This window comes from Acinonyx jubatus, chromosome D2 (genome assembly GCF_027475565.1).
Source record: "Acinonyx jubatus isolate Ajub_Pintada_27869175 chromosome D2, VMU_Ajub_asm_v1.0, whole genome shotgun sequence".
Lineage (NCBI taxonomy): Eukaryota > Metazoa > Chordata > Mammalia > Carnivora > Felidae > Acinonyx > Acinonyx jubatus.
In genome coordinates, this window is record NC_069393.1 from 65,242,466 (window position 1) to 65,386,644 (window position 144,179).

At 39.7% G+C, this 144,179-nt stretch overlaps 1 long non-coding RNA gene across 1 annotated transcript; it reads right to left on the reverse strand.

The window, feature by feature from the left end:
- Window positions 1–16,663: 16,663 nt before the first annotated feature.
- Window positions 16,664–85,333, reverse strand: LOC128312613 (uncharacterized). The gene is made up of 4 exons (XR_008292110.1): window positions 83,325–85,333; window positions 81,333–81,416; window positions 40,236–40,341; window positions 16,664–17,021 (listed from the first exon to the last, which is right to left on the reverse strand). It is a non-coding gene; the product is annotated as an uncharacterized LOC128312613 (long non-coding RNA).
- Window positions 85,334–144,179: the final 58,846 nt, after the last annotated feature.

Below are 144,179 nucleotides of genomic sequence, written 5' to 3' on the forward strand. Positions count from 1 at the left end.
AGCCAGCCACTGGCCCTTTTGCCCTATATTGTTTTCTCCTTATAAACAAAGTTCACCCCTGTCCATTGACCCTCGTGTTTAAGACCACCATGAACAGAAGTGACCAAAAAACATTTCCTGAGGATCAAAAGCTTGATTTAAAAGTAGGTTATCTCAAAAAACAAACAAAAAAGTAAGTTATCTCAATAACTGCACGTTATACCTGGGTCTCTGAAGGGGTCCCACATATGCCTTACAGTTTACTGGATATGAAGTCATAGCTGAAGGGGCAATAGGGCCTGAAATCTAGCTCTACTCCTCTCCACAGTCCCTGAATCCATGGGGTTAAGTTAGCCTGGAGTGAGAGCCTTTTCCTAATTTGCAAAATGGCATCATGAGGCTCAGGATCTAATTTCTCACCAAATTTTAAATTTGTTAAAGTCAAAGAAAGACTTTTTTGATTGAAAGACAAAAAATAAAATACTTTGAATTCCTTAAACATAAAGGGAACTTACTGAAGAATGCAGAGATATCTCATGAAAACTAAGGGCAGGGTAATGGTTGGATTTCAGGAAATCATACCCAGCAAGATGCTCCTTATTGTCTTTCTTAGGCTTGTTTCTGCGTATCAGCATGGTTCTTTTCTCTCACTGCAGAGCACGTTGCTCCACATGACCAATAATGATTGCCAAGAGCTCCCCAGGTTTATATCTTACAGCATCAGTACCAGATGTAGACTGGCTTAGTGTTGTATTTCCAAGACCAAATTCCTGGGCAAGAGACTTTTGGTCCAGCCAGGGCCAGATAGCCATGGTGCCTATCCTTCAAGCAATCAAACATAACCAAAATGGTAGGATCTTTATTTTTTTTTCTAATTTTTATTTATTTATTTTTGAGAGAGAGAGAGAGAGAGAGAGAGAGAGAGAGAGAGCAAGTTGCGGAGGGGCACAGAAGATCTGAAGCAGGCTCCATGTGGACAGCAGACAGCCAATGTGGGGCTCAAACCCACGAACTATGACCTGAGCCCAAGGCAGCTGCCTAACCGACTGAACCACCCAGATGCCCCAAAATGGCAGGATCTTATAGGAAAAAAATAACTACTTAGAAGGCATATATATGAAATGATCAGCTGTAGGTATATAGCGAGAAAGCCTTCCAGAAAAAAAGAATATCTTTTACCCCAAAAAAAGTAAACTGACAGATACAACAATAAGTGTCTATTAAAATTATATATAAGGGAAGGTCTCACATCACTTATGTTGAATTGAATATATCTCTTGAAAAATCAAAGTCCCCCCCAAAAAGTGTCATCCTATAACCCCTCAAACAAAAAGATCAACAATTTTGTTCCTATAGGCCTATATCTCAAACCCAATTGAACAACACTCTTTCTACATTTAACTTTGCTTAATCCCTACTCACTCCATAAGACTTACTCCAAGAAGCCTTCCCCAAGAATCATATACCTCAGTGATCTATTTCTAGCCTCTACTGATATATTGATTCATGTCATATCCCTTGATCAGATCCTGCTCTTTTAAAAAAAAAAAAATGTTTGTTTATTTATTTATTTTGAGAGAGAGTGAGGGAGAGAAATATAGAGAGAGTGCAAGTCAAGGAGGGACAGAGAGAGGGAGGGACAGAGAAAATCCCAAGCAAGCCCCAGGCACTCAGCACAGAGCCCAACTCAGGACTTGATCTCACAACCGTGAGATCATGACCTGAGCCGAAATCTAGAGTGAGACACCTAACCGACTGAGGCAGCCAGGCACCCCCAGATCCTGCTCTTATATGTTAATTATTACATGCACATAGGTCATCTTCTTCTGGGTTTTAAGCCCCTTAAATACTTTAATAACATTAATGGTTCACAAAGCTAATAATCAAAGATGACCTTTATTCTATCTCATGCAACTTGCAGCACAACGTTAGGTGTAGCCTTAGTATAATCATGTTTGGATTCAGACCTTGGGAAAATAGAATTTAGCATTAGTTACACAAAGTATACCAATAGCACCACAGCAAGCATATCAGATGAGTGACAGGGTTACTGATTTTTGCCTGGGATATGGACTGAATAATATGCTAAGAAAAAAAATCACGAGCCACCAAAGAATATGCAAAGTAAAGATCTCAGGCATTTGTAAAATATGTGACAGCATCTGGTGCCCCATAAAAGAGTTGCGCTGATACTGAACCAGGAGTGGGGACACACTTACCGCCCCCCCTTTGTTTTTTGTTTCTGTTTTCAGAAATCTCAAAAAAGGAAGTTCCGAAGATTTACAGAAAGGAACATTCTTTCTACAAAGCAATGGAAGCTTATAATTCGACCCAGATTTCAAAGTCTGAGACTCGTTAACTAAGGTATAGAAAGCAATAAGCAGGGGTCATGAATTTGCATTTGCTGAATGGCCATCATTTTGACTCTCTGAAAAGTGAAAATTATGTGGCATATTTAAAAGGAAAAAAAACTAAAATCTGATTAACTAAATGGTAAAGGGAAATATTCCAAGGAGAGCACCATGATTAGTGAAATCATTATGAAAATTTTATTTTAGCTTATTTATTGTTAGGTGTAAACAGTGCTCCCAGACTGGCTGAAACAGGCTTTTCTAAAAACAAGAACAAAAAAACAAAACAAAACAAAAAAATTACTCCTTTCATATTTGCCTAAATTATTGTATCTTGAATATAATTCCCTGGAGTATCTCAAATTTGTGCAGTACTTTGAAATTTAGCTGAACATTATCGTGTAACTTTTATATGAACTTTCACCCCTTTCACAGGTTAATGAGAATTAATAAGCTTTCCTGACTTGCCAAAGGTAGATGAGGTAAGTAATCTGAACAAATTCTACGTCAAACAACACTACATAAATATAATTTCACTTTTGTTTTGTTTTTCTTAAAAGACATGTATGCCCATACAGCAAATATAACAAAGGAGACAAGGGAAAAAAAGAAAGAAAAACACTTTTCAGTCCTGAATTACCTAAACTCTTTTATTTTATTGAATTCCAGTATAGTTAACATACAGTGTAAATTAGATTAAGGTAGAATATTGTGATTCAAGAATTCTATGCATTACAGAGTACACATCATATTAAGGGTACTCTTAATCCCCTTCACCTATTTTACGTACCCCCCATCCACCTCCCCTCTGGTAACTATAGTTTGTTCTCTACAGTTAACAGTCTGTTTCCTGATTTCTTTTTTTCTTTGCTTGTCCTGTTTCTTGAACTCCACATTAAGTGAAATCATATGGTATTTGTCTCCGATTAAATTATTTCACTTAGCATTATACTCTCTAGATCCATCCATATCATTGCAAATGGCAAGATTTCATTCTTTTTAATGGCTCAATAATATTCCATTGTGTATATATATACCACATCTTCTTCATCCATTCTACTATCAACGGACACTTGGGCTGCTTCTACAATATGGCTATTGTAAATAATGCTGCTATAAACATAGGGGTACACGTATCCCTTTGAATTAGTGTTTTCATATTCTTTGGGTAAATAACCAGCAGTGTGATTACTGGATCATGGGGTAATTCTATTTCTAATTTTTTGAGCGAGCCTCCATACTATCTTCAATAGTGGCTCCACTGGTTTGTATTCCAACAGTGCACAACAGTTCATTTTTCTCCACATCTTCATCAACACTTCTTGTTTCTTGAGATTTTCATTTTAGCCATTCTGACAGTATGAGATGGTATCTTCTTGTGGTTTTGATTTGCATTTCCCTGTGTTGAGCATCTTTTCATGTGTCTGTTAGCCATCTGTATGTCTTCTTCGGAGAAATGTCTGTTCATGACTTCTGCCAATTTTTAATTAGATTATTTGTTTTTTGTTATTAAGTTGCACAAATTACTTATACATTTTGAACACTAACTCTTTATCAGATATGTCATTTGCAAACATCTCCCATTCAGTAGGATGTCTTTTAGTTTTGCTGAATATTTCCTTTGCTGTGCAGAAACTTTATTTTGATGTATTCCCACTAGTTTATTTTTGCTTTTGTTTCCTTTGCCTAAGAAAACAAATATTTTAAAATGTTGCTATGCCGATGTCAGAAAAATTACTGCCTATGCTCTCTTCTAACATTTTGATGGCTTCAGATCTCACATTTAGGCCCTTAATCCATTTTAAATATAGTTTGTGTGCATGGTTTAAGAAAGTGGTCCAGTTTAATTCTTTTGCACAAAATTGTCCAGTTCTCCCAACACCATTTGTTAAAGAGATTGTCTTTTTCCCATTACATGTTCTTGCTTCCTTTGTTGATGATTAATTTACCATATAATTGTGGGTTTATTTCTGGGACCTCTTTCCTGTTCTATTCATCTATGGGTCTACTTTTGTGTCAGTAACACACTGTTTTGATTACTACAACTTTGTAGTACATCTTAAAATCTAGAATTATGATACTTCCAGGTTTGTTCTCCTTTATCAAGATTGCTTTGGCTATTCAGGGTCTTTTGTGGTTCCATACAAATTTTAGGATTATTTGTTCTAGTTCTGTGAAAAATGCTGTTGTTATTTTGACAGAAGTTGTATTAAATCTGTAGATTGCTTTGAGTAGCATGGGTATTTTAACAATATTTATTCTTCCAATCCATGAGCATAAACTACCTTTGTATTTGTGTCATCGTTAATGTCTTTCATCAGTTTTATAGTTTTCAGAGTATAGGTCTTTCAGCTCCTTGGTTAAGTTTATTCCTAGGTATTTTATTATTCTTGGTATAATTGTAAATGGGACTGTTTTCTTAATTTCTCTTTCTGCTGCTTCATTATTAGTGTTTAGAAATGGAACACATTTCTTTACATTGATTTTGTATCCTGGGACCTTACTGAATTTATTATTTCTAGTAGGTTTTTGGTGGAATCCTTAGTGTTTTCTATATATGGTAATCATGTCATCTGCAAATAATGAAAATTTTACTTCTTCCTTACCAATTTGGATTCCTTTTATTTCTTTTTGTTTTCTGATTGCTGGGGCTATGACCTCCAGTACTACATTGAATAAAAGTGGTAAAAGCAGACATCCTTGTCTTGTTCCTGATCTTAAGGGAAAAGTTTGTCGCCACTGAATATGATGTTAGCTGTGGGTTTTTCATATATGGTCTTTGTTATGTTGAGGTATGTTCCCTCTAAACCTACTTAGATGAGGGTTTTTATCATGGATACTGTACTTTTCAAGTGTTTTTCCTACATCTATAGAGATGACCATATGGTTTTTACCCTTTCTCTTGTTGATATGATGCATCATGTTGACTGATTTGCAAATATTGAACCATCCTTGCATCCCCAGAATAAATCCCACTTGATTGTGGTGAATGATTTTTTTTAATGTATTGTTGGGTTCTGTTTACCCAACAATGTTTACCCATACATTGTTAAAAATTTTTGCATCTATGTTTATCTGAGATATCAGCCTGTAGTTCTAGCTTTTTGTAGTGTCTTTATCTGGTTTTGGTATCAGGCTGATCCTGGCCTCACAGAATGAATTTGGAAGCTTTCCTTCCTCTTCCATTCTTTGGAATAGTTTGAGAAGAATAGACATTATGTCCTTTAAATGTTCGGTAGAATTTTACCTGTGAAACCATCTGGTACTGGATTTTGGTTTGTTAGAATTTTATATTTTTAATTTTTTTTTTATTACTGATTCAGTTTCATTGTTGGTAATCAGTCTGTTCAAATTTTCTATTTCTTCCTGATTCAGATTTGGGAGGTTATATGCTTCTAGAAATTTGTCCACTTCTTCTAGGTTGTCCAACTTGTTGGCATATAATTTTTCAAAATATTTCCTTATTATAATCCTTTGTATTTCTGTGATGTTGGTTGTTTTTTTTTTTCCTCTTTCATTTCTAATTTTGAGCCCTCTCTCTCTTTTTTTTTATGAATCTGCCTAAAGATTTATCAATTTAGGTGATCTTTTGAAAGAACCACCTCCTGGTTTCATTGATCTATTCTATTGTTTTTGTATTTTCTATATCTTTATTTCTGCTCTAATCTTTATTATTTCCTTCCTTCTACTGGTTGTTTTGTTTGTTCTCCTTTCTCTAGCTCCTTTAGGTGTAAGTTTAGGTTGTTTATTTGAGATTTTTCTTACTTATTGAGATAGTCCCATCTTGTTAACAGTTTTTGCTACATCACAAACATTTTGGACTGTGGTGTTTTCATTTTCATTTGTCTCCATGTGTTTTTTCTTTATTTCCTCTTTTGTTTTCTTCAATGACCTATTCATTATTTAGTAGCATATTGTTTAACCCACGTCTTTGTGTTCTTTCCAGATTTTTCTTATAATTTCTAGCTTCATAGCATTATGGTGGGAAAAGATCCATATTATGATTTTGATATTTTTTTAATTTGTTGATACCTGTTTTGTGGCCTAATATGTGATCTATTCTGGAGAATGTTCTGTGTACACTTGAAAAGAATGTGTGTTCTGCTGTTTGGGGATGGAATGTTCTGAATATATGTTTGATCCAACTTATCCAATGTGTCATTTAAAGCCACTGTTTCTTTGTTGGTTTCCTATTTCAATGATCTATCATTGATGTAAGTGGCATGCTAAAGTCCCCTACTATTATGGTATTACATTGATTACGTCCTTTATTTATCATTAGCTGCTTTATGGTTACAGGTCCTCCCACATTTGGGTACATATTCACAATTGTTCTGTCCTCTTGTGAACTGCTCCATTTATGATTATATAATATCCGTCTTTGTCTCTTGTTACAGTCTTTGTTTTAAAGTCTACTTTATCCAATATAAGTATTGGTACCCGAGCTTTCTTTTTATTTTCCACTCTTTTCTCAAGGCCAGTAAGTATCTTTATGACAATTACTTTAAATACTCTATCAGACATATTACTTATATCCATTTAATTTAGCTCCCTTGCTCTGATCTTGTCCTGTTTTTGTTTGTTTGTTTGAGACGTATTTCTCTGTCTCATTTTATCTAACTCTTTGTGTCTGCTTCTATGTGTTAGGAAAGTCAGCTACATCTCCTGCTCTTCAAAGTTGTGGCCTTATGAAGAAGAGGTCTTGTAGTTTGGTCCCTGTGGTGTTATTGCACCAGTCTAGGGCTGCTTTGAGCTTGAGTTGTGTCAGGCCAGGTGTTTAGGAGAGATGCAGCAGCAGCGAACGACAGGGGGCTCTTCCTGCGTTGTCCCCTGAGAAGCTTTCATTGATGGACAGGGCCTGTAGTCAGACCAGGGGCTGCAGTCAGACTGGTATATGTGGTTATCTTCCCCTCTCCTCAAGACAGGAGTCACTTTGGAGTGGTCCTGGCCCACTGTGAGGGCTACTTGCACAGTGGCAGTCTTGTGACACTGCTTTAGATGGGTTCTGCCCAAGGGTGTACTGGAGGGGGCAGGTTCACAGAGAACACGGGGGCAGGGTAGGCAGTGTTAGCAAGGTTTACAGCACAGGTCTGCTGCAGGAGGGGACCTGGAGCTACTTTAGAAAACTCCTGTGGAAAGGGCAAGTCCACAGAAGAGTGTGGGTTCAGGGTGCACAATGCTGACAAGATCTTCCCTGGCCCCGTACAGGAGGGGACTTTCAGGCAGCTTCAACAGGCCTGGCCAAAGGGGGAGAGCCACAGAAGAGCGCAAGGGCGGGGTCTGCATGCAGCATTAATGTTTTCTCAGGTCTGCTGTGGGAGGGACCAAGTCTGCAGGAGATCAGGAGGGTGTGGTAGGGTATTAGCAAGTTAGGTGAAGAGCACTGACACTGTTCGTTTCACGGGTCATCTATGAAGGCAGGCTGCAGAGAGAACAGGGGAGGTGAATGGCACCTGCCAGCTCCTCTGCTCCTACAGAAGTATCCTCAAGACACTTGCCCCTCCAACACACTCCGATATTAGTAAATAAGTCTCCCTCCCATATACCCCAGGCATTTTTCCAACTGCTGCTTCTATGCTGTCTCTTCACGGTGCTGTTTGTCATGCTGTCTCCTCAAGAAAGAGGATTATTTCCTATCAACCTCTGTCTTTCCCACTGATTTTTAAAGTGCCACGTGGTAAGCCCCACAGATTGTAAGAACTGGTGAAATTAGGCCCCTCTGGTTTTCAGAGCCAAATGTTATAGGGATTCGTCTTCCTCCTGCAAGTTCCGCATGCCTGGGAGGCTTGGGGTGAAGGCCTGTTTCTCCCCCCTCTCCATACCTGCCTTGTCCCTCACCCCCACAGACAGTCCAGCAGGCCCAACCATATCTCTGCCCTTCCTACCCTCTTCAATAGGTCTTCTTCTCTATATTTAACTGTGGAGATTCTGTTCTGCCAGTCTTCAGATTGTTTTCTGGGTTATTTACACTGATGTGGGTGAGATCTATTTGTATCCATGGAACGAGGTGAGTTTAGGATATTCCTATTCTGCCATCTTCACTGGAAGACTCCTAATAATAAACTCTTTTTTCTTTATTTGAGAGAGAGAGAGAAAGAGCAAGCGCACAAGCAGGCAAGACAGGCAGAAGGAAGGAAGGAGAGAGAATCTTAAGCAGTATCCACACTCAGCGTGGAGCCTGACACAGGGCTCGATCACACGATCCTGGGATCATGACATGAGCCAAAATCAAGAGTCAGATGCTCAACTGACTGAGCCACCCAGGCTCTTAACAGCAATATTTATGAAGGATTTGGGGGAAGTAGGTCAGGAAAAAGGTTAAGTCCATCCCTGTTGGTTTGGGCTGAGCTCAATTGCAGTGTAAAATTTATTATTTCCTTGTTAGGTTTGCTCTTCCATTTTAAAGGAATTATGTGTGTGTACATAAATACAATTTTTTTCACTTAAGTCATATAACGGGTTTTTTTTTCCCCAAGTCTATCTAGTAAGAACAGATAATTGACAGCAAATTGATTTTTTGAAGTTTCACCCAAAATCTCTCCTTCCTATCTCCTTCAACTGCTCCTGCAGAGGGATATTTTTAGAGGAAATTAGATTCACTGTTTGCATAAACCGATGCATTTAGCTGGTGGCTCTGCAGGTCCAATGAACTCTTCTAACAATATGGGTGAAATGAGGTTAGGTTTATGTTTGTAGCCAATTAGAACTGTTTTGATTGAACACTCCCTGTTGTATCTTATTTAAAGTTAAGAAAACACAGCACTGAAATGTATTTCAGAGGATGGAAGAGGAGGCCTGGGGGGAAAAAGGAAGAAAAATACCTAGGTCGTGATATGAAATGTATGACCTCTCATTTAAGTAAAGCGTAAAGAGGGAGCTTATTTGCACAAATTAAAAAAATACTGTGCATAACAGAGTTCGAAGACATCTATGTTATGACTATCAATATTATTACTGCATTATGAAAAAAACAATATTGATTTCAGACCAAATGGTAAAAGTTGAAGGAACACATTGCTCACAAGCAGTAGACCCCCATCCTAATGTCGGCTCTGACACTAATGAGTCATGACCTCCCTGAACTTACTGTTCCTTATCTGGAAAGCGGAAACGATAGTTATTTAGTTTCTGCCTCTGAAAATACAAAGAAATGTAATATACAATTGCAGCTCTCAAACTATTTACAACACGTTTCATAAACAAAGTAATTCACATAAAAGATAAAGATAACCATTCACTAGGTACTTTTCTAAAAACAGTTATCATCAGCCTATTGATCTTCACAAAAACCCAAAGAGGTAGGGGTTATTTTTATTATTTCTATTTTGTACACAAGAAAACTGTTGGTTAAGGAACAGAGGCAGGATGTAAACCCAGCCAGCTTCAGAGCATGCACACTTAACTACCATATAATGACAAAAAATGCTGTGCATTTAAGGGAGGGAAAAGTAGGATAATTAGTTGGGATAATTATACGCCAAGGGTAGTTACGAACTGTGGTGACAAAAGAAGGTTCCACATAATACAAGGATGTTGAGGAGTATTTGGACAGACAGAGGAATACAGGCTGTAGGAGTGAGGAAATTCAGCATGAAGGTGGCAGTAGGAACGGAGGCAGTAGGGAAGAACCTAAATGAACTGCAACGAGAGAGAAGGCTGGACAGGTCAATCGTGGAGAACTTTTTCCAAGCTCTGATCACCTGGCCCTCTTACAGGTTAGTCTCCACAGCTGAGCTTTGCTACTTCCAGAAAGCCGCATCTGAAGAGCCAGCAAAGACTCAGATGGTAACCACTCTGAAGACCCCCATCAAAGCTCCAGCTGGCCTTTAGGAAGCCTTTGAACTAATTAGGCAAAAGTGCCCTCACAGATGAGCACATGGTTTGGTGAGTGGATCGTGCTTTCTCATGATGTAGAGAAGGTGGGTCTTGGGTCAGATGCAGCCCCATGATTGACTTGGCTGATTCAGCACAGGCTGAACTCAGTCCCAAACACATTCTCATGAGCAGGAATACGAGCAGGAACACATTCTCATGAGCAGCAAACTGCTCAAAACTGTACATATCAGACCCAGTCCAGTACACAGCCACATTCTCTGGAATCATCCTTTAAATTTGCAATGGTTTATATAATTTAACATAATTACAAAGACTATTTATACTCAAAGGTGGCAATAATCACTTTTATATGCTCTTTGGGGGGAAGAAAATTATAAATGTTGGAGAAACAGTCACATGATATGTGATATGTCAAAATCCAGTGGTTCTACCTATGGTAATCAATATACATATACAGTTTTTTTTACCTTTGGAAATTATACACCAATATGTTTAGTCCATTATAGTTTACACTGGAATAAACTAGAATAATACGGTAATTTGGGGAACATCATTAGTGGATTATAAAGCAAAGATTCAAATGTTTACATTTTTTAAATGTTTATTTAGTTTTGAGGTGGGGAGAGGCAGAGAGAGAGGGAGACAGAGAATCCCAAGCAGGTTCTGCACAGACAGCAGGGATCAAACTCACAAACCATGAGACGATGACCTGAGCCAAAAATCAAGCAAGAGTCAGAAGCTTAACTGACTGAGCCACCCAGGCATCCTTCAAATATTTACATTTTATGTTTCTCATTTCATAGGGGGAATATTTATATTAGCATTTTTTTTTCTTTTTTTAAGTACAAAATTCCACATAAAATTAATTCCACATAGAATTATAAATAGCCAGCTGTGTATCTTAAATGTATTTATTACAATATGATTTAAATGAGTATAAGGGAAGTTTGTTGAATGGTAGAGGTGTCCTGAAACTGAATTATGGTGATTGCTATGAAATCATATAAACTTAAAATTCATTGAACTCTACACATACTCTTTGTATAGTATGTAAATTATGCATTAATAAAGCTGTATTTAAAAAAACAACTGAAACTAGTGACTTTTAGTAGATGCATTACAGATTATTTTCATTTATTTCTTATACTTTCCAAGACTGCCCCCATTTTTTTTTACAACGGCATGTCTACTACCTACATAATGAGAAAATAATTTCAGTGCAATTGTTTAATGTGTACGTTTACCTAGCACACATAATGTGCTTAGCATTGTGATGGAATCTGGAGTTGTAAGAAATAAAGGTAACACTTTGCCCCTTTCTTAAGCTTACAATTGAGTTAGGAATATAAAAAATGTAAACAATTACTTATTTATGGCAGGGTGAAATTACCTTTCCATCACGTTGCAAGTAACAGGTGTGGGTAAGTTGAATAAAAGAAACAATCACTGGCCAAAGGGAAGGGGCAAAGAAAAGAATGGCTGGTAGGAGAGTTTCAGTGAGTGGCCTGGAGAGTTACCACACCTGACCACATCCTTAGTTGGCATGAATGAATTTGTTTGGAAGTAAGGTTTCTGCATACTTAACACATATATTTGTATCTGCTAGAATAAAAAACTTTGAGGAGACAGTAGGATTTTATAGACAATGGCAGAAAAGGGGAGAGTTAACAGGAAAGAGAATTTCCCATCCTTCAGGAAAACTAAAACCAGGTCAGCTTGTACTTCATTATTGAAAAAGAAAATAAAAACTAAAACAGAAGAGTCTGTTGCAAAGTGCAGTTGTTTCTTTAACCAGAGCGAATGGGGTAGGGGTAGTAACCTCCACACATTGCCGGTCAGTTCCAGACCCTCCTTTCTGAAGGCAGTTACCACTCTAGAGAAAAGATAATGGAGCTAAACCAAGCATGCCCAGATGACTCCTGACAAATTTACCAAGCAGACATATTACCCCACCTCTCTTGGGCTAGAGTCAGTGAAGAGGTAGAGAAAAGTCAGAAGCTGTAACAAATGAGCTCTTTCCAGATAACAGATTGTCAGCAAGTCTTTATCAGTACAAGTGACGCACAGACCCATCTATAAAGCATGTTAAAAATATGGATTCCCAATCCAAATACATGGATATTGTACCTCAGCAGATTTTGAGGGCGACTTATGATCTGTATTTAAAACGTGATGCCCCACCTCCCAACCCCGATCTGTAGAACCTATTACAGTAGGTCTGTCGACCACACTATTAAAATACTATATCAACATAGAGGTTTGGATGTGGAGAACTAGCGAAATAAGGAATGTAGATGCATAAAACCTTAGTATTATTTGCTGTTACCAGTATTATTACTATCAACCACTAAATTAAGATTCTGGTTGCATACTAGTTCTAAGAGTAAGATTACATTTATAGGAGAAATGTTCCTCTTTTGATTTGATCCAAAGAAAAACCAAGGAAGATATTAAATATATGAGGTACTTAAGAACTTCTACTGGTTTCTCAGTGACCTAAATACCATTGCTTTAAATGATTCCCAAAATTGTATTTGTCAAGAGAACTGGCCGATAAGAAAGCTCCCTCCCATCAGGGATGACATTACCTATACCTTATAAAGCCTTACCTATACCTTACCTATAAAGCCTTACAATCCTCGGTCTTATTCCAAGTTTCTTAAACAACATTTTGCCTCTCTCCAGGTTTGTGAGCTGCAGGTAAATAAACTTTGCCCTTCCTTATTCATATTTACCCAGACATTCGGTCTAAAGAGGGTGGAAGGATATGGTTTCCAACAAGGAGCCACAAAGCTTTGACAGCTGCCTATATTTCTTTTTGCAGAAGCATCAATGGGAATCTTTCCTTGGCAGTTTTGTACTTAAAATGTCATCATCTGACTGCTTTGATTAATCGTGGTACCATGTTTTGGATGAACCAGTTAGGGAAGGACTTTTGTCTCATTTAAGAGTGACCTTTCATACTCTGAGGAAGTTAGCTTGCCTCCAATGGAAGGCCTGGACACCATTAGCCAGTTCAGGTATCATATGTTATTTTATTACATTAAAGTGGTAAACTGTTGAGGTGTTCTTTAATTTTACACTTTATGATAAGCTATTGTTTGAAAGGCAGGGGCAGGGCACCTCTTGGCAGAGCTCAGTCAGGCTATGCTGAGTCAGGCTTTCTGAGTTTTTCTGTGGTCAGACTCACCCTTGCTCACCCAGGCTTTCCTGCAATACAATCACAATCGCCTGTGCTCAGCCTGACTCACTGAGGGGGAAGCACCCCCTAGAAATCTTGTCCAGACTCTAATGACTGCATTTAATCTTAGAGAAACTGAAGCAGAGAAGGATCGTGAGATGCTGCCGGAAAGATGGGCGTCACTTGGCCGTGCTGCACAAAGACTTTTTTGTAACAATGTTAGTTCAAAAATTTTACTAATAGGGCAGGCTTTGTAATTGGCAAATGGAAGCTGCCATTTTTTTTCTCACTATCTAGTGCTGCTTTGGTCAAGGGGACAGGAGGTGTGAATACAGGAATGCTGACATGTCAGCCAAGTCAAGTGTATTTTTTATTCTTATCAAATTTTCTCAAGCAAACTGATTGCCAGAAAAGACCAGGGGCCATATAGTTACATTTCCCTCTTCTAACAGGGCCAATTGCTTCAGAATTTATGTTAGGCATATGATTTTGCCCATTATCCTTAGTTAAAAGTTTAGGGGTCTAGAGTTCAGAAGAAAAACACTACAACTTCTTTTCCTTGGAAACCAACCTGGAACTAAATGGGAAAAGAAAAACAAACCACCACGTGATGTGATTGACAAATGGAATAAAATGAAGGTCCTGAAGAGAGAACAATATTTGGGAACTAGGCTTAAGTCTGAAAAGCTCAAGAGATCAATTTCCTGGAGCAGTTAGGTGAGGAGACCAATCTTAGACATACATCACAACTAGACAGTCACTGTGTGCAGAAAAGTGCTGGGTCTTTGCTGCTGGCAAGCATACTGCAAAGCAGAAATTTATAGGCTCATATACTCAGACATAAAGGTTTGAATTCTATCTTGGACTTTTCATAGTTGTGCTAGCTTTGGCAAGTTATTCAACTTTCTTAAAGTTTATTTCATCATCTGTAAAATAGGGATAACGCCACATGAGTGGGAGTTAACATAAAAGTTCATGCAGAAAGGGAGCTTAGCATAATGCCTGGCATGTAATACACCCTCAATAAATATTAGCTATTAACAGTTAAAATTAGGGGGGAAAATATGAAGACCGGGTACAATCAGGTGGGACTCAAGGATGCATAAAGAAATTGGCAACTTCAGAGAGCCCCCGGCCAAGAAGAGCATCTGAGATTTGACTGCAACTCAAACAGGGATCTTCAGCCACAGAAAAATAGATGAGAAACCAGCTCTGAACCAGGAAGTGGGCACTAGGTCCTGGAGTAATTTCAAAGCTGACTCATGGGTGTGGGGCTCCTTTCTGTCCAGGTCCCCTGGTCACTCTCAATGGTGGGCCTAAAATTCTTAAAGGAACAATAGTCAAGTACACACCAAAAGATGTTAAACAAATGTTCTCTTTCATTTTTTCAAAACCATAGCAGTCAAGCTATAGTGTCTTCCTCCTCACTGTAAGAAATATCTTGTCAGTTAAAGACTGCGATGGGATAATGGTTATAGCAACTCTTGCTGTGTTTTAAGTCTGTTGGGGCCCATTTGTTCCCAGTATGGGAACACCCTAACCACAATCCCTACAGAGTATGTGATTTAACATGTGATCCAATTCAATCCCTCCCCCTCTCCAACCAGTTTCAGCTGATTGGACCTTGAGCAGCACCTGAGTAGCAGTGGGACCTCAATGGACTGACCACTGCCTGGGTTCAAAAAAGGAATAAAGTTAATAAGACGCCTTGCATTTGGGGGTTTCAACCAAGAAACACAACAGGAAATTCCAGGTGGTACAGTTAAAAGTCCTGAAAGTCAAGTACTGGCTCATGACTCTTGTCATGTTGCACTGGCACAACACTCTACGGAAGGGTGGAGTCTCAAAGAAAATTGATAAGGTGACGTAGAATGAAGCAGAGGAGCAGAGGGACTCAGAGAAACTAGAAGAAGGAAGATGACAAGGTCACCACATTATAGAACCATCTTTTGGGAGATTTACTTTTTGATCTTGTTGGGGCCTGGTGTTCAGCATTTTCTGGAATTTTTGCTTTAGCTTTGCCCATCACCTCCAATGGCCAAGAAGAGCCATTTCCCCAAGAAGATCTGGTTTGTACAAGTGGAGAATAATACTTAGAAACAGATCTGGATGCTAAATATATTCATTGTTTGTGGCATGTCATTGTTTTTAGCCTACATTTATTTCTGTATCTATATTTAAATCAACTCCCAACCCCCTTCTCCAATACCATAAAACTAAAGCCAGTGATTATACCTTTCTGAGCCAACTGCTCCCTCTGTAAAGTGAGGATAATAAATTCCTTGCTCAGCTTTTGTGCAGGTTAAATGCAAGAGTGTTTATAAACATCGTCCCACAGGCCTGCACTGTAACAGGCCTACTGCCTGCCCACACAGTTCCTTGTGTGAGTGAGACAAAATATGCTTCCTCCAGGTGGAGAGCCTGGCAAATGCAGTGTAAGTTGGCTTTTTGCCCCAACCCTCTCCCCAGGCTGGGGAATTTGTGGAATTTGCAACCTGAATAATAATAACCCATGCCTGCATCACAGGCACTGAGTAAACAGGTATTGTTAGGATAGACACATGTGCTTATTTTTCATGCAAATGTTTCGTAAATAGGAGATCAGATGGGGCTACACAAACCTGTCACCAAGGTTTCGGTCTGATACAAAACTCAGTGGCAACTCAGAGCACCATCAGTACAACCAAGTACGCCTCCAAGGTCATAATGGAAAACAGCGTGCACCCACCTAATACAGGTCATTCTTTAACCTGATGCCTCGCTATATCTCATCTCCAACTCTCAATGAGAAGTAGGTTGAAGTGAAAATAAAACCCATTCCTGTCATGTCATCCAAAGGCTCAACTATCAGCCAAGAAGTGGTTGATCTCACTATATTATACAGGGTACGGAAATCAAGACAATACTAAAGGGGGAAAAGTCCACTTAATATGTTTGTGGAGCATCACATTTGCTGGCAGACCTGTGGGTTATAACTGGTGGAGTCCCCACTACTGGAGTGTTCCAGCCACTCCCTCTGAAGACAGGAAAATCTGTTCATCCCCAGTTCCCTCAAATGCTCTTTCACAGGGCTTAGTGGGTTTTAGATGTTGGGGAGAAATCTAATAAATCTAACTCAATGCTACAACTAGTAGTAGCTCTGAGTTGTAGAGCATTAAACGCAATAGACTTCTAAGGTGGCATTTTTCTGTGGAAGACAGCAAGGCTGTTCTAATAACATCTGTTAATGGGGTAGAGACAATACAGACAGTCCTCTGTCCTTTGAAAGAGGTCCACCCCATACAACGTTACGGTGACACAAAACTCCTGGCCACTGTGGCTACTGCACAACCATTCTGTTCTCTTTAACCTTTCAGCAGGTAAGGAGTAGAAGTGGAAGAATTCGGAACCCTGTTGTCTCTCACTCCCTGAGCCAGGTGACAGTGACAGCCAGGAATGCCTTGGGGGATTAAAGAATAACATCCAAGAGGCAAAGCAGAGGCAACATGGTTGCTCCCAGAGTCCCCAGCTCCTTTCATGTGCTTTCAAGAGTTTCAAAATCCTCAGACTCATGAAGTCCTCAATCTAATGGCTTACCTTGTGTGATGATGACCATGCAAAAGCCAAGCCAAATGAGCTCTCCCAGGTTTGTTTTCAGGATTCTGCTCCCCCAAAAGTGTCAAGGCACCAGAGCCCTATCAAGGAAAAGAGGAATGAGCTTTTCAAAAAGGGAAGTCTGAAAGAGCCTAGCACATCTAGTCGGTGTTTAATAAACAGGTTCCCTCCTCTTCCTTGTATAGGACCCTCTCCTCTCCTGCTGGGCATGGGAGAGGGGAACGGGTTAACTCTTTACAAAGGAGAGAGCTGGGTCTGAGGATTCCCTTGGTCACTGAAAGAAACTTGCTCCCTCATCAATAGCCAGGATCAGGATTATCTCTCACCCTCTACCCACTTCAAGCACCCAGGTAAATTCCCACCCCAAGTAGGAGAGACACCTCACCTGGTGGGAGGGGAAGAGTCCTAGCTAACTGTGTGAAGGCCAGCTCTGTGCAAGTGGTAGGCGGGGCCTCTAGCTGACCATCACCATCACTGTCACCAGGGACACTCTCCCCCCCACACCTGTCCCCTCCCCCCCAGATCCCCCTCAGAGGCTGAGGTGGACACAGCGCAACTGGAGTCCATTCCCCCACTGCCCAGCTGTGTCACGGGGGCAAGTCATTTACCATTTCTTCATTAGTGAAATGAGGGTCAGGGTATGTGTTTCATAAGGCTGAGGCGTGGCTCAAGTGGGACTACACCGGAAGTACACATATTAAATGTTAACCCTTACCGCCCGGACCTGGAGTTCGACCACTTGAGGTGCACGCCCCTAAGTTAACCTTGCCCTCCTCCCAGGCACAAACAGTTCGCTGCCCTCTGACGGAGGTAGGATGTTCGGGTACTGACCCCGCAGCACCACTTTCTTGCAGGGACACAGGAGTGGCCGCGAGGTCAGAGGAAGGGGCACAGGAACACGAGGCTGGAGTTTCCGAAGACACTCTTTGTGAAATTTTGCAGAATTTCCCGAAGCCGCTGGCCAGCCAGCTGCGGGCGCGGGCCCTCTGCGGGCAGGGTGCTGCTGTCACCGAGCAGGTGGCAGGGCTCTGAGGCACGACGCTCCGGGGGGACACCCGGATGAACTGGCTGCGCTTCGGCGCAGGGCCTGGCGGTGCTCGGCTTCCCGTGGTATCAGTTCGGGCACCAGGAGAACGCCAAGAAGGCAGAGATCCTGAAACCCTCACAGCCGGAGCACCTGGCAGCGGGATTGAGCCCGACTTCCGGCTCTTCGAAAATCACCTATTGAGCTGTGCGCAGGTGCACCGGCTCCTCACCAGCCTGCGGGAGGCTCCGCCCCGACCCGTGGGCAGGGCACTGACCTCCGGCTGACCCCACGTTCGTCCCTGGTCTCCGTAGTGTGGCAACGAGGCCGCCTGGAACTTGGGGACATTCCTGGAGGGCCCCGGCCCTGTGCCTGTGGGCAGGCACAGCCGCTACTTTCCCACCACCTACAAGCAGCCCAGGTCGTGCCCCGGGGCAGTGCCCCGGGGCACTCCTCCTACTCTTGCTTGATAGTCACAGAGCTGCCCTCTGCAAATTTCATCCTTGACAGAAGTTTCCCAGCATTTCCTTTAACCCTGCATGGAGGAACTCCTGATATTCAGGAAATTCCCCTGACATGGGTGCTGATCCTGTCCATCCCAGCCCTGCTCCCCAGACCATAACTCCTCACCAATAAAGTGCCAGGTGTCAGCACGAAGTAGGAGAAGAAGGAGGAAAGTTGGGGCCACTGCCAGCTTACCTCATTAACACAAGTGAGTGGTAAAGAAGCAATACCCCAAAGCCCACTCTAATGTGAGGGACTGACTGCAAAATAAAGAAAACTCAGATTTCTAAACTAAGCAAGGAAGTAAAAATTGAGGCTCAGACCATCATTTTGGAAGGAAAAAAAAATTAGAGGAAAAGCAAAAACTATGACAAAGCATCCAGCACTGAGAACATTCTGTGGATTTTAACCCCGTGCATACAGGCGATTTGAGTGCACAGAGGGTCCCTAAAAAACCCGTAAGTTGAACAAAACTATAAGCAGTTATTTTCGAAATCCAGCACAGAATTCTTTCTAGACTGTGAGACTCAGTAGATTTGAGGTGCTGTCTGGCTATAAGCGGACTCAGATAGCTGGGTTTGAATACTGGGTTGAGTGCTGGCTGAGCAAGTCAGGTTAAAAAAAAAAAAAAAACTCAGCTCTATTCTCCAAGAGATGGAAGTAACAACAGGAGCTGTTTCACAACACTGTCCTGAGGGGCAAATGAGACAATGAATTTAAGATACTTAGCAAAGTGTTTGGCATTTAAGTACCTGATAAATGTCTTATTGTTATTATCATGGTCTTCCAACTTGTTACCCAGTCTTGGAAGTGATATTACAATGCAAAGTGGCAGGAAACGTCAATGACGGCAAACCAGCATCTGACTGTTACTCCAAATAAACTCCAACTATAGACTTCAGTCAATTAAAGATAAGAAACCTCAAAAAAAGAAAGTCTAAGCCTATGATAGTGCACTAAAAAGACTATAGAAATAGAGCAAAAATAGGAATTCAAACTTTGCAACTAGAAATAAGGGCCACCACCACCCCAACTGCCCCACTCCCCCCTGCGCAGCAGCAGTGAAGCAGCCCCACACAGAAGGCCCCTTTGTGAGCCAGAAAAAGCATCATTTAAACTTTCCACCAGTGGAATACAACTGATTCTAGGGTTCCTAAACCCACACATCCCTGCAGAGGCCGTTAGAGGTGGGCGGAGAGTCGGTTCGGATCCTCAGAAGGAGAAGCGAATGTGCTATGAACCACACAGGACAGGTAGTCGCGGGACTCCGTGGACATTAGTTATCCTTAGTGTTACAAAATTTTTAATGTTGAAAATATATACAAGCATGACAAATGACAAATGGGGGAGCACCAAATGACCATTAGGATTATAATATGTGCGTGAATAAGCCATCAAAATAGTCTCTGCAAATAAAGGGCCATAAAAATGCTAATATTCCCACCTTTTACTAGTGATAATAATGCATCATCAGGCTGAAACAGTTCCTTAAGTACCTTATGTTCTCTGCTGGAATCAAGTCATTAATCCCATTTATATAGCTAATGGGGAAGCCCTAAGTCCAAATTAAGGTCTTGAAGAAAAGTACTGAAATTAATGACAAAGGGGAATCATTTTTCTCTACAGCTATAAGGTTGCTTTGCCAAATAAGGGCTAAACAGCGCTTTTTGCCCCTGAACTTTACTTTGAATACTGCACAATCCACTCAGGAAACAAACAGTTAATAAACCCACATCAGCAGTTTCTGAGTTAGTCAACCCAGACACTGCCTGGTCCCTTAATATGTCTCCTCCCCTAAAGTATCCATGTGCCAGTCAGCTCTTACAGTGTGCCAGAGAACAGAACAGTGATCCTCATGCCATACCACACTCCCCCAAACTCTGCAAGGTGATACAGTTTAGTCTGCCATGTCCTCCCACACAAGAAACAGTATATATAACATATAATAGTTATACGAGTTTTACTCAATTCCAGGGTCAGACAGACAGACGTGGGTTACATCCCATCTCTACCAGCATCTGAAGTTCTGCATCAGTCAACATCTTTCAGGGTAGTTTTCCTTGTCTTTGAAGTGGATGGGGAAATAAAAGTATTCTTGGGATTATTTGGACAATTGTTTATTAATATTAGTATTAAGTGACTTTAAAGGAGGGAGAGAGGGAGGAAAGCAAGGCGGGCAGAGAGGGAGGACTCACTGAAGAGCCACAGCTTTACCCGACACACCTAAGAGAGGACAGGCTCCAGGGCCCTCCCCAGAGCTCAGGGTCTCTCCTCCCAGAGTCTGGCCTCGTTCTCTGTCACTGAAAGGTTCAGGAGTGAGAATGCTGTGAGGCCGAGGGTAGCAGCAGCCGCCTAGGAGCCACATCAGGTGGCCCTCGGAGCTGTGATAGCTTTTGTTTTTTGGTGGAGGTTGTGGGGTCTGTGTTGTAACCATGTTTAAAGACTACAAAGAGAGGGAGGTGTGAGTCTGTTCTGTTGCTATGCTCCCAACGGAGAGTATCTCTGCTGAACCACTGCATCCTTGCTCTGTAATTACAGTCCTAATTAGAGGGGGCCGGCTACAGCAAAGGTTCCTAATGCACCTGAGTGACTGTCATCATCCATTCTGCCCACACATAACCTCTGAGCGAAGCACTGCGGATTCCTTCTCAGCGTCAATAGACAGCTACATTTCCAAGTACTTTCTCTCCCCATTTTGTGCCCACAATGTGGTGGCACCTTATCCCCAGAGGTATCTCAGGCCCCAGGCTCCATGTGTCCACAGAAATGAAGTAGGAGGCCCAAACCTCTGCATTGGGGCCACATGCTTTGGTACAAGTAGAGTGACCGTGCAATTTATTGTCCAAAACACTGGTGAAAAGAAAGCACTTGTAATAATGACACCAAGATAATAGGCATAAACTGGGACTTCCCTAAGCAAACAAGGACATAGAGACATCCTAAGTGTAGACATGATGCTAAAGCAAGGAGTGATTTTAGCTGGGCTTCACACTTTGGGAATTCCCATGAGAAGCAGGAAATGGGCTACATGCTAGTTAGCCTTCTCTCTCTGAAAATTATCTTAACTGTTTCTCCCCCTTTAAAAAGGGGAAAGGGGCACCTGGGTGGCATAGTCGGTTGGGCGTCTGACTCTTGATTTCAGCTCAGGTTGCAATCCCAGGGTCATGGGATCAAGTCCCACGCTGGGCTCTACACTGAGCTTGGAGCCTGCTTAAGATTCTCTTTCTCTCTCTCTCTCTCTCTCTCTCTCTCTCTCTCTCTCTCTCCTTCCCTCTCTCTCTCTCCTCTAAAAACAAAAAATAGGGGCACCTGGGTGGGTCAGTCAGTTAAGTATCCAACTTCAGCTCAGGTCATGATCTCACTGTTCGTGAGTTCAAGCCCCATATCAGGCTCTGTGCTGTCAGCACAGAGCTTGCTTGGGATTCTCCCTCTTTGTCCCTCCCCCACTTGTTCTCTCTCTCTCTCTCTCTCTCTCTCTCTCAAAATACATAAACACTTTAAAAAATAAAAGAAAAAGAAAAACTAAATAATAATAATAAATGAAAGAAAAAATGATAAGACTTTAAAATAAAGTACATTAAAATTGTTAATATGAAAGTAAACAAAACAGAAAAGCACAAAAAGAAGAACAAAACAGTACTAAAAATATCACCAGTGTGTGGTGGAGGGATGGAGGGACAGTATCATCATTTGGTGATAATCATTTTTTCTACCTCTCCATACCTGAAGAATAGATAAATGCAAGGATGGATAGAAAGACAAAATAACCAACCTACACGAGAAGGAGTCATACTATACTAGATATTTTTAATAAAAAGAGCTGAATATAATTTTACATGGTATACAGAAAAGGAAACAGAAATGAAGGAAACAGAAAAGGAACAGTAAGGGAAATGCTGAACCTCACATAAATGCTACTCCATTATAAGAAAGATGAGTTCCTATATCCCAGCTCCCCAAGTCCCTACAATACTGCACACCCTAACTGTCTTCTGACATGACTCCAATCCTTGTAAGAATAACTTGGATTAAAGGGAAGTCAGTTCCTAGCTACAAATGGCAGGCATCCCTGGCGGTAAGTCTGGGGAATACAAAAATAGTCCCTCTAACTCAAAGAACCCCTTATGATCTTACAAATGGGGTATTCCATCTCCCCTCTCACTCACTCAGGTTGGTGACAGGCATGTGTCCAGAGAAAATACATTGCCTGTAGAGGTTGGTCTGTTGCAGTAAAGAGAGTGTTTGGCTATAAGTCAGGAGACGAAGTCCCTTCTTCCAGGCCTGCATCAGAAAGTTGTCATTGGACCCAGCAATTGCACTACTAGGCATTTATCCACAGGATACAGGTGTGCTGTTTCAAAGGGACACATGCACCCCCATGTTTATAGCAGCACTATCAACAATAGCCAAAGTACGGAAAAAGCCCAAATGTCCATCGATGGATGAATGAATAAAGAAAATGTGGTGTATACACACACACACACACACACACACACACACACACACACACACACACACAATGGAATATTACTCAGCAATCAAAAAGAATGAAATCTTGCCATTTGCAACTACGTGGATGGAACTGGAGGGTATTATGCTAAGTGAAATTAGTCAGAGAAAGACAAAAATCATAGGACTTAACTCATATGAGGACTTTAAGAGCCAAAACAGATGAACATAAGGGAAGGGAATCAAAAATAATATAAAAACAGGGAGGGGGACAAAACAAAAGAGACTCATAAATATGGAGAACAAACAGGGTTGCTGGAGGGGTTGTGGGAGGGGGGAATGGGCTGAATGGGTAAGGAGCATTAAGGAATCTACTGTAATCATTGCTTCACTATATACTAACTAATTTGGATGTAAATTTAAAAAATAAAAAAGAAAGTTAAACCCCCCAAAAAAAAGAAAGTTGTCATTGGAGCTTTCTGAGCATTAGGGTCTGCCTTAAACAAACGGTTGATATGAAGAACAAATGAGAGACTCAGTGGTGACGAAGGGAAGCTTTGAAGCTGATGACTCAAAGGTCTGGGTGGAACCATATTGCCTCTGGAGCAAAGAACAAGCGGGTGGTCATAGTGGGATAGGTTCCTGTGCATGTCCTTGGCTATATTACTTTCAACTTAACCTTTCTAAGACTTGGTTTCTGCATCTTTGAAATGAAGATAATAGTAGAACCTAACCCATAGAATCATTGTTAGGATTATGAGACAGCCTATAGAAAGAGCTCAGTATGTCATCTGGCTCATCAAAAGCATTCAAAAATGCCAAGTAACAAAATTAACTAAAACAAATAAGTTTTCATCATGAGGTCTTGGGAAATTCAGGGATGAGCCACTTCCTCTGATAGACTACTGCATCTATCAGATTTGCCAGTGGGGAGCCAAGGCAGCCTCAGAATAGCTCTGTGGATACTTGAAATGGAAATGGGAAGGAAGAAAATTCCTCAGAGTGGGGTCTTTACTCAAGCCAGCCTTGCCAAGCATGGTTCCTGTCTAATATTTATAATGCATTTAACTCTCCACAGACGACTACATGTGCTAGAGAAGATTCATCAATGTGGCTTAGAAGTTATTAACCTATGCTTTGGACTTAAACATTCATACATATGAATTCACACTCTTCCATACATGGGCTGTGTGACCACAGGCAAGTTACTTAAGCTCTCTGATCCTGATTCTTAATCTGCCAAACACCAATAATGATCAATTTCATAGAGCAGTGGGGATAAGTGAATGAGACTGTGTGGGGTATGTTTCCTACAGGGCCTGTTACCAGGGAGTAAATAGTAACTCCCATCATTAATAATTTTATCTAGGGGCATCTGAGTTGCTCAGTTGCTTAAGCATCTAACTCTTGATATCAGCTCAGGCCATGATCTCATGATTGGTGAGATCGAGCCTACATCAACAAGCAAGAAACATGCAGAAACCTGTTGCATTTCTATGCACCAATAAGGAAGCAGCAGAAAAAGAAATCCCATTTACAATTGCACCAAAACCTACAATATACCTAGGAATAAACCTAGCTAATGAGGTAAATGATATGCAGTCTGAAAACTACAGAACACTTACAAAGGAAATTGAAGACAACACAAAGAAAAAAAAACATTCCATGCTCATGGATTTGAAGAACAAACATTGTTAAATGTCTATACTGCCCAAAGCAATCCACACAGTTAATGGAATCCCTATCAAAATACCACCAGTATTTTTCTCAGAACTAGAACAAACAATCCAAAAATCTGTATGGAACCACAAAAGACCCTGAATAGCCAAAGCAATCCTGAAAAAGAGAAGCAAACCTGGAGGAATCACGATTCCAGATTTCAAGCTATATTACAAAGCTGTACTGTCAAGACACTATGGTACTGGTGAAAACATAGACACATAGGTCAATGGGAACAGAACAGTAAACCCAGAAATGGACCCACAACTATATGGTCAACTAAGCTTTGACAAAGCAGGAAAGAATATCCAATGGATAAAAGACAGTCTCTTCAACAAACAGTGTTGGGAAAACTGGACAGCAACATGCAGAGGAATGAAAAAGGACCACTTTCTTACACCATACACAAAAATAAATTCAAAATGGATTAAAAACCCAAATCTGAGACAGGAAACCTCAAAATCCTAGAGGAAAACACAGGCAGCAACCTCTTTGACCTTGGCCACAGCAAGTTCTTATTAGACACTTGTTTCGCTTGCCTTACTACAAGCAAAAATGAACTAGTGGGACTTCATCCAGATAAAAAGCTTCCAGGTGTGCCTGGGTGGCTCAGTCAGTTAAGCGTCCAACTTCGGCTCAGGTCATGATCTCATCTTTCCCAAGTTCGAGCCCTGTGTAGGGCTCTGTGCTGACAGCTCAGAGTCTAGAGCCTGTTTCAGATTCTGTGTCTCCTTCTCTGTCTCTGCCCCTCTCCCACTTGTGCTCTCTCTCAAAAATAAACATTAAAAATTATTTTTAAAGAAAAGATAAAAACTTTCTGCACAACAACAGAAACAATCAACAAAACTAAAAGGCAGCCTTTAGAATGGCAGAAGATATTTTCAAATGAGATACTGAATAAAGGGTTAGTATCCAAAATCTATAAAAAACTTACCAAACTCAACACCCAAAAAACAAATAATCCAGTTAAGAAATGAACAGATGAGGGCCACCTGAGTGACTCAGTCAGTTAAGTGTCCAACTTTGGCTCAGGTCATGATCTCATGGTCTGTGAGTTTGAGCCCCACATCGGGTTCTGCTGACAGCTCAGAGCCTGGAGCCTGCTTCAGATCGTGACTCCCTCTCCTCTGCCCCTTCCCTGCTTGTGTTCTCTCTCTCTCTCTCTCTCTCTCTCTCTCTCTCTCTCAAAAAAGTAAATAAACATTAAAAAAAAAAGGAATGAGAAGACATGAATAGACATTTTTCCAAAGAAGACATCCAAATGGCTAATAGATGCATGAAAAGATGCTCAACATCACTCATCAATAGGAAAATACAAATCAAAACTACAATGAGATACCACCTCACACCTATTAGAAAGGCTAAAATTAGAAACACAAGAAACAGATATTGGTGAGGATGTGGAGAAAAGGGAACCCTCTTACACTGTTGGTGGGAATGCAAACTGGTGCATCCACTTTGCATGAATGTTCCTTCAAAAGTTAAAAATAGAGCTACCCTACAATCCAGTAATTGTACTAAATTGCAGTACTAGGTATTTACCCAAAGGATACAAAAATACAGATTTGAAGTGGTATATGCATATATGATAATGGTATAGCAGCATTATCAGCAGATAATGGACAGAGCCCAAATGTCCATCAACTGATGAATGGATAATGAAGATATGGTGTGTGTGTGCATGTGTGTGTCTGTGTGTGTGTGTGTGTGTGTATATATATATATATATATATATATATATATAGCAGAATATTAGCCATCAAAAAGAATGAAATCTTGCCTTTTGCAACCATGTGGATGGAGCTAGAGTGTATTATGCTAATAAGCATTATAAGTCAGTCAGAGAAAGACAAATACCATATGATTTCATTCATATGTGGAATTTAAGAAATAAAAGAGATGGACAAATGGGAAGGAGAGAAAGAGAAGGAAGCAAACCATAAGAGACTCCTAACGATAGAGAACAAACTGAGAGTTGATGGAGAGTGGTGGGTAGGGGATGGGCTAAATGGGTGATGGGCATTTAGGAAGGCACTTGATATGATAAGCACAGGGTGCTATATGTAAATGTATAAATTCAAATTTGTAAATTTGTATGTAAATTTTACATGTGTAAATTTAAATATGTAAATTTAGTGATGAATCACTAAACTCTACTCCTGAAGCCAATATTACACTATATGTTAACTAACTACAATTTAAACAAAAATTTGAAAAATGAAAAAATAAATATAAAAAAATAAAATTAAATAGTGTTAAAATTATTATTTATTATTATTATTATTATTATTATTATTATTATTATTATTATTTTATCTGTCCCTGTCTTGAAAAGTTTACAGTCTAATTGCAGGGACAAATCTAATACACTAAAAGATGAACCCACAGTAAATGACAGAAAACCATTACATGCTGAAATTAGGGAAACAGCTACTCATTTTATATTTACTGAGTTCATCATATGTGCCAGACACTGTGGTGGTAGCTGGTGATACCGTAATGAATAAAATAGCCATACTTCATCTATTAACATCCAAGTGTTCCGGTGACTCACTTAGAGTCTAGGCCATCAGGCACCCAGCCTCCTTCCACTGCTGAAGCCCTGTACTACCGAGACCAAAAGGACCCAATGTGGAGTCTTCTTTCTAAGAATCATTCATCTCTCAAAGAGGCATGGAGAAAGGGATATGTAGCTCACTATTTGCCATCTTCCTCTTAGCTAATATAATCTGTCAAAACTTGCAGGAAGCTCAGATAATTCCCAGATCTAAAATCTCAGAGTCTAGAGCTGAAGTCCGGAGGCCTGATTTGTATTCATGAATATGCAGCAGCACGGACCTCTTGCCTGGGATTTCTGCCCTTTGATGCGTGTCAGGGCTATGTTTGTGGCTGTACATTGTCCCTTCCTAAATGGAGTGCACAGTCAGGAAATGCAGGTCTCAGAGCTGCAGGGGCGGGAGGAGCCATACCACATCTTCAGCCTCTGTCATTTCTTCTCTGCAACTGAATCTCACAACTAGCCTTTATTGTCTTTGAATTTTCAGTTCTGTTTTGAAACACAGAAAATAATGTAGTATTTTATTTTCCTCTAGACCTATTTTTGAGTAATAGGAAGCAAATGATTTAACTGTAAAGTGCTTCTACTAATAACCTTCTCAGACTCAAAAAGTCCCAGAAATGGCCAACACCCACAGAAATACTGTAATCTATGTTGATCTTAAAAGCAGGACCAAATAGCTTTTATTTCAGAGATTCAAGAAAGATGTAGTTTAATCTTAGACATTAGCAACCAATTCTATTTTCATTGTAAGGACATTTGTGCTCATAGGAAGCTTTCTGCAAAAAATTGAAAGAATGCTTGCCTCTCTTCTTTAATCTTCACGGAAAGACACCCCCTCAAGAAAAGGCTCAGCAGCCCAAGCCAGCCTTGTAGATTTGGCATCAATAGGATCATCTCCCTAGCCAACTGAGAAATTCCCTTTGCTGCAGTGCCAGAATCCTCTTGGATTTCATTGATGGGGACTGGATTTCATTGCCAGAGGAAACTTCTTAAAGGGGGAAGCCGGTGTCTGAGGTCGAGGCTGGACTTGGCACTGGGTGAGTGCAAGATCCATATGATGCAGAATCTCGTTCCAGATGCTGGGCTTCTGAGAGCTGAGTCTAGGTCCAGCAGTGACAGCAAGAAAGAGCACCAAAGGCCATGTCTAGACATGATATCACTATCACTATTCTTTGGTTGCCCTGAAAGGAAGTCCAGAAAGCCTCCTACTGACATTACAGATGTCCTTAAAATTAAAATAGAATTGCCAGCTAATGTCCAAGATTCAGCGGCAGGTTGCTACTTTATAGCCGTTACCATCTCTAAAGAGACATTTTATCATAGTGTTTATAGAAAAGGGTCTTTTTTGGGCGCCTGGGTGGCTCAGTTGATTAAGCGTCCGACTAGATTTCAGCTCAGGTCATCATCTCAGTTTGCGAGATGGGAGCCCCGCATCAGGCTCTACACTGACAGCGTGGAGCCTGCTTGGGATTCTCTCTCCCCCTCTCCCTTTGCTTCTTCCCTGCTCATGCATGTGTGTGCTCTCTCAAAATAAATTAATCAACATTTAAAAAAAAGAGAGAGAGTAGGGTCTTTCTTGTCAGACTAGACCTGAGGAGGGAAGAGCCATGCCCCAAACTAGAACAGAGAAAGTAAAGGAACCAACGTTCCCTGAACACCCACCCTGATCAGCCAGGCTAGGTGCTGCTTCACAACAGATACGTTTAGTATGAATAACTTCCCCATGAGTTATGCATTATTATCCTCATTATGTATTTTTCCTCATTTGAGGAAACAAAGCTCAGAGAGGTTAAGCCACCTGAGGTAATAAAGCCAGATGCAGAATGCAAAGTGAGGTGTCCTGACTGCATAGGATACCTCAAGAGCTCTATATATCCCGGCTCCAGCCCTATCTCTCATTGGCCACAAGTATGGCCTTGCACCCAGCTGAGAGACGGAAATCAAGGCCAGCCTGCATAGGGGACAGAGTGATTGTTTACATCCATAGTGAGAAATCCAGCTGTTCTGGAAGAACCTCAGAAAAGCCTGTTCCAAACCTGAGCTGCCTCAGATTTGGCTGGAGTTGTCAGAGAATAGCTGATGGTCATTTGCAAAAGAATGTCTCCAGAGACCACCTGACTATAAGGTCCTTTCCCAAGAAGCCTAAGAGATGACACCCTCCTTCGGCTGGCCTGTTTTAGATGCCCTAGGAGGAGAAAGTTCCAGGTGGCTTCCGAAGGTCTCTGTCCACCACAGACAAACATGACCAAGCATTAAGGTAGACAGTGTCTCAAATCAGGTGCCAGAAGTATCTCTGGAATCAGAACTGACGTCAATAGCTTTGACCATAAATCACTTAAACAAGTCACCTAATGTCTTTGTGCCTCAGTGTCCTCAACTAAAAACCTGGCCACATAAGATAAAAACTAGAAGGTAAAATATAATTTTTAAACAGGGGCACCTGGGTGGCTCAGTCTGTTAAGCATCTGACTTCAGTTCAGTTCATGATTTCATAGTTCATGAGTTGGAGCCAGCATCAGGCTCCCTGCTGTCAGCACAGAGCCTGCTTTGGATCTCTGTCCCCTTCTGTCCCCATCTCTTTCTGCTCCTCCCCCACTTGAGCGCTCTCTCTCTCTCTCTCTCTCTCTCAAAAATAAATAAAACATTTTTAAATAAATAAAAGGATAAAACAGAATAGAATAAAGGTTAAAAGTTTGATAATTTATATAATGCAATAACATTCTCTGTGTGTATTTTTTTTAACACAGACATTTATGAAAAAGTCAGAGGTCATCTTTTATGGTGAGTCTATCTATAAACACCATGTTTCTCAAAAATTCAGTATCAAAATACCTGAGTCAGAATCCTGAGGGCACAAATTTTAAAGAGATTCCTGGACCTCACCCCAGGCTTGCTGAATCAAAATCCCTTCTGGTAAAGCCTAGGACTCTGCACTTAAATAAATTCCCCTAATGGCACATATGTAGTCAACAGACCCCACTCTGAGAACCCTGCAGGAGCATCTTCCAATCCCATTGTTATCTCTGGAAGAGGCAGGGCCAGCACAGTTTATGAATAAATGGGGGGGAAAGGAGTCAGACTGATGTGAAGCAGGCAGTGCTGGTGTTTCAGGTGAACTGAAGCCCCAGGAAAACATGTCACTGTGGAGCATGCTGATGCTTGTAGTGGGCTACAAGTTTATCACACCCAATTTATAGAACTCTGGGGAGAAGCCTGGGGGGTAGGAAATGAATCCAGACTTTACACAAGTTCACACATTTGGCTCTTATTAAGCCCCAAACTATTTTACCTGAGGCCCACTATAAACTTAAAATAACAACTGGATTTGAATGCATGTGTTTATATGTATATATTTATAGCTACACGTTTATGCATTTTACAAGCCTCCTCTTTTCTCCACCCCCCTCCTCTATCCCTATATCAGCCTCTAGTGAACGAAAAGGTAAAATGTTCCCTTTATCTCCTGCTGCTACCAGGATTCCTAATATGGAAAGTAACCTGAATGCCTTCTATACAAAGGTTGGAAATGGATACCTAATATATTTTTTCTGATCTTAACTAACCAATTGTGGACGACTGGACTGGTGCCCTGATGTGAGGCTTTCAAGCATTTCAACTGAGAGGAGCCAAGCTTAATAAATTAATCAGAGAGCCCAACACTTGGCCTGGCCAAAGCATCCAGTTACTGAGTCTGAGGACCCAGCCCAGGGGGTAAGACGTGGCCCCCTGGTACAGAATCTGTGGTCAGAGAGTCTGAAGACTCTCACACTCATCATGAAGGCAACACAAAGGCCTGAATCCTAGGTCTCAGCTCTCTCAATCATCAGCTGTGTGAACACAGACAAATAGCTAAACTCTCTGATTCTCATTTTCCACATTTGTAGAACAGTGGCACTAATAGTGCACACCTCCCAGCATTTCTATGCATAAACAAGAGGAATGATCAGTAAACTTGCCTAATATGCTACCTGGCACAGAGTGCGTTCTCTATTCATGTGTGTTTAATGTAAGAAAATGCAACTTAGTCATGTATTTGGTCCTACATGCAAAACTTGTCCAGTGAGTAACTGTACTTTATTGAAAAAATACTTAAATTTTCAAAAAATTTACTGAAAAAATATATAGAACACTCATTCAAATTTGGAATGTGTCTGGAAATGCAAAAGAGCCATCATTTTTAAATAATTATCGGGTCCCTCTGGAGCTGTGTGGTTTTAATGAGATCCCAAGAGTATTCAATATTATGTCACAATGGCCTTTCAATGCTCAGGTTCTAAGCCCCTGACTTCTGTTCCTCATCTCCTTTCTCCTGTGCCCCAAAAAGAACAGACAATTTTGTCTCTACTTCGGTTTGGTTGAGTTCTTAGGCCAAAAAAAAAAAGAAAGTACTATTCTTATACTGTTGAGATTGCAGAGAATTCCCCACATATTGTTCCCAAACTCCAATGACAGTAAGAGTCCTCAATTGCTCATCATGAGTCCCTACATGAAGGCAAGTAGTGGCACCTCGGCAAGTCAGCTAACAGGAGCCGAAGAAGACTCTGTGGAGCCTAGAATTTTCTTAGGCCAATTAAGTGCTAACTGTAACTCTGTGGTTATGGAGGAAGAGGAGGATCCAAATCAGATGGTTTCATTTCAGTGTCCTCAAAAATGCAGTTCCAAGACCACCCCATCAGAAAACCTGGAGGATTTGGGGACTCAGTGATCTAATTAGAGGTGATTGATGATCAGAATCTTAGAAAAGGAAAAGAGAATAGAAGCTGTGATTCATAGAGCCTTCCGCCACCATCCCAAGATTTACACATGATCATCTTTAAAGAAGATATCTCTGGCAACTCAATTAAGTGTGCGCTGTATAAACGTGGCTCCAAAACTGCCCACTCTGGAGCGGGGCTTCCCTTTAGAACTATCTCCTCCTTCAGACCCTTCTTTTTTCCAAGAAGGGTTCACGGGGCTGCATTTACTTTCCTACAAGATTCCTCATCCTCAACTATAAATCAATGGTCTCACTTCCAAATTGACTTAGATGATGCAGCATGCATGGAAAAAGGAGGAAAAAAATTTCCAGAGCTTAAATTTGATCTCACTTGAAAAACAATTGTTTTTACATCTACAGATATTTTAGCTCTCTCTACTGAGAGCTAAAATGGGTAAATGCTTACCCATTTATTTAAGACCATTAAGGGGCGCCTGGGTGGTTCATTCAGTTAAGCGTCCGACTTCAGCTCAGGTCATGACCTCACGGTCCGTGAGTTCGAGCCCTGCATCGGGCTCTGTGCTGACAGCTCAGAGCCTGGAGCCTGCTTCAGATTCTGTGTCTCCCTCTCTCTCTGACCCTCCCCCATTCATGCTCTGTTTCTCTCTGTCTCAAAAATAAATAAACATTAAAAAAAATTTTTAAAAAAAGACCATTAAAAGAAAAATGATCAAGTATTAAATCCCTGGACACAAACATGACAAAAGAAGGAAATCGATGAGTGCTGGCAGTCATCTGTAATGTTCTAGTATTCTGGCATGCTAGAAGTTTTTCAACCTTAGGCAAGAGACATTTTGATGACTTTAATAGAACTCTCTTTATGAACCTTTTTCTCCCTTTCTCTTTCAGACCGCTGCTGATTTCTTTTTCATCCCTGGGTCTCTCGTTGTTGCATATATCTTTACATTTCAAAGCCAGGGTCTGCTTGAGGATGCTCTGTTCATAGACTGGGCACTCGCAAGCAGAAGCTTTCAAAGACAGAAACGCTCCCCTGCAGAAAGTCTGCATTCTAGAAATACAAGAGGCACATATTTACCTTCAACTCTCTGAGAATTTAGCTCAATAATAATAATAATCTCTTAAACATACAACATAAGAATTAAGATATTTCTAGTCACACATTTCTAGGCACCAAATCCTACCCCTGTCATTCTGGAGATGTGAAATTTGGAGACACTTACATGTCTCGAAGCTTCCGTTTCTTCCTCTGTAGGAGGATGTAAGTGACAACAGCACCACCTCAGAAGGGTGTGGTGAATATTAAACATCGTTAGTCTTATAAGGGTGTGGCAGGGCCTGGCACATACCATGTACTCTGTAAACAGTGGTTACAGAAACGTGGATGTCTGCATTCTTGCTCTCCTCACTCTGGCTTTTTGTCACTGCCAAACAAAGAAATGCCTTTGGTTCTAGAGGTAAACCAAAGGAATCTTGCTTTAAGACAGAGGTGATGCCTCCTTGGAGCCTCCCTCTGGTCCATAGCCAGCCTCCCGAAATGTCTGGGGCCTCTGCACAGCACACCCTCACCCCATGGACACCTGCATTTCCTTTCTTTATTTCTATTAGATGGTAATCCCCATGAGAAAGCCCCATTCAGAAAAATCTCAGTGTTTAAAACGTCCTTACAACACCAAAGTATAAGATTGCACCATGCCAAAAAACTTTAAGAGCACTGATCTGTTTGATAACACTGAAGAAAAATTAAACCATGTTTTCACATGGCCAAAGGAGCAAAAATCCTAACATCGAGGGGAAAATGTGAGAAATTTGTTTGAGGGATGAAGAAATGAGAAGGGATTATGAATAAAAAAAATGATGGCAGCATATCAACCAATGCTTCTATAAAAATATAAACATTTACTGCCTATATGATGGCCTTCCTTACAGGTTCTATAAAAGTGTCTCTGCATAAAACCACCTCTGATTTCATTTAGAGAGATCTATATTTATTAATTATAATATTGAGTGAATGTACTTTTAAAATATAGTGTCACAGTAATACCTAATTGTAAAAATCATTGGAAAGGGCTTTCAGTTAAGAGCCTTGTGAGTTAAGCCAGCTCTCTCCCTCCACACAGCCCACAAACTATTCCAAAAATCATGTCCCTTATGAATATGTCCATGTGGCCTGGGGTAAGTTGTGTCGTGAAATGCAAAGTAAAACAACTTTCCAGACTTCAATCACCAGCATCAGGATAGGATGTTCCATGGTTATTAGTTTGTATGCTTCTGTGACTTGATTCTGACATCAAGTTTTCTCCATCTGCTAATTGACATTCCACAGGAAAATTCTTCCTCTTGTGCATAAAAATGTCCTCTTTTTTCTTTGTTTCTTCCCTAAAGACATTCTCTACCACTTTTTTTGTCCACTCTGACAAGAAGCCTTGGAATTTTCATGACACCGGAAGGAGGTTGGAAATTTAGTATACGCGCATCTCAAAGAGTTCAAAGCATAAAACTACTCACATATTCATTGTTCCCTTCTCTTAAATCCGTAAATTTCCAGCCTTAGTGTGATTTTGTGCTTTTTTTCAATGTCAGTTCCCTTTTAAATCACTTGTTTTCCCTCTAGGGTTTCCTTATTCCAAAAGATGTAGCCCTCTATTTCCATTTTACATCTTGCTATCTCTCAGATCATGAGCTAGCAGATAACATGGCAAAAATCCAAGTGTGGCTCCCTCTTTCACTGAATGGAGAAGAGGTTAGAGCTTCAGCTGCATTAGTCTAAAGGTAGCCCAATGCCATCTGTCACTGTAAGGGCCCTGTTACTGCATGTGTTACTGTAGTTTCCTTGGGAATGCTATTTTGGCTAAAGTAAATAAGAGGAAATAAATATGAGTGTTTATGCTGATCTTTAGAAGTCAAAGCATCCAAAGGTATTGTCATGAGTGCTGTCTGCGGTTCTCAGGTCCTCATGGGGAAAGAAGGCATATTTACAAATCAGTGCTTGATGACAGGAAGGACAAAGGCATGCGGGTGCTGAGGATATTGATAACGTCACACAATCCCTCAACCTCTCTTCTGGCCACAGTCACCTAAGTAAGCCACTTCACCTCAAACAACTACTCCTCCCAACCTGCCTGATAGAGCAGCAGAATCCCATGCCTTTAATGATGGTGTTGCCTTGTTATAGAAGTATTACTCAAAAGAGCCAAGGTCACCATTTGATGATTCTTTGAATGTTATAACATTATTTGAGTCCAGTTCTTTCCAGGCTCTGGCATGAGGACTCCAGTATCATTTTCATTAAATAGACTGTTCACCCTAAACACATAGATAGCGAATGCATACACCTGGGTTCTAGAGGTTCAAGGTGTCAGGGAACTCTCCAACCATGAGTACTATGGCCTCCCAGTTCACCATCCAACATCCAGAGTAAACTTTGAATCATAGATCACGTCACTCCAGCTTCCCTGACTTAGAACAGGGTCAAAACTTCATGCTGTGTCCTATACAGGTCTCATGATCTGTCTGGTAGCTCTCTAAACAACAAAGTAAATTTGGTATCTGCCTACATAGCCTCATCGGTTTGTCCTGGAAAGTGATCAGCAAGCCTTGAAGCATTAAATCCCCCATTAAGCTCTCTGCTCTTGATGCCCATTTGTGCTGCTTATCCATATCTAGAATAAATTTAGTTCTTTCTTTTTCCTGACTTGAATTGTCCCTGACATCTAGAAAATGAGCAAAAGCTCTGGTAATGTTCACACCCAAAAGGAGCATATATATGTATTTTTGTATGGAAGATACATAATTTTTACTCTGATAATCCTAGCCTTTGATTCTTTTGCATCTTTTATCCCAGGATCCAAACTGTTGAAGCAGCCTGACCCAGAAAGACACATGACATGAAAGCAAAGTAAGCTTGATATGGATCTAAGCAATTGGCATGCTGTGGGTAGGGCAGTGGTAGCCCTGAGCCCCTCAGTGCTAATTTGGCTGTGCTCCTCATGCCCTAGTTTATTTGTGCCCAGTCCCACAAGCTCTCTGCTATTTAGTTTGTCCTTTTGTAAGTGTCTTGGTCTGTTAATGAGAACCACAGCTTTTTTTGTAGGTCTTAGAAAAGATGGCTTAGATGAAAAGATGGCTTAGAAAGAGAACTCCCAATAAAGAGCTCACAGATGGCGCATCACAGGCCATCCACAAAGCTCTGGGGATCCAGGCTAACAGGGCTAATGCTAAATGGGAGATTTTGAGCAGTAGGGCAAGACTGGATCCCTTCAAGGAGGCCGTAGAAGTAAATGCTGGAGCAGCAGGCCTCGGTGAACATTACATGACATCTGCCAGACCTGTTCATGAGCATGTATGAGACTCCACTTAGGGACACCAAAAATATTTTAGGGGACTTTCGGCAAAATTAGTTCTTATGGGAAAAGCAGGGATGAGAGACAGTGATAAATGTGTAATTATAACCCAACTCAACGTGTAGGATGGTATAGGTTGTAGGGAGCTGGGGCTGTGTGCAAGGTACAGCCATCGGACTAGTACCAAGATTCTAACTCAGTCTGAGCTACAGAATCTCCTGAGCAGTGTTTGTAAAACTACAAATATCCAATACTCAACACAATATTCTGACTTCATAGGTCCAGAATAAATCCAGAAATTTGTATTTTTATCAAGTTCCACAGGTGATTCAAGCCAGGACTTGGATTCATTAAACTAGATGGTCTCAAAAGACCAAGTCTGATACAGATATTTTAAAAATCTTAAAATATATTCTACAAAATAATTTACTTTTTATTTGCTGTTTGTATGTTTACTTGTCTATTTTATACCCTTTTCCATGACCTATTATTTACATTCAGGACTATTGTTCTTCCACTCTTTAACTTCACACACATTTTTGGAAAATACCTTAGAAGACTAAAATCCCACTGTGAAAGTCACTGACCTATAATACCCTTAAGTAGAGAAAACCTTTTGAAGAAAAATACAAATTCTTTCCTTCTTTTCTGTCTATTGTGATTTCCTCCCCATCTCATCAGTTTGTGACTGCCCAGGATTTAACCACTAATGTAAACTCTCTCATATCTGTTCAGAGAATGACCTGTTTTTGAAGCTGATGGAAGCAAGAGGTAAGAGGGCAACCCTGATGCCTTCCATTTCTGGGGTTCCACCCTGTCCCTTCACAACACAAGTCCTGTTCATCACAACAGAGCTCTCAGCTCCCATGTGGCAATGCCCAACGGAGCCTAGATTCTAATTTTGCTCTGAAACTTAGAAATTTCCAGTCCAGGGGCACATGGGTGGCTCAGTCAGTTAAGTGTCAGACCTCGGCTCAGGTCATGATCTCATGGTCCATGAGATCAAGTCCCATGTCGAACTCTGTGCTAACAGCTCAGAGCCTGGAGCCTGCTTTGGATTCCGTGTCTGCCTCTCTCTGCCCCTCCTCCCCTTCAAAAATAAAAATAAAACATTAAAAAAAAAAAGAAATTTCGAGTCAAACCTAAATCCAAGAGCTTTCCACTGGCACTTATTTATATCATTTTCTGCCCTTAGAGGAACTGTTTGGAAATGAAGGAAAGAAGAGGAACAAAATAGAGCCATTACCCCTTACCAGCGTCTTATGGTGCCTAGCAATGTAAAAGTGTAAATTCTCTTCAAAAACATCTAAAGTTAGCTGGATATATAAAGTCTTCTGATTCAATAATTGGTCCAGGTAGGTACATTATCCAAGCAGGGCCAATAAATGGCCCTTAGTTGTAGTGACACAGATTCTAATGGCAAAGGGACTACATTCTTCCACTGAAATAATGAATTTGTAAACCTATATATTCTGGATATATTCCAGGGATCATCTCACTACCTATTGTGGAGACTTCTCAAGAAGGCAACCATCTCAGAATGAAGAATATTCAAGAGATGAAAAAAGATAAGAACCTAAAGGCATTATCTGAACTAGCTGTGCCTAAAGACATAACGACCCATTGGACTTCAAATTTATGGCTAACATTTGCAGCTTTCCACTCCAGGCCTTAAATCTAGTCAATTTTTCATAAAATCATATCTGTACTGCCTTCATAATATCTCTGGACTCTGTCACATTATTCTCCATTCTAACTTCCACAGCCTTAATTTAAGTTTGTGTCACTCCTTGCCTGGATTCTTTCAACAACCCATTCCCACCACTCCCCCAGTTCTTTATTCCTTCTCCAGGCCCTCCTCCATTCTGTAACCACCGTTACCCAAATTAAGTCATTTGTCCCCCTCAGAAATACTTATGGTTCTTCATTGCCGAAGATTATGGTTTTTCTCTTTCTTTCTCCACCAGGAGTCTTTTGATTTTTTTCAAAACAAATAACATGAGGATTCTCAATGTATAATACTGAAATATTATGCAAGCCTTGAGGCTTGCATAATATTTCAGTATAGGATACTGATAATATGAGTATAGGAAAGGAGAGGGAACAAGAAGCAATAGAGAAGAGGGCAGTAAGACTACACCCCAACCAACTGTCCCATTCCCCACAATACCTCTAAAGATCCCTGGTCTCTAAAGATTATGATTTGAAAACGTAAAAACAAACGCTTTAATTTTTACTGAAAAATCCATTGTAGTGCTTCCCCCAATTCCTCCCAAACACACACACCTCCCTTCTGAGCCTCATTGACCATCTTTTAAGTTGCTTCCCATTGAGCTGCCCTTAAAGTTGGAAGGTACACTGGGCTCTGAGCTTAGGCCCCAAATAATTATTATGCGCCTAAGAAATTTCCACAACAGACGGAGAGAAGATGAAAGCCAAACAGGAAATCAACACCAAAATTAAACCTGGGAAGGAAGGGGAAGAAATAGGCCTCCTAGCTGAAAGAGGAAATCAGATAAGAAGCTGAATAAATTTAATGAAAGGCATATCTACATCACCAGCAATGAGATCTCTGTACCAGGAAATTGAACTCCAGTTTGAGAACTCACTTCTTGATCACAACCATCTACATGATTCTCCTGCTTCTGATGCCTTCTTAAGATAGCCAAGTTATAACAAACCATAACTTGTTTCCATAAAGTACTCCAAGTTCTCAAATGATGAAAGTTCATTGTGCACCCGTGGAGATGTCATTGCCTCTGCCTGAAATGTCATATCTCTTTCTCAGTAAATTCCTAGTCACTCCTCAAGATCTATTCATACTGTAAAAGCTTCCTGAATTCTCCAGGTGGCTACAGCTTTTTTACTTTCTGCATATTGCACTTAACTTCTTTAACATCTATCTATTGTTATTGTGATTATTATGATGGGTCCCTTCTCTTCCCTACTGGATCTAAAGGCCCTTGAGGTCAGAAAGCATTCAACCTTAGTTTTCTTCTACCTCCTTTAGCACTCAACTCAGTGTCTGACACTTTATCAAACTCTCAATAAGCATACATTGAATGAAAAGACCATAAAATCATGTATTACACGAGTCTCAATTCGTACCACAACAATATCTCTATAAATGAATATCTTTTCATTCTTCACTATTCTCAAACATTTTTTGAGTTTACCAAACCCATCTAGCTATTAATCTTAGATAATGTTATTTTTTTGAAGATAAACAAGAATATATTGAATAATAAAACACCACTGTGGCAAAGTTAACTTGTCAACGCTAGGATCTGAGGCACAGCTCTTTTGTACAATCTTTTTTTGTTTGTTTTAAGTAGGCTTCACTCCCAGCACAGAGCCCAATGCAGGGCTTTGAATTCATGACCCTGAGATCAACACCCTGAGATCAAGACCTGAGCTGAGAACAAGAGTTGGACGCTTAACTGACTGAGCCACCCAGGCACCCCTCTTTTGTTCAATCTTGATTCCACAGAACCTAAATAAATAGCAGTCAAAAGAATTCACATTGGGGGAATAACAGATCTGAATCAGACCCTTCTCCAGCGTAAATGAAACCCAAAGAAGGCGGAAGGAAGGAAATAATGGAAGCTAGAGGAGAAGCAGAGAATAGAAAAACAATAGAGAAAACCAACAAAACAAAAAATGGTTCATTAAAGAAATCAACAAAATTGACAAACATTTAAGCTAGACATACCAAGAAAAAGAAAGAGAGAGAGAGAGAAAGAGAGAGAAGAATCAAAGTATAAAATTCAGGAATCAAGAGGAGACATCATAACTGACAATATGGAAATAAAATTATCATTGGAGAATACTATGAACAACAGTATGCCAACAAATTAGATAACTTAAATAAAACTGATAAATTCTTAGACACAAATTACTGATTCTGCCTCAAGAAGAATTTGACAACTTGAATTGACCTATAATAAATTAAGAGATCAAATTAGTAATTTAAGAACTTACCACAGGGGTGCCTGGGTGGCTCAGTTGGTTAAGCATCTGACTCCAGATTTCAGCTCAGGTCATGATCTCATGGTTCATGAGTTTGAGCCTTGCACTGAGCTCCGCACTGGCAGAGAGAAATATACAATATTAAATAGTAATAGATATAATATTTATTATTTCTGTTAAATATATATTACTATTATATATATTCACACACACGTATATAGATATCTCTTTCTCTCATTATATATATAATATGTATACACTCTCTCTCATTATATATACAATATATATTCTTAACATATAGATATCACTTTCTCTCATTATATATATTATATATACATATGCACTCTCTCATTATATATACATATATATATATATATATATATATATATATATATATATATACACACACACATACATACATACATACCGGGGGTTGCCAGAGGGGAAGTGGTGAGGAGATGGGAAAAATAGATAAAGAGAATTAAGAGTATCTTGATGAGCACTGAGAAATGTATTGAATTACTGAATAATTATATTGTATACCTGAAACTAAGATAATATTGTATATTAATTGTATGTGAATAAAAATAATAAAATAAATGAAAAAATCTATTATATTTCTACACACTAGCAATAAATTTTTCAAAAATGAAATAAAAAAATAATTCCATCTAAAAGTATCAAAATAAATTAAATACTTAGGTTTACATTTAAATGAACAGCAAGACTGTACACTGAACATTACAAAACATTGTTTAAAGTAATTAAAGAAAACCTAAAAAAATGGAAAGATATACCATGTTCATAGATTGGAAGACAATATTTTCAAGATGACAGTACTGCCCAAAGTGATCTACAGAATCATCACAATCCCTATCAAAATTCCAACTGTCATTTTTTTTCAGAAATTGACAAGTTGATTATAACATTCATACAGAAGTACAAACAAGTCAGACTGATAGCCAACACAATCTTGAAAAAGAACAAAGTTGGATTACTCACACTTCTCAATTTCAAAATCTACTACAAAACTACTGGCATAAAACAGGTAGATGAATTGAATAGAATTTAGAGTCAAGAAATAAACCCATGCATTTAGGATTAACTGATTTTTTACAAGGGTGACAAGAAAATTCACTGGGGAATGAATAGTCTTTTTAACAAACGGTGCTTGTACAAATTAATAGCCCCATTAAAAAGAATGCAGTTGGACCTCTCTCTCACAACATACTCAAAAAGTAGCTCAAATTAGTTCAGAGGCCTAAATATAAGAGTCAAGACTTAAAAACACTTAGAAGGGGCACATGGATGGCCCAGTCAGTTAAGTGTCTGACTTTTTTTTTTAATGTTTGTTTATTTATTTTTGAGAGAGTAAGAACACAAGTGGGGGTGGGGGCAGAGAGAGGGAAACACAGAATCTGAAGCAGACTTCAGGCTCCAAGCTGTCAGTCCAGAGCCTGACACTAGGCTCGAACTCATGAATCATGATACCATGACCTGAGCTGAAGTTGGATGCTTAACTGAGTCACCAGGTACCCACGTGACTCTTGAATTCAGCTCAAGTTATGATCTCACAGTTCATAGGTTCAAATCCCGTGTCAGGCTCTGCAACACAGTATGAAGCTTGCTTGGGATTCTCTGTCTCCTTCTCTCTCTGCCCTTCCCCTGATAGCACTCTATCTGTCTAAATAAATAAATAAAACTTTTTTTTTAATTAAAAAAAAAAACACTTAGAAGAAGAAATAATTCTTGATGACCTTGGTTGGGCAATGTTTTCTTAGATACAACACCTGAAACACAAGCAACACAAGCAACAAAGGAAAATAATATATATATATATATATATATATATATATATATATATATATATATATATATTGGATTATATCAAAAGTTAAATATTTTGGGGGTGCCTGGGTGGCTCAGTGGCTCAGTCGGTTAAGCGTCCAACTTCGGCTCAGGTCATGATCTCACGGTCTGTGAGTTCAAGCCCCGCGTCGGGCTCTATGCCGACAGCTCAGAGCCTGGAGCCTGCTTCAGATTCTGTGTCTCCCTTTCTCTCTGACCCTCCCCCCATTCATGCTCTATCCCTCTCTGTCTCAAAAATAAATAAACATTAAAATTTTTTTTTTTAAAGTTAAATATTTTTTGCTACAAATAATACCACCAAAAATGTGAAGATGTAACCCACAGAATGGAAGAGAATATTTCCAAATTATATGTCTGATAAGAGACTTGTTTCCAGGATAAATGAAGAACACTCACAACTCAAATAACAAAGAGGCAAATAACCCAATCAAAAACTGAGCAAGGATAGGGCGCCTGGGTGGCTCAGTCAGTTGAGCGTCCAATGTCAGTTCAGAGTGTCCATGAGTCCAACTCATGATCTCAACAGTTCGTGAGTTCAAGCCCCGCGTCAGACTCTGTGCTAACAGCATGGAGCCTGGAGCCCACTTCTGTGTTTTCTCCCTCTGTCTCTGCCCCTCCCTCACCCTTGCCCACACTCTGTCTCTCTATCTCTCTCAAAAATAAATACTCATTAAAAAAATTTTTTTTAAATGAGCAAGGAGTTTGAACAGGTATTTCTCCAAAGACAATGTATAAAGGGGCAATAAGCATAAGAAGATAAACAAATGGCTAATTAACATCATTAATCATTAGGGAAATACAAACCAAAACCATAATGATACTAGTTCATAAACACTAGGACTATAATAAAAAATAAACACAATAGCTAGTTCTGGTGAGAATATGGAGAAATTAGCACCTTCATGCATTACTCTTGGAAATACAAAATGGTATAGCTATTGAGGAGAACAGTTTGATGGTTCCTTAAAATGTTAAACATAAGAGTTACAAATGGCCCCAACACTCCACTCCTATATATATGCCCAAAATAAATGAAAACATGTCCACACAAAAAGCTGTACATGAATGTTCACAGCTGCACTGTTCATAATTTCTAAAAACTGGGAAAACCTATCAACTGATGAATAAAATATGGAATCCCTATAATTGAATACTATTTGGCAATTAAAAGAAATGAAGGACTAATATATGCTACATCATTAGTGAACTTTGAAACAGTTAAGCTAAATGAAAGAAGGAAAAGAACTCAGTGATTCTGTGATTCCATTTATTTGAAACACAAAAAGACATATTTCAGAGACACAAATTATATTAGTGGTTCCTTAGGGCTTGGGAAGCTGTTGTAGAGGAGAAAGGGGCTCGATTGCTAATGGGTACAGGGTCTTTTTTTTAGAGTGGACAAAATGTTTTAAACTTAGTGGTGATGATTACACAATCCTGTGAATATACCAAAAAGCAGTGAATTGTATACTTTAAGTAGATGAATTGCATAGTATTTAAATTATATCCAATTCAATGTGTGGTATATACCTTGGAGTGGTTTCTCTTCATGAGAAGGTATTCATAGCCTTCATTATTATAGTTATGCCATTGACATTGTGATTTTCTATATAATCACAGAATAGAACCATGACAACTGCCATTTCATAATATACGTAGCTCGATTCAATACACTTGACAATTCAAACCTAGTTGCAGAAGTTACTGTTTTTTCAGTCACTGAAATCAAAAGGAAGAAAAGAAAAATCAAATATTCTTCTAATGCAGCTTTTCTAAAATAGAACAAATCCATTTGACTCTTTTAGTGCAGAAGATTTGAATTTGTGAGTCTTCTCAGCTGGACATCCTCCTACTCTAATCTGTATTCTTCCCTGAGTGCCAGGATTCATCCCAAATATTTTGTGTAGTATTTCTAAATGGTATTCATTCAGATTTATTTGTATAGAAGGTTGCTGTCTTACACAAACACTCACAAGACTTGAGTTCTCTTTTTCATATTGGTTTCTTTAAAAAAAAAAATACGAAAGCCATGGGTGATAGTATATTTGGGTTAACATGGTAATGTCATTGTTAGGAATTTCATTTAATATTCCTGCTCAAACATTGCGTATGTTCATATTCTGGATTAGAAAATGGAGAATGTCATTAGGAAAAGAATAGCATATTACATCTGTAACCCTGGAAAACAGACCAGGCTATTGAATGAGAGAGACTGCATTATAGATGACAGAATATGTAGATAGTACAAATTTTTGTATAAAGAGAAAATGGCAGACGTGAAATAACACAGTGGAAGTTTTAGGCTTATCATGTACTTCCCTCCATAAATTCTATTCTCTCTCATGTGCAGAGGCATCCCAACCTAGATGAAATCTTATTTCCACATTTAATCTTCTTAGCATCAGCATTTGCATTGGTAGGATATTGTGTTTCTATGACCTTGCCTCTCTCCTATGATCACCTTCCAAGAATTATAGAGGCTACTGGGTGGTTCAAAAACTATTAGATGTAACACATTTAACCAACCTTTAGTGAGTGTTGGTTTCTACACTGAATCCTGCTACCATCACTCCCAGCCCCAGACTCTCTGACTTATATACCAGTCCAACAATGAAAAAGAACTCTAACCTCCATACCCAGATCCTGGGAAAAATTAGACTGGGCATAGTAAAAAGTTTCCACAGGGCCTTAAAGCACATGCAGACAAGGTTGCTCTTTTCCCCTCTACAGTAAGTACATTTGTGAGCATCTAGAAACATGTCAGGCACTTGGTACATATATATGTCTGACCAATGAAGGAATGAATGAATTATGAATTAATGAATCAAGGGTAACCTGAGAGTCAATACAAAGTATTGAGATAATTTTTCAGGTTTCTTTATTAGACATTGACCATTAGTATTACATAATCCCCCTTATTAGAACTGTTTCTTTTTCGAAGGTCAAATTTGAAGTGAGACCAAACCTTATTTGTTTTAATTCAGATTCCCCAGAAACAGATACTAAGACAAGTATTGATACACCAGGGATTTGTTAATAAACACTACCAAGAAAGACTGGTGAAAGGGTGGAGTTGCAGGATAAAGAGGGGGAAGAAACCAAGCAAATCACAATTTTAGGTGACATCTCAGTCTTGGCCTGAGCCTATAAGGAGCTCTGGAAATCATCTTCCCTATAGTTTATCAGTTTAAGAACTGTCCCAACTCAAGGTGAAGGTGTTGGGCTTTTATACTGCTACACCAGTCAGTCATTGTTTTGGTGCTATGCAGGGGGCTGTAAATTACTAAGCACTTCCCGCTGTGGTCCAGAGATTCCAGTAGCTCAAGGGTATTTGTCTAAAGAAAGTTGTAGGAGAAGCACACAGAAGTTAGTAGCTCTGCACCCGGAACTGGGAAAGGTGATCAGAGGGGATCTGAGCAGAGTACCTACAGTGTCCACTATAATATTTAAAACAACTGAGAAAAACTAAGACACATGCCACAGATTATCAGAATTAAGTCTGAATCTCAGATCTGTGCTCATCACCTGTATGGCCCTAAGCAAGCTACTTCCCAGTTCTTGAGTTTCATATGTTATAGTTTGACAGCATGTATTTCATAAGTATGTTAAAAAGGAAATGAGAAATACATGCAAAACCATTTAAAACTGTGCCTTGGCCATAACAACCACTCAATAAGTGTGAATTATTGTCGTCATCATCATCATCAACATCATCATTATCAACATTATATTCTCCTGGGCCAGACTAGTTCTTTGGATTCAACAGCATGATAAATCTGGATTTCTTTTCACATCTTTACACCTAAATCCCATAGTCTTCTGGTCTTAACATACTCAACTCTTTGCTCTGCTTTTCAACTTTCGACAATGTCCTTCTCTTCTTCATCTTCCTCTTTTCCTGTCTCATTTTCTGACGGTCATGCCTGAGTTTCTTCTGACCTTGACTTTGGAGGCAGACAATTCAGACAGAACCAGTCCAAGCCAGGAGAATGTGTGATTCTAAAACTAATGGATTGTGTCAGATATCTGCATCTGAAATTAATGAAAGTGCCACTAGCTCCCAGGAAGACCTGCCAAGAAGCAGTAGTGACAAGGACTCCTGGCAGCAATAGTGCTGCAGCAATAGGGCCTTGGTGAAGGACAGCAATGGACTGACTACAGAACAGGGCTGCTGGGCTCAGACAAAAGAGAAAGGACTGGGGATGTCCCAGGAACTTTAACATGTGCTTCCACATGTCTTAGCTCAGTGAATTCATTTTCTATTTGAGTGAGAACAAGAGATAAAATCTAGGGTGGCTCTAAAGAGAAAAGCTGCTCAGCACCCTTTCGGCAGACAGGTTTTTCCTTTTACCAAGAGATGGTGACTCTTTAAAGAACCCCTCTTTCTTATTAGCTCCACCTCCTTGGCTGTTCATCGTGCATTTTTCTTTGGGAAGGCAAGGCTACCCTATCTGACCAATTTGCTGAAGCTACTCTGGAACATCATTTGTGCCAGGCAAATGGGACCCCAGATCTACAAGGTAGCCTCTCAAACCACATTTTTCTTTGCCCAGAGCTCAAGACAAAGGCCTCCCATGGGATACCTCAATGACTCGGTAGGAGAAATATTGCCTTTGCACTTTTTTTCTTGCTGTCAAGATGTCTAATGATAAAATTCCTTGAAGACGAGGGCAATACCAATAAAACTAATACTGAATCTAAGAACATATTTCAGGTTAAAGAGTAAAAATTATTTTGAGTTAATTCTCTTATTTATATTGATCCATAAGCCTTCATTTTCATTTACTTTAAGATACAAATTTAATATAGATTAGAAAGATGGTTCTAGAAGGCATGCCAAGTAGACCAAAATTGGTATTTATATGATAGATTATTGCTATTTATTTGCTTACTGAAGCTCCTCAGTTAGCATATTTGGTTCCAGGAAGCAGTTTGCTACCTCCCAAAAGACTTAGAGCTCAGATAATGGCACTAGAATAATAAACCACACTTAGACACCCAGCACTCAAACCTACAAAGTTGGCAAAGCAGTGAGTAGAAATGTAGCAAAGTATAAAATATTCAACACAACTTGTGTTACCAGTGGTAACGCGAACCAGCAGGATGGGAAGCATCCATCGTTACCAATGTTCAACTCTGAACATTGCCTAGGGAGAGATAGACTGTGGGGTCAGAGAAGGTCCATGACTTGAAACAGGACAACTTAGCCCCTTGCTCTTTTACTGGCTAGTAACAAAGATGAAAAGAATAGGAAGATTTATAGACACAATTCAAGAGTTTTGTTGTTCCTTTTGTATAAAACGTCTGAGTACATAAAGTGAAAAGAGCTGCAATGTCAAATACCTCTGAGAACCAATGAATCAAAAAACTGAGAAATCTTGTTCGAGAAACTATTATGTCCCCTAAACTGTACTTATGACTATGGGGATACAGGACTCTATTTTCAAATAATGTAGAATCTAGTTGATATGACAAGACTAATCTATATGAAAATATCAGGACACAGTTTGCTACAATAAGGGAGAACAGTCTGAACTTGTCAAAAAAAAAAAATGCTGCAGCTGGCAGGGGTGTTGGTAGCTGACAAAATCCTACAAAACAGTTCAATAAATCATCTTGTTTGAAGGGTGTTCATAAAATACAAAAAGCCTGCATCCTGTCAGAAGCCATGTTTCAGAGGGAGGGTCTATAACACAGAACAGGGCTGCACAATCTGAACTGGACTTAATGCGAGCAAGGAATTAAGTTGTCAAGGATTACTTTTTCCTGCAGCAAAATCTAGCCTATTATGATGACTGAAAATACTGCTTTCCTATTTTTTTAGCACAAATCTCAGGCCCAATTCTAAATGTACTGGTTTGAGGACCAACATAGGAAAAACCAGTTGATTGTATTATATGTTCCATGACCTTAGTGGCATTTTGGTAGATAAATTACTATATGATACTGCCAAATCCCTAGAATATTTGGTATAACAAGGATAACCACTCTAAGAACAAGAGTGTAGTCTCTCACTAACACCAGTTCCTTGCATATTTTATAGTTCAGCAGCCACATATTTCTTCAGGCAAAATAATTTTCTGTCATTCACATCACCTTTCAAGTCTCAGAGTTAGCACTATTCAATTCAGTGGTCCTATTCAAATAGAAAAGGGCTCTATGCAAATTCCTTATTTTTCACTGACAGTCATCTGGGCTTTGTTTTATTAACTAGTAACACATTTGTCTTTGGGTAAAATTAATTTTCTTTGAAAATCCTGGAGAATTGGAAAGTTAAACCTCAGAGATGGTGATTGATTCTGTTTTAGGGTAGTAACTCATCAGCATTAGTCCCATTTGGGGGCCAATTTTCATTATAGAAAACCTTTTTCCTCTTAGTAAATAGAGCAGAAAATGTTCCTATCCTGATACCACAGGGAAAACCTAAACTAGGCATTTTGCAATGAAATGCAGAGAGATCTTTAAAAGCATATGGTTTCTCTCCTCTTGAATTTCATATTTCTTCAGAAATTTCTGTTTCTGTAATTGGATATAATCTTAAAGAACAAGTTGGTCATAGCATAGATTCTTCCTGCGATCTGTAGCCATATTTTCTATATGATTTATATGTTATGGGGACTATAGTGGTGTTGTAAAGAATACAAATACATATATATTATATATATATTGTATTTAAAATACAAATATATATATATATTATATATATATGTTATGGGGACTATAGTGGTATTCTAAAGAATACTATATATATATATATATATATATATATATATATATATTTTTTTTTTTTTTTTACAATACAAATATATGTGTATGTGTATGTGATGTGTGTGTGTGTGTGTGTGTGTGTGTGTCATGGAAGAGAAGTCATACATAACTATATACCCTGATTAGTGACAAAGACAGTAAGTTAGTATTGAAATTGCTCATGCTCCCAACAATCTTGCAAAATTATACAATGAGAGCCTATGCATCTCTCATCTCAGCTTACCACTCTAATATCATCACCTTCTAATTAAGTTGGTTCAAATTATTTCAAAGTCAACCAGTATAGGTCCCATCAAGCCAACTCTTATGGGTATTCTATGGGAATAGCTTGATATCATCTTGACTCTCAAGAGTGGTAGCATGCAAGTCTGGTTCCTCACACACAACTAACCCAGCCATTTCTCCAAAGTATATTGCAGGAATCTGAACATAACCTCACATTTCAAATGCATTACGTGCACCAAATTCAAATTACTTCATCATAACAAAGTGTCATGAGAGTATTTAGATCTTCGGGCCTACAATTTCCAAATAATTTAGAGGTCAGTGTAGTGACCATATAAAGAAAATCCCAGGGTGCCAGAGTGGTTCAGTTGGTTGAGCATCTGACTCTTGATTTCAGCTCATGTCATGATCCCAACGTTACAGAATCGAGCCCCAGGTCAGGCTCCATGCTGAGCATGGAGGCTAAGATTCTTTCTCCCTCTGCCTTACTCCCTTGCTGTCTCTCTAAAATAAAATTTTTAAAAAATCCCTTGAAAAGTGGTATATATTTGATGCAGGACTCACAAAAGTGTGTTATCCTGGGACCCCAAACAATATATTGAGAAAATGCATGGAATATTACTATTTAGCACGACTTACAAGTGCTTAATATGCTGACAGCATAATAATTATGACTGTGATTTTTTTCCATATAACATTGTGTTTCTTACTTTAGCTACAGCTAACCAATATCCAGATTTATTCAAATATAATGATCACAGTCTTTTAAATAGTAAGACTCACTAGAAAACTTTAAGATATGATTCAACTTGGGGTGGGTGACTGGGTGGCTCAGTCCGTTAAGCTTCCAACTCTTGGTTTCAGCTCAGGTTATGACCTCATGGTTTGTGAGTTCAAGCCCCACACTGGGCTCTGCACTGACAGCTCGGAGCCTGCTTGGAATTCTCTCTCCCTCTCTCTCTGCCCCTCCCTGACTTGCTATTTCTCTCTCTTGCTCTAAAAATAAATAAATAAATAAATGAATGAATAAATAATAAATAATAAATATATAAATAAAATACGATTCAACTTGCACATGGTTGTCAGGGAACACAGTGAACGTGCTGTGCCAGGTGCACTTGCCAATGGATTGTGGGAGAATTTTAAACTATGGTGTCAAATGAGGCAAAAGCATACCTAGATTTCCTGAACCAGTTTGGAAGCAGCACAGCGAAGCACGCATGGTTGTCAGGCATGACTTTTATGAGAAACAGCAGTCAAACTCTGCCACCACAGAGCAACTCTTTCTGGGACCAGCCCTGTTCCAACACCCAAGCACCTCCCAGGGAGGTGTTTAAAGAAGGGAAGCAGAAGTTTTCTTGGAATATTCAGCTCAAAAAAATCCTCAACCCTCCTCTATCAGTGTGGTAGAGCCCTTCCCTAAGCAATGTGGTGAAAATCTCAAGACCAGGGAAGGCAACCTGGCTATGCGGGCATGCGCGACATTCCTCAGGACCATTCAGACTGTATGTTACCATTCTGGGGGGGCAAAGGAGCAAACATTGTACAAAAGACAGCCCCCTGCTGTGCTCAGGGCTTAGTCTTTTGGGCCTTAGCTCTCAGCCCACACTGGCACAAATAAAGCTGCTTCCTGAAAAGAAAAGTGAAAGGGCGGGCCTACGCCGGCCGACTCCATCTTGTTCTGTGTCCTTCACCTTGACCACACCTCCTCCCCTTGAGTAAACCCTCCCTCACCTGCCTAACAGGACTCGGACCCTTCCCCAGGACCCTTCCCCAGCCAATCGGCTGAGGCCATAGCCATTACCTCACCAACTGCCCCAGGCCCCAATAAAACCTTTGTCCTTTTGAAACTCGCTCTCTTTCCCTGGTATCTCACCGCTGCGTCATTGCAGGTAGGGGATTGAGCTTGAGCTAGCTCGAATAAAGGCTCTTTGCTTTTGCATCGGACTCGGCTCCCTAGTGGTCTTTGGGGATCACGAATTCTGGGCATAACAAAAAGCCTCGGTGTCCTGACTCTCTGTGACTCCCCACTACATCAGCAATAAATTTTGGCCATGACAACCAACAGTAGAGTTCTCCACTCCCTTTTAACTCAACCTTTCAATTCCAGCAACAGAGATGATAGCAACCTGTACCAGAGTATCAAATCCTGCCACACACGTGCTCTCTTATATAAAGCTTTGACAAAGATTCTTTGTTTGACCAAACTTTAGTCAGATCCTAAACCTTCCTCTAGTCCTATCTGGAAACTGTTCATAAAATCCAGTCTTAGCCAGAACTTTTCTACATTAGTTTAGGAAGAACCCCTCCCTCATCTTCCATATCTGGTCAGGTTAATCATCCGCCAACACACCCCACCAGGTGATGTCTGATCACCCTGATCTGGCTTCAGCAGAATTCTGTCAGAGGTCAATTCAGCCAGAATTCTCCTTACTCCTGATGTTTCCTTTCAGTAATTTCTCATCACTGACCTTCACCCTGATCCTTGGCTGTAAATTCCCACTTGCTCATGCTATATTTGGACTTGACCCCAGTTCTATACTGAGGTCTCATTTCCCCTATTGCTGTCATACCAAATAAAATCTGTTTTTACCACTTTATTGTCTAGCTCTGGTTTTTCTTTGACAGCTTTCTCTGAGGGTCACTAGAAACCATTGATGAGTACCTAAGTTGATGTGGGAAACAAAGGCAGAAGGAAACAGTCAAAATTAAATTTCCTTATAACCTGCAGCCCATTGGCTTGAGGCAGGCAAGGCAAAATGTTGCTCTAGGAACTCCCTACTGTTTTTAATGCTAATGCCTTCCTAAAGGAAAGACAACCTTAGCTTGGCAAAAGCTAGGCCTCCAGTATCCTGAGTCTTCTTTAGCATATGAAAATCTCATTGGAAACCTCCCCTGAAGTTTACCTCCCCCAACTCCATTGTATATAACCAGTCTCTCCTCATGGTCCCAGGGCAGATCTTTCTGCCCAGGGGTCCTGTCCCTGTCCTTTAATAAAATCACCTTTTTGCACCAAAGACGTCTCAAGAATTTTTTCTTGCCCATGGGCCCCAGACCCCACGAACTCCACCAACAACCCCCCATCACCTCAAGAAAAAAACTTCATCATAAGTAATCTCATTGTAAGTAATCTCTGTGACTGCCTTTCACTGAGCTCCTTCCACCTGCCCACATAACTTACACTGCTCAGAATTCAGCCCAAACTGCATATCCATTTCGTTACTACTGATGATTTTCTGTTGTTTATTATTTAAATCCAGCAAATGCCCCATTTCATGATTATTCCCATATTGCCAAGGGTCAAGTCTGGCTTTCTTTTAAAAGAGAGAAGAAAACACCATACTTTGAGAAAGCACAATTCTCCTTACTCTTTAACTGATGTGCAAGGTCTTCATTTTCATTCCTGAATTCTTTTCCCACTTGACTTTTTAAACTTTCAGCTTCAAAATGGATAAATCCCTATTCAGAAACAAGGCTTAACTCTCATTTGAATATTTCAATTATCAGCATTCTCCTTTCATTTTCATTTTTCTTGCCGTTTACAACAACAAAAAGAAACCCAGGCACCCTCCTAAAAGGGAACAATGTACTTTGCTTCTTAAGAGCCCAAATCCATGAATGCAATATTTATGCAACACAATTCACCTATGATATAACATTCCAACTTCTCAGAGCTGGCTAAGCCCCACTAGAGTAAACTGAGGGTGGCCTGAGGAAAATTCAGTCCTCCATTTTGACTATAAAGCTTATATTCCTGAGAGAAGGGACAGCATCGCCTGTTATTTCATACATATCTTTAAAGACAAGACGTTAGGGTGAACACGTGACTAAGAAATTGAGCAGAACAAAAAGCGTATTCATTGTCCATATTCTACCTACATTTCCCTTGCTAATTCTCTGCCGTTGTTTCTCTAAACCTTACGTCTTTTGTTTTCATGACAATTTGAGAGAGGAGTGAATGATAATGTGCTTAGATTTTACAGGTATCTCGAGTGGTCCAATAAAAACAAAAAAGCGGGGGCGCCTGGGTGGCGCAGTCGGTTAAGCGTCCGACTTCAGCCAGGTCACGATCTCGCGGTCTGTGAGTTCGAGCCCCGCGTCGGGCTCTGGGCTGATGGCTCAGAGCCTGGAGCCTGTTTCCGATTCTGTGTCTCCCTCTCTCTCTGCCCCTCCCCCGTTCATGCTCTGTCTCTCTCTGTCCCAAAAATAAATAAAAAAACGTTGAAAAAAAAATTAAAAAAAAAAAAAAAGCGGGAGTAGGGGCGGGAGCGGAGGAGGATCTTGCCTAAGCTAGCAATTACAGATATATTTGACGGGATAACTGAACAGAAATTCTGAAGAAGTCATTCAATTTTCTCCAGGCCCTACAGATGTTTTGTTTCCAGCTGAGTGTTCACTAGGAACTACCAAATCTTCTGTTTCCTGCTGCTGCAGAGGCACCAGAGCCTGCAAGTGCCAAGTAGCAAACTATTACCGTGATAAATGGAAGAATCTCCCCTGGGGATATGCTCTGTTACTGGGAGGGACACCCAAAGAATGTTTTTAGGCCCAAAGCCCTTGTAGGGTTTCTGTTTTTCACCCTAGTGCTACACTGACCTTATAAATAACTCCTTCAGGGGTTGGCTCAAAAGACAAAGCCAAGTAATGGGCTCCACTTTGCATACAGAATTGTCACTCACCTCCAACAATGGAAGCTTTCTTATCACCAGACCATTTTTCCCTTAGACAGGACTCTCTCTGAGAAGCTACTTCAGGGCCCCAAGCAAATAAATCCTGGGTAGGTCCTGCCACCAATAAAAAGGCAAGCATGAATCCCCACTCACAAATAAACTTGCTCCATCCCCCTGCTCTCAACATTCTTTCAGCATCCCTCAGTCCCAACTATAAAATGAAACATTTGCATTTTCCCTGCTGTTGTTTCTCTCCATTAAGTCTATCTTTGCTATCTTAAATCTGGGGCTAGTTAGTTCACTTAATTAGCATGGAATGCTAATGCGGTGAAAGTCTTGAATTCAGTTATCAAGCAGTTCAGCCCAGTCTGGCCACTGGCCCTAGGCCCAGGGACTAATACTAATCCAGCCACTGTATTCAGGTGAGCCCCCGTGGTGAAAACGGAGGCCAGAAAAGAGACAGTTCCAAGGACAACTAATCTTTTCATGGAAACCTTGGTAGAGCCATCTGGCAGCATCACTGTCTCTACCTTTGAATAGTTTGAAAAGTTTGTGAAGACAAATTTTCACTCATGAGAGGATAATTAGACACCATGGGATAGCACAGAATCAAGTGTTCATGCAAGTATTGCTTTGGGAGTTGCCTAGGATTGCTGATGAGAGCACATGGGGCAGGCTGAGGACAAAGTCCAAGCTAGCATAACCCCCAACCCCCACCCTGGGGATACGTGTGATATTATTCCTCAGGCACTCCTGGCTGCCCGAGGACAAAGGAAAGGAAAGAAAACAAATGACTGATAAAGATCACAGTCACACAGGACAGGAGTCTCCATTGGTTTGCAAATATCTTAGTAAATTACAAGAAAAAGGCAATCTTATCAGTAGCCTAATCTCCAGAAACCTATAGACTCAGTTTCCTGGAGCCCCAACACCACCCCGCCAAAGTGACATGGGGAACAAAGGCAAGAAGGAAATGACAGGTAAAATTAAATTTCTCTGTAACCTGCAGCCCATTGACTTGAGGCAGGCAGAGTAAAACATTTCTCCAGGAAGCCCCTGCTGTCATAACGTTAATGCCTTACTAGCTGCGGGAGCGGGGAACAACCTTAGCTTCACAATAGTAAGGCCTCAGTTATCTTAGGAGTTCTCTTTAGCATATCAAAATTCCTCTGGAGGCCTCCCTTTTGACTTTATCTTCCCCAACTTCATAGTTTATAAGAAGCCACTCTTCTTAACCACAGGGCAGCTCTTTCTGCCCACCAGTTCTGTCCCCGTGCTTTAATAAAATCACCTTTGTGCACCAAAGACGTATTCAGGAATTCTTTCTTGGTCATCGGCTCCAGACCCCCACCATCACCGCAAAACCTCATCATTGGCATAGCCATTGAAGTTGGCAGAGAGGCCAAGGGAACTGAGCAGGGTCTTCAGCGATGCATAGACTTTGGGTAGAAAGGGGGAGTGGTGAGTCTTCAGAAGTGAAAGAGAAAACACTTTCACATCTCCAAAAACACATATTGATTCAGATCCTGATGTTTGCTTCTTGTTAATAATGATGACTTTCAGAAAGTATTTAAGTCATTGTAAACCCGTGAAAACAAGGAGAAAAAGCTTCCCCATGACAGATGTTGCTAAAGACAATTATCCTTTAAGGGCCAGGATCTATGAAATAAGAATATATCCCATTCCATGCCATTCAGACACAAAACTATTTCTTCACACTTCCTATCTTCTCACCCCAAACTCAAGGTTTAAATTTCCTTTCAAACCCAGGACTCCTTTCACGCAGAATGAGAGTTAATTTGCTAAGAGTTCCAAGTGTGAAGCAACTGCTTTGCTACTTTTAAACCAAATTAGCTTTTCTTAATAAGCATCACGCCTACAACTCGTTTAACCTTTAATGACCTTAAGCACCTTATTCTATAACCCAAGCGCTTTGGTAAAGCTAAAGAAAATCACAGTTTGTTTTAATATTCTCTTGATTTACCAATCCAATAAACTTAATAATAAGTTGCAAGAATAAGTTATTTTTTGGACTAAAACCAGCAACATAATTAGCCTGGGGTAAGTTGGGCTCTTAATCACACAGCAGCAACCTTCAAAAGTGGTGACAATGTTTAACACTTCAACAACTGATGTAGTTTCTCTTGAGAAAGAGAAATTTCTCAGTGGACTTAAGTTGCATGGGGAAGGGAGCAGGGAGTAAGAACAGAAAACAGACTTGTTCCTGGAGAGGCTTATATAATCATGAAAGATATTAACCTTTCTTATTAATTATATGATCTTGCTGTTTGCATTTACTACCTAGATAATGGTAACATAAGGTATGGAGAATTTAATGGCCTCCCATTATTCAGTCTTCCAGAATTTTTTAAAATTTATAATTATTTACTTTAAGAGGGAAGTAGGGATTACAACAATCACATAAGAAAATGTATTAAAAAGCAAGTAGACTTTATTCATTATATTAGCTTTGATTTCAAAGCACCACATGGAAGAAATGTAGCAGGAGTCACACACAGGGTCTGGATACCTAGGCTTTTCTTTCCAGAAAGCAGCTTTATTTGCCAGCACGGGCTCAGTGGGGCTAAGACCCAAAAGGCTGAGGCCCCAAAGCAGGCTGTGGGGGCAGGGGTACAATTTTTACTCCTTTGTCTCCCATATACGGTAACACACAGTGTGAATGGGCCATCTATGTTAGAGTCCTGAGGAATATCACGCAAGCTCACGTAGCCAGGTTGTCTTCCCTTGTCTTGAGATTTTCACCACATTCCTTAGGGAGGAGCTCTACTACAGATAAGGGAAACTATGGGGAAAATGACCATATGATTATCAATAGAGACTGTTTCTCTCTAGTATGAAAAATTGGGAATCATCAGATAAGCTTGAAAACTGTGATTCATCCCATAAATATTTGAAGGCTTTTTGTGTTTACTATCTAACTTCTTCCCTCACAATCTTGGAAGAAATCCTTTTAAATGCCCCTGCCATATTTACTATAGGTTGCCAGTTGACTTCCTCTACAGATAATCACTATCATTCACCGAAAACCTATCAGACCAAACACTATGATAAGCCCCTGACATACTTAATTTCATCACCTCACAATCACCCTCTATGGGTATACTACTACTATTCTCATTTTACAGATGAGAAACCCAAAGTTTAAAGAGGTTAAATTGCCTACTATCTCATAGCTGGTGAATTGCAGAACCAGGATACAAAACTGCATCATCCCGAATGGGTTTACAAAATGCCCCCATTTGAATCATGGGTCTAAAGAGTAACATTTAGAACTTTACCCTCCTATGCTATTGTCCTGTAAAATTCTGGTTCGTGTGAGAATGCCTGTCTGAATAGCTGATAGCATCCCTATCCGTACTTTCAGTTCCTTGAAATCAGCTGCCACATCATAGTCATTTTGTGACTCCTGCACGAAGCCCTGGGCACCATCATCCAACAGATCTCTGACTCTGCTTTTAGTCTGACCCAGCAGAGCTACTGAGGAAATGGTGTAATCTTATGTTCATTTGTAAAGTCAATGCTCCCTATAGAGACACACGTTGAAGGCTCTTTCGTGTCAAGCAAATCCCTCACCTCTGAGAAGACTGGAGACCTAGAAATTGTACATCAGGAGAAGGACCATCTCCTTAAGACTGAGTTGTATAGGATGAAGGGCCTTATTTGGAAGAGGAGCATCACTAGTCCTGGATTTTGTAACTTTGCCATGGCCCCAGACAAACTCATTTCTTACCTGCATGCCTCTGGCTTCGCATAATACCCACTCAGATCTAAACAGAACTCACTGTCTCCCTGAATCAGACAAACATGCCCAGATCTACCAAATCCCCTGCAGTTTACCAATTAAGCCATCAAAACCTGTTTATATATTTTCCTGTGTTCTCACAGGACTATGTAGATATTTCTATTGTGGCCCTTGTCATAAGGAAATATTTCATTTTTCATGTCATTTTCTCTCATTAAACAATGAAGTACTTAATGTCAAATGCCAGTATTTATTTAACTCTATAACCTTGCCTTACCAATGAGGATAGTATATGGTTGACATTTGTTAATATAATAATAACAACAATAATAGTTAATAATCCTCAAACATTGAAGACTTTCCTAAGGGCTAAAAGGATATCTTTTATTTACTTCTCACTACATCATTTTTAGATATTATTCTCTTTTATAGATAAAGAAAACTAAGTTAGAGAAACATTAAGTAATTTGCCCCAGGTCACACTGCTATTATGATTATTCAGAAGTGTGCCTAACTTCAGAACTTTTAAAGATAAAACCAAATTTTGCACCTATAATCCCAAAACCTTCCATGGCTCCCAGTCCTAACACATACTTGGCACATAGTGTTTATAGGCTGATCAGTCAAGCACAGATAAGGACTCAGAAAGAGCAATTATAGCTAGTTATGGCATCAGAAACTAAGTGACTCCTGGGCACCGGGGTAGCTCGGTGGGTTAAGCATCTGACTCTTGTTTTGGCTCATGTCACAATCTTGCACTTTGTGGAATCGAGCCCTGAACCAGGCTCTGTGCTGACAGTGTGGAGCCTGCTTGGAATTCTCTCTCCCCTTCTCTCTCTGCCCCTCTTATGCACATGCTCTCTCTCAAAATAAATAAACATTTAAAAAGAAGAAGAAGAAGAAAAAGAAGAAGAAGAAGAAGAAGAAGAAGAAGAAGAAGAAGAAGAAGAAGAAGAAATAGAAGAAGAAGGGATTAATACTACAGGGAGATTTAGCTCAGTTTTCAAAGCTATTTGAGTGGTGGTCATGGAAAGAGATGGATAACTTTTTGTTTCCTGCTCCCCAATTTTTACAGCTCTTCCTACTGGCTCATCTTACCATTCTCTGTAGTAACTGGTGATGCCAAGATCTGAAACCCAGGTGATGAATGTCTAAGCTTCTCAGCATTGAACCCTGGGGCAAAGGTGAGAACAATTACCAAGAGTGAAGTCCACCTTGTGTCTCCGGAAATGCATCTCTATACTTTATTATCAACTAAGTGGGCATTTTATATTCTCCAATTTCCCTGTACTAAATGTCTGACTCAGAGTCAATGCAGACAATTAGAAATAACTACAACTGCAGTATCTTTCACCTCATAGGGAAATGTAGTTCCATCATTTGGAAGAGATTTCAGAAAATGCCAGTCTTAGAGGATCTGGGAGTCTAGGTTCTGTTTTGCTTTCATCCTACAGGCTGGCAAAAACATATGCATTCCTAGGTCACTAGGTCCAAGAAGTCAAGGCAAGGTAGCATTTATGAACAGCAGGTGTCATGAAACATTTGTGAAAATGATGAAGAAGCTACAGTACTATCTTTTGAATACTATCCTCAGTTAATCACTTGAACTTGGCCTAATAAAGTTTTTAATTTTAATAATATCAGACAAATTTCATATCACACTGAAAGACATGTTGTTTTGTGCTACTAATAAAGAAAGGAAAAAGAGAGATCAGGGGAGGGAGGGATGAAAGCAGGTGGGGGAAGGAGGGAGGAAGGATTTGGAAGGATGAATGTATACAATCAATACATCTGTATAGAGACAATGGAGAAGACCTTCTCTGGTAGCAAGAAACAGCTCTGAATTTATCCACTGACCATTATTTATTTTGTTTAATGGCATTGCCATGAAACTCAGCACAAAGGACATCAAATAATAATAATAATAATAATAATAATAATAATAATGGAAATACATAGGTATGGTCTTTAAAATGCATTATTTCCTTAGTCCTAAGATATGGAAGCCCGTGCTTTCCTATATTTATGCAGAAAGCCAAAATCACAGACACTTACCAAAATCAGTTTTTTGGGAGGGGATGTCCCAATAAATCATCATCTGTCTTCACATCTTATTTGTTTCTGACCTTTCTCACTTGTTCAAACTAATTTCATCTCACCTCTTAAATGTTAGAGGAGAGCTAATTTTTAACTTGTATTAGGTTCTGGTCACCCACGAAGAAATTCACATCATCGTGTGGTGTGTGTGTGTGTGTGTATGTGGACACTGCCTTACAGAAATACTCAACCTGGTTATAGAACTAGATGTGTACATATTAAACAACAAAAGAACAATCCCAAGGCAATCATCAAGTGCAAAATAAGATGCTTCCTATTACTTAATTACATTTATGCTATCTTTGTAGTTTTGTTCTACCATCCCGTTATTCCATTCAGAGTTTACAGAAATTCTTAATGAACACTGCTAAAAATAGCATCCCTCAGAGACACATATGACTTACCTTGATAATGATGATTTCATTGCTTTTCTTATTTTATTTGTGCAGCAGGTGATCATTAAAATTAAGCTCTTGATTAAAATTACCCAGGGTAATTTATCTCAAGCTGCCTTTTCATTTAACAAGTAAAGAGATTCATAAATACTGATAGGGCTAAAGTTTTCACCATGCTTAGTAACTCCTCGGGATCGAAGGTGTTATGTTAGCATAAAATCACAATAATTAACTAGAATAATCCAACCCCTGGGTATCAACAGACATTCATAGAGTCATTGGCAAATGTAATGAAGAAATTGTCACCATTATGCATATTTGATATAAGTTTTAATTAACAAAGTATGAGCCTGGGCCTTAAATAATTTCCTAATGGAGGGTAAGACCTCTTCTTATTTAACATTATTCATTGAAAAATGTTCATCAGCAGCAATATTGCATAGTGTAACAAAACTCTCTCATCTAATAAAAGCAGTTAAGATAATCAAACTACAGTTTCAAGAATAATCACAATCAGGATTTGCTAAATATTCCCTGGACTCTTGTATTGCTTTTATCAAGTAGATGGAATGCAGTGCTCTTTTGTCCTGCTCTCATTATTCCATACAGTGTTAACTCCTACTCCTTCAAAAGAAAGGACTGTGAGCTGCTCTATGTGGCACTAGGGTGACTTTGCTTGCTGCCAACACTAGAAATCATGCCCCGTTGAGAAAGATTCAGAGCTACGTCTACTGCCTCAAAGACTCCAGAAACTCATTACCTGATTTAGCACATCTGTAGGCCATTGAAACTTTGACATGGTGGCCCAGATGGTCAAAGAGATATGACTCTAAGCAAAATCAAAAGTCCCATAGACCCTTCAATGGGGGTAGGCATTGGGTGATATTTTCAAGCCACTCGTTATTTTACAAAAATAACATATATTAATTTTAGAGAAGGAGCAGGATTTTGGTTCCCTGTCAATTCTAAAATTTTAAATATATATATATATTTCAAAGAGCTGATGACCTAATCCCTCACGTCTTACTGAGCCTAGGCCACCTTTTTTATTTTAATTTTTTTAACGTTTATTCATTTTTGAGAGACACAGAGAGACAGAGCGTGAATGGGGGAAGGGCAGAGAAAGAGGGAGACACAGTATCCAAAACAGGATCCAGGCTCTGAGCTGTCAGCACAGAGCCCAATGTGGGGCTCGAACTCACGAACCAGGAGATCATGACCTGAGCCAAAGTTGGCCAGTTCACCGACTGAGCCACGCAGGCACCCCTTGAGCCCAAGCCTTCTAAACACATGCCGTCTTGTCCCTCTTTCCTATGAAATGTACAAGTAACACTAAACTTAGAATTACATTAGCATGGAGTTTTATTCTTTATGGTGGAAACATTAAGCACATCTGCCATTAAAGTTTTCCATCGTATGTACTGATAAGGAAATAAATTGTCACCATAGTAGAGATGTTTTAATGTTCTCCAAGTATATTATTTGCACATTTGATTGTAAGCCATCAATAAGTGCTTTCCAAGAGATTTTTCCTTAGCAGAAAGAAAAGAGTTCGTAGAAGTGTATTTGCAATTATGGAAACATGCACAATGTATTTGAAACATTAAAGATAGATATGATTTTCATAATGCCAAGTGATAAGAAATATATTGAAATAATTATCTTTCTTATTAATAATGACTATTTCTATAAGGGAGATAGATGGGGAAATTTATCTGGAGGTTATACCTTTAAATAGCTATATTAAAAGCAGTTACAAAATGACTTCTGAAGTCTGGATGCAATTGAAGAGAATTTGGCCAGGCCATTTCCATCACAATAGGATTTTTGAAGTGGAGTGCAAAGGGAAAAAAGGGCCCATTACAGACAGATCACCTGATGCAACCCTAGCGATAATGTGAAATTGTTCCAAAAGGTAATGTCTGCAGGGCTTTATCCAGATTCCTCTGAAGTGGATAGTCTCAAAAATGCACCATTCTAATGACCCTCCTTCTTTCTTTTTAGTTTGTAAGCCCATTTCCTAATAGCAGTAATGACTAGTCTGCCTACTGATTCATCTTCCATTAAAGATAAAAGAAAGCAGTATTTTGGGACAACCACCCATGGGAGAGAGTTGCCTGCAGGTCCTAGGTGATAAAAAGGTGAGAGTTGAGGTTATATCATGAGCTTTTTAAAGCCCCAACTCACCTGAAACTTTGGTAGATGCATCATATGCTTTATCCCACAAGGAGCCTGGTAACATAAAGAGCAGCCTGAACAACATGGAAGTGAATTGCATGAGCTGTGTCAAGGGGGGTGGGGTGAAGACACCTTGCATGACACATATGTACCTCTTCTTGAGTCTCATCTGTAGAAAAGACTACTGCTCCTTGAGCAGGAAAGAGACATCTATGTGTTACATAGAAGGAGGCAGCACAGCATCCAGATGTCAAATTAATCAGCCAGAGATTCAGTGCCATAAATCCTATCCTAACTCTTCCACTACTACATGGGCAACTAAGTCACAGGGAAAGTAAAACTCAGACGACACTATGTGAAAACACTGAGGCCTTATGTCTCCAACAGGACTGTATCGGTGCTAACAATGGTCAGGGCATTTTCCTTGACATTGTTATGTTATTTAACACTTGCTGCCATCACCTTGAGGAAGATCATCTGGGTTCTCTTGATTCCATGGACTTCTTTTCTTTCATCTCATGGACATATACTGATTTCACACTCTTGCTTTCTCAAAACTCCAGGGACCACCACCCTCTGTATAAGATAAACAGACCCTACCATTCTCAGCCCTTTAGCAGTCACTTAAGGAAAAGAGAAGCAAATTGGGAAGGAAAGAGATCTGGGCAGATGCTTTAGGTTAGATAGCACCCATCACTGGTATCACTATTCGCAAACAATGTGTACTACATTCTAAGTGCAAATTGTTTGGATGAAACAAAAAAGCATTGTCTGAATTAGTGTTCTGGTTCAGTGGAGAGAATAGTTAGAAATGCAAAAATATGTAGATGCACATGTGATGGACCCCATTGGGACTTCTAAAATTAATGGAGGAGATTTTTAGAACCAGGAAATAAGGGTAGAAGGCTAGCAAGAAAGTGGGTGCTAGGTATCATTGTGATTTCAACATTAAATATCAATGTGACCTTATTTGTCCACAAAGCCTCTCGTGGCTGGTAACATACCAGCCACTATCTCAAATTATAAACCCTTTGAATTTGGAAAGTGTCATTCACTTTCATATCCTCAAACCTAAAATAGTATTTAGCACACAGAAGGAATCCATTAGGTGTTAGTTAAGTAAATAAATATCTAAATATTGAATGAATATAAATAATGTACATCTACCTACCATAGAAACTAAAGGGACGGTCTCCAACTACTAACTGTCTCTTTATTATTTTCTGCTAAATTATTAGGGTATAACAATCACCTATTCCCAGTGCTCACTGAACTTAGACAAGAAAACATTTAAGTTTGTGACGGGAAGAACAAATTCTTCGTCTAGCCTTCAAGGTCTTCCAGCTGGATTAAGAATTAAATTTACATGAGACAGATTAACAGGGAAAAAAAGTTCAAGTTTTATTATGTATGCACAGAGGCCCAATAATGAAATCAAGACCTAAAGAAATGACCAAGGCAAGTAGTTTTTATACATTTTGACAGAGACAATACATTTGTGAGGAACTGCCAAGATAAAGAAAAGAAATGTTTGGAAGCTTCAGTTAGTAGGGGATTCTAGCAGAATTTAGCCTAAAGTAATAGATTAGAAAAAAGTAACAAGGTTTATTTCTATAGTGTTATCAGCTTTAAGGTCGCCATCTCTGGTGATAAGGAGGTCTTTTCACTTCTTAGTAGAAGGAAACTATTGTTCATACGAGAGATTTGTTTCTTGCTTTTAGGGACACAAAGGAGTATCTGAGTGTCCTTGCACTTGTTTCTTAAGTAACTTTTATTTAAAATAATTAACATGCCAAAGCGTCACATTTGGGGGCAGCCTGCCCTTGGCCCCTATATTCAGAACAAGAAAAAGATAAAAACAATTTCAAAAAAGGATACATTTAAAAAAGTAAAATGTCTTTGGATGGTAATGATGTGTCAATGTAAGTTCATGGATTGTAACAAAATGTACCACTGTGGTACCGGATATCAATAGGGGGAGATTATGCATGTGTGGAGACAAGGCATATGAGAACTCTTTGTAACTTCTATTCAATTTTGCTGTGAAACTAAGATTGCTCTAAAAACAGTTTATTCATTTTGTTAACTTTTTAAAATTCTTTCTTTCTTTTTTTTGACAGACAGAGAGAGAGAGAGAGAGCTTGCAACGAGTCACGGAGGGGCAGAGGGAGAGAGAGAATCTTAAGCAGGCTTCACGCCCAATGTGGAGCCTGGATATGGGGCTCAATCTCACAACTGTGAGATCATGACCTGAGCTGAAATCAAGAATCAGACACTTAACCAGCTAAATTACCCAGTCTCCCCTCAAGTTTATTAACTTTTTTAAAAAAGTAAGTATTGGGGTAGAAAGAATAAAAACATGTATTCCTAGAAGCAAAGCCAGGCATTTTCCTAAGGTGTTCATACAGGCATTGTTTTCAGCATTTTACATATCTTACCTCATTTAATTATCTAAAAACTCCATGAAGGAAGTGCTATTATCCATATTATTGTCTCTGTGCTCTATTCTGGTGCCTTCTCCAAGGTGTAGAGGTGGGATTTGAACCCAGGCCACCTGGCTGCAGGGTTTATACACTCAAATTCTACTCTTTGCTGTCTCACAAATGTGTGCTGCATCTGCACAGGAAATAAAGCGGACTACCTGTCTCTATTGCATTTAGTAAAAGGCTTTTTCAATACCTTATTATATAAATCAGAAAAAAAATCACATGGCTCCAATTTTACTAAAGCTTAGAAAATTAAACACACACAAACACACACACGCGCACACACACACATATACACGCACACACACCCCACATGTAATTTAGAGTTTGATGTCTAGTATCTTCTTCAAAACATGGGGACTACAGGACTTAAATGCTATCACAATTTTCCTTTTATTATTATTCAAAGATTAGAACTTCTTGGACACCAGAGAGATAACTAGCATATGTTATTTCCAGTTCCTCATCACAATACTGAATGAAATCCTACATAATAGGAACTTTAGTCAAGTGGAGCAGGTGTTAGCAGTGTATGATACAATCAGATTCTTCCCTTATCTCTGTGCCTGCAGCCCAAGCCTTTCTAGCTAGAAAGGATTTACCATTCCCCCTGAGGGACAAAGAAAAGTAAACCTCAGAAAAGAGAGTGCTCACAATGGCAGGAATACCAATGCTCCAGGGTGACTGTAGCAACAAACAGGGGTAAATGCATCCAAGGCACACACTACCCAACATGAGAAAGTAATATCAAATGAAAGATGTTTATTGAATTGGCCTCTGAAACAGTAATGCCCAATTGCATAGCTGATGAAAAAAATTAGCTCGCTACTAAACCTTAAATGGATCGATAATCTATTAACTCTAACCTTGTTAGCAAGAGCTAGCAGTACAATACATGACCTGCCTTTTTAAACAAGCTATCTTCAATGTCTATCTTTGACTAAAATAATTTTCTTTTTCCATACTTGGCAATGATATACTTAATATTCCATATTGCAGGTCTCCCCCACTATCCAAAAGTAGACCTTCCCTATGAAAACTTTAAGCCTTTCAAAATGGCATAAAGAGAACCATTACCATTAGCATTACTGTATATGGAAATTTTTTGCGTGCTCCCCAACCCAAAAAATAACTTCTCTTAGGCTTTTCTGATATCCTAGAACACATCTTGCTAATGGAGGTGCAAAATAAATTGAGATAAAGCAAAGAAGCCACAGTCTAGAGCTCTAGCAGCTTGATGCTGGGATGCTGAGTGTAGTTCCTGGGGAAGGTGGTACTCTCAATGCTCAGGGCACACTGCTTCTGTAAAGGTTCACAGCAAAACAATCCCTGAATGCTAGTTTGGCTTTTTTTCTTTCTTTTCTCTTTTTTTTTTTTTTTTGTAAAAGCAAACCCTCTTCAGATTTCTTTCAGTTAGAGAAAACAGGTAAGCAAGGTGGCAGAACGTAAACTTTCAAAAAGCAACACAAACCTGTAAATCGAAGTGAATTTTTACCTTTCTTCAAAGGCAGTTCACCTTCAAGGCCTTTCAAGATCATTACATATGTATCATTTTATTCAGATGATAATAGCATGATTTTTATTTTATGAGCAGAAACCACAGCAGAGACCCAGACAATAGTCAGTGAATCTCCACAGTCGTAACGAAATGCTATGAAGCCTTTGGTGACAAATCATATTCATAAAGCCATTGTCTTATCAGCATAAATATTCTCATCCACATTCACCTATAGGCAAGAGTGAGAAGTCAGTAAACGACCATGCAGAAAATGCTCTGATGGGGAAATGCAGGGAGAATGAGAGTAGGCTGATGGAGTGAGGGTAGTTGTAGGGTGAAATCTCCATATTCATACAAGCTAAAAGAGAGTGTATCTTGTCAAATAAAAGTGTGTTGGGGGGACTGCTAGATAACTTTGATTATTTCTTTCTGTTCTCTGTTATTATTTCCCTCCTGTGGCAAACTTCAGGATGGACAGCAAGGCAAGCCCCATGTATAAATGAGAGAACAGATCATCCAGGGACCTGGCAGCAGTTGGGGACACTGCCTCATGTTGTTATGTTTCAGCCAGCCCCCTACAGGCAAATGTATGTTTCTCTTCTAAGTAAACCTTAGTTCTTGCTATGACCCAAACCTACTCATCAGAAGGGTTGGGAGGAAAAGCCTCCCATGCTGCAATCTTAAGAAGGGAGGAGAGGGAAGACAGAAGTTCTGAAATAAAGTACCAACATGATGTAAAGAGAAGCAAATGCTAGAAGAAAAGCCAAGAAAAGGTGAGGAACTTCAGGCCAGACATAAGGAAGTTCTCCATAGCATTTAGAATGAACAAAGACTGAAATGGCTGCCCAAGGAGGTTTCATAAACACTTTGAGCTAGTTAGCAAATATTACAAGAAAGTGCAGGCTATCCTTAACATCAGCCAAATGTTTGTGGGGTCCTTTGGAAAATAAAGGAGAAAAGGAGAAGATTATCGTTGAAAATTTAAAGACTCCTGAGTCTGCAGAAATCCTCAGGCAACTGGCTTTCAGCCAGTATGTATTTGACACCTATCTTCTTGAGTGCTATGCCAAGTACTAAAGATATAAAAATGAAAAGTCAGCATCCCTACTCTCAAGAGTTTAAAAAGTTTGGAGAGGAATAGTTCAGCTTCTGAATGGATAGAGCCACCTATGGCAAAAACGTGGGAAAACAATCTCAAATGGTTTAGACAGTCAGTGACAAGGCAGTAACAGAATCTAAGAATCATCAGCAACTCCACAGCATCATAAAAGAAAGGAAAATTGGAAGAGAAGAAAATATATTCTGTCATTACAAAACCTATTGGAAAGTTTAGTCTTTCTGAATTTGTGTTTGTGTATTATTTGTGGTGTGTGTGTGTGTGTGTTTGTATGTGTCACATTTGGAGACTCTGAGTTACATCTATTACAACTGCCAAATTCTTGCCTTGTTCTTCCTGCTTATTCAAATTTCTACAATATACCAATTTCTGTTTCTAAAGCAGACAAAACTTGAGTTATTATAAATATGATACTGACTTTTTAAATTTCATTTTAGATGCAGTATCAAATATGATGAAAAAAACAAAAAATGAACAAAATACATTTTGGAATGAGACAGGCCATGTAATTAATTTCTGTTATTTACTCAGTATATATCCTTGAATAAGTACAACTTCTGCAAATATTCAGTTTCCTCATCTATAAAACAGAAGTGATTAGCCTTACTGTGATGTAGGAAGACTAAACAAGGTAGTACAGACAAGTGTGGGTATAGTTTCTGGGGCAGAAAATGCACTCAAATATTGATGATATTGACCAAATTTTATTAATAAATTACTATATTAATGCATTTTCTTCTTTATTCCTCAAAAACCATTGCAAAGCAGGAATAATTATTATCCCCTGTTTTCAAATAAGGAAACCAAGGTTTTCAAAGTTTCAATGACTTTCCCTCATTAGCCAACTCTGTTTCTGGAAGGACTGAATATCATGTTTGCTTCGGGCTTTTTGGAGATGTGGAGGATAATGTACAAATGGTTTGTGGGTCATATGCAGCATGGCCTTATATTTTATCATACACATGGGATTACTTTTGAGAGAGGAAAAGGATGCTAAATGGATGGAATGCTAAGAAAACACAAACATGAAAGTGTCCTGGGTGAAATAAGACTTAGTAGTTATTTGTAACTTCAAACCCCAAAAAAAGTATGAAGGAAGAATAAAACTAAACTATAAATAACAAAAATAAAATAACACTTCTAAACAACCATGGCTCAAAGAAGAAATCACAAAGAAATTAGAAAATATTTTGAATGAAATAATAATGAAATCCCAAGTATCAAAAGTTGGGGGGTGTAACTAATGCCATTGTTAGGAAAAAATTTACAGTTATAACAATTACATTAGAAAACAAGAAATTTCCAAAGCCAATGTTCAAATATCTCACCTTAAGAAGCTAAGAAGAGGAGCAAATTAAGTCAAGAGTAAAAAAAAAAGGGGGGGGGGCAATAAAGATAAGAGTGAAAATCCATAAAATGAAAAATAAAATCACTGAAACCAAAAGCTGGTTCTTTGAAAAGATCAATAAAATTAATAAACTTCTAAGTAGACTGATCAAAAAAATGAAAGGGAAGAAACAGTATCAGGAATGAAAGGGAGACATCACTACAGATACTACAGATAACATGAATAACTTTTTCTTGCTACCTTGACAACTTAGATGAAATGGAAAATTCCTTGACTACAAAAGTTACAAAAACAAACACAAAACAAAGTAGCAAATGTTAATAGCCCTAGAACTACTAAAGAATTTAATTTATAGATAAAAAGAAAATTTCCACCAAGAAAATCTGAACCCATATGGCTTCACTGATAAATTTATTTACGTAAGAAATAAAACCAAAACAATACAAATTGATTAATGAAGACTTACACATGTTAGGCAAAATTATTTAACCTCTCCAGGCTTTAGTTTCTTCACGTGCAAATCAGAATACCAAAACTCATAGGCTTGCAAAATGTTTAAATATAGTTGATTTGCAGCTTTTATAGTACAGGGGCTGTCACACAAGTATATAATAAGTGCTAATTATTAATTTTTATTATTTTATCTCATATCATAAAATGATAGTCATCTAAATATATTAAATCCATCAAATTTTTTCTCTTCCCTCAAAACCCTTCCTCCCAAATCTTGTAACCAAAAATGGAAAAACTATGAATTTGGGAAATTATAAAGACAATTTTAGATGCAGAACAAAATAAAGTCAAACAAACAAAATCATAGCCAAGAATCAGGGGACAATCCCTTGTTATAAGACTGATTGGATTCTGCCAGTTACTGCCCATCTAAAACTGCCACCTATAGATTCAGTTCTGCTCTAATTCTAAGATAAATCCAGACTTAGAGCAGAAAAGACTTCTGTATTTTCATCCTTTCCTCTTACTCTCCTGCCCCAAGCCAATGAACTCTTATCTAAGACCAGATGACTATTAGACCCCACTCTCCAGTCACATTCTTTATTATTCTAATACTGTTGAATGACTTCTGGTTTCCGAGCTGTACCCCAGTCCTGTTCTCTCCTGAGCAATACTTTCTACCACATCCCTACCCCAGTACCTACAGTTTACAAAACATGTCACCTGCATTCATCCTTTCAAAAATCATACCCAGACCTTAAAACTGATGCAGTTTATTTGTTGCAGTCCTGTAGAGCATGGTATGACTCAGAACAAATGTAGCAGTCCTCTAAGTGGAATTTCTAAACTAATAGACTCCACAGACTGATTATTTTAAAAATGTCTCAGTCGCCTAGACATAGATGAGCAAATGCTCTCAAGATCTTATTGAAATCATTGATGAGTCTGCCAGAATGCAATTTTGGTGTTTTTTAAATGCATTTGACATAGCTGAGTTGATTTTTAATTTTATTTCTGTCAAAAAAAATCAACTAAAAAATGGTTTTTATGAACGTATTTGTTATGCTCCACACTGTACTGGAAGCTATAGGCATTAAAAAGATGAGTAAACCACAGTTTATGACCTCAAAGATTTTACAATCCACTTGTAGATACACACACACACACACACACACACACACACACACCAATACACAATAAAAAATGAAAACTTAATGATGATAGTCAGCCCTACAGGACTGAGCACTTTACAAAGGAGATTTTGCAGCCTTACAACTCTCTAAGTTCTCTCTTACTTTCTCCCCACTTTCACATTTAGCAAAATAGGCAGAACCAAGTCTACCAGATACCAAAGCTGATGCTCCTCCCGCTGTAAACAAAACAAAGTAAAGCAAAATAATTGCAAAATCCTGGATTCCTCTTCAGGTTCTTATTCAGAGGTCTGGCCTTTAACACCTTGTTTTTAGGACATCAGGTGATCTATTGTACAGCCAAGGAGGAGAACTGAACTAAAAGAGCAGTCATTATATGGTCCATATATACAATATATAATATGCAAAGAATATAGGTATAAAGAAAATTCTAGCAGGTAAGCTGGAAAGAAACAATTTGCTCTACAACAGATATTTCCCAGCCACAAATACTTTAATGTTAATGAACTTGTTCCAAAGTCATAACTAATTAACTATTAACTAATGAATCAAAATTAATTAATTAATATATTAATATGGATACTAATCCTAAGAACCTGCATTGTATCTCCACAAATACCATTCCTTGCATTTTAAGCATCAAAAAAAAAATTGGGAGTAAGTAGGGGTAGTTATTTTATTTATTTATTTCCTACTGAGAAAACCAAAGCTAAACTTACTACAGGTCACACAGCTAACCAGTAACTAAGTTCTATGCTCATTTAATTATTTAACTTTGGCCCACTCCAATATCCCTACAGCTTAGTGACATTGAGGACTGTCTACATTATCTGTGCAACCCAATGCAAAATGAAAATTCAGAGCACCTTGTTCAAAACGTGTCCAGAATTTCAAAATAGCAACTTCAGAGTATTAAACCTAGTGCAGAGTCCCTCTCAGTAACTGCACAGGTGTATGCCTGTAAAGCTGCCCAATGACACCACTGCAAATTAGACTGTAAAATCAATAATTCAAGGAGCTACTAATTGAACAACGCAAAGGGTATGGATGCATTAAAAATAATCACTTCTCCAGGAAGCACTGCAAAAGTACCTGTGACAGATGCAATCCAAGCTGTATGATCATAATCACCCTCCTCTAAGTAAATTATTCAGATTAGGAAATGCATGCCCATCAGCTTTTGGTGAAATAAGATAAACGCATTTCTTCCCAGGTTACTTACTGAACACATTAATATGTATTTTTCCCAAATGTAATGAATTGATATGCTGCAGACCATGACAAGGTGAAGGCATCAGAAAGTTCATTCAAGAGCAGAAAAACTGCCAAATTAACTTGTAGCTTTCAGCAAACCTACCCTATTTGGTCTATGCTTCCAGCACGTCATTTCAGAATAAAGAGCTTCAGGAAGACAGCTACACAGGTGCCTTCGCACCAGAGTAAAGGGCTGAAAAAAGCACCTGATGGTGCCAGCAGTGAACTGCAGATGTTTTCAGGGGAACTGGGATCGGTGGTTTAAATCCCAAGAGTAACATGATCTTCTAGAATGTGGAAAACCCCACCGTTGTCCGTGATTTCTGTAGAATCCCTCAACACTGTAAAACTAATCAGGTGTGAGCGCCAGCTCCATTCCTTGTGAAAGAACAAGGAGCAACCAGCACATTCACCTTCTTGTCTGTTATCTGTACTTTGATCTTGTTAGAAAATCTCTGAAAACTGGAAATCTTGTCAAGAAAACTCCAGAATGATTTTTGAGCCAGGAAATGTGGGAAGTGGAGAAAGAGGGAAGAAAAGTTCCTTAAATGAATAAAATGTGTCTTTTGTCATTAAAAATAAGCTAAATGGGATCTAGGGAAAAAAAAAAAAAAAGAGAAAGCATTTAAATCTATCAGACATTGGGGCGCCAGGGCGGCTTAGTCAGTTAAGCGTCTGACTTCGGCTCAGGTCATGATCTCGCGGTTCATGGGTTTGAGCCCCACATGGGGCTCTGTGCCAACAGCCCAGAGCCTGGAGCCTGCTTCAGATCCTGTGTCTCCCTCTCTCTCTGCTCCTCCCCGCTCACACTCTGTCTCTCTCTCTCAAAAATAAACATTAAAAAAAATTTTTTTTTAATCTATCAAACACGAACAAGGGAAAAGTTACAGAAGTGTTTCCCTTATTGTTCAAAATAAATGTCTATAGATTACAATTTCTTATTGGACAGCGATTATCATCTACACCATTTGGACGTCAATATAAACAGTTGCTCGTCCTGGAGTTCAACCAATCTGTATTCAAATCCCCAAAAGCTACTCAATGTGAGTAAGCTTGATTGTGGATATTAGTTCCTTTTGATCTGGAGTAACAAAACCAACTTAAGCAAATAGGAAATGATATCAAGGTATCTTACTAAATCCAAGAAATAGTTGAATAACCAGGTCATAGGAAGAGTCAGAACCAGGACAGCTCCAAAGACCTCAAATGGACTTGGTGGAACCTTTCCTCTTAATCTGTACCATCACAGCAACTTGGTCTCTGCTGAAAGATCCAGTGGAGTTCATATAGAGAATATATCCACACGCTGAACTCTTAACACAGGTGTGTTAAGTTGAATGCATTGTATTGATAAGTACCACTTGCAGCTTACACATCCAGAAGTACTAAAATGTTCACAAATACCGAAGATACGTGGAACATGAACCTCAGCGTCTAGGACAGGACAGTGTTACTCCCAGACTCCTTTCACTTGCCCTGTTCTGCTCGTTGTGGGTGGATAAGAACTATGTTTGAGTAACTGAAGATAGAAAGAACTTGTGTACTATGGGTGTGCTTTCCCCAGAGATTATTACAGAGAAATTACCTTATCCACAGCATAGTGATAAGGATATAGATTTTTCTATGACATAGCTGGGTTCAAATTCTAAATGACCCACTCCCTGGCCAGCTGTTTGAGGACTGGAAAAGACACAAACTATTTATGAATTTTAGTTTTTAAATAATACCATCTTTCAGTGAATATTAAGATAATGCAAAATCTTTGTGGAGACATTAAACCATAGCAAGTTTCAAGGAATATGCTGTAATTGCCCTGTAATCTCATCCCCTGGGCCTGAGAATTAAAATTATAATTCTTGTAAATTTTCAATCTATGCATATATGAACATATATATATTCCCCACAATCACTGCTTTAGCTGCATCCCACAGATTTTGAAGTTTTGTTTCATTTTCATTCAGCTAAAATGATTTTCACTGGCAATTTTTTCCTAAACCCATTAATAATTTAGAAGTGTGCTATTTAACTCAAAGTTTCAGGGATTTGCAAGATATCTTCCTATTATTGGTTTCTAATTTACTTCTGTTGTGATCACAGAACATACTCTGTATGGTTTCAATCTTCATAATTTACTAAAGATTGTTTTATGGCTCAGCATGCGATCATATTAAGTGTTCCATGTGCACTTGAAAAGATTGTTTTCTGCTCTTATAGGATGCTATGTTCTATAAACATCAATTAGTTCCGGTTGTTCATCATGCTGTTCAGTCTTCTACTTATTACTGTTTTTCTGTGGCAATTATTAAATCAAATTTTAGATTAGTATTTTGAAATCTCCAATCATAATTACAGGTTTATCTAACACCCTTTAGGTAATGCCAAACTTCACCTTACGCATTTTCTGTTTTTTAGGCACACGCATTTAAGATTATGTTTTGTTTATCAATGAACCCTTTTGTCATTATGAAATTTTCCTCTTTGTCTCTGGGAATCTTCCTTGGTGTGAAGATGATTTTTTCTGATATTATTCACTCCAGCTCTCTCAAGTTTACTCACTGTATTCAATATTTTTAAATATATTTTCAGGCCTTTTCAAATTAAACCTATCTCTATCTTTTTATCTAAATGTTTCTTGTAAATTCAATATAACTAGATCTTCATTTCAGATCCAGTTTTATGATCTCCACTTTTACTTTTTTAATGTTTGTTTTGTTTTAATTTTTGAGAGAGAGCACGAGCTGGGGAGGAACAGAGTGGCAGGGACAGAGGATCCAAAGCGGGCTCTGCACTGTCAGCAGCAAGCCCAACACAGGGCTCGAATTCACGAACCATGAGATCATGACCTGAGCTGAAGTTGGACACTCAACCAGTTGAGCCACCCAGGTGCCCCACTATCTCCACTTTCAGGTATTTAGATCATTCAGTTATCGACATTGTTATGTGCAAAGCTACTATCTTTGCACTTTATTTTCTATACATTCAATCTTTGTCCCTTTTTTCCCACCTTCTTTGGGATTAATAGAATATTATTGTATTTCATTCTAGTTCTACTTTGGCTTCTTTTTTTTTTTCTTAACAATTTTTTTTTTTACATTTATTTTTGAGAGACAGAGAAAAACAGAGTGTGAGCAGGCGAGGGGCAGAGAGAGAGGAAGACACAGAATCTGAAGCAGGCTCCAGGCTGGAACTCATGAACCGTGAGATCATGACCTGAGCTGAAGTCGGACGCTTAACTGACTAAGCCATCCAGGTGCCCGGACTTTGGCTTCTTAACCATACGTCCTTGTTTTGTTTTGTTTGTGGTTGCTCTATAGTCAAAATACCCACCTTTAACATGTCATAGTCTATCTTCAAATATTATAGCCCTTCATGTATGACATAAGAACCTTAGAACAATATCCTTCCATTCCTTCTCTAGTCCTTCATGCTGTTGTTAGACATTTCAACAAGAATTTAATACAAGGTATATTCTCCTCAGATTTGTACCAAGTCCCTTTCCCTTAAGAAGTATGTGAAGGGGCGCCTGGGTGGCGCAGTCGGTTAAGCGTCCGACTTCAGCCAGGTCACGATCTCGCTGTCCGTGAGTTCGAGCCCCGCGTCAGGCTCTGGGATGATGGCTCAGAGCCTGGAGCCTGTTTCCGATTCTGTGTCTCCCTCTCTCTCTCTGCCCCTCCCCCGTTCATGCTCTGTCTCTCTCTGTCCCAAAAATAAATAAACGTTGAAAAAAAAATTAAAAAAAAAAAGAAGTATGTGAAAAGTGCCAATTTTCAATATCCTTACCAACGCCTTGGAATTGCAACATTTTAAAATGTGTGCCAAAATGGGGGCACCTGCTTGGCTCAGTTGGTTAAGTGTCTGACTCTTCATTTTGGCTCTGGTCATGATTTCACAGTGGTGAGATCAAGCCCCACAATGGGCTCCACACTGAGTGCTTGGAATTCTCTCTCCTGCTTTCTGCCCCTTCCTCCTCAAAATAAATAAACTTTAAAAAATTTAAAATTTGTGCCAATATGATATGAAATAATATATCATGATTGTTTTACTTTGCATTTCTGAAATAAAATTCTTGAGTATCTTCTCATTATTTATTGGCCACTGTTTCCTTTCTGTCAATGAAATGTTCATATATATTTTACACATTTCCATGGGGCTGTTTGTCTTTTTCTTACTGATTTGTAAGTTTTTATTTAATAAATTATAGATACTTATCCTCTATTCTATGCATTAAAAATACTCTCCTTGTCTTCAGCTTGCCTTTTGACTTTTTTTCTATATTTTTAGATAGACACTTTTTTTTTAATTTACTGAAGTCAAACTTCTTAATATTTTCCTTTATGGTCTTGGCTTTTTGGATGATTAAAATAAATTCTTCCCAGCTCTTTTTTTTGAAAGAGGGAGACAGTGATAGAGACAGAGTGTGAGCTGGGGAGGGGCAGAGAGAGAGGGAGACACAGAATCTGAAGCAGGCTCAAGGCTCTGAGCTGTCAACACAGAGCCCAACATGGGGCCCAAACTCATGAACTGGGAGATCAAGACCTGAGCCGAAGTCAGACACTTAACCGAATAAGCCACCCAGGCACCCCTTCCCAGTTCTAATAAAATAGTCTCTGTATTTTCTTCTAAATGTTCAAAAATTTTGCTTTTCACATTTAGGCCCTTAATCGTTCAGAATTTAATTCTACTTAACTTTTGTACTGTTTTTCATGCACCTTACTCACAAGTACATTCTAACACTGCATCCCCTTACCTTGATACTGATTTTTTTATAGTTCAGCTTAGTTACCACTTCCTTAATGAAGCTTACCTTGACTACTCGAGCCCTCAATGACTTTCCCTCCTCAACTTCCTAAGACATTTATCACTGAGCTTTGCTGTTAATGAATGCCTATGCACCGTTGTGAATTAGACAGCTGCAAACATTCAAGCAGATAATCTTAATGAACCAAGAGGGCTGGAATTAAAGACTATAAAGAGAATGGTATAGCATAGTCTTGTTTCAAGGGGAGTTGCTACTCAGCTCTAGTCAATTATTTCTATGTGGTACATAAGCTCAGCACAGCTAGATCTATTTTTTTTTCAACAGAACACAGGAGTTCAAAAAAAATTTTAATGTTTATTTATTTTGAGAGAGAGTGTGTGTGTCAGCAGGGAAGGGACAGAGAGAGGGAGAGAGAGAGAATCCCAAGTAGGCTCCATGCTCAGCACAGAGCCTGACACAGGGCTCAATCCCACAACGGCAGGATCATGACCTGAGCTGATATCAAAGTTGGACACTCGACCGACTGAGCCACCCAGGTGCCCCAGGAATTCAAAATTTTTTATGTGAGATATTCTGACATTTAAAAATTGCCAACTCACGTCAAGATATTTTTAAAGCATTATGTGTGTGTATTTCAGGGGTGGGTGGTTATCTCCTAGTCAGAATCAGCCATTCCACTACCAATCTCTAACCTCTGGTTTGACTATTTCTTACTAGTTGATCAGTTTAATCATCTCTTCAATTAAATCATAAACCCCTTGAGTATAGGAACACCCATTTAGTAACCAACACAGAAGCTGTCACAGGAAGAAGCTTATGATAAATGCTCCATATACCCGTGACTGACTGTTGACTGACAGCAGACATCATACGCACACCTGCACTACAGTCCTGTCCACAGTCAGGTGCTAAGAAGAGGAATGGAGCAGATCCCACAAAGCACTACAACCAAGATGGCTGCCCATCCAGTAACTGTTTGTCATTCCAGTGAGGCATGCTTAGAAAACAGATCCTCCCAAAGTCAGGTTGTTTCTTTCCAGGGCTGTGATGCCAGGACACATTCTGGATAGTCTGCCAGGACAAACTGAAATTCAAGAGTTTTTGGGTACCAGAGGTCTAGGTACTACAAACAGCAGATGCCCAGTTCCTAGAGACACAAACACAGGAGTAGAGAGAAGTAGAAAATGGCTCCAACCCTTTCATCTTTTAGAAGAAAATCCTGCCTCTGAGGAAAGCTGTGGCATGGTCAGTGTTGTTTATTTGTAGTTCTGGGTCCTTACCCTAAGAATCCCCAAACTCCCAGTATCAAGTTCACTTATAGACTGAGGAATGAACCAAAGGACTGCCTCCGCAGTGAAGCTAGGCTTTGAGCAGGAGCCAGACACTCAGATTCAAAACTTGAATTTATCCCTAAAGATTCCTACCTGAGGTGCTTGGCCTCCTCTCTGACTCTGTCTTCTCACCTTTAAAGTAAGAACATTCAAATTACAACTCCCTCTTAGTTGGAAAAGCAGTGTCAGGGTGGTAAGGAGCAGAGACTCAAGTAAGACAAGAATTTTGGCCTACTAGCTGAGTGACCCAGAGAACATTACTTAACTAACCTCTCTGTGCCTGAGTTTCCACACCTACAAAATAAGGATATATAGAATTCAGCCCACTGGGTTCCTTTGGAGACCTAATGATGTTATACATGTAAAGCTCATTACAAATGATAGGTTTGAGTTCATGGATAGACTATAAGGCATCGTGGATCTTTTGTTCCATTCTCCAGACAAAATAGCCCAAAGTGGCCATTCCATTGTTATTGTATTGTTATTATTGTTATTCCTTCCCCAAAACTGTAGAGTCATAAGAAGGAAAACTTCTCAGCAGGATCTATTTCTGTTGAAAGCTAATGTGTTCCCTCCTCTAAGGCTACACAGCTTTCACCCCCCGTGCCTCATGCCTACCTGAAAACAGGCCCAGGCAAAAGCACTTCTGTGAAAAGGAAGCAAATCTTCAATGGTGCTTCAAAATATTACACCAAAAAAGTCCCGAAAGTTACTAACGTGCACCTCTGAGCACGTGTGTCTCTTTGCTGCATGGTCTCTGGATGTGCCTCCATGCACCTCTCCATATCTCCGTAAACACAGGTCTCTGTCAACTTCTGTGCATCTCTGTGGGTATCTTGGTCTACATGTACACATGTGAGTTCTTGTCTTGTGTCTCTTTTTGGGTGTAGCTATGTGTCTCTCCATGAAACCATATCTACGCATATCTGTGAGCATGTATCTCTGTGTCTATGTTGTGAAAGCGTGTATGTCTATGACTATACTCCTTTTTTCTACTAAATTCTAGGATTGTGTCTTTCTGCCAGCATATATGTCTATATGTATGTCAGGAGCTGTAATCTCTAACTGTGTTTGGGGGGCGGGCACACGCCTCTGTCTGTGATGTGTCTCTCATCAAGGTTGTGTGTGTCTGCAATCTCCATGTGTGTCTGTCACCGAAACTCCCTTTTTGTGTCCCATACCAAATGAGTGATGTTCACGTGTGTCTGTGTGATAAAAGGACAGAACTGAACCACTTCAATTTGGCCCATCCTTGCTCATAAGTTAGTCTGTGTTGTAACCCTGGGAAAACACAGGCCATTGGTCCTCAATCTAACTGCACAGTTTCTGCGGAGCTTTTAAAGAAATACTGATGTCCTAACTCCACTTGCAGAGATTACAATTGCCCTGTATTACTCTGCAGTGGAGACCATATATGAGACTTTGTAAAGCACCCGGGTGATTCTAATGTGCAGCCATGGTTGAAAACAACGACAGTGGGCAAACGGACAGGCCTCTGCTATTCTCCTTAGGAAGCTAAAAACTGCTTTCCTTGCCTGTGACATCAAACATATCAGTGGCAGAGGCAGAGGATTTTGAATAAATTACCCACCCAGTGCAGAAAAGGCCAGATCCCTCCCCTGCCTTTCTAAGGAGGGGAGTGCTTAGCACAAAGGACGCTGTGAGCAAACGGGCTCCAAGTAAACCTATGAAAACAATGGAGGAAAATGCTCCTCCAGACCCAAACCTTCTTCCATTCTAGTAGACATTTGTTTCCTTTTACATATATGTCTAATTAAAAAAATGTAGTGCGTTTTCACTCATATGTGGATCCTGAGAAACTTAACAGAGAACCATGGGGGAGGGGAAGGGGAGGGAAAAAACGTTACAGAGAGGGAGGGAGGCAAACCATAAGAGACTCTTAAATACTGAGAACAAACTGAGGGCTGATGGGGGGTGGGGGAGAGGGGAAAGTGGGTGATGGGCATTGAGGAGGGCACCTGTTGGGATGAGTACTGGGTGTTGTATGGAAACCAATCTGACAAATTATATTTAATAAAATAAATAAAATAAAATAAAACAGAATAGAATAGAATAGAATAGAATAAATAAAATAAAATAAAATAAACTGACATAAGTGTCTAGTCAAGACACATGCCCACTATAAGACTAACACTTTTGGGAACAGAGAAATAAAATAAAACAAAACAAAAAAAAAGATGTAGTGGTACCTTAATTTCCATATGAACTCATCACATTTACTGCAAATGTTTTGCAAACCAAAAGAGGATTTATGAGTATAATAAACCAAGTGCTTCATAAAAATTTAAACTTGAATGCATTTTTGAGCATTTTTTACCAAGGAAAAGGAGTTACAAGAGGAAGGGTCCAGAATGGGAAAAAAATTCTCTTTTGTAGGAGGGAAGATAAAAATGAGTGGTACCTGGGTGACCTGGTTGAGCATCCACCTCTTGATTTCAGCTCAGGTCATGATCTCACTCATGGGATCAAGCCCCACGTCGGGCTCTGTGCCTGGTGTAGAGCATGCTTGGGATTCTCCCTCTCCCTCTGTCCCTCCCCAACGTGCACGTGCTCTCTCTCTCTCTCTCTCAAAAAATAAAAAAATTAAAGATGAAAATGAGAAAGAATGCAAGAAGATGAAGGGAAGGAAATAAAATCTTAGATGCTTAGACCCTGGGAATCAGAGCCACCACATCCCATAAGATGTTTTTGTGCAGATTAAAAAAAGGTTCTCTTTGCATAGGATTCAACCCCACTCGTCTTCAGAGCATGGTGCTTTCTGGGCATTGGAGTCTGTGGGAAAGGCTCTTGTAACTACTGCCTCTGGAGAAGTTCTAAAAATCTGAAGGTCTTCCACCCATGTAGACAGACTCATATTTAGGCAAGAGAAAGGTAAATTCTCAAATGGTCCTTGGGAAGCACTATTGCACATGGCAAGGGACCTGGAGCTCAGTACGTACTCACTGAAAACTTGTTGAATAAATGAATTGCTTTTTAGCAACCTGAGCAGGCAACTCAGAAGGCTCTCTCAGCCGGTTAAAAGAAGCACACAAAGTCAATGAGGATACTTTCTGAGGTCACTGACTTTCTCACCAGAGGAACCCTCCAGTGCAACAAAATACTCATGGAAAAATCAAGGTAAGGGATATGCTGATGTTCCCAGTGAGAGAAATGTGAAGAAAATACACAACACATTATGTATCCTGAGCCTATTTTAAGGAAAGATTAATATTTGAAGACAATGGGGTTGGATTGCAGGAAGAAGCTAAAGACGGAAAAGATAGAAGCCTCCTGCAATTTTAGAGCAGGAATTGGCCCAGACGACCATCCAGTCTAAACTTCTTATTTTGCCGTTGAAAACCTGGTGCCCAGAGAGAATTCAGGGATGCATCCAATCCCTCAACTGACCAGAGATAAATTGGGATTGAGAACCCCAGCTTATACCTTCACCATCTGCACCCTTTCTATGTTCTAAGGTTCCTTACTTCCTCCTAGAACAGCTCAAGCAAAGACAAACTTGATTTCATTAGCCAGTGTATGGACCTTTATAGCCCTGGGGTTTCTACTTCCTCAATTCACCCACACTTTTTAATAGAATGATCAAAACTTCCTTTCCTTCGGGAATTGAGAAGAACTCTTCCCTTTCCACACAGGCCCACTATTTAGAACATGGGTGAAATGGTCACAAGCTTTATGCAAACCTTAGTCTTAGCAAGAAGAGACTGAGATTACTTCATTATTTCTTACCTTCTGACTCAAGGTGACGAAGTCCTAGCGGCATGGCAGGGGAATGTCAGGTGCCCGTATTTTCTGGTGAAATCAAATATCTTTCTGAGAGTTTGGAAGTAGAAAAAATATATTTATAACAAACCTTTTCTTCAGTAGGATACCTCCCCCCCAAAACTTCCCAGAAGGAATCCTAAAGCTTTTGCAGTATATATTTTTATAAATCAATCATCATTTAAAGTTGTTCAAACAAACTGCCAAATTGATCTTGTTATCACGGTGATGCAAGTCTTATTTATCTGCCCCAGAATTCCAGTTATCTCTTACCCACTATGCTCCCTCCACTCCCACCCTGTCCTCTAAACACATTTACAACCGTCTCTCTTGAAAGCAACAGGCTGCCACCCACTGGCAAAAAATCAGCTTTGAGAAGCCACAAGGTTGGATTCCAAGACCTTTGAGATGAAGGAAGGAAAAGGTTGGGCTAAAACTTGTCGGTTCTTAAAAGGCACTCATAAGAAAGTGACCATTAGAGAAATATTATGGAGATTAGTTTGCTAAGATGGGAACAAAAGATGTAAGAAAAGAAACAAGGGGAGCCTGGGTGGCTCAGTCAGTTAAGCATCCGACTTTGGCTCAGGTCATGATCTCCCGGTCCTTGGGTTCAAGCCCTATATCAGACTCTGTGCTGAAGCTCAGAGCCTGGAGCCTGCTTCGGATTCTGTGTCTCCCTCTCTCTTTGCCCCTCCTCTGCTTGTGCTCTGTCTCGCTCTCTGAAAAATGAACAAACGTTAAAAAAATTTTTAAGAAAAGAAACAAGAACATCAAAGCAAAACCTATAAAAGAAAGAATTTTTCCTTGCTGTTTCTGCCACTTTAAAATTCTTTTTAAGTTTGTTTATTTATTTAATTTTGAGAGAGACGGAGACTGTGAGTTGGGGAGGGGCAGAGAAAGAGAGAGAGAGAGTGAGAGAGAGGAGAGAGAGAATCACAAGCAGGCTCCGTGCCACCAGCACAGAGCTGGACCCCATGAAACCATGAGATCATGACCTGAGCCAAAACCAAGAGTTGGACACTTAACCAACTGAGCCCCCCCAGGAGTCCCTGATTCTGCCACTTCAAACTTCGCATTTGCAGGCACAGCATGTTTCCTTCTGCCTTTCTTTTCTCCCAGGAAGAATTAAAAAAAAAACAAACCCTCAGGATTGAGGACTGTATTGCATCTATACCTCTTGAACCCCTGGCCCCGACATGATTTCATCAAGCTGCCCAGTCTGTTCAAACAGGTGTAGTGATTTTGGACTTGTAATCTTCCTAAGGAGCTCATCCCATGTTTATATACATTTATTTTACATTCCTGCCTGGTGAACAGAAAAATCAACGGAAATCCCAACAAAAAAGGGGGAAAATATTATTCTCACTAGTAATCACAGAATTGAAAATTAAAACATTAAGGTACTGTTTTTCACCCAGGAAGATCATAGCAATATTTGTCATTGGTAATACCCCCCAATATAAATAAAGATGCAATAAAATTAGCACCTACATATGTATCTACTGCTGGCAAGTGTACAAATTGTTACCATTTTTTAGGAAAGCACAGTGATATACAGATATAGTGTCTAAATTACCCTCTAATCCAGTAAGACTTCATCTTAACTTGGTTACATCCACAAAGGCTCTATTTCTAAATGATGTAACATTCACAAGTTCCAGGTGAACATGAATTTTAGGAGTTACACTATTCAACCCAGTATAATATTCCAGGGATGTCTTTCTTTGGTTGAAACAAAAATCAAGTTTCTCTCATCAGGGATTGGGCCTTCATTTCTTTGAAACCCAAATGTGCCTTCTATTATATCACCTAGCGTTGGGCTGAGCACACACTGACATGTAGTAAACACCTGATAGGTAATAGAAGGAAATAGCAGGCATGGAGGGAAAATGCATACATTCAAAAGAAATAAATAAGTAAATCATTCCGCATGAAGTTAAATTGAAAATCTTCCACAACTTCAGAGACAATTTCTTCAACCTCTTCATAATCAACTCCAACACCATCATTATCATCGTCATCATCGTCTGTCAAAGGATCCGACACAAGTCACATCTGCACATCCTCCTGAGGAGAATCATAGTAAGGACTGCTTCCTAAATAAAACCATAACAACAACAAAACAAATAACCCATTAACTTGAGCTAAAGCCCTTCAAGTCAAGTTTAAGGTAACATCAAGCAAAGTCCTCAAGTGGAGAATTTCATCGATTTCATTGATAGGTGATCTTTACGTTTTGAAAAGATAAATGGGTCAGTATGGTGAGAACGGAGGTTAGGTTAGGTAAGCAGTGTAGGAGTGTTGAGTGGGTTGAGAAAACACATTAAGTATGTAGGTGAATAGATATGCAGGGCAGATTAACAGAATAGTTACATAGATAAGATTTATCAGTAGCCTATTTGAGTTTCTCATTTTCCATTTTCCAAGTTTCTTAAACCCCCAGATGACAATAACCTGGGGGGGGCGGGGAGATCACAAAATAGGTAAGGGCTGCACCGTGACAGGGTGGGGTTTGGGAATCTGAGCGCAGGTTAAGTTTATTAGAAGGTAGTAAGGAGAACACTAGCCACTCTGCATTAGTGGTCCATAAATTCAAAGCACTTCAAGCATCATGCCCTTACCGCACAGCACATTTCAATTCTTCATTCTCAGAATGCTTAATTACCCATCACTGTGTGGGCCCTCTGATTTCTCGTAGTGATTCCCTCATCCCCACTTCAGGAAACTGAAATCTAGTTCCTGGGAGCCCTCTTGCCAGTCGAATTGCCTAACTGTTTGGGACAGAGCTCAACAGCAAAGAGAAAAAAAGGGCAGACCTCTATGAATTCAAATGACAAGTTCCTAAAAGGCTCTGAGTGACCTCATTTTTGCTAGTATAATCCTATTTGAAATGCTCCCAGGAAGCTCACGGCAGCTCACTGTTGAACCCAAGAGTAATTACTTTTGTACAGTGAATAGCAGTCCTAAATTTATTAACTGTGCATAACAGTATGTGCCTTTTTTGTTGAATAAACATAAGCTCACCTCAGATGCCACTGAGGGACATGGAGATATTTACATAGAAGCTCCTGTCCTGCTTGACTGAATCAGGAGAAGGAAAAAGTAATTCAAAATAGGTCAACATATAAGTTTTACAATCACTAAAAGTTATCAGCATGCTCAGATGCTGTTCAAAACACTCCAAATGGATCTTTGCTTCTCTTCAGTTCCTTATAATCTCAAGAGCCAACACTGGAGAGAGAAAATAAGATGAAGACATATATCATCAGGAACCTGTGTCAATTAGGATGTATTCAACAGGAAGTTAATTTTACAAAGCTTATTAACAGGGGATTAAATAATAAAGACATTTGTGTTTACTTCAACAGGGAGTTTGAAGATCAGAGATTCAGTGCAGCAACTCATCATTTTCAAAAATCTAAGTTCTTTGTGTCCTTCTGTTCTGCCATCCTCAGGGTATGGGCTTTTCATTCTTAGGTTTGAGCCTTCACCATGGAAGATGGTGGCCAAAGCTCAAAACTTATTCAAGGCAAATAGATAATAAAACCACCTATGGACCTAAGCAAATGTCTCTAGTCTTAAGGTAAAGTAGAGGATAATTCCATTACAGATGTAAACTACTAGGAAGTTTTCCAAATATTTCCCAGGAAAGTCATGGCTGCTTTCTTCCCATCCCCCACTTCAATTAATAAGAATGAAGAATTTAACCATGCAGAAGCAAAACTTAAAGCCAGTTTGCATTACAAAACAACAAAAATAATATTATGTAGTGACTATTTCTGGATATCTATCCAAAGAAAACAAAAACACTAACTCAAAGAGATAGATGTACCTCCATGTTCATTGCAGCATTATTTACAATAGCCAAGACATGGAAGAAACCCAAGGGTCCACTAATGCTGAATGGATAGAGAAAAATGTGGTATATATGTACAAGGGAATATTATCCAGCCATAAAAAAGAATGAAATCTTGCAATTTGCAGCAACATGGATAGACCTTGAGGGCATTATGTTAAGGAAAACAAGATGGAGAAAGGCCAGTATCATATGACCTCATTTATATGTGGAATCTAAAAGAAAATAAAAATCTCATAGGTACACAGGACATACTGGTAGTTGACAGGTGGGGAGCGGCTAAAATGGGCAAGGAGTTCAAAAGGTACAAATTTCCAGTTATAAAATAAATGCCATGAAGATGTAATGTACAACACAGTGACTATAGTTAATAACACTGTATTGCATATTTGAAAGTTGCTAAGAGAACGGATCTTAAAATTTCTCATCCCAAGAAAAAAAATTTGTTAACTATGTATGATGGCAGATTGTTAAGTAGACATGTGATGATCATTTTACAATGCATACAAATACTGAATCATTATGTTGTACCCCTGAAACTAATATAACACATGAATTATGCCTCAATTTTTTAAAAATATGTTTTATGTCTTATTTTACATTTGAGAGATAAAGAGAGAGACAGATAGAGCGTGAGCAGGAGAGAGGCAGACGGGCACAGAATCTGAAGCAGGCCTCAAGATCCAAGCTGTCAGCACAGAGCCCGGATGAGGGGCTTGAACTCACAAGCAGCGAAATCATGACCTGAGCTGAAGTCAAAAGCTAGACAGACTGAGCCACCTATGTATCCCATGCCCCAATTTTTAAAAAAAAAAACCTAATCAGGGACTCCTGGGTGGCTCAGTCAGTTAAGCATCTGACTTCAGCTCAGGTCACGATCTCATGGTTCTTGAGTTTGAGCCCTGCATCAGGGAAACTGGAGACCCGCTTCAGGTGAGCCTAAGCCCTACTTTGGGTGAGCCCTGCTTCTCTCTCTATCCCTCTCTCTCTCTGCTTCTCTCTCTCTCCCCATCTCTCTGTCCCTGACTCATTTGTGCTCTATAAATAAATAAATAAACAAACAAACCTAATCAAATTTATGAGACACAATTCCACCCTCAGAAAATGGACACCTTAAAAAAAAAAAAAATGAACACCTTTCCTTCACTAGGACCTCTGTTGGACAAACTCATCAGGGAAGCAGCTCATTTTGCATTTTTTCCCAGCACAAAGCCAGTTACTTCCTGGAAGTCACCAGATGATAGAAGATGCCCTCCCATGAGACGGCCCAATTACCTTCTTGATGAGAGTGCCGAAGGCGATACTCTGGGGTAAGCCAGGTCAAGTCCACATTTTCAATCACAAGTTACAGAGAACATTCTCAGTTGTGTGTAGTTTCGAGGGCTACAACATTCTGCATCTAAGTAATAAAATAGCTACAGAGAATTTAAATGTCATCCTCAAAAATGTCATCAGAGATGTGACACTACCACTGCTACACTTAGCAGCATACAAATATCATGATACATGGAACACTGACCCAGCATGAAATTCCTTGGCATGCGTTTTCTTTCTCCTCATCAGCCCAGAATCACCCCCAACTCATTTGCTCAACATTCTTCTTTGCTCAACGTATTAACCCATATAATAACTAAGGAGCCCCAAGTTCACTGTTAACTTATTTTCTGTCTCTACAAAAGAAACTCCACGGAAACAGTAGCCTGACAGGGAAGGAAACAATCAGCAAAACTAAAAGGCAACCGACGGAATGGGAGAAGATATTTGCAAATGGGAGAAGATATCAGATTAAGCATCAGTATCCAAAATCTATAAAGAACTTCTCAAACCCACACCCAAAAAACAAATCATCCAGTAAAGAAATGGCCAAAAGACATAATAGACACTTCGCCAAAGAAGACATCCAGATGACCAAATGACACATGAAAAAAAACGCTCAACATCACTCTTCATCAGGGAAATACAAGTCAAAACCACAATGAGATACCACCTTACACCTGTCAGAATGGCTAAAATAGCAACTCAGGCAACAACAGATGTTGGCGAGGATGCAGAGAAAAGAGGATCTCTTTTGCACTGCTAACGGGAACGCAAACTGGTGCAGCCACTCTGGAAAACTATGGAGGTTCCTCAAAAAATTAAAAATAGAACTACCTACAACCCAGCAATTGCACTACTAGGTATTTATCCAAGGGGTACAGGTGTGCTACTTCAAAGGGGCACACGCACCCCAATGTTTATATTAGTGCTATCGACAATAGCCAAAGTATGGAAAATGCCCAAATGTCCATTGACAGATGAATGGATAAACAAGATGTTGTATACACACACAATGGAGTATTACTCAGCAATCAAAAAGAATGAAATCTTGCCATTTGCAACAACATGGAGGGAAGTGGAGTGTATTATGCTAAGCAAAATAAGTCAGAGAAAGACAAATATATGACTTCACTCCTATGAGGAATTTAAGATACAAAACAGATGAACATAATGGAAGGGAAGCAAAAATAATATAAAAACAGGATGGGGGACAAAACGTAAGAGACTGTTAAATAGAGAACAAACTAGAGGTTGCTGGAGGGGCTGTGGGTGGGGAGATGGGCTAAACAGGTAAGGGGCATTAAGGAAGACACTTGTCGGGATGAGCACTGGGTGTTACATATAGGGGATGAATCACTGGAATCTACTCCTGAAAACATTATTGCACTATATACTAACTAACTTGGATGTAAATTAAAAATACATACATACATACATACAGTAGCCTGGTCCTTGGTTACCACAGTACTTCAGCACGTAGCACACAGTGTATGTTCAGTATCTATTTGTTAAATAACCCAGTAGAAAACCATGTCAAGGAATTTTCAAACATTGTTTAACAATTACAAATCTCCATTTCAGGATGTGAATTCTGAAGCTCAGAGGGATTAAATTACTTGCCCCCAAATATTAATTTATTCACTGGCTGCAGAACTTGAAGTCTGGATTCAGCCCCCTCACTATTTCGCAACAAAGGCCATACCACTTCCTCCAAACCACACTGCCTTTGCTATTTGAGTACTTATCTGTATTTGCTTCATTCATCTCCATTACTCATCTGCAAATTAACATCATCAGAGATATCTGAGTTCTACATTTGCATCCCTTCCTCACTGGTTTCCTCACTCTTGTATCTACCCTTCGCACAAACTACCAGACTCTCGGGTAGAGCATCTTGTATAGAGCATAAGGCATAAATATACCCATAGTGGGAGAGCCACATCTTCCACTCTCGGTGCCCTCGTTAGAGCAGTTCCTGGCACATGGGTTGTGTTAAATATGTGTTGACAAGTCCAATAATAGTTAATGATGATGACTATCTCTACACAGCATTCCCAGCCCAAGAAGTGTGTCATAACATCTCTTTAGATCTCACCCAGAGCCCCATGAGGGTGGGTAGTGCAGAACATCTCACTGTGATGGAGAAAAAAATCTGAATTGAGACAGAGACCACATCTCAGGGCTGGTTGGCAAAACCAATCTAAACATAGGTTTTTCTTGTACCAACCTCCAAGTTTCCATCTCGGCTTTCTATTTGGTGAGCTGTCACTCATCCTTTAAAAACTAGGAGATACTTAACCTTCTCTGTGACAATGCCCTGGAGAATGCGAGCCTCCACCTGCTCTGTGTTCCTATCACTCTTGCACATACCTTCTGCAGTATTTATCACAATGTAATGGTCTTTGGTTAACAAGACTCTCATATTAAACTGAGAAATACCGGGAAACAGCTTTCCTAACATTGTCATCTATGTCCCTCCAGTGCCCAGCACAGAGTCTGAGTGCCCAGCGGGAGCTTGAGAAAACATATTTGACATTTTAGTTCTGTTATACCACACCAACAAATTCAAACCAAACTAAGATATTCATAAGACCATGTTACTCTCTAGCAAACAAGTATTTGCTTGCTAAAAGGATAGCTTCAGGTGGATCTCACAAACATAATGCTGGGCAAAAGAGGCCGGATCCAAAAGAGTACATATGTACTGGAAGTTCAAAACAAGTAAAATAAACTGATGGTTTAGGAACTGCTATTGTCATGGTTCGCCTTAATGCAATCTATGCCTGGGCACCAAAGGGATTCAGAAAACGTAAACTGTTATTTTTAAATGCTCACAAATTTCAGAATCAACTGACAATGAGCCAACAACTCAAAGTGACACCTCTCTGGGGATGTTCCTGGCAATTACATGGCAACTGAAAACACCACGAAAGATACTTTTATTTGGTGTTAATGTTCTCAGTGCCTGGAGAACATTTTAAAATGGTCTTTAGCTACTGCATCCAATTGAACTTTCTGTAAGTTAAAGTCTCCCTAATCAGCTTAAATTGTAACAGTTCTTGCAGATTTTGAAGATGCATAATTTCCTCAGAAATTCAAAACTCCACTTGCAGAGGCCAAAAGGGCTGGCTTCCACCTGCTCTGTGTCTAGCACAAACCCATTTATACCCACTCTCCCCAGTTTGGGCCTCCTGTAATCCAACCATCTCATTCTTCCCTTCACAAAGCAGGAGGAAGACTGTGTCTATTTGTGCTATTCACTAGAGGAGGTCAGACAAAGGGGATAACGGGGTTGTTGTCACTAGGATATCCTATCTCCCTTGGACTCATCACACCAAAAAACAGTGGCTCGTCTACAGGCTGGAAAGCTCTGGGTCTGACCACACCCTCCATGCTGGAAGGAGAGCTGCAGAATTCTCTCCCTGTAATGCAAGTGGTGAGTGTCCAGAAACTGGGAATTCTCTAAGGATGGACTGTCCATTGACTTCTCTCCTCCGAGGTGAGACATCGCCTCTAAACTACCCTACGATCACAAACCTTTCTGGTCTAACTCGAGCCCATCTCGAGCCCATCACAAGGTCTGGGGAGTAAAGGCAAAGCCCCTGGAAGGCAAGTCCGCCCCGCTGACATTTAACTCTTCCATCTCCGCTGCCCTGACCCTTTGTTGTTCTCAATTCTTTGCCTGCCTTTCAGGGACACCCAGCCCTGTGAGCAGGAGGACAAGTGTCACTGTCAGCTCACTCCGACGTGTTTTCAGGGTTAGGGTTTAGAAAAGTAGATGGGGACTGGACGGGCTGGAGGTAGGTGTTTAGAAGGGAAGATCACTTCTCGTGGAAGATGGGCACTGGTTCCAGTGTGCAGCACTTCCTGACTCCAGAAGCCCCATCTACTCGTTCTCCGTAGGAACACCGAGCCGGCGCTAAGTCTTTCGACCCTTCGCGTCTGCCTCCAACCCCATCACCTCTTCTCTCCTCCTGCTCCTGTTTTAGCCTGAACGCTGCAAAGCTTAGAAGTGTGCGGAGTCGCCGGTCAAGAGCACATGCGATGCTGACTGGCCTTAAGTCCTCCAGCTCCAGGCGGGTGGCTTTGCCTGAGTTCCGATCTTGAGCCCAGCAGTCTCAGGGGTCCGCAGTTCGCGTCCTCGCCTTACCCAGCTCAGTATAGGGAGCGCTCGGAGAGGGGCAAAGGAAAGGCAGGAGCCCGGCCTCCCAGCTTCGGGCGAGGGCGTCTCCCGGGCGGGGCCCTGGGACCGCGGGACACCTCCGGTGCCGCCGCCGCAGGAGCCCTGGGCGCCGAGGACCCACAGCCCCGCGCCGGCGAGGAGCGCGCTCCCCGGGCGTGGGAGCCGCCGCCGGCGCCCACTTTTCCCGTCCCGGGAGCGGAGAGCAGCGGAGATGGTGCCGGAGCGTTGGCGGCGGCGCTGGGCTCTCCGCCGGCCGGCCGTGGGGGGCGGGCGCTGAGGACCCCAACTGCGTCCGAGTTGGGCCGTGGAGGGGGCGGGCGGAGGCGGGGCCGGGCGGGGCCAGGTGCCCACGTGGCCTGGGGCCCGAGTCTCAGGACCCCTGGTCGCCTCCGGTGAAGCCCACGCGCCGGCCGTGAGTGGGGCGCCCCGGTCGGCGCCCCGGTCTCCGCAAGGCTGGGCTGCGGCCTGAGAGCCGATGAGGCCGATACGTGGCCACCGCAGCCGCCAGGACCCCACCAGACCGCAAATGCCTCCCCCTGCCGGCTCCCGGAACCCTTCCGACGCGGGCATCTCCAAACCCGCGCTACATCGTGGGTCGAGGCCCCCTGCTCTCTCTGCCCGTGGGGGCCTTGATCCTACCTGGAGCACAGGTTGTGTCTCTAGGTCTGGGCAGAAAATAATGTTGATCACTGACCCCGGGTAGCACCCTTTCCTGACTTCCTAAAGCTCTCCTCATTCAGCATCTCAGAGCGTTTAGAAGAGCACTGTTCCATCTGCCATTTTCCACAGGTTTTGTGGGCGTCACTTCGGCTTCCTTGCAAAGGTGCAAACTGCTTGCAGACAGGAAGACAAAACTGTGAGTTCCATGAGACAAAGCACCATTTGGATTTTGCTCATCCTTATAGACCTGGTGCTGGACCTGACATTTACTTCTCACCTGCTTGTACTCACCAACCTTTGTCTCACATTTTTCCTTGAGCTCTTCTTTCCCGCTTACCTCTTAACTCAGGCCAAAGAAGCCGGAAACCACCTGACAAGACCTCTTGCTGGGCCCAGACCTCCTAGACCTTTTGAGCTACACCCCCACTAGCGTCTATGCAAATGGACTAGGGAGTAACCTCAGGAATGACCTACCATTACCTTTATCTCCTGTCAATACTAAAATCCTAGCCCAAGGAAGAGCACAAGCCTCATTGACACAGCATACAATGTGTTTATCAGCATGTTTCCTTAAGGTGCATGCGTGACCTTGTGCCCACCTGTACATATGATGACAAGGCTTGCCTATCTAAGTATTTATCCTAACCCTAAACAAAAGGAACCCATGGGGAGTCATGGCTTTGGAAACCATTCCCTGTGATCTCATTTGCTGCAAATAAAAGTTTTCTTTGTGAGATGCTCAACCTGGTTCAGTTGCTGACTCACCACAGTGAACTCCCATTGGTTCCGTTACAGTACTTAGAATCTGCCTGACACGAGTATGAGGCACAGAGATCCCCCCTCCCCCAGAGGTACTCACCCATCAGTCAGTATTGGTCTTGTCTTCACCTTCAGGCTCAGCCCAGAGCTGCTGTTATGTGCCCTGTAACGTGTAGGAGTGAACCTATATGAAGTTGGCCAACTTCAAGTCCACAACTGGATATTCTACCACTAGTTTATAGAGGACCTTTGTTCAAACCGCCTCTCAGCTAACTGGGCTGTAAAATGAAGGGGTTGGTTAGGTGGCGAGGTCTCCTCCAGGACCTAAAATTCTGATATGTATGAGCAAAATATCAGCCCAATACCTCAGCTACTATGTCAACAGTTCAGATGAAAATTTGTGGTGGGTGAATCTTAAATATGTTTTAAATTACTACATTTTTCTTTTTTTTTAAATTTTTTTAATGTTCATACTTTTGAGACAGAGAGAGAGAGAGACAGAGTGTGAGTGGAGGAGGGGCAGAGAGAGAGGGAGACACAGAATCCAAAGCAGGCTCCAGGCTCTGAGCTATCAACACAGAGACCAATGAGGGGCTCGAATTCACGAACCATGAGATCATGACCTGAGCCAAAGTCAGATGCTTAACCGATTGAGCCACCAAGACGCCCCAAATTACTAAGCTTTTCTTAAAAAGTCAGTCTTTTTTAAAAGTAGGGTATGGGGCACCCGGGTTTTGCTTCAGGTCATAATGTCACAGTTCATGGGTTCGATCCCCATGGTGGTCTCTGTGCTGACAGTGTGGAGCATGCTTGAGATTCTCTCTCCCTCCCTCTCTCTCTCTCTCTCTCTCAAAAATAAATAAATAAACTTTAAAAATAAATAAATAAAAGTAGGGCTTAAATGTCTTCAAATTTATAAGTCCTCACAGACTTTGTAACACTGCTTGTTTGTACATGGTAATTACACAATAGATATCCATGATTAAATAAGTGAATACCCAGGACCATTAATGCTTATGCAAAAAAAAAGTACTAATTCCAGGATACATGTGAATGTATGTGTGTGTGTGTGTCTGTGTGTGTATCTTCCATTGCTATTCCTATTTCCATGGTAACATCACTGAAAATTTGACTCGTGTGTCTATGATGAGTCCACCTTAAAGACAACATAGAACTAGTTCCTCACTGATGTTTCCAATGAGGTTCAAGAAAACCTCTCTTATACAAACTCTTCCCTAGGCAGAATTATAACAAACTTCTCTGAGTCATAGTTTTAAAACCATTCCATGATAAGTAGGACAGAAGGAGTGAAATTTTCTCAGCCATCAAAAGTCGACTGTGTTGATAGTTAACAGAGTGATGTCTGACATTAAAGGAGCCTGGAATGGCTTCTAGAAACATCCTTTTGTGGCCCTGACTAGTGGTTTGTCCTTGGAACCCAGCTCTGTAACCCTCCATAAAGGTAATATAATGTCTGGCAGGCTGGGGCTTCTAGATAGGGAGACCAGAGTGGAGATCCTCCCTCACCCAGATTACAAATTGCTCTTTGTGAAATCCAGGCCAGCCATTCCCCTCTCCTCAGAAAGTTTTCAGAGCTTTGCTGGATCATTTGCTTAATGCCTTCTCTTTATTCCCTGCTAACCTCCTTGCGAACCTGGATAAGGATACCAGAGTTCCTCCAGGAAAGGAAAAACAGATTAAAAAGTCAGAACCCAAATAGGTCCCTATCCAAATATAGGAGTGGGACAACAAAAAAGGGTAGGAGAGAAGACATTAGGATATTTGAAGGTTATGAGCCAATACTGATTTTGCCTTAATATACTCGCATTTGGGCTTAGGACTATTACTGCCTTAAATCCAACATGAAGAACTTCCTGCAGAAACTTGGTAAAAATATGGCTGATTTTTCTCCCCATGAAGGTTACATTGCCTTTCTTCCTGCACGTGCCCCAATTATCCTCTCAGAGAAGAGATTTTTGAGAGTAATTCACTGACACCGGATCATTTTTCTTCAATCTCCAATTTTAGTTTTCCATTTGAGGAAGGGTTTAATCAGGAAGATCTAGATGCAATTGGTTCCAAGGTTGGTTGGATACTGGTTTTGTTTGTTTCTTTGTTTTATGGTAATTACCTTTTAATTCAGAGAACTCTGCTCCCCTTTGGCCTCTGTCACCAGGCAGAAGTTTAAAAGCACCACTTTAACAAAATTGCCAAAGAAATAGCCTAATCAGGTAGAGAAATGGACTAATCTAATTAAGTGCTTCCCAGTGCAGAGTGCCTTGAAGATTTTTGAACAGATTTCATTGATATGGTGCTAAAAGGATGCACCATCCAGTGGAAAGAGAAGGGGGCAGTTAATGTCAGGAACCAGGCAGTGGATACAGATGGGTGGTACAGATACAAGAAGTCTGAAGACTCTAAAAATGAAAAAGATGTCTCAACCCTTTCCAGATCTCATTATGTCTACCCCAGCAGCTTCCACATGACTGCCCTACTTCTCCAGTACTCCCTCTCCATGTCTTCTCCACAAAATTCATACTTATGTTGGTGTTTATATACCCAACAGCACCAGACAATGACACAGTAAAGAGAGAGAAGCAATCACTGGTTGTTACATCCTTAATTTTTTATATTCAAAAGCTAGCAATCTGCCCTTACCAATGTTTCAGTACTGAAGGGTAGCAACACAGTTCATAAACAAATATGAATATTTAGGGAGCACATGCTCAAAATTCTTCCTATTCATTGAGATATATGATCAAAACAGGAGAGAGACCCTGTAAAGCAGCAGGAGATCATATTTTAAACACAAAAATGTCATGCAGTTCCTTTTGCTTAAAACCCTTTGACGGTTCCCTATTTTACTCAGAGTAAAACACACACAAAAAAAATGAACCATGAGACCTGAGTGACCTTGTCCCTGCTTATGTCACGTTCAGCATGGCTTTCCCATCTCACTCATGTTCCATCCGTGCTGGTATCTCAAACCCTTCACCGCATGATGGTTGGTCCCAACTCGTGTGGCCTTTGTGAGTATTGTTCCATCTGCTTAGAATGTTCATATCTGCTCTTCACATGACTGGCTCCTTCTCATCTCTTAGGTCTCAGCTTATTCAACTTTTCCGAGTGGCTTTGGATGAAGGACTTAAGAATTCTCTTTTGTAAGATGGGGGAAAGTTTATCTACCTGATTAGAAATGACCAAAGAAGTTTATTCAACTTTGTAAACCTCTAACCATCACCAATGACACTGCTTGGTAGTTATGATACACCTATCTCATTGATTGCTAAGTAGTTTCCAGATATTTATTTTTAAATTGATAAATCCTGTAATAGTTACTCCCCACCAAAATACATAAAAGGCAAGTGGTTTTTATCACTATGAAATGCAATGAAATTTACCCATCCATAATCATAAATTTAAAGATAGAATCTTCATTTTTTTTAACATTTATTTATTTTTGAGACAGAGAGAGACAGAGCATGAACGGGGGAGGGTCAGAGAGAGGGAGACACAGAATCTGAAATAGGCTCCAGGCTCTGAGCTGTCAGCACAGAGCCCATCGTGGGGCTTGAACTCACGGACCGCGAAATCATGACCTGAGCTGAAGTCGGCCGCTTAACGACTGAGTCACCCAGGCGCCCCAAGACAGAATCTTTAAACTTGACTATTTTTAACCACAATTTGCCTAATTATTTCCCCACTCAGTGTTTGTGTGTCTATGTGTTAAAATCACATATTATTTCTCACTTATTGCCCACTATTTGCACAATCATTTCAGATTTGAAAGAATAACTTGTATAATCAAACAGAAATGGTGACCTATGAAATAATATCATCATCAATTTTTTTTTTTAATTTACGTACTGATTAGTTAGCATATAGTGCAGCAATGACTTCAGGAGTAGATTCCTTACTGTCCTTTACCCATTTAACCCATACCCCCTCCCGCAAACCCTCCAGTAACCCTCTGTTTGTTCTCCGTATTTAAGAGTCTCTTCTGTTTTGTCCCCCTCCCTGTTTTTATATTATTCCCTTCCCTTATGTTCATCTATTCTGTGTCTTAAAGTCCTCATATGAGTGAAGTCATATGATATTTGTCTTTCTCTGACTGACGTATTTCGTTTAGTATATACCCTCTAGTTCCATCCTTGTAGTTGCAAATGACAAGATTTCATTATTTTTGATTGCCGAGTAATACTCCATGGTGTGTGTGTGTGTGTGTGTGTGTGTGTGTGTGTACCACATCTTCTTTATCCATTCATCCATCGATGGACATTTGGGCTCTTTCCATACTTTGGCTATTGTTGATAGTGCTGCTATAAACATGGGGGGAGCTTGTGTCCCTTCGAGACAGCATACCTGTATCCCTTGGATAAATACCTAGTAGTGCAATTGCTGGGTTGTAGGTAGTTCTATTTTTAATTTTTTGAGTAACCTCCAGACTGTTTTCCAGAATGGCTGCACCAGCTTGTATTCCCACCAGCAATGCAAAAGAGATCCTCTTTCTCCGCATCCTTGCCAATACGTGTTGTTGCCTGAGTTATTAATGTTCGCCATTCTGACAGGTGTAAGGTGGTATCTCATTGTGGTTTTAATTTGTATTTCTCTGATGACAAGTGATGTTGAGCATTTTTTTATGTGTCGGTTGGCCATCTGGATGTCTTCTTTGGAGAAGTGTCTATTCATGTCTTTTGCCCATTTCTTCACTGGATGATTTGTTTTTTGGGCATTGAGTTTGATAAGTTCTTTATAGATTTTGGATACTAACCCTTTATCTGATATGTCAATTACAGATATCTTCTCCCATTCTGTCGGTTGCCTTTTAGTTTTGCCGATTGTTTCTTTCGCTGTGCAGAAGCTTTTTATCTTGATGAGGTCCCAATAGTTCATTTTTGCTTTTGTCTCCCTTGCCTCCAGAGACATGTTGAGTAAGAAGTTGTTGCAGCCAAGATCAAAGGGGTTCCGCCTGCTTGCTCCTCAAGGATTTTGATGGCTTCCAATATCATCACCAATTTTATCTTCCAGAAAGGAAGAAGTACTGGTAGACTATTGTTTCCATTTCCTTAACTAGAAAAAAAAAGGCTAAATTATACAAAAGTCGTATTTAGAAAGACCTTATAGAGCTGTGAAAGCAAATGGGACTAGATGAATTAAAATAGAGAGGAGCGAGGAGTCCTTGCTAACATGAACTGAGATAATCCATGGGTGGAAGTGAGAAGCATTGACCTTGTTTTGTTTCTTAAAACTGTAATACCAAAGATGTGCTAGTACTAGCAAGGATGTGTAGCAGTTAAAATTCTCATACACAGAGGTGGGGATTGCAAAACAGTAGCTACTCTGGAAGACAGTTTTGTAGTTGCTTATAAAGTTAAACATATGAAGTTATACAAGTGAAATATAAAAATGTAAAAGAACCATCCAACCCAGAAATCCTACTCCTAGGTATTTCCCCTGGAGAAATGAAACCTTAAGCTCACACAAAAACCTATATGTGAATTCTCTATTCAGAACTTCCCCAAACTGGAAACAACCCAAAAGTTCATCAATGGGTCATTAGACTAACCAAGTGTGGTACATGTATTCAACAGAATGCTTGTCGACAATAAAAAGGAGCATACTATTTTTATGTGCAACAGTTTGGATGAATCTCAAAGACGTTATGCTGAGTGAAGTATCCCAAGTGATAACATACTGCATGATTTCATTTATGTCTCAAAAAGACAAAACTATAGTAATAGAGAACCAATTCATGGTTCCCAAAGATTAGAAAAGAGAGGACTATATGATTCCAAGGAGCTAGCACAAGGGAGCTGTTTGCAATGATGGGATTATCGTGTATCCTTATTATGATGGTGATTACCTCACTGTTTACATGTGTTAAAATTTATAGAACTATACACCAAAATAAAAAATGAATTTTATTGTATGCTAATTTAAAAGTTAAAAAGTGTGGAGACTCTTGAATGAGACTTCTTGGGTTTCAATCCAGGCACAAACTTTTCCCTTAGATATTTTATTTGATGTCACAACAATCCTGTGAGTTAGATATTATGTCCACTTTGCAGATGTGTAAACTGAGGCTTACGAAAGTTAAGTAAACTCCCAAATTCATACAGCTAGCAAGAGGGGAAGTGCAAATGAGATATGGCAATACCTTGACACACCTTTGTTGTTGCTGTTGTCATTTATAGAGATTTTTGTTGTTGCTGTTGTCATTTATAGAGATTTTATATAGAATGCCCTAAAAGAGTCATAAAATATTGGCGTTTCCCCTAAGGACTACTTCAGAGAAGTGAAGAGGTGAGGTAATGATGAAACTACAATCTTCATGGTTGGTAAAGTAAGACTGGAGGACACAACTTTAATCAGATCCAAAATAAAACTTCCTATATGCTCCCCCTTGGGAGATAGAAGGGGGCAAATCACGTCTACTGAGCAGACACTTAATTCCCAGCTTCACGCCTTTCCCACACAGGAAGCAAGATCAGTGCCTGAGGCAGCAATGGGGGTAAGCAGCTAACTTTCCAGTAATTAAAACAAGGTCTTCAAATAGCCATATATCAGCTTGGCTTCGCAGTGAAAGTATAACTGATGAATATATTGGCATTCTGGTCTTCCAAGGTGGAGGTGTCAACACATAGCCAGCTTTGTAAGATATAACGGTTGAACCCAGTCCTAATCTATAGGGTACTTTTATCAACACTGCTGTATTGCTTTTAATTGCTGCGGAGTTTGTCCTTTTGTCATTTACAAATACTTCTACAATTGCTTGACTCAGGTACTGACAGCTGATGGTGTCATTCACTTGGACCTTCAGCATATATGCAGTCTTGTGGAGCCAGCCTGTGAAATGGCTCACATTCACTTACTTTTTTTATGTCTCATCTGAGCATGACAACCCTGTCCCTAAACTCTAGAGTGTTTACCAGCTGGAACTTTCAATCTTGAGCACAACTGAGAATTATAGAAGCATCTGGAAAGCAGTCAGATATATTGCTCAGTGTTGAGTTCAAATAGTTATACAATTTCTTGAATGTAGTTTTTCAAATATGGCCATGATGCACCCAAAATTTCTAATTTCCAATGTCAAGCATTCATGTATTTTTATTTTTCTAAAGATTTTCCCATCTCACTGGAAATTTCTAATAATTTTAACTTAGTATAAATAAATTTGTTGTTAGGTTATGATTTTATTTGTTTTCTACAGCATCTTTCTGTGTGTCCACATTTCACATGTATATACCTTATTTTTTTATTATTTTCTCAGTGTTTATTTATTTTTGGAGAGAGAGAGAGAGAGAGAGCACGAGCAGGGGAGGGGCAGGCAGAGAGAGGAGACACAATATGAAGCAGGCTCCAGGCCAGCACAGAGCCTGCGATGGGGCTCTAACTCATGAGCTGTGAGATTGTTACCTGAGACAAAGTCGGATGCTCAATTGACTGAGCCACCCGGGTGCCCCTCCCATGTATGTACTTTAAATGCCCCCTTTCTGGCCACAAGTTGAGTCTATCTCATTCCCTATGTTCCTTGTATAATTATACCTTTGTTATTTCAATAGTTCAGTTTTCTTGATAGCATTTTTTCATAGATTTTATTTTTTACAGACATTTTACAGTAGCTGCAAAATTGAATGGAAGGTACAGAGATTTCCCATGTACCCTCTGTGGCCACGTAAGCATGGCCCATTATCAACACCCCCCACTGGAGTGGCACATTTGTTACAGTTGACGAACCTGCACTGACACATCATAATCACCTGAAGCCCACAGTTTATGTTACAGTTCACTCTTGGTGTCATACATTCTATAGGTTTGGACAAATGTATGATGACATGTACAGATCATTTTAGTATCATGAGAGTAGTTTCACTGCCCTAAAAATCTGTGTCTGCCTATTCAACCCTTCCCAATCCCTCCTTGATAGAACTGATAATAAAGTCATTTTAGTCTCAATGGGAATGTTCCTGTGTTAACCACCTTATATATTACCATAAAGTTTCAACTCGTTTTCAAATTATTAAGCATTGTAATCTCTAATTACAAATTAGATGCTAATTTATTGTCTTTATTTGCTCATTTACTTGAAATCCTTTTTCATGTCATTACCTCTGAAAGTATATATACATTTCATTAATTATTTTTTTCCATTTAAATGGGTTACAGAACAAAGCAGTAATTTTGAAAATTATAGCTGTCTAATACCTACATTTAACAAAGACTCCACACTCTCAGGATATTATTAACTTGACATCAATTAAAAGCTGCAGCACAAATGCTACACTGCCAGATGCATTATGATTTTAAAAAATTCTAAAATGAAATAAACAAACCTTTAAAGATCTTTTCCTACTTCGAAGTTTTATAAATCACAATTAGAGAACATGTGCAAGTGAATTTATCTTTATATGAAGATTACTAAAAAAAAATTAAATTCTAGGATATATTTAGAGAAACAGATTATTGAACATCTATTTTGTGCCAGGAACATTATGTATTTATTTTACTTCATATTTTTAACCACTCTGATATATGGATTTTTTTTTTTTTTTTGAGAGCGAGAATACGTGTGGGAGTGAGGGAGGGGCAGAGGACAAGAGAGAGAATTTCAAGCAGGCTCCATACTCAGCACAATGAAGGGCTCCATCCCACAGCCCTGGGATCATTACCTGAGCCAAAATCAAGAGTCAGATGCTCAGCCAACTGAGCCACCCAGGAGCCCTTGATCTATGGCATTTGAATTCCCTTTTGACAGTTGGGCCTACTGAGGTTTGGAGATTAAGTAGCTTTCTAAACCAGCTGTAGGAGAACATTCCAGGCAGAGGGACCACCATGAGGTGTGGAGTATGAAGCCAAAGGAACATGGGTGATGGAGGAACCAAGTGCAAGCATTGTGGTTGGAGCATGGGGAGAGGGAGGGAGTGGTCTGAGCTGAGGCCCTGAAGGCAGGCAGTGTGGCTCAGGAAGGATTTAACAGCAAATGCCAAGAAATTGAGCCTTCATTGTGTTTTCCTCACATGCGCTCACAGCTGTGTGAGGAGTGATTGGAGGGATAAATACCAAGGTTCTAGGAGATGAGAGTAACATAGAGTAGGGGCTGAGGGTGGCTAGGGAAGGAGAAACCACATGGCTTCATGAGAAATTAGGTAGGCAAGAGTCACAAACATTATTTACTGATTATAGGGTGATGGCGAGTGAGGAGAGAAAGGGAGATTTGGGATGATTCCTAGAGTTTCAGACTTGCCTAATTGTACAGAAAGTAGTACACTTCTTTCAGACAAGGAGAACCAAAAGGAGAGTTTTGTGAATTTGTTCTAAGATGTGAAGAGGTGTTTTTGAAATATGCACAATAGGTTGTATGATATAGGGATCCAGAGTTCAATGGAAATATCTGAGCCAGAGATCTAAGTTCAGAGGTAAAAGTGAGGCTCCTTAAATATTTACTGCAGTGTTTTCCAAGTTGCACCTTGGACCTTTGTCATCAGAAGTCTCCACGAATCGCTCCTGTAACTCAGTGCTTCCAGATCTTCCTCTGTCTTGGAATCACCTTGGTGTAGCAGAGTGGACAAGCGCAATGCATGGCCACAGAGGTGTCCGGGCTTGGATCCTAGCTCTGGTGCTAGTGGTATAAGCTTGAGCAACTTACTTAACTCTGTTATTCAGTCTCCTCTGTTAAATGGGGTTAATAGTACCTACTTCAGACGGTTTCTTGAAGTCTAAATAAGTTAATGTATATAAAGCTCTAAAAATGATGCCTGGTACATAATAACAACTGAATACCTATTAACTATCACTATTTTCTGGAGAACTTTTAAAATGTAGATTAACTGACTCCAAACCATTGTTCTTGGATTTAGCTCACTTTATATCTCAACTTATGTCCTTTTAGTCTATGCCATATTTATATTATTCCTCATTACTTATTTGTATCAAAGTAATACATGCTCATGGTTAAATAAAAATTCAAGATGGGCTTATCAGAAAAAGCAAGTTTTCCATCCCATGACTCCTCACCTGAATTCCCATTTCCTGGAAATAATCAATTTTAGTTATTTTCTTACTTTTAGCCTCGTGTCCAAAGAAGGAACCCACTGAGAGAAAATGGCTGATGTCTCTGCCTCCCAATCTCATGACACCAGGCTCCACAGAATCGGCGTCTTCCCAGAGAAACAGAGCATGTATCTGAGGCCAAAGTCAGTCTCTCAGCCCTCAACAGCAGGGCACCAAACTGGGATCCTATATGTGACTGTTCATAGAGGGGTGTTCACTTGTTTCATTGTGGAATGAGATCTGGAAAACACTCACAGTCCTCTGAGTGGCAAAAAATATTTGTAAGAACACACAAAGTAGCTTGGTGCCCATCCCAGGCAACATGTAATGGTTTTGAGCTGCACTAAGGAACATGTCTTTCCTCTTTGCCAACATTCTGCCTACAACTTTACTTATCAGCATGAACGTGCATAACTGAACCTGTTAAAATAAATGAGATGCAGCATGAATTTCATTGCTTTCACCTGCCACGTTTGGGGTTTGTTCTTTGACTCAATTATTTTAAAAATGCAACACCACCTTGTTTCCTCACAGCAGTGAATGACCAGTTCAGATTGATGCTTCGTTCTCATTTGCAGTTACTAAGAAGAGGCCTTTAAGGGTAAGTGGAAGTGTTTTCAGGGAGGAATTTCTGCTCAGCTTGCAGACGAAAGGATTTAGGAGAGATGCATGAAGCTATGAATTATTACCAAGAAGGAGACATCCAATAAGACACTTCTGCTTACTGAACACATGAAAACATGGGACAGTACTTTTTATTTGATTGCAAGAAAAACTTTTTGTTGGACACAGAATTTATTTTTTTTATTCACTTATTTACTTATTCACTTCCTTACTTACTCTACAGTAGTCCTGCTACAGAGTGAAGAAAGCTTTGTCAAATTTTAAAAGCATTATTTGGGGACAGAACAGAAATTTTGCCTCTTCAGCAACCTGTTCATAAAACTGCTATTATGATATGGTCTCACTTTCCCTCTAATTTCAGAAGGCCTGTCTGAAGAAGAAATTCCCATTTTATGCCCAGGGAAGTAAGAAATACTGATGCAATTTTCTGTTCCTAGTGTTTCTAGCTCATCAGAACACATTGGTATTTTCTCATCTATTCTAGTACCATGATATACTCATCTATTTGGGTATCGTGAGATACTGTGAAACAGTGGAGCAGGTGTTAATGCCCATATTTTGTCGATGAGGAAACTGAGACCAGAATATGAATGATGTGTCCAGAGTCACACGTGAGTCAGCACCTGACCCTGGGCTAGATATTTTGGCTGGAAAAAAAAAAAACTTCTAACTAGGAATGGAAAAAATATTTCACTCTTAAACATAATGAAGCAAAGCACTATTTCCCTTCCTTTCTATTAGCCAATCATACACTCTTCTTCAAATCTACTTAACTAAAATTTTTCTTCCTCCATAAACACTTGTATAATCCATTTTATCCTCTAATGCTTCCTACTTTATACACTTACAGAATTTAGGTGAAGATTCTGGTTCTTCTATATTTACTTCTATACTATCCTGTATCAATGATCTAGATTTGTATGTAATGAAAATAGTCATCACAAACTGTCATAAATATCTCCAGCATAAGAGCTAGGAAAGCCATATGGCACAGTAGTTAAGAACATGAGCTTTCAATATGTCAAATCTAGAAAAAATCCTGTACTGCTACTTAAAAATGGACAATCTGTCTATGCTTCAGTATCTTCACTGTAAAATGATTAAATAATAAGATTTAAATGAGGTGGGGATCCAATATTTGTGTGTGTTCCCCTTCCAACACACAATGCTGTTCTGGTGGGGCTACTAATCATGGGACCTGGTACCTGAGACCTCAATTTTGTGACTAGGACTGGCCAACAAGAGCACTCCATATCCCTGGCTCTGCAATTGGCTGAAGAACAGATGTGTGACCTAAGCCAGGTCAGTCAGTGTTCTTCCCTGGGACCCCACAGCAGAAACAAGAGGTTTTATCACTGCTTATGGCTTCCAGCATCCATAGTTCTGCCATAAGGAGAAAGCACATTCATGAAGGGGAGACTGAGGCCCAAACGAAAAGAGACAAGGAAGGGAGGGTAAACTTGGGCCAGAACTATTCATTGGTGATCCAGGTAGACCCACCCTCCCTCCCAGCACTTTGAAAGGCTGTTGCTGTTGTTGCTACTGCTGCTGTTATGCTTAGGTTACCTTGAATTGGTCTCCTTGTGGTTGTAATTGGAGGAGTTCTAAGTCATACTACCTTGTAGAGTTATGGTGAAGATTAAACGAGGAAATAGATGTAAGGTGCTTAACACTGTGCCTGACACATACTAAACCCTCAATTAATGTTAGCTGTTCTGATGATGTTAATGGCAATGATACAAATGAAGCAGATAACACCTATTATTTTTCATCCTGTGAAGCATCCAGTACAGCACTGGACTAGAGCAGACACTGAGTAAATGGTGCCTGAATTTTTAATTTTTTGAGCAACCTCTGTACTGTTTTCCCTGAGAGGCTCACAAATTTACATTCCTACTCACAGTTCCCTTTTCTCCACATGCTCCCCAGCACTGGTTTTGTATCCTGCAAATTTATTTATCCTGAATTAATTTATTGCTCATAATGGTTTTTTGGTAGATTCTTTAGAATTTTCTATATGTAAGATCATATCACCTGCAAACAAACACAATTTTACTTCTTCCTTTCTGATTTGGATGCCTTTTATTTTCTTTTCTTGCCTGATGGCTCTGGCCAGGACTTCTAGAACCATGACTAGGCATAGTAAAAGTGGGCACCCTTGTCTTGTTCCTGGTCTTAGAGGAACAACTTTCAGCTTTTCTCCTTTCATCATAAATATGATAGTTGTGGGCAGGTCATATATGGCCTTATTATGTTCAGGTACATTTCTTCTATACCTAATTTATTGAAGTATTTATCTTGAATGAATATTGAATTTTGTCAAATGCTTTTTCTGTATTTATTCAGATGATGATTTTTACCTTTCGTTCAGTTAAAGTAATATAGCACATTCATTGATTGTTATGTTTTACCATCCTTGTATCCTAGAGATAAATCCCACCTGATAATGGTGCATGATCCTTTTAATGTGCTATTAAATGTGCTATTGCTAGCATTTGTTGAGAATTTTGCATGTATATTCATCAGAGATTATTGGTCTGCAATTTTGTTTTCTTGTAAAGTCATTATCTGGCTTTGATATCAGGGTAATGCTGACCACATAAAGTAAGTTTGGGAATGTTCCCTCCCCTTCAATTTTTTGGAAGAATTTGAGAAGGATTGATGTTAATTATTCTTTAAATGTTTGATAGAATTCACCAGTAAAAAATTTTGGTCCTGGGCTTGTTTTTCTTTCTTGGGTGATTTTGTATTGCTGACTCAATCTCTTTACTCATTATTGGTCTTACTTGTTATTTTCCCACTTCTTCGTGATTCAGTCTTAGTAGATTATATGTTTCTACAAACTTGTCCATTTCTTTTAGGTTGTCCAGTTTGTTGGTGTTCATAGAAGTCTATTATGATTCTTTGTATTTCTGTGGTATCAGCTGTAATGTTTATTCTTTCATTTGTAAGTTTATTTATAAGTTTATTTCTCTCTTTTTTTCTTGGTTTAGTCTAGCTAAAGGTTTTTTCAATTTTATTTATCTTCTTAGAGAACCAACTCTTGGTTTTGTTAATATTTTCTGTTGTTTTCTTATTCTCTATTTTATTTATTTCTGCCGTAATCTTTATTATTTCCTTTCTCTGCTAATTTCAGGCTTTGTTCTTTTTCTTGTTACTTGAAGTGAGAAGTTAGGTTTTTTTATTTGGGGTCTTTCTTTTTTTTCCTTTTGGAAACATTTATTTATCAAATCTAGTTTCATTATTTTATGTCATTGTTAACTCATAAGAACTTCAATTTGGCTCAGAATAGTGAGGAACAGTTTAGTTCCTACTTAGTCATTTCATCTTCAGAAGAATAAGTTGATTTTTGTTTGTTTTTTTGTTTGTTTATCAAAAACTTTCTCTTCCTAGATAATGCTGATGACAACTAACAATCATATGGAGTGAAAGTCTCCTCAAGGGCTTCTATATGGACTTACTTCAGGATCCTAAAACAGTTTACAGATGTGTATGTATACAAATATACAATTTTGAAATAAATCCAAATGCTTGGCATATCTAATTCCTGTATTTTTAGTTAGGAGTGATGAAAAATAATAAGAACAGTGTTAGAAGAGGGTTTTTTAGATTTTTTAAATGTTTTTTATTTATTTTTGAGAGAGAGAGAGAGAGAAAGAGAGAGAGAGAGAGAGAGAGAGAGAGAGAGAGAGAGAGAATGAGTGGGGGAGGGGCAGAGAGAGAGGGAGACACAGAATCTGAAACAGGCTGCAGACTCTGAGCCGTCAGCACAGAGCCCAATGTGGGGCTCAAACCCATGAGCCGTGAGATCATGACCTGAGCCAAAGTCAGATGCTTAACTGACAGAGCTGCCCAGGCACCCCAGAAGAGTTTTTTTTTTTTAATCTGAAAAAAAGTTGTGATTAAATCATAAGTAATTAATTCTTGATCACAATTATATAATTATCATCTGCACCCATGTTATCAATTATAATACTGTGCTAACTTCTGATCCTGCTAGTATAGGAGTGTGTTTGCAGCAGGCATGTGGATTTGCATTGCATTTTCAGGAGTTGGGCTTAATCAACAGAAGTTTAGGTGAGGGCTATAAGGAGGAAAGAAACCCTGTCCAAACCTGTTTCCATAAAACTGTCAAAATCATTCATTTACAATCAAGTCTGAATGTCCATCATTGTCACAGCATGCTATTACTTTGTTTGCTTTCCCCATGTCTTTCCTTCTAGAAATTGTCCCTCTCAGATTCTCACTGAGGGGAGTTGAAGAAAGTGTTAACCAAGGACATTGGTCCACCGGAAGAGTGGGAAGGTGACACTACAAGAGCCAAACAGAGGCCATTTTTAGAGACTAGATTTAGATGCTAAGGAAGCACTTACAGGAGTGAGGAAGATTCCTTACAGGATCACAAGAGGTAATGTAAGCCAAGATCTTACTCTTTGACAAGAAGAGAGCCTGTCAGACAATGGAGCCATCAGGCCAGCAGGAGGCAGGGAAGGGGATTTAATTCTGTATTTTTGACAAATACAAATTGCATGCCTAGATCCATCTGTCCTGAAATTTTGAGTTGATCTAATAAATACATTTTTCCTATTAAAAAAATTGAGTTGGGTTTTTGTCACTTGTGAGCAAAAGTCCTGTGGCTAATATACTATATTAGTTTCTCTTATATTGTATTTCAATTCTTGACTCTGATAAAGTATGAACCAAATTGACTAAGTGTTAGTTTACCTAAGATGGCTCACACTCAAGTGAAAAGATAGCCAGCTGAGTGTGTGTGTGTGTTTGTCTTCTGAACAGCATTTAAACTTTAGCAGAGAGCCCATATGTGACCTAATGGAAATAGCTTAACTGCTCTGAATCACTAATTTTCTACATTGCCAAAATAAAGTTTTAATACGTCTATATACACATCTGTAAAGATGAATAACTCAGATGTCTTCACAAAATAAATAACTTCTCAGAAACGTCATGAAAGATAAACTTAATTTCATAAACATTGACCATCCCAAAATTTCTAATAACTTGAGTCATTTCCTTTATCTATGTGATTTTTGGTTTATGATTGTGATCTAAAGCGCTACAAAAATATGAAGTGATTTCAGAGCCATCTAAGGTAAATGTATATGCACATATGTTTATTCTTGTCTCACTCTGGGGAGGCTGTGGCAGAATGGAAATCAGGAAGATTCTGCCCATCTCTCTAGCCCCTCCCCATTTAAAAAAAGATTAAAATCCAAGTCTGTTAAAGATGAAGGGCTCTATAGGAAAGTAGAGAGTGGCTTCAAGAAGAGAAGCACGTAAGGATGGGCTTTTCTGAAGGCAAGGAAGCAATGTCCCCATGCTGCTAGAGGAGAGAGAGCACTACATCCCTGGGCAGGTGAAGGCAAGGCCACTGAGCCAGCTCCTAGGCAGGTTGTAGAGAACAGATGTGAGGATAAGACCACCCGCACCAGGGACAGCCTCACTCCAAAGTCTCACATCCCACAGAAGGAATCAATAAGGTGAGCAATGGACAATGAGGACGTCAGCAGCTGGAGTGCCGGGAAAGGAGGGGTTATGCCTCCCTTTTCTGGACATTGCCTACATCCAGAGATGCTAGAATAGTTCTACAGGTAGAATGGGCCCCATAATGACTGAAACTGAATTTCCAACTAATCCAGCTGGATGATACTTGGGGCTAAAATATGTTTCATTAAATGAATGTAAGTAATATTTCTTGCATTTCTGAGCTAATGGAATACCATACATAACCATTAGGAGTTATGTGTGTAATTTCTGTAGTCCCAATCTTTGATAGTTAGAAATCTACGTGTGATAATCATTGTAACACTGGCATCTTCATAGGCATTTACTAAGGACTATTGGGTATCCAACATATCCATGTGTCATCCGATCCCAAGCTAGAAGAAATTATGGCAATCCAAAATCAGAAATTAAATGTACATATTTTCTTGTACCTATCCAAGAAAGATCAAAAAATATGAACGAAAGAGAAACTGATGGTCAAATTTAGATTAAGTTTGGGCATGCGTGATGGAACTCATTTTGCATTCTCCTTGCCAACACTTGTTATTTTCAGACTATTTAATATTTACCAACAAGATGTCTGTCAGTTGGTTAAGGACTACCACCTCTAGAAATGCACTGATTTCCTGGCCCTTACAGTCTGAATCTAGGTAAACAGGTAAAGGCTGGGGGAGAGAGGAAGAGAGAAACACCTGGATAGAGGGGTTGGGAGAATTATCTTCTCCCGAAGACTCTGATCCCCAGAGGGAGACAAGGACAAATGTCCATTAAATCCTAACTAAATACAGGACCAGGACCTAGTAGTGATTTACTTCTGGTTGGTGAATATGACGGCTTTGACCTGTCCCAGGATGGGAGACACCAGCTTCTCATGCTTATCAGTCTTTACTGAAGACTGACTAGGATTGCCTGTCATGTGCATCACACTCTGGCTTAATATTTTTTCAGTAGGAAAATGGTTTCCTTTCTCTACTACATTTATGGAGAGGATTTCTGGGTTGGTAGAGGTTTGGGGTTTTAATTGTATTTCTTCCAGCATTTTTGCACATGAAATCAGTGACCGCCACTTTGAAAACATGTAGTCAAAGTGAGCAACGTTGTGTCCTCAACTGCATTTTTCTCTGCTGATATAAATTAAGTAGTTTTATTAGTGTGCTCACCAGCATCTGTTTCTTAATTTTTCCCTGTCCACATTTTGAAGAGAGGCTTTCTGTTAGACATCCCTCAAATTCCATGGAAGCACTCTTCAAAGTGGAGGATAAGTAGAGAGAACAGAGGTCACAGACCAGGAAGGCTTAAGAAGCACATAAATCCACGTGCTTCTCTGCTCACTCTTGAGAAATGAAGGGCCATGAGAAGCTCTCTGGCCACACAACAGAAGGTAGAGAGTAGCTTGACGAAGAAAAGGGTACAAAGGTGGGTTTTTCTGAAGGCGAGGAAGCAATGCCCTCATGCTGTTGGGGGAGAGAGAGCACTACATTTCTGGGCCAGGGAGGAGAGGGAGTACTGAGACAGCTCCAAAGTAGACTCTAGAGAAGAACAGATGTCACATTAGCAAGACCAGGATGAGACCACCTGCACTTGGGACACAGCCTCAACCCCAAATCCACTTCCCATTAAATGAATCTATAAGTTCATGAAATCTGCTGGCCTCTTCAGAGCTGAAATTCACATGGCTTTTGTCTTAGTAGGGTTTTCCAAGCTACACCCTAGTCACTGTCAATTCCTTCAGAGTAGAGGGGTTATCTTGTCTGCTTCCCAAGACCCAGTTACCCAGCTTTCTTGGATTCAATTTCCCATTTAATTAATTATCTGTTACTTGAAAGCCAAATAGAACCCTTGAGTTGCCTGCTAGAACTTAAGTCCAGGGGTTCCTGGGTGGCGTAGTCGGTTAATTGTCTGACTTTGGCTCAGGTCATGATCTCATGGTTCATGAGTCCAAAACCTGCGTCGGGCTCTGTGCTGACAGCTCAGAACCTGGAGTCTGCTTCAGATTCTGTGTTTCCCTCTTTTTCTGCCCCTCCCTCTCTCTCGCTCTGTCACTCTCTCAAAAATAAAAAAATTAAAACATTAAAATTTTTTTAAATAAATAAATCCAGATTTGGTGACCTCAAGATGGGAATTCCGCATTTTCGCATGTAAATGATATTATTAATAATTCTTCAGACAATATTTGCAGTAGGCACATTTTTAAAGCATTAAATGTATGTGTGGGTAACTTTTACTGCTTTACACTGGTTGATTTATATCTTTTATAGTTGTCCTTAACATCATTATTTTATTTAATAGATGATACATCTTAAGCATTTAGGAAATGTCTCTTCTTTTCTTCCTTATTCTCCAATTACCAATCGACAGACATCTTGAGTGTCCAGGACCAGAAGTCCTCATTTTCCTTAAATCTTCTAGTAAAGTAAAATGACCCACAATCAGCCAAAACCATGAATACACTGGCTGCTCTCTGCCACCTTGCACAGAATGAACTAGGTCTCCCATTCCAGAGAGATCCACAGTGTGCAGAGATTCCACAAAGGGGACCTGTAACACTGGACTCTTCTCTGTTTTAGAAAGTCATTTTATCCTGGAAATTAAAACTGTGATCCCAGCTCACCGGCAAACGTCTGCTGTGCATTGATAGCACCATCTGGTATTTCAGCTCCTCGCTCTGTTGTAGAAGCTTCATGGAGCTGCCTCCCCAACTTAATTATTCTATAACAACTTGTTTTTGGGAAGCACAGGCCAAATAGGGTAGTTTTGCTGAAAGCTACTAATTCAATGGTTTGCCTGTGCTTGAGTGGGCATCCCTGAGCCTTCCCCTGGTCACGGTCCCAAGTATTTCAAGTCATTACATTCAGGGGAATAGGGGAGCAGAGAGAGAGACGCATACTAATGCCTTGAGCTAGTGGCTTGGGAAACAAAATATGTTTATCTGCATTTCACAAGCTCATGAGCATGCATGGCCTAATCCAAATAATTTATTTAGAAGGATGATTATGATAATACAGGCTGAGCTATGTCTGTCATAGGAACTTAAATAGTGCTTCCTAAAGTGGTCATGGCTGTTAACATAGTTATACCCTTCACACCATTCAATTAGCAGCTTCCTCAATTATTGATCTCGCCATTGAATTTGCAGCATTCCCGTGACATTCCAGTGCTGTGAGAGCTGCTGAGTCTGGGTGATGCAACAAAATGAACACTGGATGGAGTACTAACTAGCCAAGTGATGTTCAGTAAGTCACTTAGTCACTTTGGGTCTCAGTTTTTTCATTGGTAAATACACTACCTGACCTCCCATTCCAGGTTGTTGTGATACCCAAATGAGACGAAAATAGCAAGACAGCGCAATCGGTAATGCGCAATACGCCCACCTTACAAATTTTGTCCATTTATGCACAGCGGGGTGCGCAACCTGTAAGTATGTGTGGTTCAGGGGCAAATTTTCTTATCCCAGCTCACTGCTCTAAATGTTTACAAACTGAGCTCTTTCTTCAAAATATACTCTTTTTTTCAGCATTGGGCTGCACAGTGACAGTAGGATTTGGCACAGTGGCTCTTTACCTTGGTAACACATTAGAATCACCTGGGATTCTTTAAATATGCCAATGCTCAGACCTCAAGTGAACAGAATCTCTGGTGGCATGGTCCAGGCATCTGTCATTTTGTTAAGTGTCAGTTGATTTAAATACACAGTGGAGAACAAGAACCACTTATTCACAGGAAAGAACACCAGCCCCGGAATCAGACACTCTTAGGTCTAGCATGCTGCTGATTGCATGACCTTGGGCCGAGGTCTCTGCACCTCAGTTTACGGTGTGTAGAATGGGAAAGGGGAACTGACAACTTTCAGAGTTATGGTGAGGATACAACATCACTTGTGTAAACTGCACAGCCCAATAGAAGCACAGCAGATGTTAACGGTCATTTATGTACTGACTTTCATTGTGTACTCTTTTTCTGGGTATGAATTTGTGTGTGTGTGTGTGTGTGTGTGTGTGTGCCCACATCTAGAGTATAAACTCTTTGAGTACAGAGACTGTGATTTATTCTTTCTCTAAATCCCTATTTATACTCTAAACAACCCAGCACAGACTGAGCATAAAGTAGGGATTACGTACATCACAACTCTGACCGCTATTTTTTAATCAGCTTATTAACAGAAAGGAAATTCAAAATCATCTTCAACTCTGTCAAGTATGTTTAAAACAAAATTATGTTCTAGTAGACGTACCACAGCTTTTGATGAAATCCAAAGACCATTTGATCATCTGAGTCTAAGCAGCAGAGAACCTTTTCTGTAATCAAACCGTGAGCCTATCCTATCAGCTTAGGTATTGCAGTTTGAGGAGAGTCATGTGTGCCCCAGGGCATTTCATTTGATACTGGGCTGCAATTGTGAAGGCAGGAGTTGGCTTTCATTTCTCAAAGAACTAACATTGGTGTCATGTTCTAGAAACTGAGAGTATTGGAGCACAGTCGGTATAGCCCAGGTGGTTGGGTGCATGACCCTGGAAATTGAATGGACTTGTGAAGGAAGAATGGCCAGGGACACTGGGAACAAGGTGGGGAACCAGAGATCATTACTGTGCCAGAGTAGCAAGGAACTATTTACATCCTTTCTGGCTCAGGTCCAGATTGATCTTAGAAGTGGAGCAGGGGAATCTGTGGGGCCAGCTTGTTGCTAGCAAGGGAGGTCAGCCAGAGGGGCTGTGTCCTCTCTCAACTGGACATTCTGCATCACTACATGAGCATCCTTTCTACTCTTTACTCTTGTTCTGGGAAGCAGGCAGAGTTAGAGCAGACTAGCAGCCAGCAGACATGCTGTGTGTGGTTAGCATATTTAGTTCACACCATATTTTAAAGCACAGTGCTGCTGAAGAGGTGTTACTCTAGATAGTAACAGAATTCAGCAACTTCACCACCTTCTGTGCCATCTGCCTGCCCTTGTATTTTGAGTTTGCAAACTTGAGTTAAAGCCTATTGATAACCACAGAGGACAGCTGTTATCACTGTCACAGGTTGCCAGTAAAATGCTCTTCATTTCCTTGCACATTCCAAGCTTCAGTCCAGCTTGGACTGGATTGGACTTCAGTTCCTCCTAAAGGTAATGGTAATTCAGACCAATGAGAAAATAGATATTTGGTTCTTATCCTGAGTCATTTTTAGGTGCAAAGCGCCCAGATAGACTTGAAGTTATGTGCCATAACATCTGCATGGGATTTGGAGATGCAGGGTATTGTACAGAAGCATATGGTTGTAAGAAGTTGGGCCAGAAAGTGGAGGTCAAGGAAAAATAAGACTCCAAAGTCATGGCTTAAAATAAACCAATTGAAAACTCAAGTCATCTGAGTATGGGTCCATAAACCAGGATCAGAGGCAAGATCTACATTTACCTAAGGTAAATTACCTGTGAAGTCTCATATGTATCATTCTTTCCATCCAGTGTGGGGTTGACCCTGGCATGAGACGGCATATATGGTGATTTTGACATGTGTTTTGCCTGAAAGAGAAAGGCTTTCACCAGCTCAAATTTCAAATGTATTTCTAGTTTTAAAAAGTTGCTCCTCTTTCCATTTTCTCTCAAGTCTCAGAAAATTCACCTTTGTTGGAATAACTAGTCAAAAACTAGGTCTGATATAGGAAAAAATATGAAGGGTCATTTTGAAAGAGATGACTTTCTGGGCTGATGTCTTTCTACTTATTGGATTTCCATTAATACCTTATTACCCTGTAACTATTTTTATAATAGGTTTTTAAATTTTGATTTTTATTCCTGCCTTTTACAGCATAAAATCCATGATTATAACACCACAATTTTTTCCTTTCTGCATTCCTTTCCCATTTTTTCCCCAAATATACCATTATTATGTTTGTCTTATAATACAGTTCTGTGACTTTTTACCATATAATCTGTCATAAAATTTTTCCCTTAGAAAAATGCTGTTTTTATATTCATGAAGACAATATTTTTCTACAGCAAAGTTATCTTTTATTAACATTAAAATGACATTAGCATAATACTCATACACATTAGCATAATATTCATTGACACTAACATAACATTCAATTGCATTTACCTAAGATAAATTACCTAAAACAGATTAAGTACATTAATGCACATTTCAGTTGTTTCCAATTTTTAAAAGACTCCTTACTTCTTTATAATTATTTCCTTAGGATAAATCCCATGAGTTGGATTGCTGAATCAATGATTCTCAGTATAAAACCAGACTTGGGGCTCATGGGTGTCTCTGTTGGTTAAGAATTTGACTCTTGATTTCAGCTCAGGTCATGATCTCATGGGGCTCTGTGCGACAGTGCAGAAACTGCTTGGGGTTCTCTCTCTCCCTTTTTGCCCCTCACCCTCACCCGTGTGCACATCCTCTCTCTCTCTCTCTCTCTCTCTCTCTCTCCAAATAAATAAATAAACTTACAAAAAAAACCCCAGATTTGTTAAGTTTATAAGGAATGTCTTTATAACTTGTAGATTTTAATACTCAAACTTCCCAGTAAAGCAGGCAAAGCACAAATTATTTCACCCATTTTACAAGGAGAAAAACTCAGTGTAAGAGAAGTTTAAGTGGCTTGCCCAAACCAGATGAACCACAGTGGCAGAATAAGAAATGGGCATTAAGGGGGGTGCCTGGGTGGCTCAGTCGGTTAAGCATCTGACTTCAGCTCGGGTCATGATCTCACAGTTTGTGCCTTCTAGCCCCGCGTTGGGCTATGTGCTGACAACTCAGAGCCTGGAGCCTGCTTCGGATTCTGTGTCTCCCTCTCTCTCTGCCCCTCCTCTACTTGTGCTCTGTCTCTCTCTGTCTCAAAAATAAATAAAACATTAAAAAATAGTAATAAAAAAGAAATGGGCATTAAGTAAGGCACTTGTTGGGATGAGCACTGGGTGTAATATGTAAGTGATGAATCATTGGGTTCTATTCCCGAAACCATTGTTACACTGTATGTTAACTAACTTGAATTTAAATAAGTAAATTTTTAAAAAAGAGTTAAAGGTCATCTAGCTCCTGGCTTTTCCTTCAAAACAAGAGACATTAAGGACTCTTTTTGTTTGGCTTCCTTTTATTTTTAACTGTCATCATAATTTCCCAAAGTTATAATTTCTCTTCTTTGGTTATATTTTGGAGAAAGAGCACCAAGGAAGGAGAGAGAACAGATTTTGTTCAGTGAATGTCAATAATAATGAAATCCAAAATAAAATCCTAATAAATTTTATGATAGTAACTAACCATAATAATTGAGCCCTTCAATATCCCAGGCACAGTGCAAAGTGATTTCCAACAGTGGCGTGTGCTGGGCCGGCCAGCTACCGTGTGCACATCCTCCCAACTTGAAATGGTCCAGATGGGAGCATTCACACCACAGACATTTTCAAATGCTGACCTTGTCCCCACTCCATCCCAAGAGCTCGTTGTTACACATTTACCGGCACACCCCATGAAGTGAATTATTTCATTTAATGGGTCCAGAGAAGCCAATTTTACCATAATAATCTTTATTCACAGGTGAAAAGACTGACAGGGAAAATGATTTCCTAGTAGTAAACATCTGTAAAGTAGCAGATGCAGACTGTAATCCAGGCAGTCTGACTTCAAAAATTAACATTTATTCGTCAATTACTGTTTCCTAGCCATTCAAAACCAATGTGAATGGCTAGAGAATATTCTTAGATGGCTGCGAACAGATTCTAGATTGTGGATTTTGATTTTGCCTTATTTTCCCAACCTCAAGTGGATGATAAAACTCAACTGAAAATATCTTGCTGTCTTACACCAGTCCCACTGTGGCCCTTTGAGGCAGACCGATGATAAAAACAAAAGAAAACAACAAAAAAAGAGTCTCCACTTCTGATGAATGAGTTGTATGTTCCAAGGGCATAAGTATGCTGACCAAGGTGACTCAATGAGTCCACAGGCCAAACAGTCCATTAGGCCCTACTGCTTCCCATGATGAATGAGCTGAGAGCCTCTGGCTTGTGACTCAGATAAACGTTGGATGTGGATGCTCATCCTGCTCCAGCAGCGAAATGTCATATAACTGCACTATTGCATCTGGTATTAAACAACCATAATTTCCCTTATGTAAATCATTCCCCACTCCCTTAAGATAGTGGACTTATTATTATTGTTCTTCATGCATGCCATCTATGACAGTGCCAGTTATTCAAAGGAGTTTCTTTGCATAATTATTCTACTCTGCTGTTATTTAAAATGACTTACATGAAATTGGTTTATTACTTTTGCAGATTTAGAGAAACACTAGAATGTAGGCCAACAATGGATAGTAATAACTAACAAAAGGAGGGTATTTCAGTTGGTTATTTGTAGTGTGAAAACAAATATTTTCAGTGTGTCAACTGCACACAAAAAGGAAAAACAGCCTAGCATTTCTGGGGCCCTAGAAACTACCTGTCGATCATATGACATGGGGAGTTGGTCTTGTTTCTTCGAAGACTGGGACTTTGGAAATGAGTTTAATAATGACAAATGGGCATTCCATTTGAAATAACTTCCATAAAATGTGTGTAAGTAAAATCATTTCATATTTGTAAATCATTTTATAGCTTTCAAAGGTTATGGTTTTAATCTTTGGAATACAATTCTCAGAAAGATGATCAAAGTCACATAGCTCTCTAGTAGCAGAAGAATTCAAGCTTTCCTACGTGAACTCTAGTTAATTTTCTATTCTACCAGTACCACATTGTGTCTCTGGAGATAGAAGACACATTAAAGTTCCATGAAATAGACATTCAAAGGCCAAATCAGTGATCTTTAAGAGAGTGGGCATGCTTATCATTATTTTTTTTTCTTGTTTACCTCCATCCATTGGTTTCAGGAAAGTAGGCAAGGCACAACTTTTCACTGAAATATTCCCAGATGTATGATTTGGGAGAAAACTTGGAGATCATTAATCTAGCCCCTATCTAATATCTGATAAAATTTTCTGACAAGTTCTCACCGTTTCTTAAGATTTCTTGGGGTGAACTGTTTTATTACATATTTGGGAAACTGTAAGACATTCTTTTCTTAATGTGAGTCAAAATTGGTCTTCTCCCCGATTTAGGACTTCCATCTGTAGTCACACAAACATGTACTTGAATATAGCAAAGTATTTTCAACACTCACCCCAATTCAAAACTTCTACCTGAAAACTCTTCTGGTATTGGAATTCCTTCATCTAACCCTGCTATATATTCCCCCCCTTCCCCAATACATCTAAATGCTTTTCCTGCCGACTCCAAAGAATGATTGTATGATATGGGATCCAAGTTCCTCAGTAAGCTGGACATGTTTAGTGGACTGTCACTTAATTATCCAAAGGTGGAGAGCCTTAAAATTCTGTATGATGTGCCAAACCACAACTCCATCCAGGATGTCTGCTATTAGTAGGGGAAGTAGTAGTGTGAGTTCTGATGGTGGGAGAACAGACGTATTGTAAGTAGCCCTTTGGGAGCCGGCTGCTAAGACCATCATGTTTCACCTTGTTTCATGGCTAAGGTGACTGAATTAGTGGAAAGACAATGGAAAATTGGTCAAACATGGAGTAAGTGTGATGTCAGCAACTGAGAACTCTTTGGTGAACAAAAATTGAACAGTAACAGTAAATAAAGGAATCACTGTACTTTATTATTTTTTTTTTAATTTGACATTTATTTACTTTTTGAGAGACAGAGAAACACAGAATATAAGCGGGGTGGGGGCAGAGAGAGAGGGACACAGACATGAAGCAGGCTCTAGGCTCTGAGCTGTCAGCACAGAGTCGGACGCAGGGCTCAAACCCATGAACCACAAGATCATGACCTCAGCCAAGGTCGGATGCTTAACCGATTGAGCCACCCAGGTGACCCAGGAATCAATGTACTTTAAAAAGTAAACGTTTTCACAGTTAGTAGAAACAAAGTAAATGAATTTAATAAGTATCAAAAGAAAGTGTGAGGCTCAGGTAGTGAAAGAATTTACCCAAGGCACAACAAAGGACATAGAAGTTTATTGACTATATCGCAAAGGAGCAGAGGGCAGGACAGCAAAAGATAGACGGTGAGGAGGTGCTGTGGGGCTGTAGTTAAGGGGGAAGGTGAAGAAGTAAAAGAATGTATGGAATTTTCCTTTTTTTAGTACCTCTGTCCAGGTGTAAATAACCCATTGGTCAGCTAGGGCTTCTAGATATTTTGAGGTGGGTCACGTAATGGGCCCATTTGTATTCAACTAGGGGGCTGGGGGTCACTGTGGACCCTTCTACCTTACTCAGGTTTCCATTGTTCAAGTTGTTGCCTAAAAGCAGCCTCTACATACAGGTTGTCAAAATACCATGGAAAAACATATAATATATGTATAAAATATACATATAATATAGTGTAAAAGGAGGTTTCAAAGCAGCGAAAGCAAGCCTCACTAAAAGAGTCTCTTTTAAAATAGGGTCAGGAGGAGTGCCTGGGTGGCTCGGTCGGTTGAGCGTCCGACTTCAGCTCAGGTCATAATCTCACAGTCTGTGAGTTCGGGCCGAGTCGGGCCCTGTGCTGACAGCTCAGAGCCTGGAGCCTGTTTCAGATTCTGTGTCTCCCTCTCTCTCTGCCCCTCCCCTGTTCACACTCTGTCTCTCTCTGTCTCAAAAATAAATAAACGTTAAAAAAATAAAATAAAATAAAATAAAATAGGGTCAGGAGGCCAGGCAGGAGGAAGAATGTATGCATGTCCTCCTAGGAGGAACTAAGATCTTTTTGCCAGCTACAAGCCCATGTCCTCCTGAACTTAACTCCCTCCTCACCAGGACACAGGAATCTTTCACATTCTTCACTTGGAAAGGAGCCAATGAGGTTTGACAAGTTTCAACCATCTATTTGCATATTAATCCAACCAATCTCAGTTACCCTATTTTCAATCCCTGTTTTGCATGGAGGGCCTAAATGAAACACTGTGCTCGAGGACCTTTTGTCTGTATTACTCTGCACCCTTTGTCTTTCTCAGAACAGGAGACAGGTTTCTATCTGAATCTGTGTCTCCGGAAGTGCAATTCTAATCATCCAAATAAATGCCTGTTTGCTTAAAGTTTCGGTGAATTCGTTCTTGGTCAGTAATAGGAAGAAACTGCTGCACAATTCCTGCATTTAGAGCACAAAAAGGTTGGTCCAAACCAACTAGTCTTAGACTCTGATTTATAGTCAGCTGACCTGCTTCTTTCTCAGGGACTCTCAGAGACCCCCCCCCCCACCTCTGAAAATGATAGCACCCTGCTAAATGTCATGTGGGTAGAAAGCAACAGTAAATATGATCCGAGAGCATCCAAATCCCACTTAGGTCTCTTGAAGAGATGTGTGGGGAGAGTTTGGGAAGGATTCCTGCAGTTGAAAAAGGAAGAAATAGCAAGGGGGTAGATTTTGTTTGTGACAGTCTCACTGAGCATTGTTAGGGGAACTTCTTGACTATTGCTGACCTAGTGGGGCTCTGGCAGATTTTCCTGATGGTCAGTATAGATAAAAGCCAAATGTCTCCGGCTCCACATTGCCTCTCATGTTGTTGATATCACCGCTGCACGAAGAAACACCCAGATGGAGCAGCCTTTTAAGCCTGAAGGTTCATAAAGGGGATAAATAAGGACAATTTCTTTTATCCCTACAATGTTAGGAACGCTTGGGCTTGAATTTGCTTACTGAGGAGAAGCACCGGAACACTCACTGCTCGGTGACTGTGTTGGATAATCCAGGGGAGATATTTTTAAAATATAGAAGAGGAAAAATAGAAAAAAATAACTTAGTCCTTCCTCAGCTCAAAGACAAAAGCTGATAAACCCTTCCAGTTTTTTTCATATCTGCATGTTTTATTAAGCTACATTTTGCAAAATCGGTAGTATACTGCATCTACTATTTTATAATCTACTTTCTCACCTAAAACATGATGAACATTTTTCATGCCATTAAGTATTCTTTTAAAATTTGATTTTGCATGGCTATATTATTTCTGTAATTTGCTTTGTCAATGTCCTGTTATTGGAGTTTATGTTGCTTCCTGTTGTTCTCGTTATATTTGCTCAGAAATATTTGTGTGCTTATGACTTTTTTTTTTTCAGGATAAATCCCTATATGAAGAAATATTGGATACAAGAGGATGAACATTTTTAGCTTCCAATATGTACTTCCAAATGGCTATTTCCATGGTCTCTTGCCAAGACTGGGTATAGGCATTTTTAAAAATGGAAATTTGATGGGTCAAACACAATATTTCATATAGTTTTTCTCTGATTAATAGGGAGGAGGAGTATATAATTTGCCCATGTGGACATTTTCTAAGCTGCTCATTCATGTGCAATAGAACAATAATAATGTGTCACTGGATTAGAGCACCCAGAGATCCTGACTCCAGTATTCCTCTTTAGTCAGTGGGGATGCTGGTGGCTACAGCTTGAGCCAGGGACAGGAAGGCAGTCACAGCTCTGAGAGTGGCTCACGATGGTCATTTGTCTAAGTTAATTCTTCTCTGGGCCCTGTCTTCCCCATCTGAATAACTTCTAAAACCTATAGTCTACATAATACTCTATTATGGGATAGGATAACACTATTCTAATCTAAATCCTGTGTTCTCCATCTGCAAGAAGAACTTAGAATAAACTAGTGTACGATCCCGATCCTCTTAAACCTGAGTTGCTTTCACATCCTCATATTATCTAATGGTGACATCTGGACATTTTTATTTGTCCTCTCATGGTCCTAAAAGCTTCCAAAACAGGAAGAAGTTTACAATTCTAGAATGCATAAATAAATGCTGAAAAGTTACTATTTTCTACATGCCAAGCATTGCCCTAAGGACTTCAAATGACGCACATGAGGTCCCACAGCCTCTGAAGGATATTTTTCAGATAAAGAATGTGAGGCTAAAAGAGGTTTTCATAACCTGCCCAAACTAATGTGGTTAGTAACTATAAAATCAGGCCTCAAACCTTGGCTTTCTGATACCAACTGATACTTGCTATGACCATCTTAGGATCAAAGCCTGATTTAAAAGCAATGCACCATAACTTCTCAAACACAATAAATATCTAACACCAAGTTAAATTCCTTTTGGCACCTAGGATCTCCCGAGGCCACCTTGTCTCACTATCAAGTTGATAGGAACTCAAGAAATGCAAATAACATTTGGTATTAAACTAAACTAATGTAGTTAGCAGAGTTTATTAATGACTAAAAAACAAAACTGGAAGTTTTTGGCAAATGCATCATTATATCAGATATGATAGGCTTTTGACCAATCACTATTTCTGTTCAATGTTTAAAACTATGGGGTACCTTAAAGATAATTTTCAAACTTCCAACATATGAATATACAAACGGAGACAGCAATGGAGAAGCTAGTAGAAACCAAACCTAGGATTAGAATTGTTAAAAAAAAAGAAAGAAAGAAAGAAACAACAAGCCCAAAATGGAGTCACTTGCCCGCCAGGACAGCAAACCAAGATTTAATTACAGTTTCAACCTATCCCAGGAATGGGATAAGTCAATCTGAAACCTCCTTATCAGCACTCCTGAAGTAATCTGGATGACAAAATCCTGATGTTCCCTTCCCTGCAAAGAGAAGATATCCAGGCCTGAAACAACTTTCTTTTCTTTTGCTGATAATTTCCTCACCCCACCCTCTCGCCGTTTTGTACAACTCCTAAGTGCACCTCTCTACTTGCTGTACAGGATGCTGCCTGATTCATGAATGGCTTAATAAAGCCAATTCCTTGTCAAATTTACTCAGGTGGATTTTTCTTTTCCTTTTTCAATGTTTACTTATATTTGAGAGAGAGAGAGAGGCAGACAGAATCTGGAGCAGACTCCAGGCTCTGAGCTGTCAAGAACACAGCCTGATGCGGGGCTCAAACCAACGAACCATAAGATCATGACCTGAGCCAAAGTCAGATGCTTAACCGACTGAGCCACTGAAGCACGTGATCTGGATTTTGGCTTTTAGCAGATTCTAGGTCTCTTGACTCCTAACCCATTGCTTTTTCTGCTAAAACATGTTGCAATTTGTGACAAATAATGAATATTCTTAGATTCAGGACATAAATACAGTGCAAGGATACACTGGAAAGATGTTCCACTTAGAGATTACAATAGCTTAAAATTTAAAATAACCCAAATATCAATCAATTGGGCATTTGATAAACAAGGGTACATAAAAACCAAGATTCCTACCCAGCCCTTCAAAATGATGATACAGAGTTTTGTTTACTATTCTACATGGATGAGCAAGATACATTATTGTTTGGGAAAAAAACCATATTATACAGTAGCGTGTATAGAATGGCCTGTTACCTATGAAATTGTACATTTACATCGATAGATGATGTGTTTTTTGCTAAGTGATAGCATTGTGATATTTGTTACTTTTATCTATCTTTGATTTAATATTATTTCAATTGCTTCTAGGTAGTTGTTATATGAAACAAAATGCTTTATTTTTTTTTAACGTTTATTTATTTTTGAGACAGAGAGAGACAGAGCATGAACAGGGGAGGGTCAGAGAGAGAGGGAGACACAGAATCGGAAGCAGGCTCCAGGCTCCGGGCCATCAGCCCAGAGCCCGACGCGGGGCTCGAACTCATGGACCGTGAGATCGTGACCTGAGCTGAAGTCGGACGCTTAACCGACTGAGTAACCCAGGCGCCCCTGAAAGAAAATGCTTTAAAACAAGAAAGCAGTTCTTATTCTGTGCGCCTATTTATTTTACTTTTTTTAGAGGGGATGGGCAGAGGGAGAGGGAGAGAGTCTTAAGCAGGCTCCACACTCAGAGCAGAGCACAACTCAGGGTTCAATTCCATGACTCTGGGATCATGGCCTGAGCTGAAATCAAGAGTCTGATGGTGAACCAACTGAGCCACCCAGGCACCCCTTTTTAAATGACCTAAGCCAGTGCTTCTCAAGCCTGAATCACCTGGAGAATCTTGTTAGAATGTAGGTTCTTACTCTACTAAAGGTCTATGGGGCGGGGCCAGAGAAACTACATTGAAAACAAGCTCCCAGCTGAGGCCAGTGCTGCTAGTGGAGGACATTTTGCACCGTAAGGAGCTAACTGTTCTTGTTAATTTCTCCAGCAAGCCCTCTCATCACTCATTCTGTCTGCAGTTTCTGGAAATCCTGGCCTGGAATTGTTTTCCCTTGTTTATGAGTGCTCTGGTGATTTCTAGCTAAATAGAACCCTGGAGTTTTCTTGTTTTTCTTGCAGTTTAATAAACATAAACACAGGAGGACACTATTTTAAATTGCTGCCCACCCGTTACACTACTGGAAATAGTTCTCTACATTGTTTCCCCCATCAGGTAATTTTTATCTTGATATCCTTGACTGAGGATGTTCTCGACTTAGTGCATTGATGGTTTAAATATATGAACAGTTGGGGAGTAATTATGGTCAAAAAAATAAAACAGTAATTGACTGGCTGCACAGTGAGTGAAATGAGGTCATTATATGAAAGCTAATTTTCAACACATTTCTTAATGTATTTTCATGAAGAAAAAATAAAGCATTTTAAGAATGACTGGGTATGTGAGTGGCCTAAGATTTCTTTTATGAAAGGGAAATGTTAAAATCCTGAACTTGGGAAGAAAGTTGGATGAAACTAAATCCCTTAGAAATTATAATATAATCAGCAGTTCAGTAAAATCTGGCAATAATTGTACTAAATGTTCAGCATCCTTTGAGTGTTTATTATGTTCCAGGCTCATCAAGTTGATTTATGTGTATTATTTTGTTTAATATCTTACTTAAGGTTTATAAAAGTTCATTAACTTGCCCAAAGTAACACATCTCATAGGGGGTTGTCAGTATGTCAATTCACATCTGTTTGACTGCAAACTCAAGATCTTAACCACTATGCGTACTCTGAGACTCATTCAAAGAATTGAGTGCCTGCCTAATGTGTACCAGCATTGTTCTAGGTAATGAGGAAAATTTAGGAAAAGAATGAAAAGAACCACATCTTCATGGAGCTTACCTACCAGAGAAGATAAAGCAGAAATGTTCTTACAGATTTGTACGAGATATTACACTTAACTTCATTATCCTGAGTGAGAAATAGAAAAAGTTACTTTCATTTTGGGGCCTCCATTTCAAGCATAGAATGAGAATTTTGCACCATGTGTTTTGCTTTAAGCTCCCAAACCTCTGTGTCCATGAAATTTCAAACCATTTTATGTAACATTACATTTCCTGCTTCCAATTCAAACTACCAATATCACCTCATCCAGGCCTCCTGATGTCATGCCTTTAACTGGGTTTCCTTTTCCAATAATTATTGTTTTTGGATATTATTATTCCCATCATTATGGCCATGAATCCCTGGTCATGCTGTTGTAAAGTGACTTGGAGGCTTTTCACTGCAGTGTTTGTATCAGCTGCACTCCCCCAAGCCACCTCCTCCTACTGAGAAGACAGCTGATGGCCTGCCATCTTGCTTGCAGGCTCTCTGCCTTGGTCACAAATAGGATCAATACATGGGACAATCCAGGGCACTCATTGGAAGCTATTGTGGAGAGCTCTTCAACAGTTGCCATGAAATGAAGCAGTGTATCCATCTGGGTTCCAAAAGACTTTGATTGAGTCTTTACTCAATGCTCTCTCCTTTAGGAGTTTCACACCTGAATATTTCCTGTCCCTTTTAGAAAACAACAACAACAACAACAACAACAACAACAACAACAACAACTGAGCATTACCAGAAATGGCATAAAAGGAATCTGGGTCTGGATTTGCTAACACTTCTGCAGAAAACAGGTTTCAGTAGGCAGTTAAAGCCTCTCTTGATTTGCTAATGCTTCTCTGAATCATTAATTCACTTACTCTAATAATAACATACATAATGGCCCACGATGGGTTAGGCACCACACTGAATGCTGGCAGTATAGAAATTATGATTAAAATAAGGCTTTCCCTCCAGAGAGCTCATATGATTTTTCAGACACAAAGAACTACAGGACTAGAGTAGTACTAAATAGTTTAGACAATTTTTGGTATGAAAAAGTAATACCAAAAAACCTAGATGTTTCAGGCACTTTTGTGTAGAAAAGAATGGAGATGCAGTCATGAAAGATATGTATTTGATGGCCAACAAATTTTGAAGCATACAAACGTGATTGGCTTTCAGGGAAAGGACATAATCACTTTACCTTCCATAGGTAAAGTGATGATGGGGAGGGAGACAGTATTACTGCCTTTAGGTTTGGAAAATTTATTAGACCCTGAAATTTCAGAACAAGCAATAATTGAAGAGAATGTTACAATGTTGTCACCTGTGTAGAGTAAGAATAACTTGAGTCATCTGCTATGGAATTATATTCCTATTTAAATAAAGACACAGTCTACCTATGTCAAGTTTGCTCCAATTTTGGATGTATTATCATCCCTCTTGAGCAAACAGTCTCCCTCAGTTTCAAGAATGTAACTAGCAGAGACAAGATAAGCTCTTGTCTTACCAATGAGGTCCCCAAGAATGTACAGATTGGTCCCAAACCCTTCACACTTTCTTGGGAGTGAAATAAAAAGTCCTACTGAAGACCCAGTTCACTCAGAAGATGCCCTGTTGACACCTGTTATCTGGCATCCCTACCAATTTGCAACCCCTTTTTCTTGCAAAAGAGAAGCCTCTTTTGAATACTGAATTATGCAATCACCCTATGTTTAACCAAGAAAGCTTCTCTGCAGGCATCCACACAGTTCCAAGGATCCCAAAGCAAAGTGCTCCAACCATCTGTTGTATAACACAGAATTTGTCTGGTCTTTTTCCAGGTTCCATGCATGGAGCTTCCAAAACCCCTGTACTTCCCCAAGTGATGGGAGTGCCTTTGTTATTCTTCAACCCCTTAAATCACATCTGATTTTATACTAATGAGATTAGATGACGAAATTGGGGCTGTTCACCAAAAAAGCCAACCTTGTGACTAGAAGGTTGGAGCTTTAAGCCAAACCAGCTTTTCAGAAAGGGAGTTGGTGGTGGTGTTGGGGGGGTGGGGCGGGGGGAAGTGGAGATTGAGTTCAATTATGTAGCCAATGTTCAATCCACCATTCTATGTAATGAAACCTCAATAAAACCTCCAGACATGAAACTCCATGGATCTTCTTGGTTGGTGAACATATGGATGTTCCTGCCTACAGGAAGACAGGTCTTGATTCAATGGGGACAAGGCATTGTAGCTCTGCATTTGGGACTCTCTTAAACCTTGCTCCATGTGTCTCTATCCTTTGACTGATCCTGATCTCTAACCTTAATAGTAAAACTACAATCATAAGTAAAGCACTTTCCTGAGTTCTGTCATTCTAGCAAATTATCAAGTATGAGGGTATAATGGGAACTCCTAAATTTATAGCCAGTCAGTCAGAAGTGTGGGTGACCTGTGGACCCCTGAAGTGCAGCTGTCTTTTGAAATGAGAACAGTCTTGTGGAGGACTAAGCCCTTAACTTAGAAGGCCTTATTAAGTCCAGGTGATTAGCACCAGAACCGAACGGCAGTATATCAGTTGGTGTTGGAATATCATCCTAGGAAGAGATTTGACCAACAAGAGACAGTGCCTTCACACCTGCTCACTGCCAATATGGACTTTTTCATACATTCTGAAGCTTACTAATATACTTTTTGCTTTAAAACACTTTTGCTTTAAAATGAGTGATGGAGATGTTGGCACACAAAATTTTTAACAGTTCAATTGCGTGTTTAAATGGATTTCTGTTTCTGCCACAGAAAGACGCAACGTGTATTTAATAGGCCACAGATAACAGGGAGGTGGCCACAAACAGGAAAATGGCAGAAAACAGCAGACTGGACCAAGTGTGGCCGCCCCTCCCTGAGGTGGGGTCTCTCCCCTTCTCCCACCAGAGCTAGACACCAAATCCACAGGGAGCAGTGACGACAGAGCATGCCTTCTTAAGCGGGGAGAAGAGTAGCTAAGAGTAGGGACTCTAGGATTCTGCAGAATCAGGTGCAGTCCCTCACTATAGAAACAATTCAGTGTGTGGCCGTGGCCTGTTATTTAGTAGTGTGAACCTCACTTCCATCACCTGTTAAATGCGGGTAATAATCATTCTCTTCTTAGGTGTTGGTAAGGATTAAGTGAGAAGATGAATAAAAGGCGAAACACTGCCTAAAACTTAGACCTTAATTAATGGTATATTTAGACTCACTCTGCAATTGGAGAACATAGTTTTCTTTGTTATCTCTCTGTGTCTTCTTTTCATCCTTTGTGTCCTTGCCCCAAACCGCCTCTCCATGACAGATTTTAATATTTCGCTGCTGTTGGTAACTTCAAAGCATTTATAGAACATGGGGGGCGGGGGGGGGAAGCACACATTTATATCGGACTCCAACACAGCCTTGCTACTGTCTTATTCCTCTGATGCCTTTTTTTTGACAGCTAGTTGAGTCACGTTCACTTTACACAGGCAGTATTTTCAACGTGTGTGTGTGTGTATGTGTATTTATGTGTGTGTGTGTGTGTGTGTGTTTTCTCCCAAGCAATTGGTATTAAAACACTCTTTTTGCAGACAGGATAGTCTTTCTCCATTCTGTGATTTCTCTGACTTGTATGTTCTTTTGTTCCTTATCCTAAAAAAAAAAATGCTTTGGGCCCTCTCTTTAATCCTTTTTGTTTGGATTTCATGCAAGCACACATCTGTGATCCTCCCTGTAACCACAATTGCCCCAAACTGGTTTCTCAGAAGGCTTTGTTTCCTGACTTCAGGGTGCCTATATGCTAAATTCAGCAACCAGATCTCCCTCTGGAAATGGAGGTGGTCACGGGTTCTGGTTAAAACACAGCCTACCTTGCAGGCACCGCTGGAGTTGGAACCTGAGAACTGAGAGAAATAAAGATGAGGAACTAGGACAGAGGTTCACTTCCTGGGTAAAGAGGCTAAATGTTGATAGTGTGGGGGAGAGGACTAAGGAGAGAAAAGAGGGAAGAAAAAGAAAGAACTCCCCATGTTGGAAATAAAGTCTAAACACAAAAGGAACTGCTCAGTGAGAATAAACCACACAAGTGTGGAAAGTTATGGATGGTAGACAGATAAATAATACCCCAGTATCCATCAAGCACCCAGCCTGCTTTGGAGCAGGTGCAGGCCAATGAGGTCCTTCTAAAACCTGCCAAAGAAGCTAATGGGGAAAGGGAAACACAGTCTCGCAAGTTACTTCACCCTGTGAGTCTGGGTCTCCTTAGCTATAAAACTCAGGGTAATTACAGTTGCTGGGCTCACAGAGTTATTCTGAATGTGAAGAAATTTTATTTGGAATGTCATAATTCCTTAATGACATTTACCTAATGTCATCAATATTTTTGAGGGGCGACTCTGTCCCAAATAGTACACCACCATTTTCCGTGCAATACCTTCTTTAATCCTAATACCTCCTAATAATGGTAATATTATCCCCATTATATAGATGAGGAAATTGAATATTCAGAAAAGTTTAATAACTTGCACAAATAGCAACAAAACAGGAGACAATAGCAGAATTTGGATTAAAATCCATGTTCATCCCTTTCCAAAATACAGACCCTTCTGCTATACATCAACCTGAACCCAAATTAAAATAAGTTACTCTTCTTTACATTTAAAATGGCATTTTCTTTCTGCCTATTTTCTTTAAAAACATCAAAATAAGTTGGAAATTTGAATTAAGTAAAAAAGAACAAGGCATAAATGTTATGTATATATAATATATAATTCACATATACTATATAATTATATAATACATATGTAATATTATACATAATACATACATGCATAGTGTATTATATCTTACACCTTAAGTATACAAAGACAAAAGGTTTATTTGTGAAGAATCCAATATTCAGGGTTTTGTTCCAATTTCCTTTCCTCTTAAGCCATCAATCGCAGAAATGAGAAGAAACCTAAGACTTCCCTGGTTCAGAGTTTCCACTTAGATATAAGCTCACCTACCATTTGGAAAAGTTTTCCTGCCTTTTTTCCATCAGTGGCTACATCAGTTTAGAACTTGGGCCACTCCCCTCCAGAGTGTAACAGGAACCATAAGCTCTTCAGAAAAGGGATTGTGTTTTCACATCTTTAAATCTTTAGATCTGAGAGACTAAGAGAAAAATTACCAGGTGTACTCACAACTGCAAAGAAAAGAACCCCCTCCCCCCCCACGCTGTTCCCGGAACCAGCCAGGGCGAGCCCGGTTGTGATCTGACCTAAAGGCGGGAACCAATCAAGTTCTGCTGAGTGTTCAAATTTAAATGTCAACCAATAACAGCTCTGTAACCTCAAAAAATCCCTAACTTGTTTGTGCCTGTCTATAAAAGAAGCTGTAAGATCCTCGCTCCGGACCTCTTAGCGGCACCGGTAACGAGTGCACGGAGGTTCGGGTTCGAACCTGCAATAAACGACCCTTGCAGCTTGGCTTTGACTCTGGACTCTGGTGGTTTGTTTTCGGGGGTCTCTCGAATCAGGGCATATCAGATCCTGACCCAGTTACCTGGTATATAGAAGATACTCACTGAATATTAGCTGAATATGTGCTGAATAAATGCCTGAGCATTTATGCCCCCCAAGATCATTTTCTCTCTCCTTTTCACTTTTATTTCTGCCTCCCTCCCACCCCTCCCTTTTAATTCCAAAAGGCCTCACAGACACTTGGCTGATATAAAAAGTGGCCTCCCTCTCTCTGGCTTCATCCTCCTCTTTTGTTCTTTTAACTGGTATCTGTGATATGGGAACATTATTTCGGAATTTCTGCTCTCTCGTCCTTGGTTTCTTGAAACTAAAACCTACTTCCCACGCTCTCCTCCCAGTGCTTCTGTTGAGTAGGTCTGAGTCATGGCAGAAACAGCTTAAAAGGTAAGGGAGAAAATCCCCCAAACTTTGCCTTGGGAGGATTGGTTGAAAATGAAGTCAGATCAGGTAGTATTCCTAGTGTCTGTCAAACCACTGGACTATTTTGCCCGCACACACAGTCTATGCTCTACTAGGTAAATAAATTAGGTGTTTGCTTCACATCCGGGAGAAGTTTGACATGTGTGAGAAAGACTTTCCAAGAATATGAAGAATCAAAGTTGCTTTGGAACTTTACCCCCTCCCTTGATTGTATGTTATAAGCTTTCTGTGAACTGTGTTATAATTACATGTTCATTACACACCACTCTCCCTCCATCAACACGACCCCATTGTGCCCTTTGATCAAAACTGTCTCTATGTGGACGTTTGCTGACTCTGCTTTGTAATTGCCTAAGGGTGGATGAGAATGAGATTGGGCACAAGGTACACCAATATGGAAATAACTTCGAGAAGATGTTTTGTCACATGAGGCTCCAGAACATTTCACCTTAACTCTCTAGATTTACTAGAGATTGTGCGAGCATCTGCTGTGATTTTTTTACCAGTAAAATACATTACCAGTATTATAAACAATAAAAGGATACATACATAATGACCCTAAAAGTTCATGAAGGTGAAAAGACTTTGAATAAAAGGACGAAGTCATGTTATGTTAATATACTGGGACCAAAGACAAAGGTAGGCAAACTGTCCATGTATAAAGCTAACAGAAAGAGTGTTTCATGAGTCAACTATTTAAAAACTCAGGTCATGAAAACGGAGACTTGCAGTGCTGACAGAGAGACTGGGAGCAAGCCCTCTAGAGCCTGTCTCCAGTTAATTACAACTGAAAGTTCTGGGACAATAGCAAGGGCAGCCACCTGAGAGGTTAATAATAGCCAGTAGATGGGGGAGGGGAAGCAAAGCTTGAAGAACAACTGATAAGGAGGCTGTTTCTCAAGTCTTTTATCTCCCAGGGGCTTCCTCTGTACTTAATTTAAGGGTGAGTAGGCAAAGTAAAATCTCAGAGAAATCCTGTCTTTCTGGCCAGAGGATCTCTTGTGAGCCTGAGAATATGGGGGAAAGTGTCACCTTTTTTTTTCATTTATCTGTTTGTTTTTTCTCCCATCCCCAGTCCTAGCCACAGTGTCAGTGGAGAGCAGAATCCTGGAACAGAGGGTTCTTTAATTTTGTTACAAATCAACACAAGCCCCAGGTTCAACCTCTAAACAGCCATTGTAATCAGCTCCAGGTATAAAGATAAACATGCCTGAAATTAATGGAAAGATAAATGAGTTCTGTGCAGAGAAAGAGAAACGATAAAAACAAAAAACAAAACAAAACAAAAAAACCAAAAAAACAAACTGGAATTTCAGAACTAAACACTACATATCTGACTTTAAAAAGTCACTGGATGGGCTCAGTTGAATCATGAAGATGACAGAGGAATGAGTTACTGAACTTTAAGATAGAACAATAGAAATGATCCAATCTGGGGGCACCTGGGTGGCTCAGTCGGTTAAGCGGCCGACTTCCGCTCAGGTCATGATCTCGCGGTCCGTGAGTTCGAGCCGCGCGTCGGGCTCTGTGCTGACAGCTCAGCGCCTGGAGCCTGTTTCAGATTCTGTGTCTCCCTCTCTCTGACCCTCCCTTGTTCATGCTCTGTCTCTCCCTGTCTCAAAAATAAATAAAACGTCAAAAAAAAAAAAAAAAAAAAAGAAATGATCCAACCTGGAAAATGGAAAAAGATTGAAAGAAGTAAACAGAGCCTTAGGAAGTTGTGAAACGGTATCAAAAAGATCTGATATTCTTGTCATTTGAGAATATGAGGAGGGAAAGAAGAAAACACTGGTATAGAAAAAAATGAAGCCATAAGGGGCAAAAACTAAAACTGATAAGAGGGGGAAAGGCCATTCTTAAAACCCTGTGTAGCCAAGACACAGAGAATGTGCTTTTCATTGGCTTCCCTCAATTGATAGTTTTCTTGATAAATTCACAACTGTGGAGTGTACTTCTTCGGGATTCACTTAACCTTAGACTGAGAATGGTTCATCTCTTAAATGCATTTTCCTGGACTTGAGACCATCTTTTTAAGAACAGAAAAGAGCTTAGTGGAATATCTTTCTTGTTCTCACATGAGAAGATCTCCTGTTTATCATTCCCATTCCTCATTTTCCCCCTTCCTACTGTCTTTAATGAATAAAAATCTTTGCTAAGTGCCAGAAGTTTAGAGCAATCAGGTTTTTGGATGGTCTCTCTTACTATAGAATAAAGCTTTCTCTACTCACATCTATTTGTAGGGAACTTAATCTAAGATCCAAAACATCAGGATGTATGAATTAATTCCTGGTTTATAAAAAGGACCTAAAAACACATAACAGCTTTTCTCCTGGTTTTCACTATATTCAAAGACTTCAGAGACTTTTCCATATGAAACTGCCTCTTACAAATTAGGACCTCACCACCTCTTACTTAAACTGCTACTTTTCCACTGTTTCAAACCCTATCTCCTTAAAATTCACCTATCACGGCTACCAAAGTGATACATTGAAATGAAAATATGACCATGTCACTCCACAGTTATATTTTTTGTATACAACATTTTTTGTATATTTTGTATATTCTGTATATTTTTTGATACAGATTCTTCCTCAGATATGTTTTGCAGATATTCTCATTCAGAATGCAGCTTGTTTTTTCCTCTTTTGATGACCAGAAATTTTTAATTTTGATGTTTTCATTTTAAAATCTGAATGAAAATTTTGATTTCTAATTTATTATTTTTTCCTCTGTTGTTAAGTTTTTTGTAGTCTAAGAAATCCTTTTCCATTTTCAAGTCATGAAAATGTTCTACTAGGATTCTAGAAGTCTTATGGTTCTTGCACCAATTTTTAAGTGATCCAACACAAATCAAATTTTCAAGTGAGACAGGAGATAAGGTTTGTTTTTCCCATACAGATATCTATATATTCCAGAACCATTTGTCAAAAAGACTTTTATTGCCCCCATTAAATTTATTTGTGATTATTTCTGGGCCCTTCTGTTCCATTAATCTATTTGTCTATCATTACGGCATTGTGATATTATTTATGGAAGTAAATCTCAGCACTAATTTGCTTGACATATGGAAGTTGTAATGGATAATATAAAATACAATTTCATTTCCTGCTCAAAAATCAGGGGTCTTCTCTACCAGTAAGATTCAAGGAAAGAGACACACGACTCCAACTCCAGAATAACTTCATCACCCACAAAACTATCCATAAAACTCACTGTCTAGGTTCCTCAGGGTCCAATTTACTTTCCCAGTCTGCCTTTTAGAATAATGCTCATTGCACCACACATCATTGGACACAGGTTCCAAAGTACTTATGGAACCTCAGTTACCATCTTGCCATCACTTGGGACTAGTGAGCCAACTCTCTTCCGTGCGTGGTAGTCCCAAAATATTGCTTTATTTTTCCATTTTAATAGAATATTAATGAGCTGGAAGACTAGTCATTGCTACCAGTATAAAATAGGATTTCAAGCAAAAACTAAGATGGGCAGAGATCTGTACATTTTCCTGAGTACTCATTTCAGATTGAACTGAAAAAAGCGTTATAGACATTATTCTAAGGAACAAGTCTACATTGTCTCTAGGACTGTATCAGGTGAATTGTCTATAAATGGGGCCTATTATTCCTCTGCATTCACTTCTGAAATCTTATGATGACTGAAAAAGCCTTGCCAAATCCGCTTCAATTGCATCCAGACATCAAAAGGAAGATCATAACTGCTTTTAATCTAGCTATTTAAAAGTATAGCCTCCAGATAACTTTCTCCATCTATCTTCCTTATAAAAAATAGCTGTTATTAATAAGAAACTGCTTATTATGCCCGCATGTGCCTTACCACATGATATGAAAGCATACATCTCTTAAGTGTAAAAAGTTTAGGGTATATGTTCCATAATTATTAACCTACTCCTTATTTCTTTCTGCTGAGAAAAATCTTTCTGGAAAGCTCTTAGTGATGGCTTACCATCAATGTGCGAAAGATATACTTAGAACATTACAATAGCTCTAATAGAGTGGCAATATATTTCTTTTTTGATATAAATGATGAAAAACTACAAAAGCAGCTTCCCTTAATGCTTTCACCATCAAGCATCCACTAATGTTATTCTAAAATTTATTGTTTTCTGTAAATTCCACAGGCAAGTTGGAAAGGACTGAGCTTGCAAATACACTGGACAGTACTCTCAGTATGGCATCAGTGGAAAGATCACCAGCTCATGTTAAATATTTTCTTCTCTCTCATCTTGGCAGTAATCCTGGCTCTCTTTTCTCTGTTCTATGTGCCGTTCATTCATTAAATTTACCAAAAGGATTAAGAATTTTAGAGCCTTAAAGTTCATGGGAGGTCCCTAGTGGTCTTCATCCTTCACTCTCCGTTTCAACTCATTCTGAGCTATTCCTTTTCCCAACTACTAGAGCAGCTGCGGAGTGTTCTGGGCTTTACTATACCTGGCCTCTCATTGTTCTTCTAACAATTCATCCTCACCCCTTCACAGAGGGTTTAACTTTCAGTGGGAACCATGACTTTGGTTTCTTTGACAATCGCCAATGCACTTAGACTGGTGTTAGACGTGAAGTAGATGGCTAATAACCATACATTGATTATAAAAATAATAATTTTAGCTAACATGTATGGAGCACTGATATGTTTCAGGCTTCCTTACTCCTCAAGACAATTGAATTGCATTTTCCTATTTCTACAGTTGAGGAAACTAATTTTTTTTGAAGATAGAAGTAACTTTTATTTATTTTTTCAATTTTTTAAACTTTTTATTTTAACTGGAATTCATTAACATACTGTGTTATATTTGTTTCAGATGTACAATATAGTGATTCAACAATATAGCCATATATATATCCATATATCACCTGGTGCTCATCACAAGTGCACACCTTAGGGGCGCCTGGGTGGCTCAGTCGGTTAAGTGTCCGACTTCAGCTCAGGTTATGATCTTGTGGTCTGTGAGTTGGAGCCCCGCATCAAGCTCTGTGCTGACCGCTCAGACCCTGGAGCCTGTTTCAGATTCTGTGTCTCCCTCTCTCTCAGACCCTCCCCCATTCATGCTCTGTCTCTCTCTGTCTCAAAAATAAATAAACGTTAAAAAAAATTAAAAAACAAAAAAAACCAAGTGCACACCTTAATCCCCATGACCTCTTTCATCTGACACACTTCCCTCTTGTAACCATCAGTTTGTTCTCTCTAGTTAAGAGTCTATTCTGGATTTCTCTCCCTCTCTCTCTGTCTGTCTGTCTCTCTCTCTCTCTCTCTCTCTTCCTCTGGTCATTCATTCTGTTTCTTAAATTCCACATATGAGTGACATCATATGGTATTTGTCTTTCTTGGACTGACTTATTTCACTCAACATTATACTCTCCAGCTGCATCTGTGTTGTTATTCATTTTTATGGCTGAATTATATTCCATGGTATGTGTATACCACACCTTCTTTATCCATTCATCTATCAATGAACACTTGAGCTGCTTGCATATCTTGGCTATTGTAAATGATGCTGCTATAAACATAGACGTGCATGAGTCCCTTTGAATTAGTGTTTTTATATTCTTTGGGTATATACCCAGTAGTGCCATTCCTGGGTACTATCATTAGGTAGTTCTATTTTTAACTTTATGAAGAATCTCCATACTATTTTCACCAGTGGCTGTACCAATTTTCATTCCCACTAACGGCGCATGAGTCTTCCTTTTTCTCCACATCCTCACCAACATCTGTTGTTTTTTGTAGAGGAGACTGATGTTTCATGAGGGTAAATGGCTTGCCAAAAGTCACATAGCTTGTAATCATAGTGAAAGAACTATACTATATTTTAAGGCAATAGACACAGAGGTTACTATCAATACCCAGTAAACACTGATAACACATTTTTGAGTCAGAATTTCTCCTTTTCCTAGCATAGGCTAGTAATTTGTTGAATTTTACCAAGACGATCCAGACAAATCATCATCAAGTGTTCTTTCAAATTATCATAAAGTAAAAAGACTTCAAATTAAACAAGCAAATAATGCGGGTTAGCAGTGAAAGTATAATATAACCTAGATATAGAACACTCCCAGCGCCACCTCCCATTAGCTTTACCCTAACTTCTAGCCCTTAAGGGTATTTATAAATGAGTCCAGTACCTCTCTCAGGAATTTAATAATACTGTCAAAATGGAGGATTAAATTTCCCTGGTGTCATCCTTCCTTCACACTAGTGGGGCTTAGCCAGGTGTCCCAGAAGAAGCGGAGATCTTAAAATATCACAAACGGGTACATTTAGATGAACCACGTTGTGTAAATATGCCATTGGTGGCAGAGGACTCTTAAGCAAAATAAATTGCTCCTTTAGAGTAATGCCTCTGGTGGAAGCAGAGGTTTCTTTTGTGGTAAAAGTAAAAGAAATAAGAATGAAACGGGAGCTGATCATTAAAATGTTTGAATTAAAGCTAAACATTGGTTCTACATACAAATATAATTACAATGTTTGAACTAAAGCTAAACATTATTTCTAAACACAAATGGAAATTCTTACCCATTAGGAGCCTGAAAAAAATGTTCAAGTCAAACAAGAAACGAATTCAGAAATAAAAACGAAGATCTTGAATGTTAGTTAAAGAACAAGAAGAACTCTACTTTCTCAGAGTATGGTATTTTCTCCGCCTCTATCAACAGAAAAGCCAGACTTGAGACTTACTGAGACAGAGATAGCTGTGTAATGGTTATCTCTGGGGACGTTTGCTGGAATGTCTAAGTGAAGAAAGGAAAGTCACCAGGTGGTAGAAAAAAGGGACATGCCTGATATTTGGGGGCTGATTCTGAGCAGTGTGCACAGTGTGGGGGAGTGGAGGAAAGTGGCAACAGGTGGGAGAAGCTCCTTCCTTCCACAAGAAATACAGTTACAGAGAAAAAACGGAGATGTCTTAGGCACTCATTATCATATATGCACATAACAACAGAACAAGGTTGGCTTAACATCTGAAAATCAATCTACTACATCACATTAATAGAATAAAATGTCCATACACTGTTCAATGGAAATGTGGTCTATTCATACAATGGGTGTTTTTTGGCAGTGTAAGTGAAGTACGGATACATAATACAACGTGGATGACTCTTGAAAACATTATGCTAAGTGAAAGACACCACCACAAAAGGACCACATATTGCCTCATTCCATTTACACGAAACGTCCAAAATATGCTAAGTCTGTTTAGACAGGAAGCGATGATCGCCTAGAGCTGAGCAGGGTTTGTGGGGAGTGGATAGGGGCTGAGGTGGATTGGAAGTATTGCTCGTGGCTACAGGGTTCTTTGGGGGAGGAAAAAATATTCTAAAATTAGATGGTAGTGGTCGTGGTGGTTGCACAGTCCTGTGAATATACCAAAATAATTGAATTGCATACTTTAAATGGGTGAATTGTGTGATATGGAAGTTATATCTCAATTAAGCTTTGGGGATCTTTTGTTTTGTTTTGTTCTGTTTTAATCTTTTTTGGAAATATGACTGAGTTCATGGCTGGAGAGGGAAAGGTAATAGAAGTATGGAATATTTTATTGGAGCAGAAAGCAAGTAAGTATTCAAATGTTAATGTGTTTATGTTAAATGAATGCATAATTGGCTTCAAGGGGTATCCACTGGCCAAATTGGAAATAATTTGAGCAAAAAAAAAAAAATCACATCATATAGAAAAAAAACTATAAATAATTGGAGTCCATAGTGATATTAAAAATGAATACTACATAAATATATATGTATATAATGCTTTGAAAGAAAAGATAAATCAAAGAAAAACACTGCTTTGTAAAATGTCAGACAGTAAAAGTAGAAGGATCGACGGAATTAGAAAATCAACATTCTGTAACCCCTATTATAATAATAACTCAAGCAATAATGACCAATATATATAAAAACCATTGGATTAAAGGCATTAAAAAAACATATTTGCGGGGCGCCTGGGTGGCTCAGTCGGTTAAGCGGCCGACTTCAGCTCAGGTCGTGATCTCGCGGTCCGTGAGTTCGAGCCCCGCGTCAGGCTCTGTGCTGATGGCTCAGAGCCTGGAGCCTATTTCAGATTCTGTGTCTCCCTCTCTCTCTGGCCCTCCCCCGTTCATGCTCTGTCTCTCTCTGTCTCAAAAATAAAATAAACGTTAAAAAAAAAAAACAAACATATTTGCATTATCTCAAAGTATCACCCAACAGATTACTGGCTGGTAAAGGTAAAAGTGTGAAATGGAGCAACCTGACAGTCACCACGTTAACTAAGAGGTCAGGTTCGCCATTACCAATAACAGAATGCCCTGCTATTCTGTGTCTCCTGATGTGAGTGATGAATACACATCACCTTTGTGGAATTATTGCCATAAACGTGCGATCGGAATTTAACAAGATCTAACAGACAAATCAATAGGGTGGAAGGTTCTGCAGGACATGTGGCTGGGAATTGTCAAAGGATGCAACATCATCAAGAAAGAGAGGTAAGAGGAAAGTCCCAGGTTATGAGAGACTAAAAAGACTCAATAGCAAATGCTATGTATATATCTTAGATCTTTATTTTAAAAATAAATTGAGCAATAAAAGGACATTTGGAGATATTGAAATTTGTAGATGGACTGCATGTTGGATGGCGATATTGAGTTAATGTTGATTTTCATAGGTGTGGCAATGGATATTGTGTCCATATAGAAAACAAAAAGTATTCTTGCACTCGGGTTATGCATTCTAAAATATTTAGTGGAGAAATGTCAAGACATTTTCATGGTACTTTCAAAGGTTTGGGAAAAGGCATGTATGATCCAACATATGCACACAGGCACATGTATGTACATATACCTACACACAGAGAGACAGAGAGAAATTGACCTATTATGGCAAGGTTTTAAGAGTAGTAAACCTGTGTAAGGGGTGTACAGTCATCCATTGTATTCTTTTCCAAAATCCTTTGGGTTTGATATTTCCAATACTAACTTACTGCCCATATTACTACTCTGGACATCTAATTCTGCACATTTGTTTTTTAATGTCCTTTATGTGTAATTTTATTATTTGAAGCACTAATCAAGTACACATACCATAACATTTTGAAGTGTAAAAATATGTAATTACCAAGAAAGGCAATATGGGGGCTTGATAGGGGACACCTTTATATTCTGTTCCATGGTGGAAATAGAATATTCCAGAGAGATCTGAAATTCATAAGTGGAGAAAACCTACATCAGGCATGTACCATAAAAACTCTAGTATGGGGAGTGAGTGGGTTTTCCTATAATCTCAATATGCTGACATTCCCTGCCCTACTTCCTCAGTGCAAGAAAGATTTTCTGTAATGAAAATTGGCCCTCGGATGGGATTAAGATAAATGAGATTGCCCAAACACAATACTAATCGTAATCTCTGGAGTTTAACTTTCCAATTCTGAAGGATTTACAAAGAAAAAAATTAAACTTTTCTCCCAAGATAAATGTATTAATATTTAATAAAAACAAAGCCAGATTACAGGGTGAGTGAAAAATAAGGAATTTACATAGAACTCTTTTATATTTGAACAAATACACTAAGTTGAGTAGCATAGATTCCTAGACATGAAAAGGGTGTGAATAAGAGGAAAATTTGCTGGCTGGTACAATATTTGATTACCTGACTAAAAATTTCCCTGCTAAATTGTGGCAAAAGTGACCAAGTTCCCATTCTAAAAATGATTATTCTTACAGGCCTTGGAGATGTGTCAGCACGTGTTATATCAATGATTCAGGAAATTGGCTATGGTGTATGGTAATTATCTCCCAAAAGATCAGAAATGGCCATGGAAAAATATAGCACAATTTTTGTTTTGCCCCAGTTCAGATCATATAAGGAATGCCTCCTTCTCACATTTCATTAGCTTTGCTGGAACTATCCTAAAGATGGGTACAAGAGCCAAGTGAGCAGACCAAGAATGGAAATTGAAAAATTAGGAAAGTAGTGTCTGTGTTAATCTGGATAGGCTAGGTCATGCTGCAAGAACAAATAAAACCTGACATATCAGCAAATTAAGATAATAAAGTTTTATCTCTTCTTCACATAATGCTAAATTCAAGTTGGGCAGCCCTCCACTATATTGTAGCTTCTCCATCTGAAACATGAGACCCTTAAGGCACCATGACAAAGGAAAGAGGAAGCACTAAAAATATAGAGTTGTTTACAAAATCAAGGTCTTGGAGTGCTATGAATCCCTCCTACACATCTTTTCTTGGCCAGAATTGAACCATTTGACCTCAAACCAACTATAAGAGAGGATGGGAAATGCAGTCTTCCTGCATGCTCAGGAAGAAGAAATGATGTGGTGATTGCCTACCACTGCTTCTGCCACAGTGATCTCTCTACTGGATAGCTACTCTCATAAGAAGAGCTCCTGGAGTGTCTGCTGGTCAGTTTTTTACAGATGTGACAAGAACCTGGCTAAGAGGGAAGCCATCAAAACAAAGCAAAGATAGATTTTGTTCAACACATTGTTATAGTCTGTTATACAACGCATTGTTACAGATCCTGCCATGACTGTGAGCCAATAAATAGTCGGCTTCCTTTGTGTTCCTTAATTCAGCTTGAGTTGGATGCGTTCCTCTTATAACCAAGACTTGTCACTAACTCAGAGTCACATGTGTACTGAAGATAGCTTCGTTAATTAATAATTCAACCAATGCATTGATTGGTAAGAATCATGGGTGTGTACTATACTGTGCCTGGTAAACTTCCACTCTTCTGTCAAACTTTGTCTCAGTATCATTATCTTTTATGAAATCTTCCCATCATCCTCTGTGCCTGGTTCTATCAATTCTTAGAGTTCTGCTAGGCAGTGCAGTGTTGTAGATAAATGCATAATTACTTGAGTTAGTTTGCCTAGGATTAAATCTAGATGCTACTTATAGCTGTGTGACCTTCAGCATGGGATTTAACTTCTCTGTGTCTCAGTTTCATTGATCATTAAATGGAGATAATATAATCTTGTGACTATTTATAAAAGTTAATACATATAGAGTACACAGCATAATACCTGGCAATAGATAATTATTCAATAAAATATTAGTCATTATTATCACAAGTAGACTGTAATCCCTTCAAGGACGAAAATCTGACAATTTACTGATTCCTTTTCTCTCCTACTTAGATGACCACCTGGCCCTTACAAGTGACAATCAATATGTGTTGAATAAATAGTCATAATAATAGAAATAATAATGATGTAGCAAAGAATTGCAAAAATAATGACCCCAGTAGTTGACCCTTCCTTTGTTCCTTTGCAATGTGACATTTCAGCATCTCCCTTCAAGAAAGTGGGTCTGGGGCACCTGGATGGCTCAGTCCATTAAGCATTCGTTAGGCATCTGTCTCTTCAGCTCAGGTCTTGATCTTTCGGTTTTTGAGTTCCAACCCCACATCAGGCTCTGTGCTATTAGCACAGAGCCTGCTTGGGATTCTCTGTCTCCTCTCTCTCTGCCCTTCCCCTGCTTGTTTGTTCTCTCTCTCTCTCAAAAATAAGCAAACAGACAAACTTTAAAAAAAAGAAAGAAAGTGGGTCTGTTTCTTCTCCCTGTGAATCTAGGATGGCCTTGCGACTGCTTTGGCCAATAGAATGTGGCAGAAATAACACTGGGCCAGTTTTAAGTCCAAGTCTGAAGAAGCCATCCCATGTGGGAAATGAAATGTCTTTGCCACACATAAATCTTGCCCTCAAAATACTTAGAATCCATTTGGAAGAGGTAAATTAACAAAGTCTGTTGTAATTTGAGAAGCCTTTATGAAAACAGTAGAACTTTAGGTAAGCCTGAAGTGGAAGAAAATATGATCCAGATGCTCTGACTTGCATAAACAAAAGCATGAAGGAACTCTGGATTGGATGCTATCCTCCTAGAAAGTTGAGGGAGGTATGAAAAACTGAGTCCTCAAACTGCTCTGGTACAGAGACCTCATCACTGGCCACCCAGACCTGCTCTTCATTATATTTATCTAAGCTTCTTATCTGCCCTGCTCCTTTGGTTAAGAGACCTGCTTTATTCCTTCCTTCTCAGGATTTAAATCTCTTATTTATTCTTGGTCTTGACTGGAGTTTTCCTTCCTGCTGTAGAAGTCTCTCAGGTGGGGAAAAACCACGTGGGACTGGATTTTAGTACCCATTGTACCAGCATTCTGCCCCCAAGGATACTATTGTGACCCACCATATCATGATTCTCCTTGTCATTGTGTAAGGGCCCCGGTTAACAGGCAGAAAATGAGGCTGGAAAGGCAGGTTGTGGGAGGGAAAGACCATTTTGCAAAACTTCAGGTATTTGAATTTGATTCTAAGTTCATTATATCAGGAAAGGTAGCAAAGCCATTTCACAGGGACTAAGAGCAATAAAATTCAGTCACTGACAACAACTTTAAACTGTTGTCCAAACCTATTGGCTCTTCAGAGGATCAAGGCTTCTCCCCAAGCTTGTGCTCTCCAGGTGGGAGCTCTCCACTTTCTGAATCTGCCTAGAGAAAGTTACATTCATGCATCTGACTCATGTTCTCTCCCTTGACCATGTGAATGAACTCATTCTTGGTCTCCACAATGAAATTAACAGCTGAGCCTCCTCCTCTGGGGTGAGTAGAAGAGGGTTGGGATATGGAGCCACTCCTGTCAGTGCCTGTCTGATAGTCAATTGGGCACTCTCCCACCCCCTGAGCCACCCCGCCCCCCGCCCCCCACCACCCCCAGAGGACAGAGCTCTCATCTACATAGTCCATTTTTAGCAGAATCTACAGGCTCCACCTCAAGATCCTGGGATGCTTCTCTGTTAGGTAATTTGATTGGTGCCATCTCCTCTAGGCACCATGGAAGCCAAAGACTAAAAATTGCAAGATAGGGGTGAGTGGTGGGAGGTCTGATGGCTTTTCTCACTGGGCAGTTCTCATCTACTGATACTTGTTGATAGTGTTGTATCCATTGACAATACCCCTATAAGATATTTCTGGTACCTGCCTTTACGCCTCCTAACAAGTTAATTACACCAGATTATTTTAGACACAAGAATGCTTATGATGCCTTGACACTGAGATCTGCAGGTCACCCACAACATCTTGAGAAAAATCACTTTGCCTTTCTGTGCCATGCAGGGATAATAATAGTCACCTCTCATATTTGTTTTGGGAAATAAATGAGTCAATGTAGCTAAACACTTAAAACAGTGTCTGGTACTTAGTAAGTTACTCAGTAAATTGAAGCAATTGATACTATTTTGTTGCAATAACTGACTTCCTATGGGCATGCTGACACTAGCAGGATGCTCTAAAATCATGGGCAGGACATGACACCCCGTCACCAAACAGGCTACAGGATAGCATTGGGGTAGGGAGGAAAGGTGTCACAGACTACTGCATGAGACAGAGTCTAGTCTGTCCCTCAGACCAGCAGACAACATCACATGACCCTCGACTTCCTCTGCATCTCTGTGACTATGCACCCAACTCCAAATTAGGGAATATTTTCAATATTGCTCTGTATTTTTAAGAGTATGCTGTTTTCCACCCACAAAAATCCATTTATTCTGCTTAATATATTTCCCACAATACCACACAATTATCTTCTCTTTGGGGAATGTTGTGGGTATGAATAACCTCAGCACGAATACATCTTTTCTAAAGGGGAAGTACAGAAGGAATCACAAATATACAAATCATTATAGTGTGAGTAGCACAATTAAAATCTATACAATGTGTGGTGAAAGCACAGATTAGGGAGAAGCCAATTATGCCTGGGAGAATCAGAAAGGGGTACAAGAAATACAGTATTTATATTGACTCTTAAGAAGGGGAAAGAGTGTATTAGGCTGAGAGAAAAGCAGGTAGTATACAGGGGGAAAAGAAGCTAACCATGGTATACATCAGTGTGGGAAGTCCCTTTATTTCTTTCAGCAAATAGGGAAAATTGAACTGTGGACAAGCAGTTCCATCCTATTACCGACGAAATCAACA